Below are 113,822 nucleotides of genomic sequence, written 5' to 3'. Positions count from 1 at the left end.
GGCTCTCTGCGGGTTGGCGCGCGGCAGCAGAAGGGGTGGGGGTTCCTAAAGGGGCGTGGTTTGTGCCTCCAGCCAGCGGAGCCCGCGGGAAATTTTAAAGAATCCGGAGCAGAGTGTGGCCTCCTCTCGCCCGGGTTCCGCTCCCATCTGTGTCCCCTGGCTCCAGTGCATCCCGCTCCCTGGGTCGGGACGTGGGCTTCTATGAGCTTCGTGCCACCAAAGGTAGAATGACTTACAGAGGTCACACTCCTACCTCCTCGGTTGCCGTGGGCATTCAGTGAAATACGGGATGGCACCTTAAGAAAGATGTTTAAAGTCACGTTTGCTCCTTTGAAGTTCTGTTTTGTTTTAGTTTGGTTTTATCCTTTTGTAATACTGTACTCATAAGTATTAAGTTCCTACTATAGACCGAACACTGGGATACACAGAATAGGCACCGTCTCTGGCTAGTTGCTCAGATCTGGAGCGCTAACAGAATGGTTAAGCGATAGTCTAGTGCAACCCCAATAACAATGAGAATAACGAACAGTTCACATTTCTTGTGAGCACTACCTGTGTGCGAGGCAATATATGAGATATGTACTCTTATTATTTATGGTCTACAGCTAAGGAAACTGACACTTAAATAAATTAAGGAGAAATAGCTAGGGTCCAAACAAAGGCCATTAAGGAAGCGGCCGACTCCTAGCTGCACTTTGCAAGCAGAAATGTCATTGCAAAGGTACTCAGTGGCCAGGGGGACATGTGTCAAGGAACTTGGTATTTCTGACCAGAGTACAGATGTGAGGGAAGCGGGACAAAGGATAAGGCCATTAGAGAGGTAAATCTTTCCACTCAGACTCCGAAGGCTTTGCTGGACCAGGTGTAGACGTGAAGGAGGGAGTCGATCTGGCCATGTTTTTAGAGCAGTGGTTTTCCAAAAGTGGCCCTAGACCAAGCAGCCTAGGCATCACCTGGGAGTTGGTTGGACCTACTGACTCAGAAATTCGGGGGGCGCGGGGGGGGGGGTGGTAGTGGGGGAGGCAACAATCTATTTGACGGAGCTGATTGACAGCTCCCTAATGCATACTGAAATTCAAGAATCCTTGTGGAGAGGGTATGAAGCTGACAAAACTCTGGGAGCCAGAGGCAAATAATTCACTCATTTTATTCAAACAGATTCCCTCTCTATTCACACTCTTGATGCAAACTAACTTTGGACCTACGTGGATACAGCCTATCCCCGAGACACTTATGGTACCCTTATTCTTTCCCTCGACTTCTGAGCATTTCCAGGGCTCTTAGACCCAGGCTAAGTCTCACATGACATGACTGATATTTTTAATGGAAAAAATTGGAAGGATTTGATCCAGGGGAATTTTCTTTTCCACCCCTACTTGTTCTATTCTAAACTAGTATTTGACACATAAAATTAATCCTTAAATCTGTGGCTCAATCTCGGCTGAACGTTGGAATCGCCTGAGGAGCTTTAAGGAATACTGACGCTTGAGTTACACCCGAAGATTCTGGTTTAACTGGTCTGGGGCGGGGCCTGAATATGGGGATTGTTAAAGCTCATCCAGTTTGCCGCCAAGGTCAGAAATCTCCGCTAAAGCGCAATTACCTAGAAAGTCCACCAGAGGGCGCTGCTTTCTTGCTTTTCCAGGGAAGCGCAGACGAGATGCCCTGGTCCCTGGCTTACCAACCCTTTTGTGTTCTGAGACTATTTTGCTGAGTGTCATAGAGATAAACACCACCTCTCTAAGCCTTGACTTCTACATTTTTAAGATTGGGGAAAGAAAGGGACTTGGCCTATATGCATTCTCTTCCCCTCTTCCCCCCCCCCCCCCCCAATATACCTTGAGCCTTGTGAAATGGACAAGATGCTGACCTGGGGAGGGAAAGGATAAACTTTCAAATGGGATAAAACACCTCCATTATAGGGGGGACTAGTATGCCCCAATTCCCTTCCCAGATGTTTCAGTGAGGCAGGATCTGTCCGGCTTTTGTCTCCACAGCAGCATGGGGTGCTGAGGGCGGGGTGTGAGAGACTTCCCTTTTCTCCTGTTCCGCTCCTGCCCATCCAGGCCCGTCTTCTCCAGGGAAGGGCAGACACCCACTGAGTCACACCATTTTGCAGCCTTCCCAAGTGTGAATGAGATTTCTAATAGGACCAGCTGCCTACTGGCTTCAGGCAGGGTTAGGAAATTTAAGAGGCAGGAAAAGGGGAAGAGAGCCAGTTTGAAAGAGCCGAAGGAGCCACCGTAGTGGTAATGAAGTTAAGTGCCTGGTGAAAAGTCACAGCTAGCAAGTGGTAGAGGTGGTTGAGCTCAACTAATGATTGAATTTTTAGGTTTCCTAAAGGAATACAACTCCCAACACAATTTAGGTTTATAAGATGCTTTTGTGTTACTTTTTTTTGTTCTTTCGTAACTTTGAATATTTTTATTTTGATTGATTGATCGATGCTTTAGTGTTCTGAAGGAAAGACTGTCCCATGTACCAGCCTTCTCTGCCTCTGGATGCTGCTGACCAACCCTTCCCTTCTCTGGCCCGAGGACCCCAGGGTGCCTTGTGCTTGCCGCTTGACAGGTGGAGGGGAAAATTCACCTGGGAAGGAGTGAAGAGGGCATTTGAGTTTGTTGCATGAAAAATGTATTCCCATCGAGGGTTTCATTATTGGGACTTGGTGGCCACCTTGGGGCAAGGTGACCCCGACCTGGAGGCACAGAGAAAGGCTGGAAAATGGTGTTTATGATCCCGGCTTCTGCTACAGTGGGGAGCATAGTTAGGGGACTAGGCTTCCCCACCCATTTTTTTCCTGGGTGGCACCTCGAGGCCCTGCAGCACTGAGGCAGATTCTGGAACCAAGATGTCCTGTGCACATAAGTCCATGCTCAGCCCTGGGTGGGGGGCAGGCACCAGATGAGGGGTGTCCAGATCCAGTGTTTCCACTACGTTGCTGCCAAGGCACCCCGCATTGTTGACACGGCGGTCAAGAGCCCACGGCCCTTTATGCCCACTCACACTGTGGCTCTCTCCTGCCAAACACAACCAGACCAGCAGACCGTGAGACCCTGGGTGCGGGGCCAATGGGGACCTTGTACTGGGGGTGCCTGACCCAACATGGCTGTTTGGAAATCAGTGAGTAACTGAGGGGAAATCTCTCCCTGTCCTTCAGCTGGTGGTGTGGGGGAAGCCCTGGCTCCCGAGGACCGAGACCCTGCCTCACCCCTCACACCCACCCCATCCAAGGCTGTCCACTCACACCACTGTCTGGCCTTGTTTCTGGAAGACTCCACCTGGGGTGTGCTGCCCAGGGGTGTCCAGGATGGTTTCCAGAGGTGTTTTCTAGGAGACAGAGAAGGACCCGAAAAGATACAGGGAGAGAAAACCAGCAAGGCTGAGCGGCCCACCCCGACCCCGCCGCAAGGGCCCGCACCGTGCGGCAGACTGGGACTTGTTGCTGAAGCTGGGAGACAACAACAAAATCACTAGTCTTCCAGACGGGGCGGGCCGCCCATGTCCACATCCCCGTCCCCATCCTGCCGCTGCCCAGAGGCCTTGGGGACCCGCGGCCATCAGCCAGCTCACTGCCAAGTCCACCTTCTCCTACCACCCTCCCCTACCTCAGAATTCCCTCCAGCCTCTCCTCAGAACTTGGCGGAGGCAGTTGTGATTTCTTTTTTCCAGAGTTTGACATACTTCTTTTGATGAGGAAATCTTATTTTTGGAGGGAGGCAGGTGGGTGGCCCATTGTTCTACCTCTCTTCATTAATCATAAAAAGCCTGCTATCCTGAAGCAGGGAACAAAGGGAGAGCTCCAGGTAACGGTGACCCCTCTCTGCCTTGTCCCTCCTCCTCCCCGCCTGCAAGTCTGGGGTGCAAAACCTCCCAGTGCTTATGGAGCCACAGCTCTGAATGGAGGGGGACGGGGTGCCCGGCCAGTGGAACAGGAAGGAGAGGAAAAGGGAAAATGGCTGTGGGCAGGGGCAGGGGTGGAATCCTGCCCCACGTCCCAGTGCCCCCAGGCCCCCCGCCTCTGGGCTCCCTGGTTAATTTCCCCAGCCCAGGGCACTGATGGAGGACAGGCATGGCCCCTGGCCCAGGCCAGCCTCTAATTGCACTGCCAGGGCACATCCGCTTCTTAATTAGCAAAAGCCACAGTATCCTGGCGGCCCAGAGAGCAGGGCCCTAATTGTGTTTCTGCAGCAGCTGAAAGATAATTACCCTCCCCTATCGGTGCTGCTTTCCATTTTTTCTCTTTCTAATTGAAAACTCTTCCTCCGGGGCCCAGCCCTCCACCCTCCCTTTGCTCTCTCCATCCAGAGTGGGGAAGGGCTTTGCCTGGACACTTCGAAAGGGTCAGGGAGTCAGCGCCAGCCCCTTTCAGCTGTCAGCCCTAGACAGGTGGGCCCAGAAAGCCAAGAAGTTCTCTAGAGGATGTAGGGGAGAGGCATTCTCTCTTCACTCCCAGGTGGGGTGCTCGCTCTTCGACCGCAAGCCGCAGGGAGTTGAGGGCCTCCCGCCACCCCAGCTAACCAAGGGAGAGAGGGGGGAACTTATTATCTTTTACTTCTTTGAAAAAAAAAAAAAAAGAATAAGAACCTGTGCGTCTTTGGCACTGTTAAGGAAGGTGAGTCCGTCCCCCTCGGAGTCTGGTTTCAGAGACACACTTGAGTGCCAATATCAGAGAAGCAGGCGAACTAAGGTACAGGGTGTTCCCCAGAGGAGTGAGAGCCCCAGGTGTTCCTGGGGCAACAGGTCTTTCTCAGGGAGCTCTTGGTTAGACTTTCAGGCGGTAGTAGGTAAGTGGAAGGGTGTCACAAAGAGAGTTTGCAGGGAACCCTGCTCTAAGCTCGTTATTACGTGCAGTGCCCAGCACAGAGCCTGGCAAAGGATGGAGTTAAGAGAGAGAATAGGACCATGAGGTGTGAACACAGTACATCCATCCTCGCTGGCTTTTTTCCTTTCAGGACCCATGAAGGTGGACTTGAGCCTGGCAGTGGCCCTGTTTTCTCCAATTCTTTAGCTCTGGTTCTGTCTGGGTTGGGGGAGGATGCAGGTGGGGAAAGAGGCTGCTCTGGTCTCAGAGAAGTGTACCTTGATAAAAATGACCTGCCCTTGAGCCCACCAACTCCCTCTCCCCTCCCTTCTAGTTGCTCTCCTCTGAATTTAGAGCCATCCCCTTAGCAACGCTTGTTTCCATGGTTTCCTCCCTGACAGTGATCCCCAAGCCCCTCCTCTCTTTTTCTTCCTGACAGTGATGGGTGATGGGGATCCTCAGTGTGGCTACTCCACATAACCATGGTAACAATTAACTGAGCCTTCATTTCTCTTTTGTGAAGAGAGCGAGGGAGTAGGAACCATTTGGAAGGGAGAGGTGGGGGAGGGACCCGGGCTGGACCTGTCATTGCACAGAGAGGAAGTTACAAGACTCCTGATACTCGCCAGTAAGTTTCAGTTCAAACATGTGTTGAGCCCTTACAGTAAGTGTGAGCAAGCTCCAGGGGATGAAACGGGTACCAGACATAACCCCCAATGTCGAAGGGCTCATTGTCTAGCACTGGGCTCCTGGTCCCACCGAAACCCTGGCACAGACATGGCCACTAAAGGAGGTGACTCTTGATAGCAACTCAGGATCAAGCATCTGTCCACTCCCAGGATCCCCTCCAGCCAAGAACCAAGAACAGGCTGACCAAGCGGTCTGTACTCACATTAAGGCTTCTCCAGGGCTGTGGTCAGGGAGAGGGAGCTTCTGTCTTGGAAGAAAGGAGACGTTGAAGCACCTTCCTTTTGGGGAAGTGAGGATGGATGCCAATATCCCTAAGTAGGACTCTTTGGTGCAGGGAGAAAGAAGACACCTGACCTGCCCACCTCCAGGCCGTGAGGGCCCAGGAGAACCTCCGCTTCCGGAGGTCCCGGGCGCCTGCCCATCACAAGCCTTCCTTCCTAGGGAGAGAGGGGTCTGCTCTCACGCTGAATGAGAGGGTCGTCATCTCCATTCATCCAGCGTTCCCACTTGTCACTGAAAACGCAGGCCAGAAGGGTGGCTGTGAAGAATTAAAGTAGAAAAACAAACAAAACTACCCAGGACACCAAAGTTTGCCAGAGTGAATTCAAAGGCTGAAGTATATGTTTGCCATAGAGAACACAGCTCTTCCTTCTTCCACCTTTCCATCCCCATCCCCAAAACTTTTTACCAAATCCCCAAGGATGGAGACCAATTCTGCACTTCTTGAAGAAATAACAAAGATCCTGGATCCTTAGTGTGCTGATTCCAGTCACTTGCACTGACTTGGAAAGATAATCATGGTATATTTTAAGATGGAAAAAAAAATCCACAGAACAATGTATTTATTGGTCAGGTGTGTTCAAGTAGAATACAAGTAACAAGGTTGCAATGTTTATTCTTGCTAATCAAATGGAATCCAGACTAACTAAAGCAAATCCCAGATCCTGGGTCCCAGAACTCAGTTCCATCCTTTGCTACTGGATGGAACTAAGGCAGATTCAATCATTCTGGTTACCCTGCTCATCAGCTAGTCAGAAAAGGATAAATGGCATCCTCTGATTGGTTGACAAGGGAATACACACCAACCAATGAGAGAATACTTCTCTCTTTCTGGCCAATAAGATCTGAGTTCTCTTGAAAGGAAAGTAGAGGCTTTGTCTATAAACAAAATGAGCAGAAAGGGACTAATAATTTTTTAAAAACTCACCACTGTTGCTATGGGACATTATTGATGTGATCAGTGATGGAGAATTCATAAAGGAAGGCACTTCTTTGGGAAGAAAAATACAAAAAGCACACCAGCTGTCTGGTTTGGACTAAAAAGAAGTTTCTATAGTAACATGAGAGGGGAAAAAAGGCATTTGAATGTAAATCACCCCAAAATGATATCTAGCCAATCTATGGAGGGCTTATTTTGACCTTCAACTTTGATTGAAATTATAATTATTAACATTTTTTTTTTGTATTCACAATAGGTGAGGGAAAGGGTGAAAAAGAGGAAAGGAAAGAAATATGTTTCGGGTACAGAGTATCACAAATAAGCCAGTTACTGCTGGAAGCAGAGATTTCCTCCATTCCTGTGTTGTTAAGTGATAGCCCCACTTAAAACAAGGATTTGTTTGGGGAAGAGAAATTTCATGGCTTTTAAGAAGTGTTCTAGAGGAAGAGTACACAGAACACGGGTTGTTCTGTTCACTTGTTAGCGGTTCTCCTTTCAATCCTCCGGAGAGGGGCACAGCTGCCTTTGGAACATTACGGGTAACATTTCCCACCCTGATGTTACAAATGAACACAGGCAGGCGAGGCTGACAGGTAGAAGATAGAGTCAGTGTCTGTCAATCAAGGCAAAAGGAAAAGATCAGAGGATTGGAAGCCTGAAGTGCTGTGTTTGCTAATTACGGGGCAATGCTGGTCAGCAAAAGACACCCCCTCCCCCACCGCAAGGAACCACGGCCAAATCAAGGAAGAAGCCTCCCTCTACCAGAGACACACCTTTTGGACAATTTCCTGGTCTCCAGCCTGTTCATCCATGAAAAGCAAATGTGTTTTTATCATTTAAAGGGGGGAGGGAGGTGGAGATCAATCCCTCCATCTAAAGAAAGGATGACCAAAAATAGAAAAAAGAAAAAGAGAAAGAAAAGAAAAGAAAAAAAAGCCTAAATGTAAATCCCAGAGAAATGGCGGGATAGGGTTTGATTACCTCTCTGAAGGGAACGGGAGAGAGGGTGGGAACGATGGTGGTAGTTGCTTCCCCAAGCATCTTGAGTTAAAAGGAAAAATTCACCCCAGCCGATATTTTAAAGAATCAAGGTGCTCATGGATAATTAAGGACCAAAGCCCCTCCATTCACTGTAACCACGGCAACAGGAAGCTGAGACTGGTTGCTTGGTAACCACACTGTAGTGCCCGGTGCCGTTCGCTCTCCTCCTCCCCCACCTCCTTTAGCCCTTTTGTGATAAGGTCTCCCCCTCCTCCGTGGCTTTTTTCCTCCTCGGCAAGGCAATCATTCTGCTCCTCATACAAAGGGCAATTTGGACTCCTTTGGCTAAAAATACGGACCTTGATGTTCATTTTGGACAGATCTCATCTACGCCCAGATAAAACATGCTTCTTATTTTGGCCTCACTATCGTTTCCCTCCGTCCCATGCTTTGCCCTTCCTTCATCCGCGATGGCGCGTGGAGATTGTGGGGAGAGGGAGAGAAGGAGGAACGGGGGCGGGGAGAGGGAGAACACGACTTGGACGTGGCGCTCTTTCACAGCACACAGGGCCTGGGAGTCCAGGTAGATGCACTGTCCCGCTTGCGCCCTACGCTCGCCACTTACAGGCGCGCGCGTCCTTTCCGCAGGAAGTTGTTCCAACCTGTCTTAGCGAAGGGGTGTTAGAATGCCCTCCTAGAATCCGACCCCTAAACCTCTGGAGGAACAGGAAAATGAGGTCCCCCTTCCTCGGCGAAATCTGTCTCACTTCCTCTGCGTGGGGTGTGAGGGACCACAAGCGCGAACAGCGTGGGGTTAAGACCGCGGATCGGCGCGCAAAAAAAAACCCACCCTGGGCGCTCTCGGGCGGTGGCGCTGTCCAGCCCTTGGTGCTGAAGCTGGAGGCTCAGATTCGCCGCGGTGGGGTTCTGGGGATCTTCGGCAGCCAGTTTTGACCCTCGAGGTACGGGCCCCTGGGGCAGACGATTTGCCTACCTGAGGGAAAAAGCGAGACTAGAATGTGTTTGCAACAAATGTATTTGTTTGCTTGTTTGTTTACAGCAGTCTGGGCGCTCTGGGGCACAATCCCCCGCGCTTCTCCTCTCCCCTCGCCGGGTTAGTGGAATTATTTGCCGCAATAGCAGAGGGTAGGAAGAGCCTTTTGCACCGGGATGATTACCCAGTTGCCTCCTGGCGCATTCCAAGCTTCTCCTTCTGTCCTGGGCTCTCTGGGCATCAGCATGCGGAGTCCAGGACTCCTGGCGCTCAGATCTTGTGGCGGGTCGTGGCCCGCGAGGCAGGGAGGGGAGCGTTAGAGCAGCCAACCCGGCCCCTTTTCTGTAACCAGCAGGTCCGCTGCTTCTGGGATCGAGTGGGATCGAGGGGCGAGCAGCGCGGGAAGCGAGGCCGTGGTGGGCTGGGGAGGCTGGGGAGGCTGGGTTCGGGAGAGTGCGCGCTCCCACTCCCGGAGGCTGTGGTGCTGCCCTACCCCGAAGGGGCGCCCAAACGGGTTTGGGCCAGGCGGTGCAAGCGGGCGAGAGGACTAACACGCCCCACCACGCGAACCCGCCGAGCACCCCGCAGGAGCGCTCCACTGCTGGGCTGCAGAGCCCCCTCCCTCTTCCCAGGCGCCCTCACCGCCTTCCCCCTTCTTAATGACTTTGGCAGCGGGCACCGCACCTCTGGCGGAGGCCAAGCCCGGCAGCCCCCTTTCCCTCCCGGGCTCAGGCTCCCGAATCCCAGCTCCAGTCGGCTCCGTCTCCAATGCCGAGCCCTTGACCCCGACGGGGGAGCGTTGGACGGGACAGCGTGGTCGGGACATTTTACCTGGCCTGGGTCGCCACCGCCCGGAAGGAAGACGGCTGCTCTCCACTGGTTCCTGGAAGAAAACCCTTCACCGTCCCGCTGCCGGCTCGTCGCGTCTCCCGCCAGAACTGCAGAGCAGAGGGCGCGGACCGAGTTGGGGAGGTTGGAGGTTGAGAAAGATTTTTGGTAAAGCACCCCTTGCATACTTGCCTCTCTGGAGCAATCTGTTCGGTTCGGAGCGAAGGCAGCGCTGCCCGGGCGGGAGTCGCGTCCAGACCCCAGCGAGGTGCTCCGGGCGTATGCACAGTCCGGAGCTGCGGGAGCCCGGGGAGAACGGTTGCTTTAAAGCCGAGACCAACCCACAGGTGGCCTGTCAGGGCCCGGGACGTCCCTGACGTCATCCAGCAGGCGAGCGGGGAAGGAAGGGGGCGGGGTGTCGCCGTGCTTCACAGTAAAAGTACCCTATGGCCATGGCAACGGCTCTGGGAGATCCTCGGGTTGGCAGCGAGCCATCTTTTCTCTCCTGCCGTGTGGCTGGGCTCCGGGAACTCGAGCTCCCCTGGGGCAGAAACTGGAGTAAATTCAGCAATAGTGCTGAAGCCAGCCTTACCGTCAGCGGGGCTAATACCAGGTGCACCTCTCTGTCCTTGTGCCTGTTCCCGTGCCTGGGTTGAGCAGGGCAGGAGAGGGGCTGTCTGGGCCACGGGGAGACTCCCAAAGGGTGGGCTCGCAGAAACCCTCATTTCCGCAGGGACAGTCTACAGCTCCCCTTTCCTGCCCATCGCGGGGCAGGAGAGAGACAATTTAAACAATTGTACCTTTCTCCACATACAAAAATTTCCTCCAAGTGGATCAAAGACCTAAATGTAAGAGCTAACACTACAAACTTCTTTAAAAGAGAATATAGGTGTTTAAAGTCTTGGTGAACTTGGGTTAGGCAAAGATTTCTAAAATATAACACTTAAAGCACAAGCAACCAAAGAAAAGTAGATCAATTGGACTTAATCGAAATGAAAAGCTTTTGTGGTTTAAAAAGGACGCCACCAAGAAAATGAAAACAAAACCCTCAGAGAATGGGATATTTTCAAAGCATTTATATGATAACGGCCAAGGATCCTTAAAGAACTATATTACAACTCAATAGTAAAAAGAACCATATTTTAGAATGGGCGGAGGATTTGAATATACAATTCTCCAAAGAAGGCATACACACGCCTGCAGGATGGCTGTCATTTTAGAAATGGTCGGTAGCAAGTGCGAACCAGGCTAAGGAGAAATCGGAGCCCTCCTACATTGCTCCTGGGAATGTAATATATGCAGCTGCTTTGGAAAACACTCTGGCAGTTCCTCAACCTGTTAACTAGAGTTACCGTATGACCCAGCAATTCCACACGTACATGTAAGTCCAGTCCAACAGAAAAACATGTGTGCACACAAAGAACTTGTACAGAAGTGTTCATAGCAGCATTATTCATAACACAAAAAGTGGAAACGACCAGATGTCCATCACCTGGTAAACGAGTAAACAAAGGGGGTGTCTCCATGCGATGGAGTACAAGTCAGCCATAAAAGGGACTAAAGTATTGAAACGTGCTACAATGTGGATGGATCTTGAAACTTTTGTGCTAAGTGAGAGAAGCCATCTGAAAAAGGCCACGTACTGTATGATTCCATTTTTTTAAAAAGATTTTATTTCTTTATTTTTTAGAGAGGGGAAGGGAGAGAGAAAGAGAGGAAGAGAAACGTCAGTGGGTGGTTGCCTCTTGCACGCCCCCTACTGGGGACCTGGCCTGCAACCCAGGCATGTGTCCTGACTGGAAATCGAACTGGTGGCCCTTTGGTTTGCAGGCCTGTGCTCAGTCCAGTGAGCCACACCAGCCAGGGCTGTATGATTCCATTTTTATGAAATTATTCCCAGGACAGGAAAATCCATAGAGACAACGAGCAGGCTAGTGGCTGCCCGGGACTAGGGTGTGGGGAAAAGAAGGAGTGACTGCTAGGGGGTACAGGGTTTCTTTCTGGGGTGATGCACGTGTTCTGGCAGATGTTCTGGCGACGATCGCACAACCTTGCGGAGATACTAAAATCACCTGCACGAGGTCATTTGATGACAGAAATCGATGTTTGACTCTGGGGAGTCCCTTAACTTCGGTGTCACAATTATCTCTACTCAGGGGGGACGGTGACCCTTCTTTTTCTACCTGATAGGGTTTTGGTGAGTGTCATATCCGCTCGCACACAAGAGAGCGCTTTGAAAACTATAAATTCGGCCTAAGGCAGATCCGATTGTTGTCCCATAAGATGAAATGGTGAAAACATAATGAGCTAAGAAGAGCTCCACTTGAGAGTTGCAACGAGAGCCCCCCCTAATTCTGCAGCAGGCTGTAGATACAGAGAAGGTACTCAATCGCCCCTTCATGTGTGCCCAGGGAGGTGGAGAGGAGGTCCTGGGCCTGTCGGTGCACATCACTCCTTTGGCAGTCTACCGGGCTCTGCATCAGAGGAGCCTTCTAGTGGAAAATGGCAGAGGCGGCCACTGAAGGCAGCTCGTCGCAGCGACAGTTTGTCACAAAGGCAAATCATTTGAGAGAGATCACAGGTGAGTTCTTGGCATTCCTGGGACGGGAAAGCCTGCCAGACTCGCCTCCACCTCCCAGCAGCTCATCTCGTCCTGCCCTGGGGAAGGAAGTGGATGAGTTAATTAGTATGCACAGGGGATACAGCCCCGGCTGCAGACTGCTTAGGATCCTCACTGTTGTTTCTAAAAGGGTCTCAGCCCTCAGCTAGAGGGAGAAACCCGTTTCCGGGGGACAGATCTCGGTAAAAATCATCGTTTTCCTAACATCAGGTAGAAATCTTGTTAAATGCTCCAAGGACCGTGGTTTTATGGAATTGTGTTTCACAGCCCATGGCAGCCTTGGCTAGGATTTCATTCTAAAACATTTCCTCTTGGTAAAAAATGTCTTGTTGCTCCAGGCGCTGGGGCTCAAGAGCCTTCATGAGTTTTGGACTCGGAGGAGACTCAGGGGTGAACAGGAGGTTTGCAACTTATGTCAAATCCATGCACGTATCATCTCTTAGATTTTGTATTTTAGAGCAGTGTTAGGTTTATAGCAAACTTGGTCGGAGATTTCCTGTGTTCCCCTGCCTCACCTGCATGGCGTCCTCCACAGCAGAGAGGTGTCTTTGTTACAATCAGTGAACCCACATCGACACATTACTATCATCCAAGGTTCGTAGTTTACATCGGGGTTCTCTTTTGGTGTTGTACGCCCCGTGGGTTTTGACAATGTATAATGACGGGAATCTATCACTATAATCTCATAAAGAATAGTGTCACCGCCCCCCAAAATCTCTGTTCTCTGCCTCGTCACCCCTCCTTCCGCACGACACCTAATGAGTGGCAACCACTAATTTTTCTACCGTCTCCAGTTTTGCCTTTTCTAAATATACAGTTGGAATCCTACGATATGTAGACCTTTTATTTTATTTATTTATTTTTAATATGTAAACCTTTCAGATCAGCGTCTTTTGCTTAGTAACATGATGAACAATATTCAATTGCCTGGACGGAACGCCGCTTATTTATCCATTCACTTACCGAAGGACAGCTTGGCTTCTCCCACATTTTGGAAACTGTGACTAAAGAAAGCGGCTGTTGATAGCTGTGTGAGGGCTTTTGCGTGGATATAAGTTTTCAGCTCATTTGGGTAAATACCAAGTTCTCCACTTTAATTTATGTCTTCACTTAAAATATGCTTTGCAGATCATTCCATATTAGCACACAAATGTGTCCTCCTCAGAGCTAATAGTGGCAGAACGTCTCATTGGAAGAGTCACACTATTTATTAGCCCCGGTTGATGGGTGTTCAGGCAGCAGAGTGTGCTCCGTCCTTGAATAGTAAGTAGAATGACACAGGCTTCTGTCTGCTTCCCGGACCCCAGGAACACTCTCTTCTCCAACGTCACACATGTCCCCCTGCCCCTTCCAAGGCTCCTCCCATTATCCCTCTGCGGCTTAGGATTTTACAAGAAGGAAAAGGCCTTTGCCTGCTAGCTGTTTCTGCTTTCTGTCCTGTTCCGAGGTAAGCAATTGCAAGTCCAGCTCGGCCTCTAGAGTTGAGGAGGCAGGAGGGGAAATTAAAGGGTAAACAGAAAATGTATGATTTTTTTAAATTGTCCTGCCCTGGTATCTGTTATTATGATTTCACTTCAAAGACCAATACTACTGCCCTGGCCGGTTTGGCTCAGTGGGTTGGACAGTATCCTGCCAACTGAAAGGTCACTGGTTCGATTCCCGGTTAGGGAACATGCCTGGGTTGCGAGTTCAGTTCCCAGTGAGAGTACGTATAAGAGGCAAGTGACTGATGTTTCTCTCTCACATTAATGATTCTCTCCCTCTCTTTCTCCCTTCCCCTCTGTCAAAAAAAAAAAAAAAAAAAGAAAGACTAATACTACTTTTTTCTTTGCTCACTTTGTGTAGGCACCTCCAACACACACACACGCACTCCATCTAAAAGAGACAGCCAGGACGACGAGAGCCCACGCCAGCCAGGCCTTCTCGCACCTTTCAGTGGAGCAGAGACTCACATTCAATAGCTGCTAACTAGGCTCTGGCCCTGGCCTCTCCGGAGTTTGCCTTTCCTGTAGGATCATCAAGGTTGCCTGGCAACCACCAGCAGGTCGGCCTCTCACAGGGTTTCCTTAAAGAAAATGGCAAAGCTCTGTTCCTGGCCCTGGCCAAGCAAGGCCTAATTAGTGTGAGCGGGGAATCAATCAGAGGGGGCTGGGGAACAGGGGGCGCAGGATGGTGGGCACTCTGGAGCCCGTGTGCAAATAGCCATCATTTCTTAATTTTACCCCTTACCGCCTCCAGGATGCAACCCAGGGCAGGGTACAGCAGGGACTGAACTTTTTAGGCACAGTTTGAGATAATGTTGAAGGGACAGGGAGGGGGTCCTTCCTCTGGAGGAGGCTCCTTTTGAGGATGAGACATGGTTGTCTTTATACACCTGGGGGCTGGGAGCGTAGAGAAGGGTTGGAGTTGGTTCTACTGGGCAGGAGAGGGAAGCAAATGTGGTCCCATCAGGAGGCAGCGGTTTTGCAAACTCAGAGGTTCCTGGAGGAAGGGGTGTGTCCCGGGGATGTCTGCTGGGGAAGGGCTGCACAGGTGGGCGTCCATGCCTTTCCTTTCGTGCATCTGTCCACATCAGACATCTCACCTTAGACAGGTCTGCATTCCCAAGTGGGCACAGCAGCTCGTTTGTGGGCCCTGAGTCTGCCCCACCGCCGCCCTGGGCCCTGAGAACCGGCGGCCCCCCGGGCTCCACTAGCAAGTGCTGGAGGCTGTTCACATCGTCCTCCTTGTTCGCCATGGAAATCCTGGCCCACAGGCTCCTGAACCCACGGGTAGGGTTGGGGCCACACCTGATGGGCTGGACTCTTGCTGGGGGCACTGAGTGCCGGGTGGGGGTCGGGGTGGTCTGTGGGATGGACTCTAGAAAGGACTGATCCGCTCTTCCACACACAGAACAGGAGACGAGGCAAGGGTCTCGGCAGGACCTTTGCAGAGAGAAGGGACTGGACAATCGTGGTGTGCACGAGAGGAGGTGGAGACAGAGGAGCTGGTATCAAGGGACCCTGAGGTATGTTTCAGATGTTGGGGGTAGCAAGCTGAGATGAGGGCAGGTAAACAGGGGATGCAGGCTCCTGAGGGACCAGCTATGACACAGGGACCTGCGCTGTGCCAGGCGATGGCCATTCAATCGTCTGTGATCATCACAGCAACTGGTAAACTCGGGAATATTGTCTCCTCTTCATGGGTGAGGAAACTGAGGCACAGGGAGGCCAACCAATTCGCCCAGAGTGACTTAGGAAACAGCAGCGTCAAGATTCAAATACGAATGTGCCCTCTCTGAATTCCACCTCTTTGCACCTTGCTGCTGGTACCCCCCCCCCGCCCCCATCCCCCACCCAGGCAGGGATCTGGGTACAATTGTGTACACACAGCCAGGGGCCCTCAGGTGTGGGCTGAGGTGTTAAATCCTAGAGTTTAGCATCACTCAGGTATGCATTTTTATTTTTATTTTTAGAGAGAGGGGTTGGGAAGGAGAAAGAGATGGAGAGAAACATCGGTGTCTGGTTGCCTCTTGCATGCCCCCAACTGGTGACCCTGCCCGCAACCCAGGCATGTGGCCTGACTCGGAATCGAACCGGCTACCTTTTCGTCCATAGGCTGGTCCTCAATCCACTGAGCCACACCAGCTAGAGCTCAGGTATGCATTTCTTTGGTTCGCAGGCTGGCACTCAGTCCACTGAGCCACACCAGCCAGGGCTAGGTATGCATTTCTTAAAGTAGATTTTTCTTTTACATTTATAACTAGAGGGGTAATACAGAGAGAGAACACGCATAAAGGGCATTGAAGCGTGCAGCTGGGCGACGTTGCAGGCATGCTCACAGCTGCACGATCAGCACCCAGGCAGGATGCAGAACATTCACGGCAGCCCCAGGTGTGTTTTTCTTAACACAAGTCAGGGCTCTAGTGGGACAGCTAAACATACCTGTCCATGGGTCACGTGCCACTAGACAGAGCCTCATCAGGTTTGCGGACCTAGGTACTGTGCTTTTCCCCCAAATGCTATGGCTTCCAGAGCCCAGAAGAGGCGGGGCAGGGTGGCGGAGGCCATCACCCCGCTGATAAGCTCCTGAAGCCCAGCATTTGAGATGATTGATGTTCCCTGGGCCGCTGATGTGGGGAGAGGGCAGCCTTGTTTAAACTCTCCCTGTTCCAGCCCCCGACTGCCCTGCTGTGTTATCTCAGCAAGTTCAGAATCAATCGTGTTTAAAGTAGCAGGAGCCGGAGAGAGGGCCCCACCCAGCTAGACACCTGTCTCTTTACAAAGTCAAAGAAGTGTTTCTGCAGTGTCCCTCGGGAACACAGAAATCTGCCTTGATACTTGGGGGTGGGGGTCGCAGTTCATTCTTGCTGGCAAGTAATCGGACCCCTGCAGCCCACTGGCCTGGAGGAGGTGGGCAAGGAGGCCTGAGAGGCCCTGTCCAGAGGCTGAAAGTGCCAGATGGCGGGGCAGGTGTTCGAGCGGACTTAACAACCTTATCAGATGCCCGAGGGGCCCAGCCCCCAGTGGGTAGTGATGTTTTGTGAAAGTGGTGGGGGGAAGTGTCCCCACTTCTCTCTGCCCTCCTCCCATCTCTTCCCCCTGCTCCATGCTGGCCATACGGCCGTTCAGAGGTTCTTAGCTGCTGACTGTTACTTTGTCCTCCAAAAGATCCCCACGCTTTTCTTTCCAACCAACTTTCCTCCCTCAGTCCCATACTCTAGCTGAACTGAAGACAGGGCCTCCTCTTGTTCTTGCGTCCCCTCCCTGTGCCCACCCCCGCCCTCCCCGGGTCTAGCCCGCCGCCGACCAGTGCGTAGACGATGCTCACGTAAGGGCTCGTCAAGCTGAACTGAGCTTAGCACAGAGCAGTGTCTCTGGGCTGTGGACTGAAGGAAGTGTGATTTGTCCTCGCTGAGATGCTCTGGCCGCAGACGGCACTGTTCTGTGGAAACAGGGCTATGATAAGCAGCTTGAACACTCAGCATTTTTCTCCACTTACCATTTCCCCCTGTTACTCATGTTTTATTTTACATGCTTTAAAAAAAAGCATTCAATTATTTATTTCAGAGAGACGGGTAGGGAGGGAGAAAGAGAGGGAGAGAAACATCACTGTGTGGTTGCCTCTCGCATGCCCCCCACTGGGGGCCTGGCATGCAACCCAGGCATGTGCCCTGACTGGGAATCGAACCAACGAGCCTTTGCTTCCCAGGCGGGCACTCAATCCACTGAGGTGCACCAACCTGGGCTGTTTTTGTTATAACTGTAAGTTTTTACCTTTTGACTCCCTTTCCCCCTCTCACCCCCTTCCCCCTTCCCTGCCTCTGGCAACCACCTATCTGTCCTCTGTATCTATGAGTTGGTTTCTTTCCTTTCTGTTTTTATTCCACACGTAAGTGAGCTCATCCAGCGTTTGTCTTTCTCCGCCTGACTTATTCCACTCCGCATACTGCCCCCAAGGTCCACCCACGGCAGCATTTTATTCTTTTTGATGGTTGAATAATACTCCATCGTATATATGCACCACGTCTTCCTTATCCATTCACCATCCTCGCCCCCACTTCTGCTGCCCCTCCCCCAAGGCTGTGCAGCAGACCTAGTTAGACATCACACATTCTTGAAGCTCTTCCCTCACTGAGGAACACCTGGGCTAGCTGTCACCTGCTGCGTGTACCCACCGGGCCTGTGCTTCCCTAACCAACACTTTCTGCGTCCGCCCCATTCGCTCTGTCACGGTGTGAGTTCTCACCACTGGATTCTCAGTGGGTGAAAGGGAGGACAATGAGGGGAGAGGGAAGGCAGGGATGCCCTGTCCCTCCCCCACAGCTTGTCCCCGGGCTCCTTCCCGGCTCTCTGGTGGCCTGTGGCCTACAGGTAGACAGGAGGGTGATCCTAGGTTAGTCTCCCCCATGAGCCCCTCAGAGTAAGTCCCAGGCAGGGGACAGGGATTGGGAGGAGGCTTGTGCCCTGTGGGTGGGCAGGCCACCCTAGCGCCCCAGCCGCCCCAGCCGCCCTGTGACAGGGTGGTGTGGGTGCAGGGCCAGGAAGGACTGTTTGTTCAGCCATCATGACAGAGGGCAGTGGCTGGCGCTGGAGAGGGGACCAGCTGTTCCATCTCCCCAGCCAGTCCCGGCCCCCCTCACCTGAGTGCCTCCCTGGCTTTATCAAATCTCCGCGTCTCACAATTACCCTTAATTTCATTGCTTTCACGAGAAGAAGAGTGCTTTTCCCTGCAGCTAAGGTTTTTTATGTTCCCTGGGCTTTACCTCCTCGGCCCCCCAGCCTCTTCCTTTTATTTCCAGCCATTGTCCTTTATCCTGCCTCTGGGAGTGGAGGGTCCAACAAGGTGGCCACAAGGCACCTGGGGACCCCTGCCTTAAGGGACGATACTCCACAGGGGGCAGCCATGGCCACAGGAAGGACAGTGCTGGTGCGTTCCCTGTGTCTCCTTCCTCTCCTTCCTCCTACCCCGCGTCTGGAAGGAGAAGAGCTCCAGACATCATGTTTGACTTTAACTCATTCATTCATTCAACAAATACATATTAGGCCTCTAAAATATGCAAGGCACTAGACAATCAAAAACCACTCATTGCCCTGGCTCATGTAGCTCAGTGGATTGGGCACGGGCCTGTGAACCAAGGTGTTGCCAGTTCAATTCCCAAACAGGGCACATGCCTGGGTTGCAGGCCAGGTCCCAGGTGGGGGGTGGCGCAGGGGGCAACCACACATTGATGTTTCACTCCCCCTCTTTCTCCCTGCCTTCCCTTCTCTCTAAAAATAAATAAATAAAATATGTACTTTTTAAAAACGATGTATTTCATGCAGATTTTATTCTGCCCAGTGCCCAGGTGAAGTATGACCATGGATATGATTTTCAGACACGGTTGCTGCTGCCTAGAAGTTTCAAATCTCCTGGGGCGTGGATATGATCGTGGATGGGATACCCGGGCAGACATGGCATTGTCTGAAGTCATACCTTGCTCCTGTTTTAGAGATAAGAAGAGCGAGCCTCAGAAGTGTTATCCGTTTCCGTTGTCAACGTCCCTCTTACCCTTATGCCGAACTGCGCTCTGTTGTTCTGCATCTCATACTCTGGCCCGCGAGGTCCCATCGCCAGAGACACTGTCCCCACCTTTCCTTCAGGATCTTCTGCGGCATCTCTTCTTGGAGTCCTGGGTTCAGCGCCCATCCACCCACCTTGCACTCACCACATCATATTGGAATGAGCTATTGGTATCTCTCCAACTGGAACGTGGAAAGATTCTCTGAACAGAACAGCTAGGTGAAGGCAAAAATGAGACTGGAATCATTTGCTGCTATGTCTCAGAGCTGATTGATTCCAAGTCCTCTGGGTGGGCCTGTGGAAAAAAAAGACCCTCCTTCCCCGGCTTCTGCCCTGTGCGGGGGTCCCAGGGCCTGGCCCAGCCAGCGGGGACTGTAGATTCGGCTGATTCATGCCAGCGCAGGCTCAGCAAGAGGCAGCCTGTTTTGAGCCAAATCAATCTATTCCGAAGCCCAAACTTTTCTTCTCTGCTCTGTGAAGGAGAGTGATTCTCCCTGCACCCTTTCAAGCCAACAGAAAGTGTGGCTTGAGAGTGTGTGTGTGTGTGTGTGTGTGTGTGATCCTTGGCAAAAAAATAGGCAAAACAGTAAAAGCCCCGAACAGCTGCTGCCACATGTTCACCCTGGCTGAACGAATCTAGAAGTTATTCTTTTCCTCCCAAAACTGAGCAGAACAAAAGTCATCCTATTGCCTGAGTCCTTAGTCACAGGAGCCAGAGGCAGTGGCAAGACTGTCTGAGAAGGACCGAAAGTGCAGGGTCACCAACCGTGAAGAGAAAGCACGCTCCAGGGTCAGGGAGCATTGAGCTGACGGCACGGAGGGACAGTCGATAAGAACTCAGGTTTGAAATCTGAAGCCTGAAGACCTGCACCCAGAAACCGAGCCTTTCCTGCAAATAGCAATCACTTATTATTATGAAGAAGGGAACCCTGTAAAGCAAATGTAGGGTGGGTGGTCACGTGGGACCGAGCCTTAGCTTCTGCATCTGTAAAGTGGGGATGGTCACACCTAACTCCCAGGCTCGTCCAGGGGTCGCCATGACATGATGTGGGTGAAATCATTGGCATAGGGTCTCACAGACAGTAAATTCGTGCCCAGTGCTGATTGCAGTTATTTTCATTAAAGGATTGTGATGACGATGATGATGATGGTGTGGCATAATAATACTCAGGACAAGAAATGTCTGGCACAATATGGAGGTGAAAAGAGCTCTACCAGCCTCTTCTCTAGAAATGGAAAAAGAACCACAACCTTCCCTGCTGCTTCCCCCCATTTCCTCCTCTCATGGCTAATGCAGACAGCAGGCAGAGTTGTTAAAAGCCCGGGCAGAAGAGCCACAGGAAGACTGCAGTGTGTGGAGAGAAAGCTCTCAAGTCCTTCAGGCCCCTCCGTATCACTCCATCACCCCACTCAGGTGGGGACCCTGTGTACACAGGGACTCCTGAGAAGGACAAAGGAGGCAGGAACACAGGGGAGCAGGGGCAGCTTAGGACTCAGTGTTCCTCCCAGGGCAGGAGGGCAGTGGGAGGAGCGGCAGGGGAGCTGGAAACGGGAACATCTGAGAGAGGCAGGCTGAAGAGGAGCGGAAAGAAAATGCAGCATCGGACGCGCTTGAAGATCGCCCCGCTGAGGCGCTGCCTGGAGCGCACCAAAGGCTGTTATCAGCACCCAGCAGACAGTTAGTTATTGAGCGCCTGTGTGCCTGGCGCTGTGTCAACCCTCGGGGACCAATGGCTGCAGTACAGAAACGGGCCCTGCCTTCGTGGAGGTGACTTCAAAGATAGCCCAATCCAAACATTCTATGACTTGTTTTAAAAAACATTTTATTTATATACATTTAGAGAGAGGAGGAGAAAGAGAAGGAGAGAAATATGGATCGGCAGCATGTCAGGAACCCCCAACTGGGGACCTGGCCCACAACCCAGGCATGTGTCCTGACTGGGAATCGAACCAGTGACCCTTTGGCTTGCAGGCCACTGCTCAATCCACTGAGTCACACCAGCCAGGGCCCCCATGCTATGACTTTTTGAGCAAATGTGTTCACAGTTACTTAGGCCAAATACCTTGGGACTTGTTTGCCTCTTCTCTTTCTTTCTCTCACACTGCTTATCCAATCCATTGGCAAGTCCCGTGGACTCCATGTTCCAAATGTATCCGGAATCCGACCACTTCTCACCGCCCCCACCTCCATCACCTTAATCCAGGCCTGGACTATTGCAGTAGGCTCCTGACTGGCCTTTCAAAAGCCCCCTCTCCCTGTGGCAGCCAGAGTAAACCTTCTAGAACCTTAGTCTGCTTAGGCAATTCCTCTGCTCACAGCCTGCACGTGGCTCTTGATTTCATTCGGAACTGAAGGCACAAACCAGATGAAGTCAGACAGTGATGAGGGCTCTGCAGCAGTAGGGTGATGACAGTGGAATGAGAACCGGCGGGAAAGCCTGCTGGAGAGGTGATGTTTGTGCTGGCACCTGAATGCTCGGAAGGAGGCCGATGGGAAAACTGGGGGGCAGGCTGTGCAGAAGTAGGACAAAGTGAAGGTTCCCAGGGAAGAACCACGTTGTAAGAGACCGAGTGGGATAAGTGTAAGTGAAAGTCACGTAAAGGTTATGAGCTTAATTCAGCGCCAGAAGTTTTTTTCTTAGGAGGTGCACGAAGCACCGAAGGTGCAGGGATCATAGGTGGAGTCCTCGTCCTCAAAGCGCTCACTGTCCAGAAAGAGACAGCAGAATGCGGATTGTTTCTCAGCTAACGACATGGTGCATCTAATCAAGAGGTGAAAAAATAATTTATATATATATATGTATTTTTGCAAATGTGCCTGGTTATGATAGGGGACTTAAGAGTTGGAAAATTTTAGTTTAAGTGATAGCTACTAAGCTTAGTGATCAATGCATGTAAAAGCTTTGTTCCAGGAACTGGAGGTATGACCCACCCTGACTCCAGGAGACCATAAGCAGTTCCACCTTTGCCCCTCAGGAGGATGGCTAGCAATTCCAGACGCTATCTGAGCCATTGTGCTCCAGGGTGAGATAACCACTGTCTGGGGCAGAGTTTAAGACCACCGCCCAGGGCTGTCTTAAACCCTGTCCAGAGAGTGCTGGAGTTTTTTTTTTTAATCCAATGAACTCCTCCCTGAATTTCAAAACCCCTTACCACACCTTGTTTATTCCCTGCTATAAAAACCTTGGCCTGGAAAGAGAAGACAAGATGGTCTGTGAGGGTATGAACCTGCCATCTTCTCAGATCGCCGGCCATCGGAATAAAGGGCCCATAAAGATTCAACCGCTGTCATTGCTTATTGGGTTTGGTAGTGACGGGCAGCTCCAACACCGGTGTCTTTTCCGGTTTCCTATTTTGGCGACTCCGCCAGGACAGACTTTGGGACTCTCTGGTAAGTCTGGGTATTTGGCCGGGAGTCCCGTTGGCTGCCTGGACTGAGAGGCCCCGGGGGTTTGGATTTGGAGAATCCCAAGCAGCTGCCAAGTGGTTTCACTTGGGGATTCTCCCTGGAACTCCTGGCACTTCTCATCGTTCATCACCTTTGGTTGAATCGTTGCGCTTTCTGGTTCAGGTTAAAATCCGGGGTCACTACTTAGGTCGTCTGGGAAAGGTCCCTTTCTGGGTTACAGAGCTCGGTCTGAAAAAATGACGTCTGATTTGGTTTGGGTACCCTCTGTCTGAAGGAGCTCTGTCTGGAAAAGGATGTCATTTTATCTGGTTTGGGTTCCCCCTGTTTGGAGCGCCATCTGATACAATGGGGGAAAAAGCTTCCGTTCCAGGAAACAGCCCTTTGGGGCCAGTTCTGGCTAATTCATCAACTTGCGAGAGTATATCTAGGGCGTATGTGGTTTTATTGTAATACTGTTCGGCTTATGTATTGTATAATTTAGACTCAGGAGAATGCTGGTCACTGAATGGGTCTTTAAATTACTGCATTTTGTTGTTTTGTCAAAAATCAGGGAAGTGGGACAGAATGCCTTATCTAGAAGTTTTTTTGAGTTTACATGATAAAGGTAAAATTAAAAGGAAATAAGTTAATGGTTCAGAGACAAGGGAATTTTCCTGTGAAAGATAGAAGCTCAGATCTGAGAGCGGGACCAGGAAGATCTAGATATTATGACCGCTGCAAGCTGGTCAGAGGTCCCACAGCCCCAGGGGATCTGCTTGGATGAGGGAAATGGGGGAGTGCGCCTGAACTGGCATCGCCATCTTAAATTGGTCAAGGAACCAAATTTGGTGGAGGAAAAGCCCCTACCGGGGCAGGGCAATATCCTTTTCGGAGACTTCCAGTGGGCGGAGGGCCAGAGGGCCAGCCTGCTGGAGAGTATTGGGCACACACTCTGTTTTCTACATCGGATCTGTTAAACTGGAAAAGCTCAAACCCTTCTCATTAGAGATGAGCCTGTGAAAATGACTGATTTGATTGCGTCAGTTTTTGCCACTCATCCCAATTGGACAGACATACAAGCCTATTGAATCCTTTGCTTCAATAAGGGGGATGAGCAGAGGCTGGTGTCGGATAAGGCAAATGAAGAGGCTCGGAGGTTGCACCAAGAATATCCAGATGGGGCTCTGGGCCTTCCCAGGGCAATACCTCTAACCGAGCCCAACTGGGACCCTAATGGGGATGGCCCTCCTCTCTTAGAGCATTGTAAGGGATGCCTCCTTGAGGGAATGGGGAAAGGCGTCCCTGAGCAGAAAAGGCTGACTATGGTGCAGGCGGTGCAACCAAAGTCCACAGAGGACCCTTCCCAACACCAGGAAACAGTTAAGGGATTCCTGGGGATGGCAAGCGACTGCTGCATTTGAATTCCAAACTTTGGGCTCATTGCCAAACCACTGTATGAGGCTCTGAAGGGACTGGAGTAGAGCCCTTCAGAGTGGACGAAGGAGTGCACTCAGGCTTTTGAGTGTCTGAAGGTGCACCTGGCTTCTGCACCGGCCTTGGGGCTTCCAAACCTACTGAAGCCTTTTCAATAGTATGTGCATGAGAGACAGGGCGTTGTCCTAGGATTCCTCACCCAAATGCTTAGTGACATATGTGGCCCATGGCATAATTGTCAGGGAAATTAGATCACACTGTCCAGGGGTGGACAGCCCACTTGAGAGTGGCAGCCACCTGTGAGCTCTTGCAGGAAGCTGAAAAAGTTTGGAACAGCCTATACCAGTTATGTGTCCCAGCAAGTGTTGAGCCTGCTGGAGCAAAAGGGAAATATGTGGCTCGCCGCTGGAAGAACGGGCAGGTACCAAGCCATTCTTCTCGACGATCCCAACGTCTCCCTCAAAACTCTACATTGAATCCTGCCTCTCTTCTCCCCGAGCCTGACTCGGCTGCGCTAATACATGACTGTGCTGGATAACAGATGAAGTGTATGGTAGCAGAATTGATTTACAGGACCATCCTTTAGAAGCAGCAGACTGGACTCTCTATACAGATGGGAGCAGTTATATGGACAAAGGAAGCAGAAAGACTGGGTATGCAGTTGTGACTCTTGAAGGAGTAGTGGAGGCCAAGACCCTGCCACCAGGAACCTCTGTTCAGAAAGCTGAACTGATCACACCAATGAGGGTGCTGGAATTGTCGCAGGAAAAGAGAGTAAATGTACACACCGACTCAAGTAAGCTTTCTTGATTTTGCATGCACGTGGTTCAGTCTGGAAGAAAAGAGGACTATTAATCTCCAATAAAGAGGAGATTAAGCACGCAGCAGAAATTCTGAAATTCTTAGAGGCTGTTCAGGTACCTTTACAGGTGGCAGTTATGCGCTGCCCGGGCATCAGAAAGAGGCCACGGAAGTGGCTAGAGGAAACAATCTGGCTGAATGGGCAGCAAAAGAGGCTGCTAAAGGAATGTTTATAATGCCCTTGGTACCTGTTCTGGACATGTCACAATTTGACCTTGAATATTCGACTGCAGACTTAGAGAAAGCTAAGGGTTGGGGTTTTGATGAAGAAGGTCCTGATAGCAGATGGAAAAAGAATAAGAAAGGAGCTATGCTGTGCTCCTGAACATTTAGTAGAGCCAGTCATGAAGCATGTGCATGAGGCCACACACTGTGGAAGAGACTCCTTAACCACCTACGTCAAACTGTGGCTCACAGGTCCCAGAATTTCTAGAGCCATAAGAAAAGTAATTGCTAGATGTGTTGTGTGCTGGAAGAACAACCCCAAACAGATCCCCATCAGAGGAGAGAAAGGCAGCAATACCAAGGACAGTGTCCACGTGAGGACTGGCAAATAGACTGTACCCGGATGCCAAGGGTCTGAGAGTGGAAATATTTGTTAGTCTTTGTTGACACCTTTTTCAGGATGGATGGAAGCTTATTCCACTAGAATGGAGAAATCCTGGGAGGCAGTGAAAGCTTTACTGAAGGAAACAATCCCTCACTTTGGGCTCCCTGGCAGCATCCAGAGTGATAACGGACCTGCTTTTGTTTCAGAAATTACACAGGAGGTTAGTAAATTTTAGGAATCAAGTGGAGACTCCACACGGCATGGAGCCCTCAGGCTTCTGGGAAGGTAGAGAAGGTGAATCACACCTTGAAGAAAAAAATATGGCCAAGCTGAGTCAAGAAACTCCTCTGCATCAGGATCAAGCCTTGCCTATCACCCTGCTCAGGATAAGGGTGGCTCCTCGAAGCAGGATTCAGTTGAGTCCCTGTGAAATTGTGTACAGGTAGCCATTTCAGGGTACAATTGGGGTGGGAGATATGTATATAGATAAAAGAAAACTGACAGTAAAGAAAATGCACAACACTTAAGTCAGACCTTAGCTGTGATGGAGGCCTTGCCTGTATGAGAGACTCCTCCCCCACAGGTTTGCTGCGTTCCTTCGAGCCTGCAGACAACGTGCTACTCAAGACCTGGATGACAGCATCTCCAGAACTCCTCACCACCCCCACCACGGTGAGGCTGGCAGAACTAAAACCCCGGACTCATGACTCCAGAATAAAGAAAGCACTGGTTTTTTTTGGGGACGATGGCGGCGAGATAGGTGGGAGCAGAGTCCACTTCCCCTCAACGCCAGTGAAATACCTAGCTGATCTGAGGAGCAGAGCGAACAGCCAACAGTATTCCAGCATATATGAAGATCGGAGACCAAAGATAGAAGACATCAAAAGATCAGACGGTAAGAAGAGTGCTTAAGGACAATAAGATCCCCAGGACCCGCGCGGGACCAGGGCGACTGAAGCCCCGCCCGGGCGCAGGGTCAGCTGCAGGATTCATGGGAGAGAGCCAGGCTGGGCTGTGTGAGCAGCCAGGTGCTTGTTTGGACCAGGGGGGCTTGAATAGGAAGAACTTCTCAAAAAGGAAAAGAAAATAGAGGCACGTAGTTGCTAGTTAGAGAACTCTCTGCAGCAGCCGCAGCAGCCGCGGCCTCTGGCGCCCCTCCCCCCTCAGCCCTGGACTGTGAGCGCGGAAAAGCAGCCCTGGCACTCACCTGAAGCCTGGCTGACGCGCGTCTAGGGGCACACACCTGAAACCCCGGGTGGGCGGGCGCCCTGATAAGCGCCCGGCTGCCTGGGAGCACAGACAAAAAGCTCCTGGGTGAGCGCGCAACTGGATCAGTGGCTGGCTGCCCCGCGCACAGACCCAAAGCAGGGGATCAGCAACCAACTGAAGTCCAAACACAACCCCATCAACGGCCTGGCTCCCTGCAGGCGACCACAGCCAAAAAAAACACTGGTTCTGAAAACTCCTATGTAGTACCTGCGCACAGAGCCCTGCAGGGCCTACTGGCTCTCTAGGAAGAAGGCAGAACACCCAGCAGAGGGGAGCTGCAGGGCTAGGAGAGACTGCATTCCCCGGAAAGACTCGACCCAGTAAGGGGCTAAACTACCCCATAGCAGCACCGAAAGCCCCTAGCATCTAAGACAGCAAAGAGCAAGAAGGTGAAATGTGAGTTGCCCCTAATTGGTGCAACTCAAGGACAGCCACAGCTGGTGAACTAAAGGCCTAGTGGGGAGCAGAAGGACCCGGAGGAACTAGACTGAAGGCTGAACAACAGCGAAAAGTGTGGCTCAGGAAGGGAGAAAAGTGAAACCAATCCTTCCAACCACCCCCTCCCGTTCCACAGACAGGACGACCAGCAGAACTAATCTGACCAGTTTAAAGCCAGCAGAAGACCTTTTTTTTTTTTTTTCCTTCTTCTCCCCTGAATTCCTTCTTCCTTTCTGTCCTTCTTTCTTTTTTTATTCCTTCTTCCTTCCATCCTTTACCTTTTTTTTTTAAATATATTTATTGATTATGCTATTACAGTTGTCCCATTTCCCCCCCCACTCCACTCCATCCTGCCCACCCCCCTCCCTCCCACATTCCCCCCCTATAGTTCATGTCCATAGGTCATACTTATAAGTTCTTTGGCTTCTACATTTCCTACACTATTTTTACCCTCCCCCTGTCTATTTTCCACCTATCATCTATGCTACTTATTCTCTGTACCTTTCCCCCTCTCTCCCCCTCCCACTCCCTTAATGACAACCCTCATGTTCTAGTTGTTTGCCTAGTTTGCTCTCGTTTTTGTTTTATGTGTGGCCGTTAATAACTGTGAGTTTGCTGTCATTTTTACTGTTCCAATTTTTGATCTTCTTTTTCTTAGGTAACTCCCTTTAACATTTCATATAATAAGGGCTTGGTGATGATGAGCTTCTTTAACTTGACCTTATCTGAGAAGCACTTTATCTTCCCTTCCATTTTAAGTGATAGCTTTGCTGGATACAGTAATCTTGGATGTAGGTCCTTGCGTTTAATCTTGGGTAATGTAATTATGATGTGCCTTGGTGTGTTCCTCCTTGGGTCCTTGGCTTCTTTGGGACTCTCTGAGCTTCCTGGACTTCCCGGAAGTCTATTTCCTTTGCCAGATTAGGGAAGTTCTCCTTCATTATTTGTTCAGATAAGTTTTCAATTTTTTGTTCTTCCTCTTCTCCTTCTGGCACCCCTATAATTCGGATGTGGGAACGTTTCAAGGCGTCCGGGAGGTTCCTAAGCCTCTCCTCATTTTTCCAAGTTCTTGTTTCTTCATTCTTTTCTATTTGGATGTTTGTTTCTTCCTTCTGGTCCACACCATTGATTTGAGTCCCAGTTTCCTTCTCATCACTATTGGTTCCCTGTACATTTTCCTTTGTTTCTCTTAGCATAGGCTTCATTTTTTCATCAGTTTTTCGAATAGATTCAACCAAGTCTGTGAGCATATTGATAACCAGTGCTTTGAACTGTGCATCCGATAGGTTGGCTATCTCTTCGTCGCTTAGTTGTATTTTTTCTGGAGCTTTGAAGTGTTCTGTCATTTGGGCCATTTTTTTTTTTTTTTTGTCTTGGTGCTTCTGTTACTTTAAGGGGTGGAGCCTTAGGTGTTCACCAGGGCGGGGTAACGCTGGTCGCTGAGCTATGACGCTGTACGAGGGGGAGGGGCCAAGTGGGAGCAATGGCGCCTGCCTCACTCTCCTCCGGATTTCAATCCTTCACTCCGCTACCCACAATCAAACTGGGCCACTCTGGTGCTGGTTCCCGAGTAAGTGGGCCTGTGCACACTCTAGGCCCCTGTGGGTCTCTCCAACAACCTCTTCTGTGAGGCTGGGAGTCTCTCCTGCTGCTGCCCCAACCCCCAGGGGCGCTTTCAATCAGAGGTTTGAGGCTTTATTTCCTGGAGCTGGAGCCCTGGGTTGCACGGTCTGCTTCGTTGCCCGGCGTTCGTCAGGTTTATCTGTGGGCGAATTTGGTGCCGCGGGGTGCTACCCGCTGCTCTGCCTGCCCCACTCTCCGCCACTCTGAGTCCGGCCCTCTGGGTTTATCTGCGCAGATGTGGGGCCGCGGGGTCTGCTAGTGCTCGGACTGCCTGCGCCATTTGTCCCACACTCCGCCAGTCTCAGTCCCGCCACAGCCACGCGAGTCCTCTCCACCCCGGTGCCCGTCTCTGCCCCTCCTACCAGTCTGGATGAATGGTTATTTTCTGTTTTCTTGGTGTTGGTCCCCCTTGCTGTTCGATTCTCTGTCAGTGCTGGTTGTGCGAGGAGGCGCAGTGTGTCTACCTACGCCGCCATCTTGGTTCTCCCATCCTTTACCTTTTTTATTCCTTCTTCCTGCCTTCTTTTATTTATTCTGTTGTTTTAATTTTTGTCAAAAATTTCCTTCTTATCTTGCCTCTGATCTTTCTTTATTCCTACTCCCTTCCTTCCTTTCCTTTTCTATTCCCTTTTTCCCTCCTTCCGTTTTTTTTTTTTGCCCCCATTCCTCTTTTTCCCACAGGTGAGACAAGAAAACCTGGAGTGCTGAAAAGACCAGAGTAAGACTGTGTTACACCCATAAACGTCAGCTCAAGACCAGTGAGCACAGGAGATTAAGGAGACAGCACCACTGAATCCCATTGGCATTCTACTATAGAAGTTCATACCATAAACCCAGGGAGTCAGAATACATCAATTTAAGAAGCAGAGGCTAACAAGAAGAGTCTCACAAACAATGGGAAGACAAAGAAACAATTCTCAAATGAAAGGAAAGGAGGAAGCCTCAGAAACAATGCTAACTGAAAAAGAGGCAAGTCAACTATCAGATACTGCGTTCAAAGCAATGGTCATCAGGAAGCTCACTGAGCTCTCTGAGCTCAAAGAGAACTACCAGAAACTACAAGGAAACTACAATGAACTCACTGCAAACTATATCAACATGAAAAAGGAAATAGAAACTATCAACAAGAGCCAAGAGGAAATGAAGAATACAATTTCTGAATTGAAGAACACAGTAGAAGGAATGAAAAGCAGACTTGATGAAGCAGAGGATCGGATCAGCGAGCTGGAGGACAAAGTAGAAAAAAACACCCAGAAAGAGCAAGAAAAGGAAAAGAGGCTCAGAAAGAATGAAGAGACAATAAGGGAAATGCAGGACAACATGAAAAGTAACAATATCCGTATAATAGGAATACCAGAAGGAGAAGGAGAAGAAGAAGAGCAAGGGATAGAAAACCTGTTTGAAAAAGTAATGATGGAAAATTTCCCTAATCTGAGGAGAGAAAAAGTCACCCAAATCCAGGAATCACAGACAGTCCCAAGCAAGAGGAACCCAAAGAGACCCACTGCAAGACACATCATAATTAAAATGGCAAATTTCCAAGACAAAGAGAGGATCTTAAAGGCAGCAAGGGAGAAAAAGGAAGTAACATACAAGGGAGCCCCAATAAGGTTAGCAACTGACTTCTCAATGGAAACGCTCCAAGCCAGAAGAGAATGGCAAAAAATATTCCAAGTAATGAGAACCAGAGGCCTACAACCAAGACTACTTTACCCAGCAAGGCTCTCAATCAAGATAGAAGGCCAAATAAAGAGTTTCCCAGACAAAAGAAGTCTAAAAGAATACACTTCCACCAAACCAGCTCTGCAAGAGATGCTAAAGGAACTGCTTTAAGGAAAGGAAGGAAAAGAGAAAGACAGAGGAACAGAGGTATGAAAATATGGCAATGAATAACTACCTATCGATAATAACCTTAAACGTAAATGGATTAAATGCCCCAATCAAAGGACATAGAATAGCTGAATGGATAAGAAAACATGACCCACACATATGCTGCCTACAAGAGACCCATCTCAGGAAAAAAGACTTACACAGACTGAAAGTGAAGGGCTGGAAACAAATTTTCCAAGCAAACGGACAGGAAAAAAAAGCAGGGGTAGCAGTACTCATATCAGAAAAAATAGACTTCCAAAGAAGGGCCATAAAGAGAGACCCAGAAGGTCACTTCATAATACTCAAAGGAAGAATCCACCAAGAAGACATAAACATTGTGAATATATATGCACCCAACATAGGAGCACCCAAATACATAAAGAAAATCTTGGAGGATTTCAAGAAAGATATTGACAGCAACACAATTATAGTAGGGGACAGGTCTTCCAAACAAAATATCAACAAAGATATTGTGTCACTTAACAATACCCTAGAGGAAATGGACTTAACTGATATATATAGAGCTTTTCATCCCAAAGAAGCAAAATACACATTCTTTTCAAATGTCCATGGAACTTTTTCAAAGATAGACCACATGATAGGGCACAAAGCAAGCCTCAACAAATTCAAGAAAATTGAAATCATATCAAGCATTTTCTCTGACCACAAGGGACTGAAACTAGAAACCAACCCCAAAGGAAAAAACCCAAAACACTCAAAATCATGGAGACTGAATAGCATGCTATTAAACAATGAATGGGTCAAGAACGAGATTAGGGAAGAAATCAAAAACTTCCTGGAAACAAATGAAAATGAACTCACAACAACCCAAAACCTATGGGACACAGCAAAGGCAGTCCTGAGAGGGAAGTTCATGGCAATACAGGCCTACCTTAAGAAGATAGAAACATTTCAAACAAACAACCTAGCCCTACGCCTACAAGAACTGGAGGAACAACAACAAAGACAGCCCAGAGCAAGCAGAAGGAAGGAAATAACCAAGATCAGAGCAGAGTTAAATGACATAGAGACTAAAAGCACAATTCTAAGGATCAATGAATCCAGGAGCTGGTTCTTTGAAAAGATAAACAAAATCGACAAGCCTTTAAGTAGGCTCATCAAGAAGAAAAGAGAGAGGATCCAAATAAACAATTAGAAATGAAAGAGGAGAGATTACAACTGATACCACAGAAATACAAAGGATTGTAAGAAATTACTATGAAGAACTGTATGCTAAGAAATTTGAAAACCTAGATGAAATGGACACATTTCTAGAAAAATATAATCTTCCAAAACTGAATGAAGAAGAAGCAGAAAACCTGAACAGACCAATAACAGTAGAGGAAATTGAAGCAGTCATCAAAAAACTCCCATCACACAAAAGCCCTGGACCAGATGGTTTCACAGGAGAATTCTACAAAGCATTTAAGAAAGAGCTAACCCCTATCCTTCACAGACTATTCGAAAAAATCCAAACTGATGGAAGACTCCCAAACTCTTTTTATGAAGCCAGCATCATCCTAATCCCAAAACCAGACAAAGACACAACGAAGAAAGAAAACTTCAGGCCAATATCGCTGATGAACATAGATGCTAAAATTCTCAACAAAATATTAGCAAACCGCATCCAGCAATACATTAAAAAGATCATCCACCATGACCAAGTGGGATTCATCCCAGGGATGCAAGGATGGTACAATATTCGCAAATCAATAAACATAATACATCACATCAATAACTGCAAAGACAAAAATCACATGATCATATCAATAGATTCGGAAAAAGCATTCGATAAGATACAGCACCCATTTCTGATAAAAACACTCAGCAAAGTGGGAATAAAGGGAGCATTCCTCAACATAATAAAGGCCATATATGAGAGACCTACAGCCAACATCACACTCAATGGACAAAAACTTAGAGCTTTCCCACTAAGATCAGGAACAAGACAAGGATGCCCTCTCTCACCACTCCTATTCAACATAGTATTGGAAGTCCTAGCCACAGCAATCAGACAAGAAAAAGCAATAAAAGGCATCCAAATTGGAAAGGAGGAAATGAAACTGTCACTGTTTGCAGACGACATGATAGTGTACATGGAAAACCCTATAGACTCCACCAAAAAACTACTCGACCTAATAAATGAATTTGGCAAAACAGCTGGATACAAAGTCAATACTCAGAAATCAAAGGCATTCCTGTACACCAACAACAAAACTGCAGAAACAGAAATCAGGAAAAAAATCCCATTTGATATAGCAACAAGAAAAATCAAGTACCTAGGAATAAACCTAACCAAGGAGTTAAAAGACCTGTACTCAGAAAACTACACAACACTGAAGAAAGAAATTAAGGAAGACACAAATGGAAGCATGTACCATGCTCATGGATTGGAAGAATTAACATCATCAAAATGGCCATACTACCCAAAGCAATTTATAGATTCAATGCAATCCCTATTAGAGTACCCATGACATATTTCACAGATATAGAACAAACATTTCAGAAATTCATATGGAACCATAAATGACCCCGAATAGCTGCAGCAATTTTGAGAAAGAAGAACAAAGCAGGAGGGATCACAATACCTGATATCAAACTGTATTACAAGGCCACGGTAATCAAAACAGCCTGGTACTGGCATAAAAACAGGCACATAGACCAATGGAATAGAACAGAGAGCCCAGAAATAAACTCAAGTCTATACGGTCAATTAATATTTGACAAAGGAGGCAGAAGCATAAAATGGAGCAAAAACAGCCTCTTCAACAGATAGTGTTGGGAGATCTGGAAAGCTACGTGGAAAAAAAATGAAACTCGATCACCAACTTACGCCATACACGAAAATAAACTCAAGATGGATAAAAGACTTAAATATAAGTTGTAACACCATAAAAGTCCTTGAGGAAAACATTGGCAGGAAAATCTCAGACATTCCACGCAGCAACATCCTCACAGACACATCCCCTAAAGCAAGGGACATAAAGGAAAGAATAAACAAATGGGATCTCATCAAAATAAAAAGCTTCTGCATGGCTAAAGAAAACAGCACCAAATTACAAAGAGAAACAACAGTATGGGAAAACATATTTGCTAATGATACCTCAGACAAGGGCCTGATCTCCAAAATATATAAAGAACTCACACGACTCCACTCCAGGAAGACAAACAACCCAATTAAAAAATGGGCAAACGACTTGAACAGACACTTCTCCATCCAGAGAGGGCCCAGAGACATATGAAAAGATGCTCAGCATCACTAGCCATCAGAGAGATGCAAATTAAAACCACAATGAGGTACCATCTCACACCAGTCAGAGTGGCCAACATAAACAAATCCACAAACAAATGTTGGAGAGGATGCGGAGAAAAGGGAACCCTAGTGCACTGTTGGTGGGAATGCAGACTGGTGAGGCCACTGTGGAAAACAGTATGGAATTTCCTCAGAAAACTAAAAATGGAACTGCCCTTTGACCCAGCAATTCCGCTGCTGGGATTATACCCTAAGAACCCTGAAACACCAATCCAAAAGAACCTGTGCACCCCAATGTTCATAGCAGCAATAGCCAATACAATAGCCAAGTACTGGAAGCAACCTAAGTGCCCATCAGCAAACGAGTGGATCCAAAAACTATGGTATATTTACACAATGGAATTCTACACAGCAGAGAGAAAGAAGGAGCTTATACCCTTTGCAACAGCATGGATGGAACTGGAGAGCATTATGCTAAGTGAAATAAGCCAGGTGGTGAGGAACAAATACCATATGATCTCACCTTTAACTGGAACATAATCAATAGAAGAAAAAAGCAAACAAAATATAACCAGAGACATTGAAGTTAAGAACAATCTAACAATAGCCAGGGCGGGGTGGGGAGGGGAGGCGGGGACAGTGGAAAGAGGGGATTACAGGAACTACTATAAAGGACACATGGACAAAACCAGGGTGGAGGGTGGAGGTGGGGGAGGGAGGTGGGTTCGGCTGGGGTGGGGTGGAGGGATGGGGAGAAAAGGCATACAACTGTAATTGAATAACAATAAAAATTAAAAAAAAAAAAAAAAAGAAGAAAGCACTGGAGGGAGACCTGAAAGTCATCTTTCGGAAACAATGAGTTATATTCTTTTCTTTTACCTCCAGTTTAACCCCTTGTTATGGACAACTTATTCCCTTCAAACAGGATGAAAATATTTGGGTATATTTAGCAAAAAATGTTCTGAATATTTCTGACTTTTGTCTTGCAGGAGGAACTTACGTTGAACAAACTTTCACTTCATGTGTTATAGGTGTCTGTACTCCTTTGGAGAGCCTTAGAAATTATACTGTGTTTAAGCATATCGAAAAGAAAATGACTTACTTTGATATTTATAATTGGGGACCAGTGGTAACTATAAAGGACAGGGAAATGTTTTCATTGAAAGTCACTAATGTCGCCCCAGCTAGAGAGTGTGCCACTTTTGTCAACTGTGCTAAAAACTGTCTTGTGCTCTCAGCAGGTGTGAAGATGAATCACACCTCCACCACTGACGTATCTTATGCTCATGCTCACGTTAAACTGCCCACAGGATGGTTTCTGACATGTGGAATGACTGTCTATTCCTGTGTTCCAGCGAACAGCTCGGGGGGACCATGCTTTCTGGGGAGACTGACGGCGTTTATTCCTCAGAAGCCCCACCTGAGCTGGGTTCGACGGCACCTCTCCCTTACACCCGATTGTAACAGTGATTTATACCGTTTTAGCCCCGCTGAATATGTGTCTTTAACTATATTTGTAATGCCAGCCATGGTCAGATAAGCCTACGCTATGGCAAAAGCTTTGGATGCCACCTCACAAGCCATCAGCGCCATTAGTCAAGAACTAGAACATGTCAGAGAAGCAATACTGGAAAATCGTGTAGCTATAGATGACCTTCTTTTAAGGCATAATCATGGATGTGAAGAATTTAAAGGACTCTGCTGCTGTTTTAATCTAACTGATAGTTTACAGCTTACAGAACATAAAGTAAAAGCAAGTAAATGATGTGGTGTCCAATATAAAACAGAGAGAGGGATTCTTTGGCATTGACTTGTCTACACTAACCTGGCTGCCTAGTATCACTGGTCTTCGAGAGGCATTTGTTGGTTTTATCCTTGTCGTTTTCTTCAGTATCATAGCTTGTTGTCGCATACAGTGGGCCTCCTTGTGTGGGTCTGCAGTTAGGTGTTCCTAACCCCCACCGGACAGTCCAGTGCTTGGCTACATGCCCAACGACAAAATGAACACTTGCACATGAAGCTGATCTCATAGAAATGAGATAGTTTCAGCTTAATACTAATGGTGGGGAATGACAGGGGACTTAAGAGTTGGTAAATTTTAGTTTAAGTGATAGCTACTAAGCTTAGTAATCAATGCATGTAAAAGCTTTGTTCCAGGAACTGGAGGTATGACCCACCCTGACTCCAGGAGACCATAAGCAGTTCCACCTTTGCTCCTCAGGAGGATGGCTAGCAATTCCAGACGCTATCTGAGCCATTGTGCTCCAGGGTGAGATGACCACTGCCCAGGACACAGCTAAAGACCACCACCCAGGGCACAGCTTAAGACTACTGCCCAGGGCGAGAATGCTGGAGTTGTTTTTTTAATCCAATGAACTCCTCCTTGAATTTCAAAACCCCTCACCACACCTGCTTATTCCCTGCTATGAAAACCGGGGCCTGGAAAGAGAAGACAAGAAGGTCTGTGAGGGTATGAACCCGCCATCTTCTCAGATCGCCGGCCATCTGAATAAAGGGCCCATAAAGATTCAACCGCTGTCATTGCTTATTGGGTTTGGTAGTGACGGGCAGCCCGAATGCCGGTGTCTTTTCTGGTTTCAGTTGGAATGCCGAGCTCATTTTCCCCCTCCCGGTCACGGGGCCTCTGGCTACGGTCCCCCTCCGGACACGAGGGTGCGCTGTAACACCAGTCTGAGCCGGCTGCACGGCGCCGTCCTACCCCCTAGTCTCCTCTCGCTGAGCTGCACTTCCGGTGGCTAGCGGAAGCGGGCCTGAGGCATGGCGGGGGTGGGGTCAGGGGAGGCGCACGCAGAGCCGGCTGGGGGGTCTCTAGCCCCCGCCCTTTGAGCCGGACGGACAGGTGAGGACTTTTCCTTCCTAAGCCCAACCTCCAAGCCCGTCAGGCCCTCCCCAGGCCTCCTCAGGTTACTGCCCTGGGGCTGCCCCTGTGTGACCCCGGAGACCCCAAGGCCCCCACCCTTCCACAGATTTCTCTTCCCCTTGAGGTCCTGCTCCAGACTTGTCTCTCTGGGGGCGCCCCCTTTGGGGGGGTGTACCCCCCCTCCATCCTGCCCATTTTGGAAGCTGTCACAAGCAGTTGAGGGCTATGTGCACCTGTCTCCCTGGGGAAACAGACCCAGCCAAGGGAAGAGGATTGGCTCCACAAAATGAGTTAGTGGCGGATTCAGCCAGGCTTGCTTTTGTTCCGTAAATAAAATGCAGAACGCATACTACAGGCCAGCCTCAGTGCTGGCTCTGAGAACACCGAGGGGACTTGAGTAGACATGCTTAGTCTCCGGAGAGTCCAACAGTAGGCACATAACCATGCAAGTAAATGTAATAGATCGTGACAATTAATTACTTTGGAGGAAACAGAAATATTATGGGGGGCCAGTTTTAGGAAGGGTAGTCAGAGAAGACGTCCTGAAGATGTAGCTTAAGTTGCAACTTGAGGAATTATGGCCAGGATGCAGAGGAAATGCATCCTAGGCAGAGGGAACAGACAGCCCCTGCCGGTACCTGAGTTGGCAAAGACCTTGGCGTGAGGCAGGTCCAACGTTGAGGAAAGGAGGCTTAAGATGTGCTAGGTGCTGTGACGGGCATGCAGAATGCAATGTGCGTGGACTTGGGCAGGAGCTCAGTCATCACTTAGGGCTCAGGCATAAGTGAGATGCAGAGGCAAAGTGCAAGCATGGTAAATGGTATGAAGGGCAGGTATGGCTGGGATATTGGTATTTTATCTAATGGGGAGGTGATTTCTCTGAGAAAGGGATGATTAGGCCGATACCTGACATGGGAGTTAGCTCAGCAAAGTGGGAAGAGCTGTTGCAGATTGAGGTTAACGGCAGCTGCCAAGGTGCTAAGCCAGGAGGTAGCGCACCTGCTGAGGAGATGGTTAGAGTTAAATGGGAAGGGGGGCCGGAGAGGGTGAGCGGAGACCTGTGGCTGTTCTATTAAGGATTTCGATCCTATCGCGAAGAGCAGTGGGAAGGTACTTAATCCACAGTGGAAAGGATGTGATCGCAGACGCATTTAAAAAAGTGCATTCTGGCTGGTGTGTGGGTTGGCCATGGACAAGAGTGGATTTAGGGAGACCAGGTAGGAAACTGTTGCCGTAATGCAGATGTGACATGCACGTGAATTTTCTTAGAATTAAGCACTGACTTTGCGTAAAATGATCAGTGTTGTGTTTTTTTTCTAAGCTGAACAACTGTATAGTGTATTTTATCTGACTCGTATGTGAGGTTAGTCAATTAGATGCTATTAAATACCTACTCCTTCCTCTCTCATGCCATTCTGGTTTCCCCATCTGACTCCAGCCCCGTCTCAGGTGGGCGGAGGTGTCCTGGGCAGGGATTGACTGAGGCCGTTTTGTGCATTGCTTGGTGTCTTAATAGTGTGTTTTTAAGGCTGTATCACCATGGCCTCATGGGACACGGAGTAGGTATGTGAAATTTAGTATTGTAGTTATTGTTCGGATGTGGAAGATATGGCCCACTTCATCACGCTAAGTTCCTTTGCAAAACCTCATGAGAGAGAGTCCTTTTAAACTCCAGTGCTGCCAAGAGCCGTGCTTCTCTCAAATAGCTGTGGCGTTTTTCTCTTATTGACCGTGCAAATTCTGTAACTGACTGCATTTTCCTCTTGGCCTCTGTGCTGAGAAATCCACAGGCATTTGTTGGTTCCTGTGAGCCATGCATTACTTGGTTGTTTTCAAGACTTTTGCTTTGTGTTTTAGTTTTTCACAGTTTGATGTGTCTGGGCATGATTTCTTTCGGTTTATTATGTTTGGGGTCCTATGAACTTCTTGAGTCTCAGGCTTATGTACAGGAAGGTTTGTTTCTGGGCTCTCTATTGTATCCCACTGGTCTATTTGTCTTTATGCCAATGCCACACTTTTTGATTACTGTAGCTTCATAATATGTTTTGAATTCATGAATTGTGAGACTTCCACCTTTGTTCTTTTACAAAACCGTTGGCCTGTTGAGGTTCCTTGAGATGACATGTGCATTGTAGGATGCATGTTTCTATTTTTGCAAAAAAATGCTGTTGAGATTTTGGTATGGATTACATTGAGTTTGTAGATTGCTGTGGGCAGGATGGACGTCTTAAGAGCCCAGTAAGTACATATTTTTTAATGAACCTACATAGAAAAAATTTGATACGGTTCTAGGTTTGTTGACTATTCCCAACAGCTATGCCTGCTTTGAAGGTTCCAGTTGAATTAGGTCCTTCTCTCCAACCTGTTTCTAGACTCGGAAATGTCCGAACCACTTCCTGATTATAGTCACGGAAGGAGAGATGCTGACCCTTGTCCTCTCGGGACCTCCCCTGTTCAGGGTGTAAGGAGGGGAGTCTCTTTGACTCGTATATGTTTTGGTAACTTCCATTTCATTTCCTTCGGCTCAACTTTTCCATGTAGCGATGTGATAATGGATCATCATGTTCCCACCATCAAACCTCGAAGAATCCAGAACCAAAATGTCATCCACCGCTTGGAACGCCGGCGGATCAGTTCCGGCAAGGCGGGCACCCACTGGCATCAGGTCCGAGTGTTCCACCAGAACGTCTTCCCCAACTTCACAGTCGTCAACGTCGAGAAGCCGCCCTGTTTCTTGCGTAAGTTCTCACCTGATGGACGCTACTTCATTGCTTTCTCTTCAGACCAGACGTCGCTCGAAATCTATGAGTACCAGGGCTGCCAGGCGGCCGAGGACCTCCTGCAGGGCTACGAGGGGGAGATCCTGTCCAATGGCAATGACCAGCGGTCGGTCAACATCCGCGGCCGGCTCTTCGAGCGGTTTTTCGTCCTGCTGCACATCACCAACGTGGCAGCCAACGGCGAGCACCTGAACCGGGAGTGCAGCCTTTTCACCGACGACTGCCGGCGGGTCATCGTGGGCTCCGCTGCCTACCTCCCGGACGAGCCGCACCCCCCCTTCTACGAGGTGTACCGGAACAGTGAGTCCGTGACCCCCAACCCACGGTCTCCTCTGGAGGATTACTCCCTCCACATCATTGACCTTCACACCGGCCGCCTATGTGACACACGCACCTTCAAGTGTGATAAAGTGGTCCTGTCGCACAACCAAGGACTGTACTTGTACAAAAACATCCTGGCCATCCTGTCAGTGCAGCAGCAGACCATCCACGTCTTCCAGGTGACTCCGGAAGGCACTTTCATTGACGTGAGGACCATTGGCCGCTTCTGCTATGAGGACGACCTGCTCACCGTGTCGGCTGTTTTCCCTGAGGTCCAGCGGGACAGCCAGACAGGCATGGCCAACCCTTTCAGGGACCCTTTCATCAACTCCCTGAAACACCGGCTGCTTGTGTACTTGTGGCGCCGCGCAGAGCAGGATGGGAGCGCCATGGCCAAGAGGCGCTTCTTCCAGTATTTCGACCAACTGCGGCAGCTGCGCATGTGGAAAATGCAGCTTCTGGACGAAAACCATCTGTTTATCAAGTACACTAGTGAGGACGTGGTGACCCTGAGGGTCACAGATCCGTCACAGGTACGAGGTGCTCTCCTGCCTGTTGCTTCTGCACTCTCTTTGGCAGGAGGTGACGGTCTCTCTCTTTGCGTATAGCCACCCTCTCAGAAATGCACGTTTTGTGTGGTCTTAAATGCTTGCTGTCCTAGGGTTCGGTCAAACCTAAAACAGCTCAGTTTTTTTCTCTGGCCACATGTATGTATTTGAATATATGGAAGCTAAACCTCAAGCCATTGCCATGTAGATAGTCACCTCTGCGATTGTTGCCCTCTGCCTTCTGCAGAACATTTTTAGTACCCCTGAGGTGGAAGCCCAAAGGAGGTGGAAGGTCAAGGTGTGGACTACCTGTGGATAATCCTTCCTTGATTTTGTAAGACCGGTTACTGGTCTGACTGTTTTAGTTCTGGCAATAAGAATGAGCCCACCGTATAAAAAATCCTGTGAAAATCTAGCCTCTCTTTCCTGCTTAAGTGGTTACTGCCAATACACTTCTTCACAAAGTCTTCTTTAAAGGATGACAAATAGGCAAGTTCATTGGATGGAGTTAAGACTTATGACTTTACCTTGACCTTTCGCACGTAGGTCGGAGAGCAGTAAAAGCTGAGAAGGAAGCCCAGATTTCGGATCCTTCGAATGAATCATCAGGACTGCAGGGCCTGAGGTTTTTCATTGGGGTGAAAGATGTTGGTAGGGGAGAGGGGCATTGCCCAGATGGGACTAAGATGTTGGTAAGAGCCCGGAATCCTCTGAGATTCTGGGATGGAAACACCGTGTTGAAATTCAGGGTAACCTGGGCGTTTCCCTTTAAAAAGCACTCCACTCCAGTGCAGACCGAGTAAGAGCCCACCTTTCTGTCCCTTTGTCCCCCATTCTCCTGCATCCGGGTTGTCTCCTTAGATGCTACTTTGAAATTCTGAACAGGTTGCAAACCAGCAAACCGCAAAGTCAGCTGGGTTTGCCGTAGCTTGTTGACCTGAGGCTGCCCCACCGTCAGAAGAGGCTGGATGGGGCCTCGTCTCCAAGGCCCGGCCTGCCGTCGTGGTAACATGTTCTCTGACACTCTTCTTCTGAGTCACGGCGTATGAATTCTTTAAGAAACGGGGGGTGCTATGGGGTTTAGAGATCATTTTTTCCTGGATTCCTGTTTCTCCCCTGTCAATGATGAAGTAACCCATGGGGCCATCACGGCGAAGCATCTAGTTCGTCTCGTGTGTCGTGGGAGATTGGCGGTGAAGCCCTTGACTTCCGCACCCTCCTGTCCTGGATTTCCCAGTCTGTCCTGGGGGGACGCTTAAAAGATGTTTGTGTAACTCTGTACTCACGTAATCCTGATGGATCCCGATAAAGCTCTGATGTGATCAAAGAGGTGTCCAGGTGTATAGAAAGGACCTGAGTCACTCTTTCATTTAGATTTGAGCTGTAATTACCTTTTTTTGTTTTGGAGGGAATACGATGTCTGTGATTGCTGCATTTGAGATTCTCCCTTTTTTCTTCGCTAAAAGCAGGAGCTATTTTTTTTCCAATAGCTCCAATAAGGTGTAGCCAGAAATGGTACTAGGGCTCTGTGCTTTGCTTAACAGAATTGTTACTTGAAACCCAGTCTCTCTGCCCCAGTTGTCTTTCCCTCCTTCCTCCGTTTAATTTGATAGGTTCCAATAAGGTTAATGAGTAAAAAGTGCACCCAAAACAAAGCCTTGCTAATATTAGGGATGTTATTCTCAGGTTACCCTCTAGCCTCTTTAATTTACAGCCAAATTTAATTTCCAGGGGTTCACAAAAGTCATGTAATATAAGCTCTGGGAAGGACTAATTACTAGTGAAACAGGTAGGCCAAATGGCTCCAGAAATTGTTAACGGAGATTGAAACGTAATCATAGGAGGGGGAAAACTAATCTCAGTGTTCTAAAGACTTCTAGCATCCTTTTGGAAGCCTGCAGATTGGTTTACACTGTCCCCTTCACTGCGACAAAACTTGCTCCTGGTGCTTCCCTGCGGCCTGTTGGGTAGAGCAGAGCACTGGAGGTTTGAAGGGGGGAGGGCTCGTCACCCAGGGGCCCATTCAAGGAGAAGCAGTAACTCTGCCACCTGTGGCGTTTGAATGCTTCCCAGGTCCCCCTCTGAGATTGCTATGTCACCAGTGTATCTTACCAATGCCCTTGGCCGAAGGCACATTCATGGAGAAGGAGATGGAAGCGCCTCTCCGATGTTCCATTTGTTCAGCAGCGGTACCCTGCTCGGGTCCAACTTGCCTGGGCTGTTTCAGGATGTAATGTACTTAAGGCCGCTGTCTGCGTGTTAGAAATATTAAGGAAAATAAACACCCCTACATTGAACTTTCAACTGTACATACACAAGAGAAAATTTGCCAACAGGCAACTCCAGGCTGCAAATTAGTTTCTCAGCAGGAAGGAAAATTAAATCTGGCATTTAAAAAAAGTATTCCCGCCCCCCACCCCCGCAGGGTGGGTTGGGGAGCAAGTAGGAAATAAATATTTAGAAGGAAGAATATTGAATTTGCACAGTTTAAAAGGAAAGATTGAAAACCTTTTTATACATCTATGCCAGCCGGTTCTGTAATTCTGGCAGCACAGATACAGTGGGAAATCTGGCAACACTGAGGCCTGTGGGTAAGAAAGCCCACCGGGGCGTGCCCCCCCCTTCCCAGAACCACTCGGAGTCACGTTTCGGCCCTAGTGCTGCAGCGGAGGGGTTTGTGCGTGCCCCATGGTGGCTTGAATTTTCAGCCAGTCGATACGTTTGCTCGGCAAGGCATTATACTGAGCCGCCTGTCCCTCAGCTCTCTCTCTTCTTCTGCAGGCTTCTTTCTTTGTGGTGTACAATATGGTGACAACCGAGGTGATCGCTGTGTTTGAGAATACATCAGATGAGCTCTTGGAGCTCTTCGAGAACTTCTGTGATCTCTTCCGCAACGCTACCCTGCACAGCGAAGTCCAGTTTCCCTGCTCCGCTTCCAGCAACAATTTTGCAAGGCAGATCCAGCGCCGGTAAGCTGTTCCACTGGTCTTTCTTCACGGGCTTCATTTTTCTCAGTCTGTTGGGGTTAGGCCAATAGTCATTCACTTCAGGAAATCACACTACAATCGTATCCTCTGATTCCTGCGTGTATTTCATCTCCCCCACAGAATTGTATCCTAACATAACATATTTTATTAACCATCCTATCCTACTTTGCTGCATTGAAAATGTAATCTAACATAAATTAAAATTATTTTTTATTTCTTGGGAACACATGGCTCTACATGCTCAAATTTATAGTGTACAGAAATCTGGTGGTAAAAATAAGTGAAAATGGATCCGTTATCATTAGAAGAAAAGTTTCAGAAAAAAACATGGACACCCAGGATCATGAGTCACTTAAGGAAAGCCGTTACCCTGAAAGGCAGAGACCGGATGAAACAGGCGGAAGGAAGACGCAACGCTGTGTACCTTGGAGGTGTCGAAGCTGTAAGAACAGGCACTCTCCCAGAACAGAGACACTTGAGAAATTTAAAATTTGTTAGACATAGTTGAACTCTCCAAGAAAGAACAAAAAGATAGGAGCATAAAGATGGGAGAGAAAGGATGGGAGCAAAGTTACAGGATTCGCCCCGGCGTTCCAGTATCTGGCTGATTCCAAAAGGAGCAGTAGAGAAAATGAAGTCCAGGAAGTCACGTAAGACGGTTTTCCAATCCTGAGAACATAAACTTCTAGATTGGCAGGACCATCGAATGGTGCGCTCAAGCTGGCCTGCACTGGTTCGATTAACTAACTGGTTGTTAGTTAAACTTTTATTTAAATTTTATTTACTTATTTTTAGAGAGAGGGGAAGGGAGGGAGAAAGAGAGGGAGAGAAACATCAATGTGTGGTTGCCTCTTGAGCACCCCCTACTTGGGACCTGGCCTGAAACCCAGGCGTGCGCCCTGACTGGGAATTGAACCGTTGACCTTTTCGTTTGCAGGCCAGCACTCAATCCACTGAGCCACACCAGCCAGGGCTGTTAGTTAAACTTTAATGAATTTTTGCAAGCAGACTGTGAAACATAGTGGTCATTAAAAACGAACTACTTTCTAATTAGTTCACTGTTATTATCTATGCCCTTGCGGTTGTTTGTGTCTATTTTATTTGAGTGGTGGTAGTACTGGGCAGTGATGTGCTCCAGCTCATCTCTGGACACCTCTGCGCTCAGGGAGTCGCATGGGGACCTTGACACCGACCACCACAGGGGGCGTCTCGCCACAGAGACTGGCAAGGCTTCCCATTCTGCCTTTTCCCCCTGGAGAAATGCTTATGAAACCTTTGTGAGCACATTCCTGGATTCATCAAGAACCCAGTACAGTGAAAAAAAGACCTGTTCTGAGGCATGTCATCATGAAAGTTTGAAACATTGGGGATAAAGAGAAAATTGTAAACATTTCCACAGAGAACATACATCTCACGTGTAAAGCAACAAGTCATCAGATTAGTGGTGGACTTCCCATCACAGCCCTGAAAGCTTGGAGTCATGAATGAAGGACGCGCCCCCAGGCCATGCTGTAAATACATGAGTTCTAACCTATAATTCTATATTCCAATAATCATTGGAGCAAAGACATTTTCAGACATGCTGTCCCCCAAAATTGCTCTCCATATACCTTTTCTAAGAAAGCACCTGGAAGGTGTGTTTTACCAATAAACACAATTTGAACGGTACAGGAAATAGTTCGACACTGGAGAGAAGCGGAGCGAACTCCAAGGATGGTGGTGAAGGGAAGTTCCAGGATGACACACACCAGCTAGACAGGTTGAAGCAGGAGGGTGGAGATTGCTAAGGGGGATGTATCCAAGGAAATATTACAGTCATTAGAACGTTTGATGGTTCTTGCATGTTAACAAGGGACTGTCGGTTCTGTTCTAGTAGGGTCGTCAACAAAAGCCTCATCAAGAAGGTGATATTTGAGCAAAGCGTTTTTTAAAAAGATTTTATGTATTTATTTTTAGAGAGAGGGGAAGGGAGGGAGAAAGAGAAGCAGGGAAACATTGATGTGCTAGAGATACATCAATTGGTTGCCTCTCACGTGCCCCCTACTGGGGACCTGGCCTGCAACCCAGGCATGTGCCCTAGCTGGGAATCGAACCAGCAACCCTTCGGTTCACAGGGTCTCACTCATGTTTTAACAGGGTCCCTCTGGTTGCCGTGTTCAGAATAGACTGTAGGAGGGTAAAGTCGAAGCAGGGACAGCAGTTAGGAGACTGTTGCAATGATCCAATAAAAAACAATCGTTGCATTTTGTTTCCTGCTAGTAGGGTTTAAGTTCTTTTTTTGGCTATTTATAATATCCTAAGCACCTAGAAGAGTGCCTGGCACATACTAGGCCATTAGTAACTACTTCTTTATTGAATGATGGTGGCTTGGGTCAGGGTAGTGACATTAGGGATGGTAAGTAATGGTATTCTCAAGGTATTTTGAAGATTGAGCCCAAAAGATGTGGGCTGTGAGAAAGCCCAAAGATGATTCTAATGTTTTTGGCTTAATCAACTCGCTAGAGAGAGTTTCCATTGCATGGTGACGGCAGAGCTTGTGTGGAGCCAGTGTGGGCAGACCAGGGCTCTCCAAGTGGAGCGGTCTCCTAGTTTCCCTGTGGAGGGGGTGTCAGCATCTCCTGACAGGTCAGAGACCACGGGGACAGGGGACGGATCATCAGCTCCTGCACGTAGCAACCTGGAGACCACTGGCCACCTTGCGGAGAGGAGTGGTGGGGGGGGGGTGGTGGGGTGGGTGTCTGTTTGGGATAGGGTTAAAGAAAGAACGGGAGGAGGAGAATTGGAGAGAGAACCAAAAAGTGTTCTGAGGAGTTTTGCTGTAAAGGAGAGCTGAAGAATGATGCATCATTAGCTGGAGGAGCAAATGGGGTCCAGTTTTTGTTGTTTTTTTTAAATGGCAGGGGGAAATGGTGTGTTTGTAGGCAGATGGGACTGACCCTGTAGACAGGGGAAGCCGATGGTTTGAGGAAGGGAGGAAAGAGTTGGTTGAGAATGTGAGAGGGGATGGGGTCTGGGGGCCAAGTGGAGGGGCCGGCCTAACACGGGAGCACAGGTAGGAACAGATGGCTAAGGAAGGAAGGGAGGATGTGAGGAGGTTGTAGGGTGGCAAAAAGTTGGTGGAATCGATGGGTTGTAACATTCCACCCAGTGGGATTGAGGCCTGGTTGAAGCTGGGATGAGCAGAGGGAGGGAGTGGGAAGTGGGGAGAGAAGATGGGTGCAGAGCGGGGTGCTCCACCCTGAGACTGCAGGGGAGTTGCAGTCTCTGGCAACGGTGAGATTGAGGATACGACCGTGGCAATGGGGGGTGGAGACAGAGAGGAGGTCCAGGAACCAGGAGGCCCTGGTGTTGGAAGAGCCATCTCCGAGCATTTGAAATCACCACAAATTAAGAGGGACCATGAGTCAGGAGCTAAACTGGCAAAGAGCCAGAGGGATGACTGCTTCATCTTTCCGTCGGCTGGGAGCCTGGGGAGTGGAGGCCATGGGTGCCGTCGGGGGGTAGAAACTGCTTCCTCCTGTAGATTTCATGGAAGCTCTGATTCGTGATCATCACAAAGCGTGGGCCAGCCCCCTCATTCTGCCTTGCAAAGCCCGTGAGCCAGGAGGGTTGGAGTGTGGGTGGTAAACGCAGCACCAGATCTTTGCCGGAAAAGGGCTGAAAACAAAAGGGCCCAGGAACTTGGATCCCAGCCCAAATGAAAGGGAAAGAAAGAAGTTCTGTGTGGCCCGAGGTTAAATCTGGTGAATTACACTGAGGCTGTGAGCGTGACTGTTGAGAGGAGCGATGGGAAGGCAGCGTTGCTGCCGGGGCTCCCCTCTGGGGAAAGCAAGAAGGGTTCATGTCCACCCAGCACCCCAGGTCAGCGGTGAAGCCGAAGTCGCCACCATGTAATCGGCCCTTCCGGTCTTGTCAGAATTAGGGACATTCAGTTTTTTATGTCATTAGTTTTTATTCCATAGTGTCAGGGATGAGCTGTTACATTCCCTCCGTGTCACCAGACTAAGAAAAATTTATTTATTTTCCCTTTGATGGTTAAACTATATGATATGCTTTGGCCTAGAGATTTTTAAACAAATGCATACTGATAGCTGACAGTCATTCTAAGAAGCCGTAGGAACGTGAAAGGGAAGGAAGAAATTCAACATGTCATTACAAGAACACAGGAGTTCACATTTTGATGTATCTCTGCCAGGCTTTTTCTCAGGCATACATTTCTGTTCTCTTTGTGGTTTTAATCGTGCTATATAGACAGAAGTAGCCTACTTCTTTTGCTTACCATTTAACATTTTTCCTGTTATTATATAATATTTGAAAATTCGTTTCCCATGTAGATTTGATTTTTCCCTTTAACTTGTCCTTGTGCGCACAGGGAATTTTCTGCATGTAGGGTTGCTTCTTTCGGGTAAATTTCCAGAAGAATAGGAATAGTCGGTCCAAGGGTTTTAAATTTAGTGTTTGGTACGATGGTGAGAAATAGCTGCTCCCATATTATTTATGATTGAAGAGAAGCCAGATACGTGACTCTGTCCATGTTCCCGTTTTCATACCGACACCGGTGTTCCTGCAGGGTATAGGGAGCTGGCTCTCAAAGTTTACTTAAGCAAAGAAAGAAGGGGTAATTGGTCAGAAGGTTTGGTGAAAGCTGGCTTATCACCGATCCTAACAACAGTCAGAGAGAGGCTGCTTGACTCTGGGTTCTCTGCTCTCCATCATTCCTTTGTAACGCAGGCGAAGGCTGTTATTTGTGAGGGTAAATTCAAGTCGAAATAGTTGCTGTAGGTGTTAGTTACATTCATTTTCAACTGGTCTGTAGAGTCTTTTTAAAAATGAAGTCATGGTCCTGGTTTCTGTTTTCTGCTTTTTTTGTTTGAGAGTCTTTGAAGCTAGCGAGACTTGCTCGTGCGTTCCGACTTCGTTGGTACTCGGAGCTGTATTCGCAGAAGGAACTGTTTCTCCACATCTGTCCATCAGTTTGAAACGTGTGTGTCTGCTAACACAGTCTCCCTCACTGGTGCTCCGTTTTAGGTTTAAAGACACGATTATAAATGCCAAGTACGGGGGTCACACGGAGGCCGTGCGCCGACTGCTGGGCCAGCTCCCCATCAGCGCCCAGTCTTACAGTGGTAGCCCCTACCTCGACTTGTCACTCTTCAGCTACGATGACAAGTGGGTGTCCGTCATGGAGCGGCCCAAGACATGCGGGGATCACCCTATCAGGTACACCGTCTCTGCTCTCTCTCCCTCCTTCTTGGACATCACTTACTGTCATTGCGTCCTTTCGTGCCCATGGGCTGAATTGAAAAGGCTGGCTGTTTGATCACTTAGGCACTAGTCTTACAAACGAACAACTTACACTCCGCTTCTCTTCCAAACATGCGCTTCAGGTAAGTGTGGTTTCCTGTGAGAGGTATCCAGGGAAGGAAACAATACTTTTCCATGCAGTAATCTAATGCTATTCCCCAATACTGCTTATGGTTTCAGGGTTTTTCATTTTATCTAGCTCCAATGATCTTATTCCCCAGTTACCCAGTAGAAAAGGAAGCGGAAGCAATTTGGGGAACAGGAGGTTTTGGAGAAACGCATGGCTTCCTCGCTTGGGGAATTTTGGAATGTAGATAATAACACTTGTAAACATTTGGGTGTTATTGCTGAAACTGTGAAAGTAACCCCTGACAGTGAGTTCCCTACCTCACTGAGGTGCATTTCACAGAGCCACCTGTCTCTCCATGTGGGGAGCCTGTGTTGTGTGTGCCGTACGAGGGGCTCGGGACAGGAATAGGTACCGTTGTCACTGCGGGGTTATACGAGGGGAGGAAGGTGAGCGCCCGCAGCCCAGAGCGGGCGCGTGGGTCTTCCTCACCTAACAACAGTGTAGGTGGTGTTTTGCCATCCAGCTTCGTGGTGTGTTACTAGGGCTTGTGGGATATATTCGGCACAATTGATCACCGCTCATGACATTTCCTTTGGGAAATTGCAGTCAAGTTCCAACCCCCAGGTGACATTTTTTTTATTATGGACATTTTTAAACATATAAGTAGCAGAAGAGCATAACGAACCCATCGCCCAGCTCCCGCAGTTATCGGCTCACTGTCAGGCCCGCTTCATTCCTTTCTGCCTCCACTGCTCTCTCCTCCCGACCACCGGCCTGGGCTGTTCTGGAGCAGCTCCCAGCCGGCATGGCACTTTCCTCGTAAGTGTTCCAGTATGAGTTTTTAAAAGATAAGGCTTAAAACATATAACCTCAATACCACTATTTCATCTAGAGAAAATGAACAAAACCTTATTGAGACCGCCAAGTAGTTGATCCGATTTCATGTTTGCCTGGTGTCCTGTGAGTATTGTTTTCAGTTCGTTTGTTCCAAGTCAGGATCTCAACAAGGTTCCCACGTTGCATTTGGTCCCTGTTTTCTTCAGTCTTTTTTATTCTGTAGGTTTGTTTTCCCTCTTATTCCCCTTGCAGTGAGATTGTTGAAGAAACCGGGTTGTTGGTCCTGTAGTGTTCCCCACATTCCAGGGTTTGCTCGCTGCACCCCTGGTGTAACCGTCACCGTCTTTCTCTGCCTGTCGTGCTTCCTGTAAACTGCTAGGCAGGTTTAGAAGCTCAGACAACTCACTTTAAATTATAAGCCCTTTGTGTGTTGGGGACTCTGTGCTAAGGTCTTTGTGTTTTTACACCTAAAAACTTGTAACGGGCCTTATTTGATGTTGTCAAGTAGCATGAGATACATTTCTCACCCTTCTTTCTGACTTGCCTTTTTGATTTGAAAAGATTAACCTAGCCCTGGCTGGTGTGGCTCAGTGGATTGATCGCCGGCCTGCAAACCAAAGGGTCACCAGTTCGATTCTCAGTCAGGGCACATGCCTGGGTTGCGGGCCAGGTCCCCAGTAGGGGGCGTGCAAGAGGCAACCACACATTGAGGTTTTTCTCCCTCTCTTTCTCCCTCCCTTCCCCTCTCTGTAAAAATAAATAAATAAAACCTTAAAAAAAAGATTAACCTAATAACACACCCAAAAATGCTATAGCCCCTGACTAAAGCGGTTTTCCTTTTTTCGTAACACTTATTTATTTGTAATTTAACATGGGAAGTGGAAGGATGTTAAAGGCCCATGCGGAGGTCACGCCATCACTCTAACACCTTGGTTATACCTTCCGTTCTAGTCCTTGTCAGCGTGCTTGTTTGCGTGTGCACAGTTGTGGTGGCGCTTAGCGTGATACCGTGTGGTCTGTGTGTCTGCACGTTGGTACATAGTCCCCACAGCTACAGGCCTGATGAGGGCACAGTACTCCCTCAGATAGACGTTCCACGCTGTATTCGCCCGTTCCCCGCTTACTGAGCGTTTATTATTCTTTCCGCATTTTTCCACGAGAGCTAATGCTACACTAGCCATCTCTGTTCATGTCGCTGTTCGTTGCAGTTCAATTCTGAGGGTACAAAGTCTCAGACGTGGGATTTTTGAGTCCAAGGGTATGAATATCTTTATGTCTATTATATATCTGCTTTCTAAAGGGGAAATTAGAGTTCTTCAGTTCAGGCTTTGCCTTTTCTAGAACTCTCCCCAGTTCAGCCCCAGCCTTGCCGATCATCTGTAGTTCTCAATACCACAGGGCACTTAGTTTACATTATGGGTAAGTACTGGGTTGGGTGGTAGCGTCTTTAGTCTTACTATAGTTGATGACAAATTAAAAACTGCCTAGTATTTTGTTTTTGTGTGTGAAAAAGAAGAGCCTTCCACAGAATTTATTCTTAAGAATGGAAAACTCAGTTGTGAGTCTAGATCTACCCTGGCCTGTATGGTAGCTGGCAGCCACGCGCGACTGTTGAGCCCTTAAAGTGTGGCTAATCCAAGGTGAGGTGTGCTCAATGTCAAGTGCATATCACATTTCAGAGGTTTAGTGCAACCCCCCCCCCCCAAGAATGTGAAATAGCTTGTTAATATGTTTTACATTGACTGTAGATTGAAATGATAATATTTTCGGTATCAATATTGCATTAAATAAAATACATTATTAAAATTTATTTCACCTTAACATTTTTTTTTTTAATGTGGCTACCTGAAAACGTTAAATTGCATACATGGCCTACACGGTTTCATTTCTAGCCCTGGCCTAGATGGTTTTAGGGCAGGTAGCTTCTGGAAAATGGGGGGCTGTAATTAAGGCTGTAACTAAGGGCTGTCTTGGGAGAGAGAAATGATCCAGTGGCTTATAACAGGATGACATAGTGAAATCCAATCACTCTGCCCCTAAAATGAGCTGATGTACAAAGGGGGTTTTCCAGTTCTGGTAACCCCGGGCTGGCGTAAGAGGGGATCTCATCATAAGGTGAAGGAACAAGTTGCCGTGTTCCCCTGCTGTGCAGATTTCAGGATAGTGGTGAGTATGGCTACCGTCCCCTCTCTCTCTCCTATTCTGTTTAGGTTCTATGCCCGGGACTCTGGTCTACTCAAGTTTGAGATCCAGGCGGGCTTACTGGGCCGCCCCATCAACCACACGGTGCGACGCCTTGTTGCCTTTACCTTTCACCCCTTTGAGCCCTTTGCCATCTCTGTGCAGAGGACTAATGCTGAGTACGTCGTCAACTTCCACATGCGACACTGCTGCACGTAGACGCCTCACCACAGCCGGGGTTCCGGTCGGTCGTCTAGGGCTGCTCCCTTCTCATCCCATGGACCTTAGAGCAAAGCTCCTGGCTGCTGGCCAGCCGTATGGATTCCAGGCTGGCTGGCATCCCTCAGAAGGGGAGCGGGGGAGGGGAGTGAGCGTGGCTCAGCCTAATGGAATTTTGCATTGTGTACAAAAACTACCAGTGGATTTCAAGTCCTCTTGCTTTTTCCCTGTGGGAATGTCCGGCACTAATTAAGTTCCTTTACTTTTGGTTTTATTTTGTATTTTATCGCTATGAGAATGAGAGCATTACACTCTAACCCCCCCCCCCCCCTTGTCACCTTGGTGTTGCGGTATGCATTCTGTAGCAGGTCCATCTTGTTTACTCCTGAAAACTATGTACATCCTTTCTACGTAGCCAACAAGCAGGACTATCTTTATAAGAAAACAAAATAAAGTCTTGATATTTTCTTACTTATGTATATCCTGTTTGATGCCTGCCTTATGTTCTGATCTCACCAAACGCTTTTCAAATACAAGTGTTCCAGGAAGGAATGGGAAAGGGGCCAGAGGCCATGGGTGCACCAGCTGCTCTTGGGAGACGAAGTGGTGTGTGCCATCGTGGAAGATGGTTATCTGCCAGGGTCGCTCCCCTCCCTCGGGTTTTCGCCTGCTAATTGTCCCCCAGCTGGAGGGGCTGGGCGTAATTGCACATTCTCGCGTGGAAGCACGCTCCCATCTGTGCTGTCCGAGTTGTGCAGGTGGAAGAGTGAGCGGCTCTCTGGCCACAGAGAAACAGACACTGTTTAGCACGTACTGCAGTTTGGGTAGTGGGAGCTGGCAAGCTCCAGGTGTCCCCAAAGAAATCGGACTGGGTGTTCCTGGACGGCTGAGCCATCACAGCTGTCCTACAAACACCTGCCGGCCTCCCGCCAGCGCCCTTCTGTCACGTTCTCTGCTGCTCTCCTTCCGAGGGCTGCCAGGCTGTTTATGTTTCATCTTCATAATGCACCCGTGGTTTATGTAGTAAGCTTGTTAGCGACGTCTGACTTTGAAGGTCGCTTTGAAATGTTGGGTCTCGGAACAGGCTGTGAAAGGAGCCGTGGCTGCAGACAGCTGGTCCTGTGTCCTTCTGCACCCAGACTGCCTTCCCTGGGGGGCATGAGAAGTGTGAGATGAGATGCCAAACCCCATCAAAACCCTTTGGCTCATTTCCTCATCTTCAATGTCGAACAGCTAAATTCATTCTCAGGTAGCATTTGCCCACCTGTGCTGACCTCCTGGGAGTCAAGTAGATGCCCAAGATATTAAGGATGACGAGTGAAATAGGGAATTCTGGTGCAAACCAGCAGGAGCTCCAGTACTGTGTATCTAGGAACAGTGGAGGGGCATGAAGGAGAGGCGGAGAAGGAAAGCTGTACCGGGAAGGGACACTGGCGCTGGGTAAATGGGAGTGTGTTGTGTGCGCCAGGGCAGAGGACATTTCAAGGAGAGACCCAGCTTGTTCAAAGGCATGAAAAGGGCTGTCGAGGTGGTGGGCTGGCAAGGGATGGGAATATGGCCAGAATGTAAGCTCTGGGGGCGGGGGGCAGGAGAAAGGGACTGACTCCTGAAGAGAAGCCTTGTGCACGTGCTAGGGCTTCATGCGGTGTAGGGCAGCGTGTGGATATCGCAGCGAGAAGCTTCAGCAGGCTGGAAGATTGCTTGGAGGGAACAGAGACTAGGGGTAGGGAGGCCAGGCTTGTCAATGGAGCTGCTGCAAAGGGCAGTGGGACAGCTTGGGCGACTGAGCCACTGTTCTGGGTTCTCGTAGGTCATGACAAGATCAGGGTCCCAAAGCAGTCACAGGTTTGTAGCAGTGAACTAACCTTTTCGGTTTGCTTGACTGTACCGGCCACTTGACGTGCTTCTCTCTGTGCTCACTCTCTGCCTTTCCTCCTGGGTGAAATACCTCGGCTTCTAGGAAAGGCCACCTCCTTCCTCCCTCACTTTGCTCCACCCATCTCCTTTGGACTTCTCCCAAGGTCTTTGCTCCTGGAATTATTCCCTCCCTGCTGCATCATCCAGCTCTTGATAGGTCATTCCCATGAGCCTGTAAATGTGCTTGAGGAGCTTCCTTCTTTAAATAAAAACCACTGCTTTGGCCCCATAACCCTTCAGTTACTGCCATTTCTCTGCTACCCTTCACAGAAAAACTTCTCGAACGAGTTCTCCAAGTTAAATGTTTTTGCTTCCCCATGTTCTATCTTCCCTCAGCCCCGTCCAGGTAGGCTTCTGTCCCCGCTACCGCACGGAGACTGCAGCTGTCTGGGTGACCAGCGACTCCAGGTAGCCAGTGCAGGGCTCCCCTCTTGTCCCTCTCTCATTCAGCCTCCCAGCACAGGACGTAATTGATTTCTCTCTGTATCAAGAAACACTGGCTTCTCTCGGTTTTTCAGGACAGTACATGTGTCTGGTTTTCTTCCCGCGTTGCCGATTCTTGGTTCCTGGTCCCTCTGCTGGCTTCTCCTCCTCCTCTGCTCCACCTGTAGGTGTTGGAGTACCCCAGCCCTTGGCCTTGGATCCCCACCTCTTTTTCTATGTATATTCCTTCTTTAGTTGATTTCTCCATTGCCCGCTCTATGCTGATCACTTTCAAAGTTGGAACTCTGGTCCTGACCCCTTCCTGGAGCTCCAGATTCATAGATTCCATAGTTCACTTGGCATCTCGGTTTGGGTTCTAAGAGCCATTTCAAAACTGGCATGTCCAAAACAAAGCTCCCAATTCCCACCCCACTTCCAACTTGGTTTCCCTCTAAGATTTCCCATATGGCTTTAGTGTCTACCCATTTACTTGCGCCAAAAACTTGGGAATTATTCTCACGTGTTCTTTTCCCCATCCCCCCTGCTTTCCCTCCGCCACCCGCATATCTGACTTCACCCCAGGGAGGTGCCTCTGAGCAGTCTGAACCAATTGGGATGGCCCTGTACTCTTCGCTAGTGACTGGAGTTAGGACGAGACCAACACCAGGCAGTGTAAGGGCCTCGTTTAGGAATCGCGTGACTTAATTCAGGCCCATGCTACCGTGAGGGAAAGGTTTGTGGGGCTTCTGGGGGAACATTCCTCTTCTGAAATGTCAATGAGGAAACAGAGTCTACATTTGCACTGTCCAACACCCTATGTTCAGACTCAGAAAGTGTCCCCTCAGGATGAAGCTGACTTTCTGAAAGGCAGAATGAAGAGGAACGAGCCTGGACCACAGATACATAGTTGACCTTAAACCCACCTTACATCTGCTCTTCCAGTTCTGAGAGACAATACGTTCCCCTACCATTCAAGCCATTTTGAATTGGGTTTTCTGTTTCATGGAGTTGAAAGCCAATTAATAAATAGGTACAAAGAGATTCCTGTTGGTCAGCCATCACTTCAGTTCCAGTGTCCATGAGACCCGACTGTGATTCCTATTCCTGGATTCCAGTCCTTGGATTTCTGTAAGATTCTGGACTCTCCTGTAGGCTGTATAGCTGTGCCTGAGCTCGCCTGGAAGTTTCTTATATCTAAAAGGACTTCACTGAAACGGGAAGTCAAGCACTCAGCCTGTTGAGTACTTGGCCCCTTTTAAGTTCTCAGCTCCTGTGTATTTGTTTCTATTAACTTTGTTCTGAAGGCTTCAAGGCTGCTCACAGGAAATCTGGTGTCTTCTTTTTACCAGTGATCTTAAGAGTCTTTGGAGAAACAAGGTCTTTCCAAACCAAAATGTTTAAGAGAAGCAGTAAGTTTGGGGCAACATATCTTTCAGATCTGAATTCTTCCCTGAACCTCTCTCCGCTCATTCTGCTCTTCAGGCAGCTGACACGTCGACGACCGTGGAGACCTTTGAGAGAGAGGCTCCGTTTAAATTTGGCAAAGCCCTTTCACTCAGAGGCCTTGCAGAGAAGCCCAGGATAAATCCGCGAAAAACCTAAATTAGATAATTTTTAAAAGGACGGCAGCTTCATTATTTTCAAGTACACAGAGTAACTCTGTCTCAGCCGTGAGTGTTCCTTTGTAGAAGACCTCTGGGACTTCCCTGAATGAGTAGATTATAATTATCGGTAATCAGCATAACGGCCCTCTGCAACGCGTGCTCTGAAAGCAATTGAGCGTATTAAGTGATTTTCATGTTCTAGGGGGCAATTTTGTTTGCAACATTAATCTGCTCAGTGTATATCCTTTATAGCTATAACCCTTTGTTGTTTAAAAAAAAAATTCCGAGGCTCCATCATACAACATTGGCTTACCAGAGGCAAACATGAGGTAGGAGGCAGAGGGTGCAGGGCGAGACTCCGGTCCCTGTCCCACGGCGTCCTGCCGGAGTTACGGGAGCAGCTCAGGCTTGCAGGTGAGCCCTGTGCGCACCCTGGCTCCGTCACCAACTAGCTGTGGGAGCAGAAAGAACTTCACTGAGACTCAGTTTCTCCTCCGTGAAATGGAGACGACTTCTTTGCAGGGTTGATGTGAACACTGAATGAGTCTTAATTCCAGGCCTTAATCTGGTACGTGATAAATGCTGGCCGCCCTCTCCCTCACTCTAGACCTCTTGGCCTCTGTAGTGTCACAGAGAATGTGCCTGGCCTCACAGTGCCTCTCCCATCCCTGGTGCCCAGGCACCGTAGGCTGGCCCCTTCTCCAAGCCCAGCCCCTATTCACCAACCAGAGGCCGGGGGCATCTGAGCTGGTGCCGTTCTGCCAGTGCCTCTGTCCCCGGCACACCCCAGTCTGAGAAGACCAGTATGTCCCTAACCCTCTTTGTAGCCAATTGCAGTGGCTGAAAGGAGCTTTGTTTGCTGAGAGTTTGTTACTGTTTTTGATTGTGAACGTTTGTTAAGAGCTTGTGACGGCGGGGAGCTATCCTAAGCACCTTATGTAGGAAGGTAGCGGCGTCAGTCCATCCATTCTGAGATGCGTGTTTCAGAATAGGAGTGTGTCTGAGGATGGCGGCTTAGCGGTGTCAGCCAGGCCACAGCCGTGGTGACACCCCTGCTGCCATCGCTTTGCGCGTGCAAACCGAGTGTGCCCTTCGTCTCGCCATCACTGCTGGTGAGTGCGTGCGTTGTCGTGAGACCACATGTGTTGCATGTAAGATGCCTTCGGAAGGATTACACTTTGACATGGTGTTTGCCTTTGCTCTGGCTCACCACCCCGCTGTCTGCCAAGCTCCCAGTTACTCAGTCTTTGAGTGTGGCACTGGGAAGAGCCGAGCGGCGGACAGTTTTTTTGTGGGAGCCCACTGCTTCCCCATGGAATATGTCATTCACTCCCTGATGATGAGGGTCCGTCTGCCATGTGGAGCTCTCCCAGTGCCCTGGAGACCTGCCAGCCATGTGGCCCACGTCAGCCAACAGCAGCTCCGGGTTCTCAGGCCGCAGGCTGCATGTCAAGCAGCTCTTCTTGGTCCCCAGACCTCTGGTCTCACTGCCGTTTCTCTTCCAAGCTTAGTGACTAACTTTCCAGGGTTAGAATAAGAGATTGTCATTCATTAGCTTTCATTCATTGTTGAAGGAATGGAGAGGGGTTCTAGATATCCACTAGAAGGTTAAAAATGTTTGCTAACCCAGTTTTGTCAAGAGTGCAGGGTGCTTGCACCCACTGTCGGTGGAGGAGGAAGTCGATTCAGATTTCTCGAAAGACAGAGCCATGTATTAATAAACACGCGTACCTGTTAACCCAGTTAAATTCTGTGTATTAAGGCCAAACACTTGCCTGTGTGAACAAAACCGGTGCAAGGCCATTTCATTGTAGCGTTTTCATTATTGCAAAGTAGAAAGGGCGATAGAGGGCACACTAAATAAACGTCTGTGAGACAGGGTCTGATGCCGCCAGTAAAACGATGAGTCGGACGTGTGCAGACTGATTTCAGAAGCTCTGAGATGTAGTCAGTGAACAACTGTGCTCCCTCCCGTGCTATACGGGGTGGAGCAGAAGGAGGCTTACAGTTGCGAGTACGGGAAAGGATTTATTCTATTCCTGTTTATTAGTTACTGTGTTATTTTCCCTATGAACAACGACACACCTACTTTGGCCCCACTCTGTATTTTACAAACAAACAAACAAAAAACCAAAAAAACCCCTATAATGTATACTGACACTGAAGCCACTATAGCTCTAAATACATACATGCTTGTAGAGTTGGGAGCACTTTGGAAAGCCGACGGAAGATGCTGTTCACAACGGTTACCTTAGGAGAGTGGACCCAGGGGAGAGGGAAGGGGGAACATTTCCTTTTTCACTTGTTCCCTTTCTCTGTGTAATTCTTTTACTGTAAACATGTATCACTTACAATGTTTTAGTGAGGTGTTAAAATGTTTTAATTGTGGCAAACAACACACACCGCTTACCATCTTAACTACTCCGAGGCACACACAGTTCAGCAGCGTTAGGTGTGTTCACCCCTTTGCATCTCGCAAACTGAAACTCCGTACCTGGTTCATGACAGGTCCCGGTGTGCTTCCCAGCCCAGCCCCTGGCGACCACCCCTCTACCTTCTGTTTCCCTGAACCCGGCCACTTCGGATGCCTCACGGAAGTGGAATTGCACAGTGTCTGTCGTCTTTTGTCCAGTTTTCTTCACTCCGCACGATGTCCTTGAGGCCCGTCTGTGTCGTAGCGTCTGTCAGAACGCCCTTCCCTTTTCAGGCTGCCTGTGATTGTAGGTAGAAACCATGTTGTGGTCACTCAGTCAGTCATTCCTCAAAAGACACTTGGGTTACTTCCACTTCTTGGCGATCGTGAATAGTGTTTTCATGAACGTGAATGTGCAAATTTTTCTTTGAGATCTTTCTCTCAAGTCTCTTGGGTTTTAATGAGATTCTGAGAAGGTATTTAACCCGTGCATTTACATGTGGCGGCAGAAGTGGTCAGGTAACCTGCTTGGGCTCGTTGAGCCGAGCCGTCTGAGGCTGTGGTTTTTACTTCACCAGTCTCCCAGGGGCTTAGCAATTTCATCCCGGCCCCCTGAGCCTTGCCTTTGCTCAGGGGTCCTAGCAGGCTTGTGAGCTTGCTGCTCTCTGCCTGCTCCCGCCTGCATTAATTCCGCACATTTCTGTAGCTCCCTGAAGGAAGAGACGCTTCAGCAACATTTAATTAGCGGCCGGGAACATGCCTTCCCAAGGACACGACTTATTTCTCAGCCAGCTGTTGCCAGTTGCTTCCTAGCAACATGTAACACTCACATCTGATTGCTTCTCTGCAGGCAAGGGTGGGGGTGACAGGTCCACCTGCGGTCACAGTTTGGGGGGGTGGGGGTGGGGGTGGGACCCTGGGTGTAGGGCTGGTTTTTCCAGAGGACGTGAGTGATCTGAACCTGTTGTTAGTCCTGCAAAGCCAGGTATGGTGCTAAAACCTCTGGACCCTTGAACTTCCTTCCCTACCCCTCTCCTTCAAGTTCATGATTAGCGCAGGTGGAAAGAATGTCACCAGCTATAACACAGAGCCACATGGTCTAGAAAAGTCCCCTGGGATTGTGAAGTGCAGCTGAGGAAGCATCTTACCCCACCGTAGGTAGAGCCTGCCTTTCAGAACACGGGCGAGAGGTGGGAGGCATGGGACAACTCTGTCTTGGGCAAGGGAAAAGGAAAGCCTTACGTCATTCAGGTGGCCCGCTGATTCCCTTGGGTTTCCCGGGGCTTTGGAGGGAGGGAGAGGGAAGGAAAGTGTCAGCAGCAGCCTCCGCCCTGAACAAGCCATTGCTCAGTGGGTCTGAGAGATGGCTGCTCCGGGCTCCGACTTCAGACCCACTCGTCCCGCGTGCTGCTTCTGCAGCGGTTGCAAGCTGGGTGCTTGGAGCGGAGATGCTCCGTGACTTGCTTTGTGCGGCATATTTGGTGTTTTCACAGTTTCCAAGATCCGTAAAACATCCTGCCTTTTCATGCCGCCGTCAGGAGGCCTGCTGTCCCCCAGCGGGGCCTCTTTGGACTGAGTGCGTGTGCCTCTGGCTTGTATAACCCACCCCAGCCATCCGGGGGTTGGTCTGATGTGTGGCCCCTACCCCCTTCTGCATCCACAGAGAGGCCATGTCTGTAGGGGGCCCCTTGTATTTGCTCGTCCATTTGTTCCACACACATTGCTTGAGCTTCTGAGGATCAGAGCCAGAGCTACTGACAGGACCGGTAAGGTGTGTCTTTGCAAAGTCCTGGGTTATGGACCAGGTCAGAGCAGACCAGGAAACAGGCTGGGGCATTCACTGAGCACAGGTGTTGGACGGCGCAAGAGGGGCCAGGAGAGCAGAGACCCTGGCCCCGACCCTTGCCAGTGGGGTCATGGAAGGCAGAGCGGTCACCTGAGTGGAATGCTGAAGAAGAGGACTCTGCCTGGTGATACGAGCGGATAGGCAGGGAGAGGAAGAGAAGGGGCCTCCACCCAAGCATGGAGGCCAAGAGTTTGTCATGCCTGGGAAGCGGGGGAGGAAAGCTGGGGGGGGTGGGCAGCAAAGAGGCTGTTGTGGTGACCCAGGAAGTGAAATATCTCTGGGCCTGAGCCCTCCCCTCCCACTAGACCTGCCTTCGTAGGTGCAGAGATGGCTCCCAGCTGGGCCTCCTGTCTTCTGCATCCAGCCTGCGCTCTCTCACCGCACCCCCTGCCCACTTTGTTCCTGCCTTCCCCGCCCTGACCGGCTCCGCCGACCTGGCTGCTGGCCCCGATGCTCCTCTGGGTGGAGGCCCGCCTGGCACTGGCCAGGAGTCAGTGCTCAGGGAGCCACAGCTGTTGTCGGACAACAGGGCTGGTTGAGAACCTGGCTTCTCTCCCGCCTGCCGCCTCTCAGACGGCACTCTCAGCAGCGGGCACCGTGGCCACGGTCGTCCCATCCCCGCCTCAGTGCCCTGCGGCCTGTGGGGACAGTCAGGAGTGCTGGTGTCCTGCCAGTGGCCAGGGGACGGAGAGTTGGGAAGGTCTGTGAAGTGTCTTCAGGCATGTTGAAGATGGTATCGGAAGGGGTGGATGGACAGGAGGTGAGCTGTTGTACGTGGGGAAGGAGGGAAGCACAGAGTTAGGGACAGGGTGAGTGAGGAAGGCCCACAGGCTAAATAAATAACACACGGTGAATGGGCAAGTCAGGGCCACTCAGTTCTGGTTCTGACGCTCGAGCTGGTTTCCTGAGCACATGCTGGGCCAGGCCAGATGGTGAAGGAGGTGAGGACCCCAGGAAGCCTGAAGTGGGGGGTTCACGTGGCCGGACCTGGAGTGAAGCAGAGAGCAGGGGAGGCAGAGCACTGGAGGGACAGACTGCAGTGGCCTCTACCTGAGGGCGGGAGCCGGTGAGCGTCTCCGAGTCTCGTCTCTCAGTCTCCCACCCTGCTGTGCTGCCTCCCTGAGACTCAGTTTCCCTGTCTGTGAACAGGCACAGAAATCCAGACTTCCAGGGGTTGTTGGGAGGATGCATAAGAGACTGCCCCTCGATGGACAGGCAGGTAACAGCCCCTACACGTGGCAGGAAGTGCTGGTCAGGTGCTGGGCCGGATGCTCCTCTCTCGGGGCGCACACAACTTCTCCCTGGGTCTGGGCGGGTGCAAGTGAGCGTCCGAAGGGTTAACCCAGCATTTTCAAGCCAGTCTGCTCATGGCGAGAGAGGCCTGGCTTTTCCCATTTCTGTGGGGAATGAAGACCCTTGGTTCTGGCCTCTTCTCCAGCTGCTGCTTATTGATGAAGTGAAAATGGGAAGCCACCACCTCTCAGTTTCCTGCCGTGCAGGCAGAGGCTGGCTTGTCTCAGCCGCAGACACCTTCCGAGGTGTGTGCGCCATATTGTGGGAGCCAGGCAGCAGGAAGCCTGGCTCGGGGGCGGCCTTGCCGAGGAGGGCCGAGGAAGAGTGTGTGCTCTACGTGCCTTCTCCAGAAAATACAAAGTGTGGCTGAGCTCAGTGCTGCGAAGTTCACAGCACTGAGGGCAGCCTGACCCTGCAGCCTTGCTGGAGCGAAAGGGTGCTGGAGGGCTCCTCATTCCCAGGCTCCCCACAGTTTCAAGTGCATGGCCTCCGTTCGCCCCTACGGGGGTGTGGGTGGGCTCAGCCCCACAGCTCTCCTTTTCATACTGCTGAGTGACATTGTCGTGGACTCTTCCCGCATTCGAACCTCTTTCCGGGTCTGTGGGATTCTAGGTTTTATGAGTTTTAACAGGGAGCAAAGACTGGCTGCCCCTGTAGGGCTTTGTAGCTGAGGCTCTGCCAATCAGCATGCCCATGCCTGACTTCCGGAGCCAGATGGGCTGGAGGGATAGTGTGGGAGCTCCCTCTCTCAGGCAGTGGCCCCCAAATACTACTATTTTAGTATCAAAACTACGTTTTCTGAAGACACTTTGCATCCGGAGATAGCATGCAATTACTGAGATTCTCCTGCTGGAGAGATGAGGCTGAGGCAACACGATTCCCCTATTGCAGAACAGGAAACCCGCCTAAGACAGTGAGGATGGGCATCACTGACAGGCAGACTTGGCGGGCGGCCGTTGGTCCGTCCACTAGATTCTCAAGATCCATTCGCAGTTCTCAGGACACTTTCTGAAGAGCATTATAGAGCTGCTTCTTGGTCTCCTTATCAGAGTCAGACGGGTGGAGTTGAAGGCCCTGCTTGGGTGAGAGGGAGGTCTGCTACCTGGGGCCCTTCTGGGGCCTCAGGGGGAATGCAGGGTGGCTAAGAGCTGCATTTCTGGAGCCCTTCAGGCAGACACTGTAAAATGCTGTAGGTGTGTTAACTGAGTCCTCTCAGCCCTCCCAAGTGCCTGTATCAGCGATTTTTACCCCGTGCACTGCAGGAGTGTTTAAAACGTGCCATCCCTGACTATGTAGTCAGGGGCACGGACCTTTTTCCCTTAGAGGTCAAATAAAAAAAAAAAAAAGACAACAGCCAACACCGCAAGAGCTGTCCGGTGTGAATGAATCAAAATTATGCCTATTTTTTGGCCAGCTTAGCAAAAAATATGTATTTTTGGTGTGCGCAGAATTTTCATTAATTCGCTTATGGGTGCCATGAGATGAAAAAAGGTTGGAAGTCGCTGGCCTATATTTCTGTCTCCATCTTATACGTGAGAAGGAAGTCAGGCACAGAGAGACTAAGTAACTTGCAAAGGTCTTGCAAAGCTGGTGCCAGAATTCAGATCAGACTTTAGTGCCTGTTGTGCAGCCTGGTGAGGGGCCCTGGGGAAGGACCTGGGACAGAGGAAGGCAGATGGCATATCTGGGGCGCGCAGTGCCAGCAGTGGCCAGCAGTGGCCAGGGTGGAAAACCCCCACCCGAGCCACAGATCCACACCAGGGGGAACGAGAGGAGGGGCTTTGTGGGGTGAGGGCCATTGTAGAGAGGTTGCATCTTTGGCCAGGACGGTGGGTAGCAGAGAAGCAGCCGTGGAGCCCAGCCTGAGCAGCTGCTGTTTGCAGAGGAGGGTGCCTGTAGGTGACAGCCGGATTAGGTGTACCCGGCAAAGCCAGGGGCCGTGAGGTGGCAGCGCGCAGTGGGCCCTTCCAGCCCTGGGAGCTTAGTGCTTGCTAATCTCTGTCCCCACGGCAGCAGGAGGTGACAGGGCCATCGCTAAGTCTCCGGAATCTCCCATCTCTCCATGGCCCTTGGCCGAGAAGCTTTTCCCAGTGATCCGAGAAGCCCCCGCTCCAGAAAGTGAGATGGGCAGAGACTCCCTGTACCCACCGTGAGCCGAGCCGAGCCTTCCTGCTCCACTCTCGATTCCCTCTCGTCCGTGTCTCCTGGAGCCCCTGGTCCCGTCGGGTCTCCTGATTTCATTGGTTCGATTTGCCTTTCTGTTTGTCTCCTGCCTCGTTTTCTGTAAAGGATTTGAAGCAGCTCTCGAAAGCACATTTGAAACAATAGAACAACAAATCAACTGTTGGAATGACGTGGGCCGGCGGCCTGCATGGGCAGCAACCAGAGGCGTATGGGACGCTAGGGTTCCTCGGTGGCCTCTTTTGAGAATGCTGCTTCCGGAACCATTCTAGTCTGTCCGATACTTTAAAGCTTAGGATGACATTTTGGCACCCCGCCCCCCCCATGTTATATAAGCAGTAGGTGTACCTATCTGCAGAGGAGACAGGTGTCTCATTCCCTGGCTGGAGGAAGCCTGCTGAGCAGCGGAGAACCCATGAGCATGCTCCAAGCCACCTCTACGACAGAGTGTGACACAGAGTTTTTGGAGGCAGAACACTGAGGGTGTCTCATGGAGCTTGGGTAGGGCCAGATTCCCAACGCTAGAGAACGGTGCCTGCTCCCTGCCAGGAGAAGCCTGGAGGTGGGGGGGGGTGGTGGCAGAGCAGGGCAAGGGCAGGGGGCAGAGGTTGGGGTGCTGGTAAGTGGGGCACCCCCAAGGTTCCCGTGGTTCAGTGGGCACTGTGATGCCGGTATCACTGGTACACCCCTCACCTAATGGGGCTCAGGGGTCCCTGCAGTAGGAGGCTGGGTGGGATGTGCCACAGGGCCAGGAGCTGAGACGGTGGGGAGAGGTCAGCCACAGAGTGTACATGCTTCATGCTGAAGGGGTTGTGGGGGTCCTTCGGGAAGCAGACTGTAACCGCCCTGTGTATGGGACATTTGTTAAGGCACGGCCCAGGATCAATGCTTGTGGCAGGGAGGACAGGCGAGCTATGGCACGGGTGGGACAGCCTCCACCAATCCACGGGGTTGAGCCGGAGTCGAAGGGTTGAGCCGAAGGGTTGAGCCGGAGTCGAAGTGCCTTTCAGACCCTGACCATGTGGTTTGGTTGGGCGTCGCCGCAAAGTGAAAGGTCACAGGTTTGATTCCAGGTCAGGGCCCATGCCTGGGGTGTGGGTCCCTGGTTGGGGTGTGTATGAGAGGCAACTGATCAATGTTTCTCTCACATCGATGTCTCTCTCCCTCCTTTCCCTTTGATTTAGAAATAAATAAAATCTTAAAAAAGAAAGAAAGAAAGTGGCTGTCAGAGCCAGCCTATTTGGCTGAAGTGTCCAGGTCCTTACTCCGGCCTCCCTCAGTTGCTGGGGGGCCACTGGAAGGGTGTGACTGGGACAAGGCTGCTCTCTGCAGCTGCCCCTGGGGCTGACGGTGTCCCCTGTAGCTGGGCAACAGGCTCTTCCTGGAATTGGGGTCTGCATAGCTTTGTGCCCACCACAGAAAGGCCCAGGGTGGAGGGCTCTGTGTAGGTTGGTGGGGACTGGTCTCCAAAGAGCCCTCCTGGGCCCATGCAAGGGCCAGCCTGTCATCACGGAGGCCTGATGGACAGTGTTGGCCAGTGGAGCCCCACAGGCGGAGGACAACCTGCCCTTTCCCCGTCCCAGCCCTGGAGAGGGCAGGTGGAGTCTGCAGGCGGGGGAGGGAGATGCTTTGAGAATGAAGTTTCATTATAGACATGACTGGACCTTCAGGTCCTGAAAGAGAGCTGTAATTCTAAAAGTAGAATTTACACTGGCAACTGTAAGTTACCAGAAAGCCCTGGACTCTTCCTGAATGCAGCAGTTCGGGGAGACAGACAGGGCGATCGGACACAGTTGATTGGAGGCAGTGACTGGAGAAAGAGAACGTGGGACCCCATTGGTACTCCTGGTTCAGCACGTTTCCTGAGCCTGGCCCTCCCTCACCGGCGGGGGCTGCACGGGCTGCCCGTGTCCTGGGTGGGGCCGCAGCCAGCGTCTCAGAGGCTGGGAGTCCACGTGACTTGACGACCCAGTTTCCTGCCTCTGTCTGAGCTACGTGAGCTCTGACTACAGGGGGTATGAGGCCTCCAAATAACCGGCAAGCACTTTTCAACCAGACAGAAAATGGTGAGAGATGCATTTTTGTTAATGCCCCAATTATCCCAGCCTCAACTAGGACAAAAAGTGTGTTTGGCCTGCTCCCAGGGACATGCCATCAGGGTCCCCCCACTGTCCTCTGCTGGAAGGGGCCTTGCACTCAGGGGCTGGAGTGCGGCCCTTGCAGTGGCTGAGGTCCATCCGCCTGCTGAGGGCCCAGGGTGCAAGGCCCCGGCAGGGAGCCCGTGTGTCCCTCAGAGGCAGGGCGCACCCAGCCAGGGCGCCGGGACGAGCTGGGGCTGCTGCGGCCCCACCAGGCCCTTCTGTGAGAGGTGCCCCCTGTGTGGCAGCTCTGGTGCTTCTTCGCCCTTTTCAACCCAGGAGAGCGATTTCGCCTCCTCAGCCTCTCTTGGGGCAGGGGGGCGAGGTGGGGCAGGGGCGTGCCCTGCCCAACAGTCCCGATTGCCGCTGCCCCTGTTCTGCGTGGGTCTCCCATCTCTCGTCTGGAGGGAGGTATTCATTTCTCTACAGCTTTTGGTGGCTCCAGGTGGTGCCTAGTCATGGCTCCATCACTCCAGTCTCTGCCCACGTGGTCACCTGGCCTTGTCATCCTGTCACGGCAGTCAGATCTGCTGCTGCCTCCATTTTATGGGGGTGCATGTGATCTCATTTAGGGTCCACCGAGATCATCCAGGATAATCTCCCCATTTCAAGGTCTCTGACTTCACCACCTCTGCAAGACCCTGTCTGCTTGTAAGATGACGCACACAGTGTCCAGGGTTAGGGTCTGATGTCCTTGGGGGCCACCACCCCACCCTGTGCTCTGTTCGCACTTCGCTGCCCAGACTGCGTCCTTCCGCATTCTGCCCTCGTCGACAACGTCCCCTCTGCTGGACACCCCTCCCCGCCTGTCCCCACCCTTCTCCCCCTGGTCCCTCATGTTTGCCTCCTAACGCTTCCTCTCATCTTAGGAGCTCAGGTGTCACCTCCCCTAGGAAGTGCCCCTTGGTACCCCTCCTTGTTACTACCTTCTCTCTCTCACACACATGTGCACGCACACACACACACCCTTGTTCCGTGTGAGAACTGATGGAGTCAAAATGGGGTTCTTTGACTTGCTCTCACTGTTGGCCTCTGAGATTCGGGGGCGGTTACCAGGTTTTAGACACACTGTATTTGAGTATTAGTGAATTTTTGAGGGAGGATGGAGGGGAGAAAGACTCTTGAGGAATAGATTCTTGAGTCATTTGGCTCTTTAACCTAATTCAATTTTTGGCTTAACCTACAGTTGTCTGGCTATTATGGGCGTTGGGAGAATGGGCGATGGGTCCTGCATAATGTTTTCTGATTAAAATCACAGGGAACATGAGCTTTTAATAGTAATTATAATAATAGCAGCAAGGCAGGCATTCATCTGCATTCACACTGTGTTCCCAGCCAGGGCCCCACGGGGAGCCGGGCAGGAACAGGTTGAGAGGTGTCCTGGATAGCAGAGCGCCCCCTGCAGGTGGGTGCAACAGAGGTGTGGGCTGATGTAGAGCTGGGATACCAACCAGACCGTGTCGCCACCCCTCTCCACCCCACCACAGGCTGGAAGGAATGGGCAGCCAGGCGGAGCCCTGGCAAAGCCACAGGGAGAAGGGCTCTCTGCATTTCCAGGGCACCCAGTCAGCCCTTTGTCCCACCCAGAGCCTCTCCCCCACTTCAGTTGCTAGTAGGTGAGGATGGCTGTAGGCCCCTAGGGTGCCAGAGCCCCATCCCACTCCCTGGCCTCTTAGTCCTGCGGGGAAGTTGAGGTGCAGTGGGAGGAGGGGAGTGTGGCCCCTACAGCCTGTGTGCCGGGTCTGTGCTGGGCGGGGGCTAGACAGCAGGTGTCCTGCCAGGCAGGCCCCTGGGACACCATGCTGACCCTCAGTTGACATTTCCTTTCGGTCCCAGGGGATTACACAAATCCTAGGTGGGTAAGCTGCCCCAGGGCACTATGGAAACGGCCCCAGGCTTTGTCTTCCCCTCCCTGCAGCCACAGTGGCACGAGGCTGACTTTCTGGCCAGACCAGTTCTGCTAAAATGCAGAGCATGTGCAGAGTTTAATTGGAGCCTGGGTGGGCGAGGGGAGAAGCCAGAGTAATTACCAGAGCCAATTTCCGAGCAGAGTCAGATGCCTGCCCCCAAGGAGTGGGCCACCAGCGGGGCGGGCGTGTTACAGGGTGTGTGTGTCGCACGTCTATTCAAACGTGTGTGCACACTTCTGTAGATAACGTACATGATGCCTGACTGCAGCTTCCGTACGTTTTTATGAGCCACTTCTTCGCTTCTACTTTTATTGTATTGTAAGTGATGAATTAATCAGGCTAAGCGGCAACAATGTACACAGCACCCTCTCCTAAAGGTGGAAAAGGGAAAAGTTAACATCTTCTTGCTGCCTGTTTCCCAGCTGTCTCGCTCGCTCCCTGGAGAGAGGACGCTACCGTTTCGGGGATGTCTCTCCAGATATGCAGTGCGTGCGCACAGATGCACACACATCCCGTCCTTTTCCACAGACTAGCGGCTGTGCCGTGCACGCCGTCCCCCCCACCTCCACTGTCCCTTAGTGGCGCATCCTGGTTTGGTCCGGGCTAACGCCCCAACATGTGGATGGAAACCTAATTTATTTAAGTAGCTCCTTGTTGATGGACATTTAGGTTCCAGTCTTTTACTGTAACTGTCAAAGAATATATACCTTTTCAAACTTGCCTCACACATTAAAGAACATCTAAGCCGCACGGTCCAATGTGGGAGCCACCGGCCACATGTTGCTATTTCCGTTTAAATGGACTTGAATGAAATGAAACGTGAAATCCACTTCCTCAGTCACGCTAGCCACCTCTCAGGTGCTGGGCAGGGGGTTCCATCGGACAGCGCTGCTCCCACAGGACAAATGCCCAGAAGGGACTGTGCAGCCAGACGTCTGTCCCTTCAGTGTTGACAGATGGGGCCAACCTTCCCTCTGGAAGGCTCTCGCTGCTTACACTCCCCCAGCAATGGCTCCGAGATGGAAAGCACTTTTATTTCTGAACAATCGCATGGGCTGTTGGGGGAGGGAAGGGAGTGTTCCCTGCGTACTGACTGCAAGGACGTTCTGTTTCCGTAGCCAGCGCCCACGTCCCGGTGTTCGAGTCAGACACAGCTGTTCCCGACCGACAGCGGGCACACCTGCTTCGGGGAGCCCCTGCACTGGCCCCTGTCTGCAGCCGGTCTTCGCCTTGCGGTGGTTGCCTGCCCACACTCCTCTCCTGAGGCCCGGGGCTGCTCCACCGCCTGGCTCAGGGAGGGTACCCTCCCCTCCTGCATTCCATCACCGGGACCCAGCCTTTACCGGAACACCAGCCAGATCTCCACTTCCTCACTTCCCACGCTGTCCACCTCCCTCCCTGTGGGATTGGCGGCCTCCACCTTGCTCCACCAGTGGGCACTGCCCCGTGCTCACCTTGCTTGAGCTCCTAGCTGACCTCTCCGCCGCAGTCTGCACTTCGACCCTTCCTTCTCGAAGTGCTGGCCCTTTGGCTCCCAAGACACCACACCTGCAGTCTAGTCGCTGTACCTGTGTCCTTTGCAGCCTCGTCCTCCTCGAGGCATTTACAACGCGGTTGTCTCCTTTTCCTCATTCTCCACTTCTTTCCCGAGTGACCTCACCCCCACCGGGGCTTGCGTAGCATCCTTTGGGGAATGATGGTCATGCATTTTAATTCCCATTTCCTCGATTCCCAGTAAGATCGAGCCTCTTCATGGTTTGCATTTCCAACCCTACTGACACCTGTTGGTCCATTAGGTTGTCTCTCCTGCCACCTCCTCCACAAGGCCGTCCCCTCTGTCCCTTGAACTGAGGGAATCGTTCCTTCACTCTGACACCATAACAGCTGCGCATCCTTCACAGCACTTCTGGTTCAGCCGCATGCACATCTCTCGCTTCCTCAGACCGTGCGCCTAAGGGGAGTAGTGGCGATGTCAGGGCTGCTCCCCCACGTGCCCAGGCTGCTGAACCCACGTTTGCTCGCTTTGCTCTGATGGATGGGTGCTGCTGTGGCATGACCGCTGCGTCTCTTTGAGCTGACAGCGCTCAGAGTGAAAAAGCAACGTGTGTGCGTCGGAATAGGAAGGGAACAAGAGGGAAAGAGTCAAGGAGCCTGGGGGGAAGGGATATCTGCTGTTTTTAATGGACCCATGACAGCCAGGCTGCAGGCAGAGGCGAATGAACAGTGCTGAGTGATATCCTGCCAGCATCCAGGCAGCTCAGTGTCAACCAGGTGTATTTTGTCAGTGATGGTGCATCTTGGTGTCAGGTGCTGGCTTGGCTGAAAGAAGGGAAAACACTGCCCCTATGTAGAAAGGGAAGAAATGAGATTTGCCTTTTTGCCTGCGGTGAGGCAAGGGGGAGCGTCCCTAGTGCAGCCACTCCTTTGCCACCAGCTCTGAGCTGCTAGAAGCAAAACCGCAGATGCACCCAGAAATGGTCCAGGCCCTGCCGCCAGGAACCAGGGAAGTGCGTCCCATAGCCGGTGCCAACACTCTGCTCATGCAGAGGCCCTGTCTCTTCCCTGCCAACGGAAGCGCGAGCACACAGCCCACCTGTGTGCTCGGACCGAGCGGCCCGCTGCCGAAGAGGGTTCGTGGTAGTGGGACGGGCAGCTGGTCTTCCAGGCAAACCGGAACTGCTTTAATGGTCAGCCTCTGGTGGCAATGCCTGTCTCCCCAAGGCTAAGACCGAGCAATTGGGAGGTGATTCAGCCGAAGACCACAAGTTTCATCAGTCACTCAGCCTGGATGCAGCAGTGGGCACCAAAAGTTCACAACAAGCAGTGTGCGCTGGCCAGCGGCTCCTGGCAGTTTGTGCCAGGCACCCCTTTCTGGGCCTGAGACCACTGGCCCGCCAGGTCCCCAGTGTCCTCTCTTTGCTTGTGCTCTTCCGGATCCCAGGCAACCCACCCTTCCCAAAGCCTTCATGTGTGAGGGACACGTTCTAAAACGGCGGGGGCTGGAGGGCTTCCCTTTCAGGAATGGCAGAAGCCACCCATGCTCACTGTTGCCCACATGCTCCTGCAGATCTGTGCTCCGGCCCAAGGGGCTGTAAGGCCACGCCACCCGGCGCCCCTGCCTCCTTGCCTCTTGCGGGGTTCAGGGGCCGGGGCACCAGAGGGCGACCAGTCGCGGGCCAGCCAGGGTGTGTGTAAGCTCCCTCTGCCAGGCTGCTTTCCCCGTCAGGTTCTGGCAGCTCTTCCTTCCCTGGGCCCTGAGGCTGTGGGGTAACCCTGCTCCTTCTGCTCCCGCTGGCCCTGGAGAGCCCACCAATTTGTTTATTCCCTTAACCCACACCCTTGTAAAGAACCGTCATTAAGCTTCTCTTTTAAACCTTCGAACCTGCTCTGCCCCCCACCTCCGCCCTTTTCCAAGCGGGGGACTGACTGGTACACTGTGCAGGACATTGCTCCAGGACCTCTGTCTGCGCAGACACAGGCCAGCACATGAAACCACGGGGTGGTTCTCCAGAGCACCGTGAGCACTGTGATTTCTGCACTGTGCCTACATGTAGTTTTATGGTGAAACAGTGTAATTCCCCCTGGTGGTGACTTTTACACAGGAAGCCCTCCGTCAGGCTTTCCAGTCAATGAGCTCTCCTTCGTAGGTCCTGCTAAGGGCGGAAGAGAAGGCAGTAAGGATACATTTTTCCTCCTACAATTCACATCCAAGTCTGGAAGCAAAAACCTCACAAATCACTGCAGATGGTAGAGGTATTTTTTTATTTCTTTAGAGCAGGGCAGCATTCACTGGTGGGAGTCCGGGCCCCAGCTACCCCTCTGGCTCTCCCCGTGTCCAAGAGAGGATGGCCCTGCTTCTGGGCACGCCGATCTCTAGTCGAAAGCATGACAAAAGCCGCCACATAAGGAGGCACAGCTGTCCCTTACTGCCTGAAGGACCTCCAACAGGCCACCCTCTGGAGAGAGCTCCGATAGTGCGCTTTGCATGAGGTCGGGAGGTGGGGGCTTCCTCCCGTCACAGCCTCCGAGCCTTCCTGGGGCGGCAGCCATTGTGCGGGACAGGGGTGTTGTCTGTGATAGAGATCACTTCTAGGCCCCCCATGGTCAGCCCCTTGATGGCAGCCTGGAAGGAGCAGAGGAAGAGCAGAATGGCTTGGCCCCAGACACAATGACCCGGCGTGGCCAGACAGGGCTCGGTGAGGCGGCGGGGGAGGCAGGAGCGGGTGGTGGGGCCAGGAGGAGAACCGAGAGGCTCGAAGGCTGTGATACCTATGAGCCCAGCTCTGTCTGCTCAGTCTCCCAACCAGACCCCCGACCCAGTGCGCACTCAGTGCCGTCCTCTGCCGTCACACCTGCTGCCGCCCCCCGCAGCTCTGCCATCTCAGTGCAAAGCCTGCCCGGGCACCCGAGACACCCTGGGCATTGCACTGCTGTAGCTTTACCTAAGGTGTGTCCTCTGCTTGGAATGTCTCCCCTCACCTGGGTAGTACCATGTTGCTCTTGACAAGTCAGGAGAATCATCACCTCCTTGGGGAAGCTGTCCCAATCATACCCAACGGCCTCCCAGCACCCTGGGCACCACTTACCACCAGCTTTACCTCTGCACCCGCTAGTCTGTACTGAGGGACCCACTGTGACACTCCCCAGGGACCACCTCTCTATTCCAGGGCCTGCCTGGCACACAGCAGGCCTCAACGGAAGTCTGAGGAATTACACTCAGCGATCTGGGCTTGCTCTGAGCAGCGTAGCAGATTGGGAGAACAGCAGAAAGAAACTTCAAGCCCTTGTGGAAATCTACTACAAACTCCATTTCCACGTTCCCTAGCCTGCTCGCACGCCCTGTTTCTCTAACTAAAGAAAGAAGTGCACGTCCTGTGCGGAATCGCCGGCACTTACCAATCGCCCTGGCCCCAGGCCTTTCACCACTGCTCGGACGTGGGTCACGCCCTTCCCCTTGGCTTTCTGGAAAACAGCGAGTGGTTAGCACCCCGGCGGAACAGACAGAAGATAGGGGAGGGAGCACAGGACAGATGGGGCAGTGCAGGCCAGGCGCCAGCAGAGAGCACAGGACTCCGGGTTGCAGATTTAGTGGGTTGTGATCCCTTTTCACCCAGGGCAGCACTGCCACCTAATGGAAGTTTCTAAATACTGCTCGGGCTTTTCTCAGATGGAGAAGTGCAGAATCTCAGGCCCTGGCGAGGAGCCCTGGCCTTCAAGGCTGAGCTTTGACACCCACTCAGAAAGTGTTATCTTATCATTTTAATCGCTAGTGATGGTTAAGTTTTCCTCCTTGATTTAAAGGGATCTGATGGAAAGCTGGGAAAGCACCCTGCACAAACCACTGTCAACGCGGACACCTTTCTTGTACAGGTGTATAATCTCCATCAGTGGACATTCAGCAACCAGTAGTTCTGGGCACTGAGTTTTGTCTGAAGGTCAAGGTTTTCCTTAGGAAATACCTCTGGGTCGCAGAGCTGGTGCGCGGCTCAGGGGGCCTGTGCTAAGGCAGGCAGTGTATGAGCCTTGGTCCCAGGTGAATCCGGGGCCAGTCGGGAACCAAAATGACTGCGTGGCTCTGAGCAACTCGTACTCCCTGTGTCTGAACTGGCTCTTGAAAACGCGGCTAGTACCAAGGGCATTCTGCAGGTCGAGGGAATGAACGGAAGGTGTCTGGCACGGGGATGCTGAGTAAACACACCACTAGTGGCACACTGCCAACGTCCTCCTGGAAAGGTCAGTGACAGTTCCCACGAGAACTGGTTCTCACCACAGCCCGTCTTCCCTAAGAGCCTCTTACCACCGCCAATCCCAAGCCCACCGCACTGGCCTTTAAACTAAGGGGGCTGTGGCACGCCCTCAGCACCCTGCTCTCCCGCCTTCCAGGATGAACCAAGTGTGCAACATCGGCCGAAGCTCAGAGGGAGAGACAAGAGAGGCCCTTCCACGCAGACCCCTTCCAACCACCCTCCAAGTTCGGACGTCAAACAAGTGCTGGTGTTTGCCTCTCTGCTTCTGAGCGGCTGGTCCCGGGAGAACTCTTGCCCAGGGGTGAGCCACGCAGAAAGGGAGCGCGCCACGGAGGGAGGGAGCGGAGAGGACATGCACTTACCGCCGCGGCCGCTATGCCTGCCGTCTGCGCCGCGATGCCTGTGCCTTTCTTGGAGTTCCGAAACCCCTCCGTGCCGCAGGACGTGCGGGCAAGGGGCTGGTTAGTGGCAGAGACTACCTGGATCTGTGTGCTGCGAAGGTGGGGGGGGGCAGGGGAGATAAAATGGGCTGTTCAGGGACTTCAGGGGGCACTGGCCTATGCCTTTGCAAGCCCAGCTGAGAAAGGAAACATGGCCCCCACCTTGAGCCTAGCAGGTGAGTGGCTTTTGAACTCTTCCAGCAGGTGCCAGGAGGGGTCAGGATCACCCCCTGAGCCTCACTGAGAACTGGCAAGTCCCATGACCTAGAGAGAGCTCTACTCTGGACTGAATGTCTCCCCCAAATTCATGCTGAAATCCTAGCCCCAAACGCCACGGCATTTGGAGGCTGTGAGGATGGAGCCCCCAATAAGGGGATCGGTGCCCTTCTTAAAGGTACTCTGGAAGCTCCTTCCGTCCTTCCGCCCTTCCGCTACGTGAGGACAGGGTGAGAGGCCAGCCCTCTGCGGCCCTGAAGAGGGTCCTCACCAGAATGCACCAGGCTGCCGCCCCAGCCCTGCACTTCCAGCCCCCAAGACTGAGAGAAAGGAATGTCTGTTGTTGGGGGCAGTCTGTGGTCTTTACAGTAGCGGCCGGGCTCCACCCTCTGAGGGTGGCTACGTGTCACCTGGAGGCAGGGCAGCGCGTTCTGTCCTACAGCCTTTCCTGGAGCCAGCGTTCAGGTTGGGGGTGCTGTTCTCGCCTGGCATGTCCCCTGAACTTAGATGTTCTACAGCAGGTCACTAAACATAAAAAATTTAAAAAAGGGCTCCTCATTAGGGAGAGTTTCAAGTACACACAGAAGTGACTGGACTAGTGTGTGGACCCCCAAGGACCCACTGCCCTCCTCCAACAGTTATCACTCCTACCCAACTGAGCTGTGGCTGCCACGGTTTCCACCCCCCACCCGAGACCACCATCGCACCGGAAACAGTTAGCAACGTTACCATACTGGGTAACTTTAATGCTTGTGATACTGTTTTATGATCAAATTTTTTTTTTTAAATAAGAAAAACATCTTTACTCATCATCTGTAACTTTTAAAATTGAGAATAACTTGAGAAATCCTGAAACATGCTTCCCACTTCCCCCTTGGTCATCATCACCCGTCTTCTGGTCTGAGGAACCCTGAGAGCTCACAAGGAAAAGGAAGAGGAAGAGGAGGGGCGGTTAAGGGGTCAGCCCTGGCCAGTGCTACCATGTCCCCTCCGGGGCCTCCTGGGTTTCTACTCTGAACAGAAGCACAAGAGAACTGCCGGACTGTGAGACAGCCCAAACCGGGAGCTACAGAGTAGGTCCCCGCCGCCTATGATGCCGAGCGAACCCCGACATCTCACTTGTGCCCCACACTCTATCCGTGACTGCCAACAGTCTCTCGTGTTGTTCTCTAAATTGCTACGTGGGCAGCTCGTGACCAAACACCGACCCATCTCTGGGGCGGGGGCGGGGGCGGGGGGCTGGACTGCAAGCTGTCACTAATGCCAGCAAGGCCCCTGCTGCTACACGCAGCTGGGAACGCCCTCGACACCGTCTGTAGGAAAGCAAATCTCATCAACACAATATGCTCTGTTCATGTTTTGTGAAATCCACACGAACGTTACAGAGGCAGGAGCTGGAGTCCCTAGACATGGAGGGAGTCTGGGGGGGCATGTGCACTGGCACCACCAAGCAGCCTGCGGCACCCCGGCCTCCACCCACACCGGGGCCCAGGCCACCGTGCCCTCCCCGTGAAGGGGAAAGGGCCCCCCCCCCCCCCCTTACTTGTTGTAGGACGCCTTGATGTGCGCAATTGGGATCTCCGCAAATGCTCTGCCTGCCCACCTCAGGGAGCTCTCCTGTCCTGGAACTGGGGGGTAGACACTGCAATGAGAAGAAACAGTCCGTGTAAAGCTGTCCCGTCCGTTAAAGTCAGAGGGATGCACAGAACAGACAAACTCAATGACGAGCAGCAGCCCCCACCACTGCTTTCCAGCCCCGGGGCGCTGTTCTGTCCCTGAGCTCTGCCCATGCGGCTCCTCCCCGAGTGGGTGACTCGGACACAGTGAGTGACTTTCTGCTAGAAGAAAAGGGATACGACCCCTACTGCCACCTGGCTTGTCCCTTCTAGTGTGAGCAGATCAGGGTTTGCAGGCCTCTGCACTATAGAGTATACTGGGTCCGCGTTCTGTAGTTTAAAATACATCGGTAAACCTCTTTCTTTTTCATCATCTGTAAATGACATCTTGACTCTGTATAAAAAAGGACAAAGTTTTAATATCATTACTATAAAAACATCCAGTATCCCTTAGAATAGAGGTTGACAGACTTTTCCTGGAAAGGGCCAGAGAGTAAGTATGACAGGCTTTGCTGGCCACGAGGTTCCTGGTGCAGCAGCGCAGAAGCGGCCACCGACAACAGTGACGTGGCAGGCAAGGCTGTCCCAGTAAAACTTTACTGCCGCTGGCCAGATCTGGCCACGGGTTGTGGCTTGTCAGCCCCTGTTGTAGACCAACTGTTCTCTCTGAACAGCAGACTCATCTGACATTGTGATGGGTAAGCTCCACTCCAGACGTCTGGCCAAGCCTGGAAATCTTATTTCTAAAATGCCCCAGGGACTCACAGGTGAACCCAGGGTGGGAACACTGGCCTAGACACTCTGATGAGTTCAAGACCTTTTGCGCTCTCGGCCCCATTTGTTTTCTGGCTATCCCAGGTCACTACTCTCCACTCTCAGGTGGAGAAACTGAGGTAGGAATAGGGGTGGGCTTAGGAGGCCTGCCTCCGTTCAGAGCTCTGCTTATCATGCTGTGCTTCCTTTTATTCAGACACGCTCGGTGGTCCCTGAGCACCCGAGACGTGAGTGGGCCTGCTGTTGTACCCTGCCTCCACGTGCTAATCAGATCTGTGTGTACCCCACGGTCACCTGAAATACACGGATTTAGGTTTAGAAAATACGCTATTATCTGAGAACAGCCCTCCTCTCAGCCCTACCTCCTTTCCCGGAGATAACAAAAACAAAACCACACATGGGTATTCAACAGTTACAAATGTACTCTTCCCTGCTAGGCCTGATCTTAAGACATGATTTAGCATCTCAGCAGGTTCCTAGCTTACCAGCTCACACGCCAGGATGAAAAGTGGGCAAGGCTCTGAGATGACATGAATGTTTAAAACATTGCTTCCCAATTGAAAATTTCCCCTATTGACTCGGGGGGTGGGGCGTCAAAAAAATTAAACCAATTACAGTTGGAATGTACTGGTGGAATGCCTTATATATAAAGCAAGGTTTCTGAACTAGGAAGGACTCGGAACTGGAAACATTTAATTGAAGGCATGGACAAGATCAGGCCTTTAAACCTGCCAGGTCCACTGTACAAATGAACAAATGGTCCATTCCACAGAAGCCCAGGAAAAAGGAAGACAAAGCTTTCCGTATTGGGACGGCTGCCTCTTTGTGCCCATATCCATCACAGGGCAGGGAAACAGGGAGACACGTGGCTTCGCTTTTGCCTAGCCAAGGAGGTCTGACGTCAGCCGCTGTTCTCCTCTTCTGAGGGTCCGTGAGCAGGGCTGACTTCTGCTGCGTGTACTTCAGGCGAGAGAATTTGCTGACCCCTGGGCCTACCCAACCCGTTGGGCCCTGACACAAGTGTGGCAGAAGTTGGGATCTCGGCTGGGGAAGCTGCAGCTCTGCTCCCAGAAAGAGAAGGCCCTGCCTCATGGTCCTCAACAGACAATTTCTAGAAATGCAGATACATGTAGAAAAATGCAAAGACCATACATAGCTCATGGCCCACTACCATTGCATAATTATATGCAGGATTTCAGGAAGAGTCTTCCAATTCCAGCCCTTGGCTTCTGTTGCCTTTGTTCTCTCCGATGATCATCTGTCTTCTATCCTCCCTGGCTACTTACTCTCGTGGTAATGAGCCCTTGTCATGACCTTGCCTGCAACCCCACCGTACCTGCGCTTCCCAGCATCACACACTGGCCACAACCTCCTGGCCTCTCCCACTGGCTTCCTGCCCTGGGCACCCCTCCGTCCCACTGATCCTACCAGCTTTTCCCCTTCGCTCACACCCCCGGTGCTTTCAGTCCTGCCCTGACCTCAAGTCAGTTCCACGGCCAGTCATTATAATCATGCCCTTGCACACACCCTCGATCCCCTGCCCCCAACCCAACTTCGCTGTATGCTCCCGGCAAACCTGTAACTCGGGTTACATCCATTTCTCCAGCCACTTGGAGCCTGCGTGTGCACCTGCACAGCTGGCTGGGAAAAAATACACAGCCATGCTGGCTGGCCTCTCTGTCTCTCGGCCTCAGCACTACTGACGTACTGGGTCAGCTGATTCGTTGTTGTGGGGGGCTCTCCTGCACACACTGGGTGTTGAGCAGCACCCCTGGCCTCTGCACACACTACCTAAAGTCTCCCACATTGTGACAACCACAAATGTGTTCAGACATTGCTAAAAGTCCCCTTGGAGGCAAAATCGCCCCAGGCTGAGAACCATCGCTTCGTTCTAATGAACCCTAACGTCCAGTAGGCCTTGGGCACTGCCTGGCAATCATACGGCACATCCCCGGTTGAATTATCCCTCCTTTCTCCTGGATGACTATTTTATACCTTCTTTTGTCTCCTCAAACCTCCAATTCCTCCCTGCTTCCTCACTGACAGCTGATGACCTTCATGGAGAGATGGGAGCAATCAGAATTTTGCCCAGCTCCCCCTATCAAACATCTGTGCCCACAATCTTTGCGTGCTCTCCTGTTATGATGCTCCACTCGCGTGTCAGCCTCTCAAGGACGTCTCTCCAGCAGTGTCCCCGCTCTGGCATCGTTCTTTCCCCTCTACTGCATTGTTCCCATCAGCAAAGCATGCTGTCATTTCCCCAGCCGAAAAATAAACAAAAACCTCTCGAGCTCAAAGCCTCTTGAGCTACTGCCATTTCTCTGTTACCCCTACAGCAGAGCCCCTCAGAGAACTGACTGTGCCTGCTGTTTCTTTCTGTCCTCTATTCTTGAACCCACTCCACTCGGACTTTAGCCCCTATCGCTCCACCAAAAATGCTCCAGTCGGGGTCACCGACCAATTCACAATGTCAGTGCAAGGAGCGATTCGTCATCAGCCTATCAACCTGTCCTATCAGCAGCATTTGACATAACTCATCTTTGCCTTTAAACCTCATTAAAAAAACAAAAACAAAACAACTCTCCATTTTTTTCCTACCTCTTCTCTCTTGCTGATTCTTCCTCATCTGCCAAATCTCTAAATGTCAGAGGGCTCCAGGATTCAGTCTCCTCTTTACCCACACTGTCTCTCTCGATGGCCTTACAGTGTCATCATCATCTATGCTGACTGTTCCCCATGTGCAAGCCTGGCCTCGATCTGTCCCCGGAAGTCCATTTCTCACAGCCAACATTGTATCTCCCCCTTGGATGTTAATTAAGCATCTCCAACTTAACCACCCAATTCCAAGCTCCTGCAATCTTCTCCATCTTCATGACAACTCCATCTTTCCACCTGTTCCGGCCAAAATTTTAGTGTTCTTCATTCCCCTCCTTTCTCACACCTTACATTAACAAATCACGTTGGTTCCACTTCCCAAAGTGGACGATATCAGTCCACTTTACTGTCCAACGGACGGTATCAGTTCGACCGTTCGTACTACCCCCACAGCTGGCACTCCGGTCCAAGCCCCCATCATCTCTTGCCTACACTATTTAAGCAGTCTCCTAACTGCTTACAAGACTTCCAGCTTCCTCACAGTTCAATATCAATGCCACAGCCAGAGGGACTTTCTAAAAATGTAAGCACGACTGTGTCAATCCTCTTCAGAATTCTCCAGGGGCTTCCCATCTCACTCAGAGTGAGAGCTGAGGTCCCAGCCACACCTCATGGAGCCCTGTGTGCTTGCTACACCCCTGGCCCCTTTGCCTCCACCTGCTGTTTGTATTCCTCACTCCATACTGGCATTCTTGCTATTGCTTACAAACCCTAGACACACTCCTACCATGTGCCACACTCCTGTGTTTTACCTGTTTTACATTTGCTGTCCCCTCTTGCTGGTGAATGTAAATTTGCTGGCTAATTCTCTTGCATAGAATTTAAGTTCCACGGGGGCAGGGGTTTTTGTGTGTTTGCTCACCAGTGCGTCCCCAACACCCCGAACAGTGCTTGGCGATGCTGAATGACCAGAACATGACCGAATGACCGAGACCACTGCCTATAGTGGGGATTGTGTAAAAGTCCCTGTCACAGACAAGACCGCTGGCATTCTGATTCCTTCTGGTCTTGCTGACCTTATCTGCCGTCACACACATACCTGCATATACCACGTTCTTGCACATCACATGCCTTTAAACAGACTCTTAGCTTTGCCTAAAGTGGCTCCTTTCATCTTGTCCAGCTGAGCTCCCACTCAATCCAGTTGTCAGCTCCACATTTTCTTCTCTGCAGTCTTCCCCGATTCGTTCTTTCACACTTTCAAGCAACTGGTTCTTACTTCCAGTACACTACTGGTCAGATTATGGGGAAGATGTTTCCGTGTTTGTCTTCCCCAGTGTGGGGAGGAACGACCTTTTGTATCTGTGCTGGTACAGGTGCTTGGCACATAGCAGACTCTCAATAAACGTTTCCTAAGTGGATGTGAAGAACACTTAGCACGTGGAGGTGGTGGCAGTGGTGAGAAGCCAGATGCCAGCCCCAAGGGCTGAGCACAAAAACCTCCCTAGACCTTAGACCAACTCTAAAAAGCGTACAATAATCTACACTATTGTGTAGCACCTCCTCCCCCTTCCCATTCTGTGTGTTAGTCTGCGGTGGTATCCCTCTCAGAGAAGAAGAAAGCTGAGATTTACTATACAACCTTGACATCCAATCATTCACGCACCAAAGGTTCACTAAGCATCCGCTTTGTGCCAAGGCTCAGCTCATTTGATTCGTACAACCTGTTGCGGCATTATGCCCGTTTTTAGTCAAGAAAACGGAGGCTTAGGGGTTCTCATAATGTCGCACAGATCGCAAGTGACAGAGTTGGGAATTCACTGGTTCTCACAGTCGGGGGTGCGGGGTGCCGGTCTCCCGAGGGCTGGACCGAAATGGCCCTCACCTGAAGCTGCTGCGGCTCGGGGCCGGGGCCGGGGCCGGGGCCGGGGCCGGAGCCGCCGTCTTCTCCTCAACTTCCTGCTTGGCCGTGGCGTCTTGCAGCTGCAGGGCGCCCATGTAGATGGTGGAGGCCGGCGCCCGCACCACGACCCTGCGGGGAAGGAAAGCTCCCTGAGGTCCCAAGCCTAAGAGCCACTGGAGTCCAGATGGCTCGTGGGACAAAGGCGGGAGCGTACTCCCGGACATGGTCGTGGGCTCGGAGGGGGTAATCATTCATACCTGCTTCTCGATGGCCATACCCATGACCGCAAGAACCGAGACCCCGCGTTTCTCACAACCTGCATGACTTGAATTGACCCCAATGAGCTCCCGTCCGGGGCGCCGGCACCATGAGAGCCTGTGGGGGGGAGTACAGAAGAAAAGTCATCTGGTTCCTCTTCAGAAGGTGCGTTAAAGTTTTTTATCCAAATCTATATGCGCTATAATAACAATCGCTACTATTTTCAACTGGGAGTTTTCTTCCTTTCCCCTGGCCTTCTAACATGAGATCTTCGCCCACCCCTCCACATTGGAATGGTTCCTTCTGGTCGTTCCGGGACTGAGCTGTTCCCTACGTTCCGCTCCCGCGCTGCCTTGTGGGAACCTACGATTGGCCCACGATCGCTGAGCCGCGGTGCATTGTGGGAGGGCAGAGATGGCTGCCCCGGGAAGGCGCGCGCTGTTAGGGGTGGTGAAGGGCTGGCGGCGTTTCAAGGAGTTCTGGGGCGGTAGTCTGGGTTCTCGCAGCCTGACCCTTGCGGCCGCACCCTCGAATAGCGGGTCTCCATGGCGCCTGTTGGGTGCCTTGTGCCTGCAGCGGCCACCGCTGGTCTCGAAGCCGCTGACCCCTTTGCAGGAAGAGATGGCGGCTCTACTACAACAGGTAGATTTGAGGTGCGGGTGGTGGCGGCTTTTGGGTGCCGTTAGGGAACCAATAGAGGCACGCGGGCTTGGGTTCGATCCCGACTTTGGCACCAATTAGTCTGTGTGACCTTGGACAAGTTACTTCACCTCTCAGAACTTCGGCACACTTCCCCGCAAAATGGTACCTACCTTTCTAGGTTGGTTTGGTACATAGTAGGCTTTCGATAAAAGATAGTTTGTTTTTATTGATTGGCCTTTATTTGTCACCTTAGGCAACTCTCTGGAGACACTTTTTTTCATTCAACACCTGAGGGAAGCGGTGGTGAACAAGACGGAGTCGGTCTGTATCATAGGTAGTCGGCAGTGTGGAGAGCAGAGAGTCTTTGTGATGAGTGTTAAAAGACAGTGGCGCATCTGTAAGATGCCTGTGGTAAAGTCAGCCCTGTTTTGCCTCCGAGGACTGTTTATGTGAGAGGCAAGTGAGGAAGCACGGGCAAAAACTGGGTGTAGTTATTGTGATGGTCTTAAGTGCCCACAGGTAGTGACTAAAGAATGGTGTGTTTCTCTACACTCTGAAGTGAGAACTATAAACTTCACTTCATACTTTTTACTTGGTGTACTGATTTTTCTCTGCAAAGTATTTCATTAATCACTCTACGGGTAGTCATTGAGCACTTCCTTTGTGCAGACAGACATTGTGTTGAAATGCTGGGGATGCAGCCCTGGCTGGTATGGCTCATTTGGTTGGGCATCGTCCCCAAAACCGAAAGGTCGAGGGTTCGATTCTTGCTCAGGGCACATCCCTGGGCTGCAGGCGCAGTCCCTGGTTCGGGCACGTGTGAGAGGCAGCTGATCGGTGTTGCTCTATCACATTGCTGTTTCCCTCCCTTTGTTCCACCCTCCCTTCCCCTCTCTCCAAAAGTAAATAAAAATGTCTTTAAAAATAAATAACATGCTAGGGATGCAGTGGGAATACTAGACATAACTGTGGTTCTTGGAGTGCTTCAGTCCAGAGGAGGAGGGCCCATCAATAACCAAAAAATCATGTGACTCTAATTGCAGAGTCTGGTAAGTGTTGTAAAGGGAAAACACGGTATTGTATATTGTAAGAGAATTTAACAGGGACACCTAATTTTGATTTTATGAGAGTTGTCAAGGAATGTCTCTTAAAGAAAGTGATATTTAAATTGGGATCTGAAGGAGGAGCAGGGAATCTCCCAGGAGGGGAAACTAGGAAGAAGGAACAGTATCTGTAAACTCCCTGAGGCAGAAAAGGCCATGGTGAGTGAGATTCTGATGAAAACTGACGTGACTGGAGCCCTGTCAGCGGGCAGGCAGTGCCCCTCCCAGGTCTGTGTTCCCAGCCTCAATTCTTGACCTCTAGTCACATTCTGACATTTAAGCAGCTGTAACTCAAGCCCAAAGTGCAGGTGACCTTGTTCTTCCTCTGTATTTTTCCGGGGTTTTGATTCTATGTCAGGTTATGTTGGGCGGGAAGCTGCTGAATCCATCATGTGTGCTGTGTCTCTGTTTTATTCTGCCCGGTTCCTTGCCCTTTTAATTTCCAGATCGAGGTAGAGAGAAGCCTGTATTCAGACCATGAGCTTCGTGCTTTGGATGAAGCCCAGCGCCTGGCCAAGAGGAAAGCCGACGGCGGCGATGAAGAAGATGAGCAGGATATATTGCTGATACAGGATTTGGAAGATATGTGGGAGCAGAAATTCCTACAATTCAAACCTGGAGCTCGAATAACAGGTTTGTGACCTTTCCAGGCCAGTAAGAGGAAAGGGAATGGGGGGGAGGGTGTTGGTTCCCAAACCAGGACAGGTGCCTAGCACTGCTTTGTGTTTTAAGTGACAAATAATTGCAAATGAGAACACTTCTTAAAGGTGAGAGAAAAATAAAATTTTTTCTCTGTTCCTCACATCTCCCTCTAATATAACTATTTAAGGCCTGTGTTATTTTTGAATAGGAAGTAAGGATGTAGGGATAGCCTTTTCTCTCTCATTTAAACTTTATGAATGTTTTCTGGATTTTTTTCTTCTACTTTGGGCTGAGAGTGGGGGAAATAAGGCCTTTTTCCACTCGTTCTCTGTGATGTAGCTGGAAGCTCTCCTCAGTTGGGGTGGGGTTCTCTTATCCGTGTTTCACAGGAGAATATTGAAGAGAAGGTGGAGGCTACGTAAGTCAGCAACAGTGCCAAAACCAGTGAAGTCATAGGATTTGAATTAGTATGGGTATCGCTTCTTTTCCAAAAGCTCAAAGTACTTTATGGTTTGCTCTTCAGAGGAGAAGTTCAGCTTTTGGTTTCCTTTTTTTATATTTAGTTTCCTCAAAATTGTGAGATTTCCTTGAAAAAGGTCAGGGAAATGGGTCAGGGTTGTAATTTGATTACAGTAACCCCCCCTCCCCCCATCCATGCGGAACACATTGAAAGACCCCGGTGGTTGCCTGGAACTGTGGATGGTACCGAACTCTGTATACTATGTTTTTTTCCTACATGTGTACATTTATGGTCAAGTTTAATTTAGTGACACTAACTTTAGTTGAGTTCTGATAATCTACTACCACTGGACCAGCCTGGTCAAGTTTAATTTGTAAATTAGGCACTTTAAGAGATTAACGATAGCTAATAACAAAATAGAACAATTACGGCAATATACTCTTACGAAAGTTATGTGAATGTGGTCTGTCTCTCCAAACACTGTACTGTACTTACCGTTCCACTCATGGGAAGCACTTTATGGCTTCTCTGGCATGTCTGAATCTCTAGCATCACCGCCCTCGCACTCTGGGCCACGCCTAAGGGAAAAAGGGCGATTTGAACACGCGCACTGTGATCCTGCAACGGGGGTCTGATTACTGACATGGCTCAGTGACTAATGGGCCTGGGGCGCGTGCAGCGTGGAGACGCTGGGCACAGCGATGGTTCGTCCCCGGGTGGGATGGTGCAGGATGGTGTGCAGTTTAACACTTAATGAATAGTTTATTTCTGGAATTTCCCATTTATGATTTGACTGCAGGTAAAATGAAACCACAGATGGGCGGGGGGCGGGAGTTGACTGTATAAGTTTTTGGTGACAGCAAGGATTGTGGGTCTACCTTGAAGGCAGGTTGTAAAGCTCTCATCTCCTTGGTTCTGGCAGATCACAGTTTTCTTGTCTCTCTGACCCCCCTTGTCTTTGCAGACGCCGATAAGAAGAATGACCGAACCTCGCTGCACCGGAAGCTGGACAGGAACCTTGTCCTGTTGGTCAGAGAGAAGCTCGGAGACGAAGATGTTTGGATGCTGCCCCAGGCAGAGTGGCAGCCTGGGGAGACCCTCCGCGGAACGGCTGAGCGAACCCTGGCCACACTCGCAGGTGAGTTCTCGGCCGCCCTCTGAACCCCGTGAGACTGACTTCTGACGCGGCCACAGGGTATACAGGCTGACTGTGAGGGTGGATTTGAAGGTAAGGATTTCCCTCAGATGAAGTGAGAATCCATCTTTGTCCCACTGAGACCCTTGCATTTGGTGCACTGACTCTTGAACAACGTGGGTTTGAGCTGCGCAGGTCCACTCGTGTGCAGCTTTTCTTCAGTGAGTACACACAGTAGTGTAAACGTGTTTCTTACGATTTTCTTAGTACCTTTTCTCTAGCTTACTTTATTGTGAGAACACAGTGCATAATATACATGCATACGAAATACGTGTTAATTGACTGTTTATGTTATCGGTGAGGCTCCTGGTCAACAGTAGGCTATTAGTAATTAAATTTTGGAGGAGTTAAAGGTTATACATGGATTTGCGACTGCTTGGGTGGTCGGTTCCCCGCCTTGTTCAAGGGTCAACTGTACATTCAGAATTGATGTTGCTACCATTCTCTCAGCCGACTGCTTTTGTTATCCTTGCTTTCTGGCACTGCCACTTACCACTCACCCAACTAGAAGCCTCAGCGTTATCCTCGCTCTCATTCCACCATCCATGAACTCTTGAGTCCTACCTGGTCTGCTTTAAATAGTCCACTCTTTATTCTCGCAGCTTTGGCTGTGACCCCTTTACTTCTGACTAGACCGGGGTTTCTCATCCTTGGCACTATCACTATTTGGGGCCAGAGAGTTTTTTGTGGGCACTGTTCTGTGCATTATAAGATGTTTAGCAGCATCTCTGGCCAGTATCCACCAGATGCCAGTGGCACTAACCCATTCCCAACCCTCTCTTGTGACAACTAAAAATGTCTAGATATTGCCAAATAATACCTGGGAGCGAATCACAGGGGTCGAGAACCACCACACTGGCTGTTGAGGTAGATGCCGAATAAGTACCGCTTTTTGTGTCTTACCCTTTAGTGCCACTAGAAATGAGCTCGCTAAGACACAGATCCCTTGCCGCTGCTCTAGAATTCTTACAGGCTTCCCCCTGAAAGTTCAGGCTTCATGCATGGCCTGCAAGTCCTTTGTGCTCTGATCCCCAGCTCACCTGCCTTCCGTCTTGCTTCTCGTTGATGTATAGTTGAAGTTCTAACCTAGCAGACCTTTTGCATTCCCTGAATAATGTGGTCTTTCATGCATCTCTGCTTTGATGCATGCTGGTTTCTGATTGGGTGCTTTTACTCCTCCCTGGTCTGACTGCTCAGTTTTTAAGACTTGGCCCGTTCATTATACCTTCTGGGGTGGAAGTCTTTCTAGGCCTTCGGGTAGAGAGCGCTGGCCTCCCTGCAGGCCCCCACAGCACTTGTGCGCCCTTACTCAGTGTGTGCAGCCAGCTCACACTCTGCCTTCCCTCTGCCGGACACTGTCTAGGCAGTGGGGTCACAGTGCTGGGCAGGGCGTGACTCCTGCTCCCTGGGAGCTTATGTTCAGTGGACAGTGCAGTCTCTCTCGCCCCATTGCCCTGTGATCGCTTGCTAACACAGTTCCCTCCCCGGCCAGAACTCTGACTGCCTGGAAGGAACGTGCAGCACCTGTCCTCCGTCACCCTAGAGCTCAGCAAAGTGCCTGGCGTGCAGGAGGTGCTTGCTGAGCATTTATTGAGAAAATGGATTTGGCAATGTAAGTGCCACCAGCTTAAGTACCTGCTGACGAATCGTCGGCAGCCTGTGTGCGCCCCCTTGACCTGTTCCCTGGAGGGGCCTGGGTGCCTGCAGGGGAGGTTTCAGGACAGAGTGGAATGGGTGGGGGCCTGTGCTGTGCTCAGTGTTCTCAGCCATCCCATGGGAGTTGGCAGCCGAGGTGCTTGCCGGGATTGTTGTGTTCAGATGCTCAGCCTCCCTCACGTCAGCCATCACTGGTGCCCGCTCAGCTCTGCCGCCTCTGTGTCCGTGGGAAGGGGTTCTGCCTCGGCCCTGCACCGCTCTCTTACCTTCCCGCTGCAGTCCGTGCTTCTGAGAGGAAACGCACTTTTTAAATGTTGGTACTTAGGTGCGTATAAAATAAAATGTGTTGAGTTACTGCTAATTTATTAAAATGGCAAAGTAAAGTTTAAGCAATGTAAAGATATGTTTATGAAAAAAGTCAAAGCCCGTTCTATCCCTCCCCACTGGCACCGCACTCTCCGTGTATTTCGGCAAGGTGGAACTCCTGGAGGTGGGATTCACGGTCACGGAGAGACGCGTTGACGTTTCTAATGGGTGCTGCCCAGCGGTCCTGCAGGGTGGTGCACCTACCATTCAACATTTTTGGGAGTGGTATAAAGGAGTGCCTGTTTGCCCAGACTCACCAATGCGAAGTAGTCTCTCTTTAATTTTTGCCTATCCAGTCAGTAAAAATGATTGCTTTTGGATGCATTTTCTGATTGCTAGTGAATGGACCATTTTTTTATGTTTATTGGCTGTTTGTATTTCTTCTGTGAACTGCCTACTCAGATTCTGTGCTCATGTTTGTGATGAATGGCTTCTTTTTTTCTTGATTTGATTATATTTTTTAATCCGTTTTTTCCCAGATTATGGAAAAGTAATATGTATCCATTGGATTAAGTGGAAATTTCAGAGAGGTATAAGGATAACATACCAATATAATCCCACCACTCACAGGTACCCGCTGTCGACATTTTGTATTGTATGTAGGGTTGTTTTTTAATAGCGAGGAAATCAGTTCATTGTACATGGTAAGAAAGTTACTACACGGTGTCTAGTAAATGCATTACAGGATGAGAAGTAATTTTCCCTTCTCAGAGGCCACCACCATTAACAGTTTTTTGTGTATGTTTCTTTTGTGAAAAGCTGTTTCTAACAGCTTTTAGAAATGGGACGCACATATTTATTTTATCTGTTTCTTTTTCCCACACAGTTGGAGCATATTTCTGCAGTCACGTACCCCTTCCCCCTCTTCTAGACAGCCTTTAATCCGCTCTCTGCACCAGTACATGAAGACATGGCGTGCACTTTTTAACTCCGGTGTGCTGTCTCATGATGTGTGTGTACCGCCCTTTGTTCAGCCCGTCTGTTTCTCTAACAAGTAAAGCCACAGTGAACACCCTTGTACACTCACCTTTGCTCACGAGGTCACATAACTACCTGGGACGGGGCAGTCTTGGAAGCAGAGCTGTAGGTGAATGGGTGCGCGTGAGTGGAACTGGTAGCCGACTCTGGCCAAGTAGAGCAGCTGTGCCCATTACACCGGTTGGATGGGGCCCTCTCTCCGCAGCCGGGACGAGCTGCTGACAGCGCATCTGTCCCGTGTCGTTGCCTCGCTGTGCGTTTCTTTAGTGATATGTGAGACAGACTTCACTGGGTTCGCAAGTCACCGGCGCTGATTTTCCTGTGAATTTCCTGTTCGTGTGCTGGTTCCTTTTTCTCTTAGGTTTGTTGTTTTTTCCTTGTTGATTTCTAAGTACTTTTTGTACCATAACGTGTTTCTCTGTTGAATATGTTGAAATGTGCTTCCTATTTTGTCATTTTGTCTTTGACTTTTTTATGCTTCGTTCTTTTCCTTGAAGGAAGGCTTAATTTTTATGTAAGTAAATTTATTTTCTTTCTTTTTCGTAAAAAATTTTGTGTTTTGTTTAGGCCTTCCTCTCTCAAAAATGATACAGAGAGTACTCTTTTGGTCTCTCTTTCTTTAATGAAAAATTTAAAAATATGGGAGAACTCAGAAAATATTAAACATCCGTAAAGCCACCATCCAAAATGAACAAACATTTAATGAAAATTCTAAATTTTTGTTGTTAATCTTTGATCTGGATGATACTAATTTTGATACGAGGGCTGAGATCAGCTTTTTAAAAATTTTTTTTTATTTAGCTCACCAATTCTCCAAATGCCAGTTAGTAATTCATCCATCATTTCCTCATCCTTTGACATGCTGGGTTGGGGTTATTAACCCTTCATTGTACATTGCAGAAATTATCTGTCAGTGAACCTTGGTCTTTTAACTTTGGTTATGATGTGTTCGCTCTACAGAAGTCAGATCGAGTCCTTTTCTTGCTTTCCGTGAACCACTCCCTCTAAAAGGCTGGTGAATTTTACTTTATAGACACCAAGAGTCTTCGTCCTTCATCGACAGATGGCGGCAGGGCCGCGCCTGGGAGCTCAGTGCCCTGACTCCCCGGTCCTGACGTTTGAACTGCAATGCTGACTTGGGTCTGATGGCCGTGGCTCGGTGCATGGAGTGGGCCCAGTGAACTGGCTGTTCAGCAGCGACCCCGTCCTTACTCCGGGGACTGCTTTGACCTTGGCCCGAAATCCCTTTTCCTCATGCCAGGGACTGCTTTGACTTTGGCCCGAAATCCCTCTCACAGAGATTTTGGGAGCCGGAATAAACAGGTGAGTGTGTCCTCATCTTCCGACTCTGTTTTCCCCCCTCTCTCAGAAAACAACATGGAAGCCAAGTTCCTGGGAAATGCACCCTGTGGCCACTACAAGTTCAAGTTCCCCCAGGCCCTGCGAACAGAAAGTAGCCTTGGGGCCAAAGTATTCTTCTTTAAAGCACTACTACTAACTGGAGACTTTTCCCAGGCCGGGAAGAAGGGCCATCATGTGTGGGTCAGTAAGGACGAGCTGGGTGACTATTTGAAACCAAAATACCTGGCCCAGGTTAAGAGATTTCTGCTGGACCTCTGATGGACTGGGCTGCTTGTGGACAGTGCTCGGACAGGTCTGCAACTGGGGCCTCAAGGACGTTTTGTGGTTGCCCCATCTTTTCAGGGAATATCAAGAAGCAAACTCAATTCTGAGCAATAAACGAGTTTATCAGTGTGTGTGTGGGTCTTGCCTGATTTGCCCTTTGAGGAGTACTCACTACCTCTCCCTGTGCAGACAGAGCCAGTCTTAGGTGTCTTCCCCTTCCTCTCCAAGCTGGTAATCGAATATCGCATTACTTTATAGTGAGTCAGTGGGCTTCCTGGGCCCAGGAAGAAAGAACAGAAGGAAATGAATCGAACTCGTAAAAGCCTTGCCTTCTGTGAAAGCGTCTAGGACCATTGAAAGGAAAAAAACCCCAAAACTAGTGTGTGTAGTTTTTAAAGCCATTTTCTTTTATTCCCTATCTTTCTAAAATAAGCAAACAAAACTCAAAAACGAATTACTTTCTGGAGGGCGGGCCCTCTGTAGTCCAGGCTTCTCCCCTAGGTGAGTATTTTAGGAACCCACCTGTCGTACTGTACCAGTTGGCGTGTGAGAGGCTACGTTTGGCTCCAGTGAGTTTTGAAGAATTTCGGCGTGTTTGCCCATTTTGCAGAGGGTGATTTACAAGCGCACCCGCCCACACCATGTTGAGTGTTCAGCAGTTTTGACCACAAATGGTACGCCCCTTGTGTTCCACCCTCCCTTTTCACCTGATCTTGCCCTGAACGACTTTTGTGTCCCCTGATGAAAAAACGCCCTCAGAGGGAAACGTTTTGCCAATGTGGAAGAGGCAAAACAAAAAGCAGAAACACTAAATGGCATCAAAACCGACGAGTTCAGAAACTTGAGCAATGGAAAATACTTCTCGATAGGTGTATTGCATCAGATGGAGAGTACTTGGAAGGTGACTGAAGTCTAAACATGTAAAAATAAATACATTTTTATAAATAAATTCCTGTGTTTTTTTCTTCCCCCTTCCTCAATCTAACCTAGGGAATAATTCCTTATCTTTCTTTTATTCATTCCTTTTTTTTTTTTTAAAGCACTTTAAACAATTGTGTGTTATGAAATAGCCATACGAAATAAGCAGTGTCGGCTTGTTCCCTGCATTCAACAACCGGGGCATCGTGGCTGGGTGTGACTTGGCTGAGAGCTGAGCACACGGCGCGGGTGGTGCAGGGAGGGGGTGCTGAGCCCTTGCCTCTGGGCTGGGGCTCCTGACCCCTCACTGGTTTGGCTTGCCACGGGTCCCAGTGCTGGCACGGAGAAGGCTCTAGGTGAACATCCAGGTGAACTGTGGGAGAGAGGGAGGGTCCCAGACAGGTCTCTGCCCAGGATGGTGCTTCCTTCCGGTAGCAGGGCTGTGGTCCTGGATCCCATCAGATTTCCTGGTTTCTCCTCGGACATCCTTCTAGTTAAACACTGGCACGTGTACGATGTCAGCTGATCGAGTGGAATTTCCATATCTGTCAGGTGCAGCTCCTCGTTCGCATAACAAATCAGGGACATTTCCTTCTGTGGTCCAGATTGAGGTGCCTCATGCTGACCTTCCTCCTTCCCCTCTTTCCTGCACGTGCCCTTTGCCCGGAGAGGAGATGCTTCTAGCCGAGGCTCAGCAACTTGCTGGGCAGTGGGAAAAGGTAAGGGCGGTTGTCGGGCCAGGTGTGCGTTTCTGTTTCTGGTTTGAGAGGGAATTGTGTGTGTGTGTCGGGGGGAACTATACTGCAGGGACCGCAAACCTGTAAGGGAAGGACTTAATGAGGTGAGGGTGACTGGTTTTGTGACATCTTGATTTACAATAAATGTATGTGGTCTTTGTCCCTGTTCATTGACACAGAGCATCTAAAACCTTGAAGTTTCCTAAGTGTCGAGAACAATCAAGGTCTGTTATGTTAATAAGGTGACTTTGGGAAAGCTCCTTGGTAACCAGGGAAGCCAACCCTGGGGTCAGAGGGTTGGAGCTTTCAGACCCAGCTCCCTGACCTCCAGGGAGGAGAGAGGGGCTAGGTATTCGGTTCACTCACCAATGGCCAATGATGTAATCAGCCATGCTTATAACAATGAAGCCTCCATGAGAACCAAAAAGGACAAGGTTGGGAGAGCTGCTGGGTGGGTGAACACGTGGAGATTCAGGGACAGGGGTGCACTCGGGGCAGGCACGGAAACTGTACCCTTTCCCCATTCCTTGCCCTCGGCACCTCCCATCTGGCCGTTCTGAGTTACGTCCTTCTATAATAAACTTGTAATCTCATAAAACGATTCTCCTGAGTTGTGAGCTGCTCTAGCGAATCAGTCAAACCCAAGGAGGGGAATCCTGGGACTCATTTACAGCCAGTGGGTCAGAAGCACAGGTAACAACCTGGGCGTGTGATTAGCACCCGAGGTGGACGGCTGTCTTGTCGGACTGACCCCTTAACATACGGGATCTGATGCTGCCTTCAGGTCGATGGTGTCAGAATTCTGTGGAATTGTCGGACAGTAGCTGGTGTCAGAATTGCCCGGTGTGGGAGAAACACCCAAACGTTGGAATTGGTACTGGAATCTTCATTCATACAATGGTCTGTTTTGTCACAGGCCGTCTGCATGTAAGGTGGTTTCTTTAAAGGGAAATAGCATGTATACACCCGGCAGAGAGAGAAACGGTATCAGGATAGCCTGAAATTAGGTTAGTTCCTATGAGGTTTTCCCCGGAACATTAATATTTTGAAACGATCAGGGACAGGATTGAATACCCTGAGAAAGCCGGAAATTTCATAGCCATACCTGCCTTTACGGCTAGCAGTGGCAGGTTTAGGAGCTTCAAGACTCACTGCTAGCTTTCCCACTGTTAGGCTGTCCGGGAAACTGAGTGGCTAGGAGGGACTGCAGGGATACACCCCCACCTCCACCTTCTGTTCTGCAAAACTGATAAAGAAGGCCTGTTCTGGACCGCGTTTTAGATTCTGAGGGAACTGATCTCTGCTAGGACCTGCATCTATCTCAAAACACCTGCATCTCAGGAAGAAGGACGACGTCCTACGGTTTACGGCTGCAGGGGCCCAGTGCCCGCGCCGGTGGGTGCCCAACTGCTTTAGCATCATCCGTGGGCTTGGTTCTGTTTTGTTGGTGCTCTGGCTACAAAATTCTTGCCCCAACCTCCTTTTCCCAGCAGCCATGTTCTCTCAGGAGTGCGATTTGCAGAATTTTGGAGATAAGTTTTTTACGCCATTGTAGTAAGAATGACTGTATGTGCAGGGTGCCAGCCAGCCTCCACTGGCTGCCAAACGTGACCAGAAAATTATTTCTCATGCGTGCTCTGTGCCAGCAAACAGAGGTGGTGGTCTCTGGGTTTTACGGGACGGGAGCTTTCAAAGAGAACAGTGGGAGGACAAAGGAGCAATGTGGGTGATGTGGGGCTAGGGGCTCTGGTTGGAGGTGTGTTCGTGCACCCTGAGAAATGCCGGTACGTGTAAGTAACATGTAGCACAGACCTCCCCCCCACCCCCGGCCTGGCACACTGGAAGGCTCCTCCAGAAGTTTAACCCCCCACCTGGTCCTTGCCTTCCTAAGTGATGTTCAGTCCCTTCTGTTTTTCACTGTTGCTGTTTTCCTGGTAACGTATCCTCAAGGATTTCCTTCTGTGGGGCTGTTTCTGTACCTAGTATGCAGGTATACTTCCCTGCTCAGCACTCATAGGACAGTGAGCTGTTTGTTAGTCCAGTTTGTACACCTGCTGAACTTGCAAATCCTCGGGCAGAGCCTTGAAAAAAAAGAAGAAGTGAATCAGCTTCTTTCCCCGTGAAACTTGAACTTGGGAGGCAGAAAACCTGGATTTGAACTTGTTCGATGACTTTCAGCAAGTTACAGCTACTATCACTGTGAGCAACAGTGGCATGACCCAGAGTGCTGGGGCCCACGCCCACAACCCACATTTCCATTTAAGCCAGCAGGGCGATGTCAGCTTCCCTGCCCAAGAGATGAGAAGGTGGACTCAGAGGGGTTTGCTAACTTGCTTAGAGTAACTTGCTAGTAAGTATCGGGGCCAGAATTTGAACTCCGATCTGTGTACAAAGCTAGTTCTCAACGTTTCTTAGCTTTCTGTTTCTCATTAGTAAGATACAGATGAAACTCTTTTTCAGAAAGTGATAATTTACGTGAAAGTACTCAGCACCATGCAGGGCTTGTTATAAACACTCAGTACATGTTTCTTCCTTCCAGCATCTTTAGATTCCTGAATTCTCCTGAACTCAGCTGTATCATCTTTAGCTTTTACATCTCCAATCCTTCCCTCTTCCAGGTTTTATATTTTGCGCCAACAAAGAGTTGCTGATGTATTTGATAAGGGCCATGGGTAATTTGGACCTTAGTGGATTCATTCCATCAGCCTGATCCCAAAATGGGTGGGTAGCAGGTCAGTCCCATAATCACATCCAACTGGTTGGGCATGTTAGCCCGTTCCTACCCGGGGCCAAGAAATCCAGAGCCACTGTTAGGCACAGGCTGACGGGGCACTAAAAACAGAATAGACTTGCTGACCCATTCTGTTAGCCCAGCAGGGGAAAGAGAGACACAGCTGAGAGGTTGGCAACCCAGTTATTAAGAGCGCTAAGCTGCAAGCACGCACAGCAAGACGCAGCCTGTTTGCCTGAATTCTTAGGGCAGCCACAGCCCCCGCCCTTCTCTGTTCTGTTCCCTGGATGCCTGGATTACAGCCAGTCACTTCAGGCTCTCAGTCACCTTCCACATGCCCTGGAATGTTGCTGCTTAAGACCACAGGACGTGAAGGAGTAGAAAAGGGCTCTGCTCCCTGCGTCCAGGAAAGGGGTCCAGAGTAGGTGCTGCTGTGCAGGCCCAGGGATAGGACCAGACAGCAAACCCCTGCAGCCGAGGGGCGGGCTCTGGGAGGTCCCCTGTGAGTCAGGGGTGGGGACAGCCAGGGAGGGTGGTACTAGCTTAGAGCCAGGAATAGGTGCATGTATACACCCCCCCCCCCGCCCCCCGCCGTTCTGCCCCAAGCCATCCTCAGATGGGCCAGAGGAGCCAGCCCCAGGCTTGTTGAGAGGATGCGTGGTACAGGAACACCACTGATTGCTGAAAACCCAGACACGTAGGTCCCAAGGAGCTGCTAAGTGGCTGAAGAAGGGACAAAGGTGGGGGGACAGGCCCCCCTTCCCCCGCCCTGGCCCCCAGGTTCTTCTTTGGCTCAGTGTGGGTAAAATAGCCGTAATACTGTTAGTGTAGACAAAGTTGGGGACACCCTGGGAAGGGGGTTTGGGAAGATACCTCCAGGTCAGGAAGCCCCGGGGTAGATGGGGCTGAGATGAGAGGAAACCCCCAGAAGAAGTCTGGTGAAGGTGGAGGGGGTAAGGCGGGGCTTCCAGGCTGGTGTCATACTTGTGAGCACCACAAGGTGGCGGAATTTGCCTGACAACCAGTTTGCTCCTTGCAACCTCACTGCTTGGAGCCTTAGGCCACCGCCTGGGTGAGGGGCTTCTTGCCCAGACCCTGCAGAGCCCCGAAGCCCTGTCCTATGGGGGTGAGGGTCAGCACGGGGCTGCCAGGACAGATGCAGGTCACGCTCACTCACTCAGCCTCACGGGATTGTTAGGTCGGCTCTGTGTCGTGGCTTCCACCATTGCCAGGTGCGGATCCGCAGACAGGTTGGGTGGGGGGGGCTGGGGGGGGCGAAGGGATTTTGTGAAGGTCTCTTCACCAGTGTGTGCTGGAGCCAGGATTTGAACTCAGCTGTGTGGTGCTAAAGCCACCCACTGCCCCACACTGTCTGGGTGGCCACCTTTGATTCATTGAGTTTGCACACCTGTCATCAAGGGCGACCTACAGTGGCCTCCAGGACCCCAGCAAAGGTCCGAAAGGGCAGCCTGGGAGACTGTGGAGAGCACTTGGAGGAAATAACAGTGAGACTGAAGACACCGAAGCTACTGAGTTGGAGACGAGGATGATGAGGGTCCCGGTATTCAGGTGTGGCTGTTACCCACCCGGGGGTGTTGATCCGTCTCCTCGGTCGAGGCAGTAGCTGAAATGCAGTAGGCGGAACTCTTCGGGAAATGACAACATGGGGAGAATTCGTTGACATTTAGGATTATTCAACATTCAAGTGAATTTCTGAAACGTTCCGTCACCATTCAGCAAGACTTCGTGGAGGAGGTGGTTTGACCGTCAAGCACTGGGGATACGACAGTGATCGAAATGTGCCTGGCCAGTGTCCCCGTGGTGGTGGGGGCAGCCAAGGGGAACTGGGCCACGGGGACAGATGTGCTGGGCGTCCCCCAGTCAGGGGATCGGGGAGGGCAGGTCGGTGCTAAGCTGAGCCTGAAGAATAGGAGGAGTGAGCCGGGGGAGGTGGAGGGGTAGGAGGAGCATGTGCCCACAGAGGCCTGGAAGAAGTTTCCTGGGGCTGGGATGCAGGCCTGTGGGGATTGTACAGTGTTAAATGTGCTTAATTGTTCAAGACAGCCTCAGTGTTGTTTTGTCGAAAGGCAAGCCAGTGAGTTATAGTGGAGCCATGTCTTGCCTGGGGGCTGGGCTCTAAAGCCTGTGCATGGGTCACATGTCATGTTCAAAGTTACCACCGAACTGTGTCTTAGGAAGGTGTCACACTGGTGGTGGGCACGGGCCTCTGGGGAGTCTCACGTGGTCACTTTCCTCCAGTGATGGAACCAGTCATGGTGTGTTTGGTTGAGCACAAGATTAACCTGTTGGCTGGTGTTTAGGGGATATGCTGTATGACATACTAGGATTCCCCTACCTCTTACTGAGGGGCAGTTGGCTGCAGGTCTGTGTGCCCCCAAGGAAGGACCCATGTCAGGACAATTTGGGAGAATATGAAGGGGATTCCAAGATTCATTAACTCAGTCCCATGAAATTGCCACACAAAGAGAGGCATTGGGATCCCAGGTGGACTGCCTCACCCACCCCAGGTGCGCCCCAGAGCAGGAGCCCCTGGGGGCAGGAAGCTCATCCACAGTGGGTGCAAATGCCTGCTTGTAGACGGTCAGTCTCACCTGAAACACCCCAGCACGATGCTGGGGATTCATAAAGGTCAAGTGTGCATGAGGTGTGCTTCTGTGGCATTCGCTGGGGTCCCAGTTGTGTCTAGCTCCCTGCACCCTCCCATCCACCGCAGCTAATTATCAAGCCCAAAAGTTTGTATTTTAAGCTGTGTACCCAAAGGAGGCTTGGCCTTAACGGTGACAAATTAGCATTTTTTTTTTTAAAGGAGAGGGATTTGGGTATTGGAAAGTTCTTAAGTCAAGCCAGCAATTAAGTGATTTAAGTTAGGCAATTCTGGCCTTAGTCAATAAAAACACACAGTGATTGTACTTCTGACTGTAGGTTTTATGGATGGTGTACAAATGGAGAGCCGGCCCCCAAACTGCATTCGGCCATGGCTGCCTCAGTAAAATAAGAGTTTAACTTTTTAACGTGACTGCCTTGAAGCAAGTGACACTCATTAGGATGGATACGTATGTTTGCTAAAAAAATATTGTAGTCACACCTGATGCGCAGCCCTTTGTGAACAGCATCCTCTCAGCCATTTTTTGTGTATATGCAAGAATGAAAAGTTTTTCATACATATCTGCTCCCCACAGAGACACACAGCCACATTTTCTACCTCGCCCATAGAGAACACTTCTGTGCGCTTTTTCCTTTTTTCCATCTCCACTTCTCACTAATCTCTCGCACAGCCACACCCCCCCACACGTCCGTGAACATCATGTCACATGGCTTTGCCTATTCCCGTCACACAAACACACAGCTCCGAGCATTCACATCACACACACACCTCCTTGAACATTCACCACACGCACGCACACACCAAGAGCTTCACATATTCTCATCACATACACTTACGCACACCCCCTTGAATGTTCACGTCATGTGCAAACCCTTGATGCTTGCTCCTATCACATGTTTATACAGGCTTTCGAAATCCACCTGCTACATACATACCCTTGAACCATCGCACTGAAACACACACCTTTGAAGCTGATACCATAACATGCTGGCGTGTTCTTCAGCATTCACATCTCACAGACTCCTGCATATTCCCCTCACGCACTGTGCCGGTCATTCGCCTGTTGCTCTCAGATCTGCTCCCTGCCCCTCTGCCACTGAGCTCTGCAACGTGTGTGTGCGCATGGCTGTGTTTTGGGGGGTGGTGCTGAGCCCTGAATATTACCTTTTCCAAGCTTTCTTGCCTGTGGAATTCCAACAGGGTTTGGGCAGTAAGAGGTACCGGTGAGAGGTGGGAAGGCGAAGGGAGAAGCTGGGCGTTTCTCCTCATTCTTTGCTTTGGTGGCTCTCCCGGCAGCCCTCCCCTTTGTGGTCCCCTCACCTGCCAGCAGGCTGCCTTGTGATCCCAGTTCCTGCCAGATGGTCAAGGCTCGTGGCAGCCCCGCCTCCTTCCTCTGTCCCTGCTGCTCTTGCTCACCTTGGGGTTGCTCCCCCATCCCCTCTTTTTGTTTTCCAGTCTTCTCAATGCTTTTTTTTTTTTTTTAATGAGTTCCCTGAATTTGAATTCCCTCTTCTGAACTACCTGGCATGGACGAGCTTCCCCTAACTGGACCCTGACTGCAGCTCAGCCAACTCCCACGCTTTAGAATATTCTCCTCCCAGACAGACAGACTTCCCTCAGCTGTGCTCGGGTCTCTGTTGGGTCCAGTCCTGGCATCGGCTGGCCGTTTGGTGTTTGTCGAATGAGCAATTATAGTGGCTCTCCTCCCTGTGCAGGGATTTTTCTGGGACAGGGCTTGTATCCCCGAACTAGGTGGCTCAGGGGCATCTCTAGCCCTCTCTCGGTGGGTCACAGACGACAACGGTGAGCCCAGCCCCACAGAGGGCCAGGACATCTCGACCAGAGCCCCTTTGGAGAGTGGGCCTCTACTGAGGGGGAAACTGTCATGGAGCCTCAGTAGGCCAGATGTGGTTTCCAGACAAAGGGGACTCTCAGTGCTTGAGATAACTAGGAAAGAATCGGGGGTGTCTCTCCTTCCCTAATGATTTGGGTGCACCTGTGACCTGCATACTGGTCCCCAAATCTAGAATTTTAGTTCTGAAATTGCCTTGGGCCTGCTATTCTTCACCTCAGCCTTTGTGCTTGTAGAACATGAGGGGCTAGTACCTGTCCCTTATTTCTGCTCGCAGAATGTCTGAGGAGCTGTTTGATATGAACAAGTAATATGTTCCCCTGTGGGCCTCGGTTTCCTTACCAGCAACATAAGGAAGTTGAATTCCCGATGCTGGTGGGGGCCGCCTTGGGTTGGTGATCAGGGTGGGTCTTAGGCAGTACACACGGTGTCCACAGGGGGGCACCACACACAAACGCATTCATGCCTGGACTGGGCTGGCCAAAAGCTGTGGGGCTGGAGGAGTCAGAAAGCCCAGGGTCCCCTCCCCCAGAGCCTCCCTGTGTGCTGGTGCACTGAGAACCTCTGCACCTATGCAGGGTCAGGGCGAGGCGGAAGTCACTGACTGGGTCATTACCATGGTAGAATGAGCTCCTAGGATTAAGCAGATCATGGAGAGGGCGTGGGGACTCAGGAGAGGTACAATTTGAAAGGGAAGACAGAGCCAGGAAAAAAAATAACACCAATGTGGGAGCATTTTCACACATATTCGATTCAATTTAATATATTTGTACTTGGAGCAGACTGATATGCTCGAGTCTCCCTGTGGCCCAGTGTCCTGAATTTTTGTGATCTTTATAATACACCCCAGGGAATCAGAGGGTGTCAGTGTCCCTGACTGACAGATGAGGGAAGCCAAGAGCTGGGGGACTGGAGTGGCACCGTCCTGGTCACACACCTAGTCAGAGGCAGAGCTGAGACTTAAATCCAGGTCTTAATGAGCCAGGAAGGACATCCCTGGGTACTGGAAACAGTAGGGTGAGCACCTGCCTGGGGGTGGCCTGGGGTGGCTTCACCTGGCCAGTGGCGCCGGACAGGCAGCAGGGAGTCAGTGTTGGCCAGATGCATACTTGGCAGCAGGTGCAGCCAGGTGAGCTCCTTCAGTTACCTGTGCCGGCACTTCCTCTCTGCATTTGGGGGAAGGAGGCCCAGGCAGGGAGAGTCTCTCATCTCGGGCCCCACACAGAATCAGAGACGAAGGTGGGAGACCCCGGGGGTCTTGACTCCCAGTCCCCGACTCTTGCCATGTGGAGTCCCAGTGTTCGATCCAGTGCTTTCTGGAAGCCTCTGGAATCTTAGAGTCCTCCCTTCCTGCTCACAAATACCAGGCCCTGGTGACAGCCTCTCTCCTTGGCCCCCTGGCGGGGCTCCTCGGCCCTCAGAACCCCAGCTCAGAGGAGCAGGGCTTACCCAGCACACGGGGCTTGTGGGGTTAGGAAGAGCTGGGCTCTTTGCTCCGCACGGCTTTCCCTGGGAATTACAAGATAACGCATATGAAGGAACGTTAGCACATCCAAGTTTACGGATTATGTGGAGATCAAATGGTAGTAATCTCCCTGGCCATCTGGTCTGGGCAACTGCTAGCCAGGACCTCCCAGAGGCCTTCTCAGGCCTTTGTGCAGGGCCAGGGGCCAGGGCTGGCCGTGATCTTTGTGCCTGGTGCCAGGTCAGGATTTTCTGAGGGGCCTCAAGGGGTTTCTGCCCCAGTGCCCAAGGCAGGAAGGCTGGGCAAGGCAGGGCGGCTGCAGGCGAGCGGGCATGTGGAAACCCATTCATTACCAATAATGCTGCATGTGGACTGTCCACCTGGTTTTGTAATGAAAATGCACACTTGCATTTTAGAAGGCATCATTAAGCACATCTCTGGGGTGGAGTGGTGGGAGGGGAATTTGAAGATTAGATGCAAAGACCTCCTGTCCTCCTAAGAAGTCTGCCTGAGCAATGGAGTGTGCTTCTGAAGCCCCGAGCCTTCCCGCCTCGCAGGAATAGGAAGTCAGAAGTGGTTTCAGAAGCAAGGGGACTCTCGGTGCTATTAGTTTGGGCTCTGCCTTCATGGCTGACTGAAAGCCCAGAGCCCACGGGAGATCTCAACGGGGAAGGGGAGAAGAGCAGTGTTGTATAGGGGTGACGTGTTTTATTGGCCTCTGGCTCCTGACGGCCAGGTTTGAGCTCAGCTCTTTATCGCTCTGTGGCCTTGGGCAAGTCACTTGGCCTCTGGGTGCCTCAGTTCCTCATCTGCATAACGGGGACACAAATAGCGCATATCTCGTGGGTTGTCGTGAGGACTTAACGAGTGTGGAGATTGCCTGGCACCAGAGTCTCTGAGTCCAGAGACTGTCCTGAGTGTGGGGTGGCGGCTGCTATGTAGCCTGTGACTTCTGTAATGTAAGTGGTGTGCTGGTGAGAGGGCTCTCAGAGGCGGGCGCGGGGGAGGGAGTGCTGTTTTGTAGCACTTGCCAATTTCCATGGTGTAAATATTCCCGCCATGAGCCACCACTGTGGTGTCACTAAATGAACTGGGAAGAGGTGCTCACAGGTGGCTCTCAAGAGTTGGTGGGAGCTGATTCCAGCTCAGCTGTGGCCCAGGAACACTGGGATGATCAGGCTGCTTAATAAATACTAAAGTGGTTTGTACTGGTCGCTAAATAGCCAGTGCCTTAGGAGTCCTGCTACTACCCTGTTAACCTTGACTTTTCCTCTCGTGATCCTCCCAGACCTCCCACTGCTCCATTAAGAGAGTAATGAAGATCCCGCTCTCATGACTTGGCCAGTATCAGTTGTGGTTGGTCAAGACCGGGCCAGACCAGTGGGTAAATTATTTGGGTGTCACAGATCTGTAGCCCAGGGGTGCCAGGCCAGTGGGCGGAGTGGCCCTGGCTTGCGGACGTGATGCCCAGCCCTGCAGCTGTCAGCTATGTCTTGGGAGGCCCCGTCCTCACAGTGTTGCCTAGCACAGCAGCAGATGGAGGAGGAGCAGCAGCCCTGTGTCTGGAGGTTGAACTGGGGCAACAGAAAGTGCACATCTCCGTTACAACAGAGTTTGCGCAGGGTTCGCTTCAGTGATTAAAAAATGTCACCAGCATGACCTGCTTCACCAGCTCGGAATGCAAATACTGTTACATTTCTTCGGTTCCTCCAATTAATTGCTTGAGCAGTCTTTATTATTCAGGAGTTCAGGATCTCTCTTTCGAGGCTCCCTGCCACATTGGATTGTTGGCTCAGCGTGGAGGAAATAGACCTGCTTCCAAATGCCAGGCGGAGAAACAGCTCGAGTGTGATTAGTCCGCTCGCCGGTGGTCTGGGTTGGTGGCTGCTTTGGCGATCTCACCCAGGACTCCCAGCCTGACCCACGTGCCAGGGTGGTTGGATCTGGGGCAGTGGGGAGACAAGCTGGTAGCAGACATGAGTGTGATGGGTTGGGGGTGACAATAGAGAGTGGTGGGGTCTGTGGTGAGGTGTCATGTGCATTCCCCCAGCCAGATGAGGCCAAATGTGGGCCCTCTGTTGCCATATTCACTCATGTTTTCAAAAGAAATGAGATGTGAGGTGGTAAACGTGGGGTGGTATTTTTGAGCAGTAATTTACATACAATAAAATGCACAAACCCTAATGAATTTTTAACATATGTATATATTTCGTATATGCAACCACCGTCTATAAAAACCTATGGAATATTTCCATCTCTCAGAAATTTCCCTGGTGCTCTTTCTAGGTCAACAGCTGCCCCTTTCTCACCGAAGGTATCCATAAGTTAGTCTGTCCGATCTTGAACTGCCTCTGCATAAAATCTTACACTATGTATTTTCCTGTGCGTGGCTTCTCTGGTTTGGTATAGTACTCTCCAGCTGACCTATGTTGCACGTTACCCATAGTTTATTCCTTTTTATTGCTGAGTAATTATCACAGTTCGTTTACCCATGCTCTTGTTGAGGGCTGTTTGGAAGGTTTTTACCTCTTAGCTACTCTGAATACAACTGCTCTGAACCTTCATGTATAAATCTTTTTTTTTTCTGGACAAAGGCGCGCATTTCTCTTGCAGATACGTATACACACTGACACATATATACACACACACATATACAAGGGTCAGCCAACGTAGGTTCACAGCTCATATGGAGAAAGGCATGCAGGGTGTGATTGCTACAGTAGCTTTACTAACTCTGTTTCCGTTCTCACAACTGTAAACCTACTTTCGCCCACCCCGTGTTACGTGTGGCAACAGAGGGATGCACACTCAGTGTGTGTCTTGATCAGACATCCTAATGGAAAAGCAAAACCAAACCCTCTTCTACATACATGTTTATTGTATAGGGCTGTTCACCGCAACACCACCTGAAACTTTGTCAATGTCAGGGCCGTTGGAAGTAATTCGCCTGGCTCAAATGCGATGGAGTTATTTGTTATCAGATGTATCCACTCCAGATCACGAACTTCAGATCGCTCCTCCATGTCCTTGAAAGCGACGCTAAGTGATAAAGAAATTCCCTTGACCTTGGAGTGACTCCAGGAGGCAATTTGCAGGCGAGACGAAGCGGCATTGAAGAAAAGCTCAACGTTAATTCGAATGTGCGCTGAAGAGGGGGGCAGTTGTCGCCATGGAGATTTTACTCTTCCCTGCACTGAGCTCAAAATGAAAGGGGCGGATTTTTCGAAGCAAAGATGCTGAAATAGGTGAATCAAAAATCTGGATACGGTTTCTAGCCATTATTAGAAAGGCACTTAGTTTGAAGTTCGGAGCCTGTGTTTGGGGACATAGGTAGTGATTAGATGGCCTCAGAGAGCACCCGTCTTGTTAAATACAGGGCGGGGCAAAAGTGGGTTTTCAGTTGTGACAGAGTTCATTCTCGTATTATTTTTTTGTTAATTACTCTATTATTTTCCGTACGAACAACTGTAAACCTACTTTTGCTCCACCCTGTGTAGACATTAGAGTGCTATTAGTGGGCCATAAAATAGGTCTGTGAAACTTCATTAGAAACAATTTTTTTCTCTTTTTAAAAATAAAGATTGTATTTATTTATTTTTAGAGACAGGGGAAGAGAGGGAGAGAGAGAGACATCAATGTGTGGTTGCCTCTTGTGCACCCTCTACTGGGGACCTGGCCCACAACCCAGGCATGTGCCCTGACTGGGAATTGAACCTGTGGCCCTTTGGTTTGCAGGCTGGTGCTCCATCCACTGAGCCACTCCAGCCAGGACAATTCAAAACAGTTTTCCCTAAAAGTTATGTCAGTTCACATTCTCATAAGCGATGCACCAGAGTTCTCATGCCTCCACATCCTCGCTGGCACTTCTGGCCGCTCTCGTGGGAGGGTAGTGGCACCTCGTTGCAGTTTTACTTTGCATTTCCCTGATGAATACAGATGATGAGCATCTTTACACATATCTGTTGGCAATTCAGTATTTACTTTTGTGAAGTTCCTTTTCAGTTCCTTGCCCTCTTTTTTAAATTTGGGTGCTTTTTATTATCAATATATATTATATACCATATAATATACTAGATATATATTGCGTATTCTTTGTATATTCTGAACACAGTCCTCCGTCAGGTATATGTGCTGTGAATATTTTTCCCAGTCTGTGGCTTGCCTTTTCACTTTCTCAGTGATGCTAATATTTTTTTCCTTAAATGTTTGGTAGAATCCATCAGTTAAGCCATGTTGGTCTGAAGTATAATTCGTGTAAGGTTTGAACTACAAATTCCATGAGCAAAAACAGAATTTCCGCTTTCTTCTTGTGTCACTCTCAGAAAGTGGTGGTTTTCATGGGATGTTTCATATTTCCTCTATGTTGTCCAATTTAGTAACCAAGTTTTTTTTTTTTAATCATACCTCCCTGTTATCTTTTTAATGTCTGTGAAATCAATAGATAAAATTGTTTTAAAAATTAAACCTCTATTAGTTGAGCTAGTGGAGGCATTTCTGTTTCATGCAACCAAGTGGCCCCTGATTGGGACTGTGCCTCACCCATGTGGCGTCCCCAGCTCCTTGCAGCGAAGCCGGCTTGTGCGGCTCTCCCAGAGGTGCGCTCGGCAGTCCGGCGGACCTGGGGCCCAAGACCAGAGCCATAACGCAGATGCTTCTTAAGTGGGCAAGGGACACTGGCAGGGCAAGCCGCTGGCTGTTTCTGGGATGTTCCTGAGGCAGGCTTGGCTTCAGGGACAGAAGGCAAAAAGCTGTAGTGTCCCTGCAAAACCGCAGGGGCTGGGCTGTTGCTGGTCTTCTGTTCTCATCTAGCCTCTGGAACCCCCAGGCCTCCCCTTTCCTGGGACCTGAGGTTATCCAGTTGCTCCTTGGTCCTCCCTGGGCCAGGACTCTGGTCCTGCCTCAGTTCTTTGAGTCTCCATTCACCACAATATCCTCCTCTCTCTTCTCCTCCCCTTCTTCCTCCTCCTCCTTTTCTTTTGGTGTTGAATCCTGCCTACCTGGCAATCAGAGGTGGCAGACACTCTGCTTTAGCCCTGTGTCCCCTGGGCCCAGCCTGACCCCTGACCCCCAGTAGCTGGTACCCAGCCCTTGCATAGGGCTGCGACCTTTGTCTCACACCCTGTTCTGTGCCTGACACCTGGTAGGTGCTTAGGAAACACCTGTGCAATTGAATTTGGGAGAATATACCTGATGTAATAGGATGTTCTTCTGAGGGGAGCCATAGCACTCAGGGCCCTGGGGGAAGGGAAGAGAGGGGAACAGGAGTCTGGGAGGCCGGCCATCTGGGGTGGGAGGGGAAGTAGCCTGACACATGTTCCGGCAACTGACTTACTCAGGATAGTTCAGCTGCTGTAGCGGAGAAGCTGGAGATTGCATGTCTTCACCCAGTAGAAGAGGGAGAGCAGGGGCCAGTGGACCACCTTTGCTGTGTTTTCCATGGGAAGGGACTGGCGGGGCGGGGTGAGCTGGTTTAGAATGGGTGGGTAGGAACAATTGCAGGGAGCTCAGCGTGTCGGGGCTGCCCCCAGCTGTCCAGGGCCTGGCCGTGTGGTGGTTAGGACAGCACTAGCGTCCTGCAGTGCAAGAGCCCAGGGAGCAGGGGTTGGGCGAGGCTTTGGACTGGTCAGTTGCATGTGGAAGCCGTGCTCTTAGGAGAGTTTACCGTACTAGAAATGTCGCTCTGGGAGGGCAGTCTCCCCACAGTCGTAAGCCCCCGATGTCAAAACACCAGAATACAAAGGGATGCGGAATTCAGCGACTACACTTACTGTGAGAAGGGCGGGGGCATGTGCTCCAGCTGTGTGCCTAGGAAAGAGAGGCCTGACTTGTTGAGTGCATTAGTGTCTGCCACAGCAACTGAATTAAGTGGCGAGGGCTTAAAATTTGGAGTTGGAAGCCACCAGCTCCTGGTCCTAGGACGTGGAACCGCGTGAGCTTGCACGAGTCACTTTCTCAGAACGGCGGTCTCAGTTCCTTTCGAAAGGGGGAAATAATTAGAGCTACATCTCGAGGCACTTGTGAGAATTTAGTAAGATGTCGTAGAAGAGGTTTTCGGCAAACTCCAGAGCGCTGTTCAAACGTTACCTGTTTTCTGTGTCCTTTCCAAGTGGGCTGGGCCCCCAGCGGCAGCGGTGGCGGCTGGAGATGGAGCACTGCCGTCCCTTTAGCCCAGATCCCACTCCCAGACTGCTTGGAGCGGCCCCGAGCCGCAGCTGGACAGCCTGTTTCCCCACGGCCACATGCAGAGGCGCGGAGGGTCTTTGCGAGCATGTTTCGGGGTTACCAGATGTGGCTGGGGGGATGCATGCCCTGTCCAGCTGGTGGCACGCACGGCTCTGCGGGGAAGACGGTGGTTAGTAACTCTGCCGAGGCTTGTAAAAAAGGATTCTTTCCCTATTTTAAATCAGCACATGCTCATTAAAGAAGTAGGGCTACGTACAGAAAAACGCAAAGATCAAGTGAAAGGGGCTCCCAGTGCCTCCGCACAGTTGCTGGAGGCATTGTGTTTCTGCTTTTTTTTTTTTTTTTTTTTTGCTTTCATTTTGGTGTTTTCCCGCTGTGAAGTAGCTTTTAATTCATTTATTCTTAATCAAAAATTCATTTTGATGCAGAGTGCATAAAACGAAATCCAGAAGTTGCAGCGGGCTGCGCAGTGGCAATGGAGTCTCCCCCATCCCAGTTCCCTTCCTGGAAGGCAGGCAGCCTTGGTCACCGGCCCCGTGGGTCTCCGTCCAGAGTTAGCCAATGCACAGGGAGGCGCACACATGCGTGTTCTTTCATGTTTAAACACGCATGCGTGCATGGCATGTGCCCTCTGCGATAACTTGCTTTCCCACCTTCTGATGAGTCTTAGAGAACGCGCCACGTCAGTCAGTTCACGGGAGCTGCCTCGTCCACCGTAAAGGCTGCGTACCATTCAGTCGTGTGGGTTAGGCTGTAATTTATTCCCTCTGATATCAAAGGATATTTAGTTTCTTTCCAGTATTTTGAATTTTTAACAATGCCGCAACGAATATTCTTACACACATGCCATTTCGTACATGGGTGAGCTTATCTGTGGGATGACTTTCTGGCATTGGAATTGCTGGAGTAAAGGCTCTGCCCATTTTAAATATTATGGTTTATTGCCTCTGGAAAGGTCACACGCACTGAGAGTGCATAGAACGAGGGTGTGGATCTCTTCCTACTGTTGCCCACGGACCGTTATTAAGCTCAGTCAGCGTGGCCGACCTGATAAGTAAAAATGGCATCGTTTTTTAATATTTAGCATCCATTTTACTTCAGGGACTGCTGACTGTATTATCACGTCAGTGTCCTCCTGCTGGACCGCTGGCCGCACTGCGCTGCTGGAGCTCTTCCCCGGGAGAGGAGTCAGCTGGCTGCCTGTGGTGTGTGCTGCGGGCGTTTCCCCCAGTGTGTTCCTCTTGTGACGACTCTCCCTTTTTTCCAGAAAGCGCCCTTTTAGTCTTTGTGAAGTTAGCATGATTGGTCTTTTCTGTCTCAGCTTCTGCATATGTGTCATGCTTTAAAAAAAAAGGCCTCCCCCGCCCTGAAAATGTACACGTTCTCCTGGTGCTTTTGTGGTTTTACTTTATACATTTGAACCTTCCTTTCATCAGAAGTTTATTTGGGTGTAAGCAATAAGGGCGAGAGCGACATTTTTCCCCCCAGGAGAAACATAATCGATCCCAACACCATGGAGCTCCGGGTGCTGCGTCCTTCGTCGTGCCGATGGGAACTGTCCGCTGACCACGAGCTGCGTTTTCACTGACACTTGTGTGTCTTCCTGGAATCTAAGATCTGCTTTAGTGGTGGCTTCTCTAAAGGAGAAAAGTGGACTGGGCAGGGGGAGTGATCAGGGAGGGCTCTGTGAGGAAGCATTTCAGAAGCACCTGGCAGGGCCTCTCCTGAGGAGGGAACAGCACGTGCGAGGGCTCTGGGGCAGGGAGAGACCTGGTGCACTGGAGGAGCTGACAGAGAGAAGCCTGGGAAGGCTGGCCCCCCTCTGCCCCCCACCGTCAGGGAGTAGGTCGTAAGGGACGAGGCTGGAGAGATGGGGAGGGACCTGAACAGTCCTCACGGTCCCTGCTGACAGTTTTGTGTGTGTCCCATGCAATTGGGAGCCTGTGAAGGGTTTTAAGCAGGGTGGTGACATGGTCTAGCCTACGTGGGTGGGTTAAAATCTCCCTTTTAAGATGCTTAGGATGCTTGTGGAGAGAATGGCGACAGCAGGTGGAAGCTTCACTCTGCAGGACCTCTGAGGAGGGGGAGCCGTGCCCGTCCTCTCTTACCCTGGGGTTTCCGGCACTGCCACCGGGCCCTTCCGCTCCCTGCGCCTCGTTGTGTTGGGAGCACCAAGACAGGCATATTAGCTAATAATTGACTTTTAATTAGAAAAGCACAACTTTGCTTTCACGAAGAGACAAATACCTTTAAAAATGGAATCACTTTAATTGAACACATCTTTTACCAAACAGTTCTGGAAATTTCAGCCCTTTCATTAGGAGCCCCATGAAGCAAAGCCGTTTGAAATGCTCGGTTAGCATGGCAGTTGCTGGAGCACCGTGCTGAATACAGTTTTGTCATGAAGGGTAGCCTGACCCTTGGCCAGAACAGCGCCCTTGCCTGATGCTCAGGGCCCCCCTGTATGCCCTCTCGAGAGCGGTGATACTCAGGGTTGGGGTGGATGGGAGCATGTGACATTGGGGAAACAGGTCATCTGACTGCTTCTCTGGTCCCGCTCCAAGCAGGTAGGAGGTGGGACCTGACAGCAGAGGAATGACAGCAGAGCTCCATCTCCAAGAGCTGCCGGGGGCCCAGCACCCTTGGGCTAGGACCCCGAATGTGGAAAGGACCCCGGGGTTTCCTCCTGTGAGTGTGCCCCCTTCATGGATGGGAAGGCGGAGGCTGAGTCTTGCCAATCGCACACAACTCATTCGTAGCAGGACTGAATCCGGAATTCAGACATTGGAGTCCCATTTCGATGTTTTTTGCTCCATGTTGCACAAACAAGCAAGTTTTTCTTTGAATTTAGGATATTTTTCCCCCAAGAGGGTGGTCCTTCTTACTGTGAGTCCCGCACATCAAACATAGCAAAGGAATGATGCACCAGGCACTTTGGTGGGACAACCCTCTCAGGGAGATCGTGCCGATGACTTACTTAGGACCCAGGTTTTTCCTAGATCCACTTTAAAGATGTAGAAACCTGACTTAGAGAAGACAAGTGACTTTAAGTGACCACTCCTAAGTGATGGAAGAGAGCTTCAAACTGTGGCTTGTTTGCTTCCAATGGCCAGGGTCTTCCCCTGACAGCACACTGTCTTTCAAAGTGTGTGTGTGTGTGTGAGAGAGAGAGTGTGTGTGAGCAAGTGTGTGAGTGTGCCACACTTTCCCAGACACGGGGGCATAGAACATAAGCCCAGCTGGAGTGGCAGTCATCAGTGTCCCAGGGCTTCTCGATGGAAGAGGATGAGGATGCTGATGCTGGACTTCCGGGGGGCCAGCTTCACATTGCTTCCTCATGGAGCTGGTCCAGGCTGCTGGGTCAGCAATGAGTTGGAAGAGCTTGCATTGAGGTAGGGTGGCCAGCCAGCCACTGGTGACTGGAGAAGCTCTGTCCTGAGTAGGGCTGGGTCAGATGGCTCAGGGGACCCCCCTCGGCTCTTGGACATTCCCAGGACTATCAGAAGGTGACTGAGGGGACCAGCAAGCCCCAGGACTCTGGGCCCCCCTGCAGACATGGTGGTCCTGTGGGTGCTAGTGTGTGTGCATTCAGGGACTGCCAGGGGCCATTCGGCCGGGCCGCACCCTCTGGGTGGGCTCTCGATGTTGTCTCCAAATGGGGTCGCACACGCCGTCTGAGACGCGCCGACGAGAGGGAGAGGAGAAGACATCCATCACACGCTCTAAGCACATCGCATTACCCAAGCGTGCCGCCTACAGGGCCCTGAGAATTAACAGTTCATAAATCCTAGCATTATTTTGTGGATAACACGATTCTAACCACATTCGAAACACATGATGATAGTCCGTTGCATGTAAACATTTAGAACAGCGGCAAATGTGGGGGCTGGGCTGTGGCAGTTTCTCACTCTTTAGCACTCCAGGAGCCTCCAGCCCACCAGTGGTCTGGGCCTGTCGCGATCCCTGAGGAGCCCTGAGTGCGGATGGTCGGGTCCCTGTGACTGAGGGTGCTTATTCCCATGAGTGTGGGTGAAAGCGTGTGTGTGTGCGTGTGTGTGTGTGTGTGTGTGTGTGTGAGAGAGAGAGAGAGAGAGAGAGAGTTCACGTGCTGCAGGGGACCACCCCTAGCCTATGGGGCCTGGGAAGGGGGGACTGCAGAGCGCTGTGAGACTAAGACATCAGGGGCATAACTTGATTTGATGATTTGGCCCGAGTAACCCTCTCAAAATAGAAAAATCAAGGACCCAGCATGGAGGCAGCCTGTCTGGGCTCAGGCTGGTAATGAGGATTAACAAGGGTTGATGGAGCCCGGGAGCGATGGGCTGAAATGGCCCCGAGCTGCCTGGCACCCTGGGCCCCGCAGCCATCCAGAGCTGCCCAGCCTGACCTAATGCTATAACCCCTGGAGATCCTTGTTGATAAGGATGTGGGGGGCGGGGCGGGGGAGAGCAGCTCTGAAAACCGCTGCAGAAGGACAGCCAGCTCTGCAGAGGCCTGATGGGGAGCCACCTGTGTGGGCTGGCAAAGCAGAGACCTTCCCGTGGAGCCTCTGGAGGGTGCTCGGTCAGCACCTGCCGGCACAGGGGCCTTACCTATCTTTTGAAAACATGTTACATAAATCCTTGTCCGTTTTAAGAAACTTGGAGATGCAGATTATCATGAAGACAAAAAGAAACAGCTTTGCTTGGAGATCCCCACCATACCCATTTTATTGGGCAGGACCTGACCTTGAATGCCAGGATCCAGAGTGGGTCCTTAGAAGAACTAGCACCCTGGACAGTTCCCCAGGACTGTGTCACTGGGGTGCTGACAGAGCACCTCTCACTCCAGGCACCCCTGTCCCACTGGGATTGGCCAGATCACTGTGTTGTTAGTTGAGCCCCAGAACAAACAGCTGGCTTGCGTGGAGGAGACAGGGAGTGTAAAAAAAGCACACTCCGAAACATCAGCGTCACACTCAGCATGGGAGGTGCTCATGTTCTAGAAGGCCAGAGGGGACTGAGAGGGACGGAGGCATCAGCAGCCTTGGGTCAGGTCTGCCCAGTTGCAGCTCTCCATGCCACCGCCCACCCCCCCAACCTCATATGTGCATAGCGATGAATTCAGAGGTGTGAAGTGCATGTGTGGTTCATGCGTCTATATGATTGGTTGTTTGATAAAAACAGGACCACACTGTATATGCCTTCTCCATCTATTACACCCTGGCTGTCATCCTCTATAATACCCATATCATCATTCTGCGTGACCTCCTGGCATGCTGCTGCAGAGACGGATGCCATGATTGGTGTAATTATACAATCAATCCTTTACCACGCGGCATTTACTTTCCAACTTCTGCTGCCCTAATAATTGCTACGGTAATTTTCTCCAGCAGGAACCTTTGCTTTTCTGTCCAATTCCTTTCCTAGAGGAAATGCGCCCAGTGAGGGATCCCGTGTCCCACATACTTATGGTTTAAGCCTCGGGTCACCGGTCACCTGCTACTCTCGCTCTAACCTAGGGAAGGGAGGAGCTCAGCCAACTTCGATCAGTAGTAGCCTACTCAGAGGTGCAGTGGGCCTCTCAGTGTGGTGCGGGGCAGGCGACAGTGGTTCCAAGTGAAACTCTCCTGTGTGTCTTAACTGTCATCTACCTCAGTTTCCCTACCCTTTGCAAAGGGGAGGGGCTCTACTCAGGTCATCCTTGGTTTCCTAGGGGCAATAAAGATGATCCCTTGCATTTACGTCACGGAGCGCTTTACAGGTCTCGAAGCAGTTTTATGAATTCTCTCTCGTTGCATCTTCACAAGGCAGGCTTCCTTAGTTCTTCACTTGGCAAAGGAGGTGAATGAGGCCCAGACAAGTTAAGGGAGATTCCGAAGTTCACGGACATCAGACTAGGAATCCAGGCCTTCTGAATTTATTCCGGCAAGTCAAAAGTGCTGCCGGGGTCACAAGACGAGAATAATCAGGGCCTTAGCGCACAGGCCGTGCCGGTCACTGTTGCACTTGTAGCTGAAGGGCGGGGCCAGGACTGCCTGTCAGGTCGGCAGCTGTTGTTTCCCTCAGTACATCCTGATTTTCAGTTGACACCCACCCTTCAGATGTAGTTGCTGGCCTTCAGAACGCGCTACATCTTGTACGGCAGCGACTCAGCCTCACCAGGTGCTATTTCTCGCGGGTGCCATAACTTCATTAGAACGTCTCTCCATTCTATAAGGCCCATTGCTGTCGGACGACGGGATGCTGGGAAGACCGGTGAGCGTTACACGCATCAGCCTGTCATGGCAGTCCTTTGGCGGTGTGGGAGTTCCCTGGTCAGAAGCAGTGCTTGAGAGATGCCAACATTCTGAGTAAGGCATCAGTAGGCCCAGAACTGTCTGGTTTTCAGAAGCATGGTGGGCAAGGAAGAGGTATTTGCTTGCTCCGGCTGCCACAACAAAGTACCGCAGACCGGGTGGCTTAGCGATGGAAATTTATTTTCCCACGGTTCTGGAGACTAGAGGTCCGAGATGGAGGCCTCTCTCCTTGGCTTGTGGATGGCTGCCTTCTCGCTGTGTCCACACCTGGGCTTTTCGTCGGGTGTCTCATGCACCCCCGGTGTCTCTCTGTGTGCAAATTTCCCCTTCTTACAAGGACACCAGTCAGATTGGGTTAGGGACACCCTAACAGCCTCGTTTTAAAGGCTCTATATCCAAATGCTGTCACATTCGGAGGTACTAAGTGTCAGGGCCTCACTTATGAATTTTGGGGGAACAATTCAACCCAAAAGTGAAGGCAAATTGTATCCATAATAAATGTCTGTCCCGGTGAGAACAACCACTGCCCCCTCCGTGGAGAAGGTTGCAATGCCATCTGTCTGTCCGGAGGTGGGAGCTGTTTCCCCAGTGGTCTGGGGCTTGTCAGGGATCCAAGGTGGTTATGACCCCTGGCAAGTTGTGTGCTTAGCAGGGGCATGGCCTGAGCAGCCCATGTCTTAAGCTCAGTACAGTGTCCATCTCTGTCTCTATGGCCAGGTTTTTACAAGCCCATTGCACGAACATAGGGGCTGAAGAAAGAGGCCTTGCCATTCACAGAACAGCGTGTTGTGTCTGTCATGCTGAGGGCTCGTCCACAGGCCTCCTCTCCAGTACCTGTGCCACCAGTCCTCCAGTCCTATCACCTGCAGCTCCAACACACCCATGAGTCCTAGAGGGTCCTCACCCCAGGGCGTGGCCCTTTGCAAACCAAGTGGAGCATGAGCTACACCCTCCCTAAAAGTCAGGCTGTCTGGTTTCTACCTTTGCAGTCAGCTAGTCACAGGGAACAGCTCTAAGCTATAGGCATGGGTTAAAGAAGGGATGGGAATGGGGAGGGAGTTGATACCCTGGAAAAATCAGTCATGTGCTTTTCCTGTA

At 50.6% G+C, this 113,822-nt stretch overlaps 3 protein-coding genes across 5 annotated transcripts; 2 read left to right on the top strand and 1 right to left on the bottom strand.

Annotated features, from left to right (window-relative positions):
- The first annotated feature begins 36,627 nt into the window (after positions 1-36,627).
- On the top strand, positions 36,628-73,834 carry DET1 (DET1 partner of COP1 E3 ubiquitin ligase). 3 transcript variants are annotated; one of them, XM_053912551.1, is made up of 5 exons: positions 36,628-36,725; positions 39,288-40,380; positions 43,177-43,364; positions 48,411-48,602; positions 73,602-73,834. In XM_053912551.1, exons 2-5 carry the CDS (start codon positions 39,298-39,300, stop codon positions 73,732-73,734), a joined length of 1,596 nt encoding a protein of 531 aa, XP_053768526.1. In that variant the 5' UTR covers positions 36,628-36,725; positions 39,288-39,297; the 3' UTR covers positions 73,735-73,834. The 3 variants fall into 3 exon arrangements, with proteins under 3 accessions (XP_053768526.1, XP_024417671.1, XP_045052408.1); XM_024561903.3 differs by lacking the exon at positions 73,602-73,834 and adding an exon at positions 51,804-52,472; XM_045196473.2 differs by lacking the exons at positions 48,411-48,602; positions 73,602-73,834 and adding an exon at positions 51,804-52,472.
- MRPS11 (mitochondrial ribosomal protein S11) lies at positions 71,455-81,551 on the bottom strand. The gene is made up of 6 exons (XM_024561740.4): positions 81,267-81,551; positions 80,992-81,138; positions 75,665-75,763; positions 73,828-73,957; positions 72,615-72,680; positions 71,455-71,841 (listed from the first exon to the last, which is right to left on the bottom strand). The coding sequence occupies exons 1-6, from the start codon at positions 81,329-81,331 to the stop codon at positions 71,734-71,736; spliced, it is 615 nt and encodes a 204-aa protein (XP_024417508.2). The 5' UTR covers positions 81,332-81,551; the 3' UTR covers positions 71,455-71,733.
- A 102-nt stretch (positions 81,552-81,653) lies between these two features.
- On the top strand, positions 81,654-90,066 carry MRPL46 (mitochondrial ribosomal protein L46). Its single transcript, XM_024561739.4, has 4 exons — positions 81,654-81,909; positions 83,459-83,645; positions 85,079-85,252; positions 89,679-90,066. Exons 1-4 carry the CDS (start codon positions 81,682-81,684, stop codon positions 89,927-89,929), a joined length of 840 nt encoding a protein of 279 aa, XP_024417507.2. The 5' UTR covers positions 81,654-81,681; the 3' UTR covers positions 89,930-90,066.
- The last annotated feature ends 23,756 nt before the right edge of the window (positions 90,067-113,822 follow it).

The sequence above is a fragment of the Desmodus rotundus genome, chromosome 10 (genome assembly GCF_022682495.2).
Source record: "Desmodus rotundus isolate HL8 chromosome 10, HLdesRot8A.1, whole genome shotgun sequence".
Classification (NCBI taxonomy): Eukaryota; Metazoa; Chordata; class Mammalia; order Chiroptera; family Phyllostomidae; genus Desmodus; species Desmodus rotundus.
Note: the sequence above shows the minus strand (reverse complement) of the source record. Positions and strands in the feature narration are given on the sequence as shown.

Excerpts from the sequence above, each read along its gene's own strand:
- DET1 (XM_024561903.3), top strand. The coding sequence starts at position 39,298 with ATGGATCATCATGTTCCCACCATCAAACCTCGAAGAATCCAGAACCAA. Across the intron at positions 40,381-43,176 it reads GGGTCACAGATCCGTCACAG|GCTTCTTTCTTTGTGGTGTA; the intron begins GTACGAGGTGCT and ends CTTCTTCTGCAG. Across the intron at positions 43,365-48,410 it reads GCAAGGCAGATCCAGCGCCG|GTTTAAAGACACGATTATAA; the intron begins GTAAGCTGTTCC and ends GCTCCGTTTTAG.
- MRPS11 (XM_024561740.4), bottom strand. The coding sequence starts at position 81,331 with ATGCAGGTTGTGAGAAACGCGGGGTCTCGGTTCTTGCGGTCATGGGTA. Across the intron at positions 81,139-81,266 it reads GTATGGCCATCGAGAAGCAG|GGTCGTGGTGCGGGCGCCGG; the intron begins GTATGAATGATT and ends CCTTCCCCGCAG. Across the intron at positions 72,681-73,827 it reads CAGGCATAGCGGCCGCGGCG|AAAGCCAAGGGGAAGGGCGT; the intron begins GTAAGTGCATGT and ends GCTGTTTTCCAG.
- MRPL46 (XM_024561739.4), top strand. The coding sequence starts at position 81,682 with ATGGCTGCCCCGGGAAGGCGCGCGCTGTTAGGGGTGGTGAAGGGCTGG. Across the intron at positions 81,910-83,458 it reads TGGCGGCTCTACTACAACAG|ATCGAGGTAGAGAGAAGCCT; the intron begins GTAGATTTGAGG and ends TTTAATTTCCAG. Across the intron at positions 85,253-89,678 it reads AACCCTGGCCACACTCGCAG|AAAACAACATGGAAGCCAAG; the intron begins GTGAGTTCTCGG and ends CCCCTCTCTCAG.